Source organism: Anguilla rostrata, chromosome 2, assembly GCF_018555375.3.
Source record: "Anguilla rostrata isolate EN2019 chromosome 2, ASM1855537v3, whole genome shotgun sequence".
In the NCBI taxonomy this organism is placed as follows: domain Eukaryota; kingdom Metazoa; phylum Chordata; class Actinopteri; order Anguilliformes; family Anguillidae; genus Anguilla; species Anguilla rostrata.
Genome location: NC_057934.1, coordinates 57,996,889 through 58,114,373, shown reverse-complemented (window position 1 = coordinate 58,114,373; position 117,485 = coordinate 57,996,889). Strand labels below are relative to the sequence as shown.

General features: G+C 41.2%; 5 protein-coding genes, 1 long non-coding RNA gene and 2 pseudogenes across 17 annotated transcripts; 7 read left to right on the top strand and 1 right to left on the bottom strand.

Annotated features, from left to right (window-relative positions):
• Positions 1–2,784: 2,784 nt before the first annotated feature.
• urad (ureidoimidazoline (2-oxo-4-hydroxy-4-carboxy-5-) decarboxylase) lies at positions 2,785–9,388 on the bottom strand. Its single transcript, XM_064324768.1, has 2 exons — positions 8,915–9,388; positions 2,785–6,758 (listed from the first exon to the last, which is right to left on the bottom strand). Exons 1-2 carry the CDS (start codon positions 9,087–9,089, stop codon positions 6,382–6,384), a joined length of 552 nt encoding a protein of 183 aa, XP_064180838.1. The 5' UTR covers positions 9,090–9,388; the 3' UTR covers positions 2,785–6,381.
• An 8,403-nt stretch (positions 9,389–17,791) lies between these two features.
• Positions 17,792–29,093, top strand: LOC135249262 (uromodulin-like). Of its 3 annotated transcripts, none has more exons than XM_064324716.1 (13): positions 17,792–17,898; positions 19,098–19,186; positions 19,605–20,459; positions 21,218–21,304; positions 21,401–21,715; positions 23,067–23,381; positions 23,872–24,068; positions 24,301–24,455; positions 25,312–25,560; positions 26,118–26,277; positions 26,987–27,053; positions 27,545–27,583; positions 28,388–29,093. In XM_064324716.1, exons 2-13 carry the CDS (start codon positions 19,126–19,128, stop codon positions 28,402–28,404), a joined length of 2,517 nt encoding a protein of 838 aa, XP_064180786.1. In that variant the 5' UTR covers positions 17,792–17,898; positions 19,098–19,125; the 3' UTR covers positions 28,405–29,093. The 3 variants fall into 3 exon arrangements, with proteins under 3 accessions (XP_064180786.1, XP_064180787.1, XP_064180788.1); XM_064324717.1 differs by having other exon boundaries at positions 17,794–17,909; XM_064324718.1 differs by lacking the exon at positions 17,792–17,898 and adding an exon at positions 18,645–19,000.
• A 705-nt stretch (positions 29,094–29,798) lies between these two features.
• LOC135249261 (LIM domain only protein 7-like) lies at positions 29,799–108,677 on the top strand. 9 transcript variants are annotated; one of them, XM_064324707.1, is made up of 12 exons: positions 29,799–29,834; positions 30,967–31,057; positions 31,164–31,298; positions 32,338–32,434; positions 33,267–33,333; positions 33,745–33,799; positions 87,604–87,772; positions 93,640–93,744; positions 94,295–94,445; positions 94,622–94,676; positions 96,847–96,951; positions 106,843–108,677. In XM_064324707.1, exons 1-12 carry the CDS (start codon positions 29,814–29,816, stop codon positions 108,273–108,275), a joined length of 2,484 nt encoding a protein of 827 aa, XP_064180777.1. In that variant the 5' UTR covers positions 29,799–29,813; the 3' UTR covers positions 108,276–108,677. The 9 variants fall into 9 exon arrangements, with proteins under 9 accessions (XP_064180777.1, XP_064180776.1, XP_064180779.1 ...); XM_064324706.1 differs by having other exon boundaries at positions 94,136–94,445; XM_064324709.1 differs by lacking the exon at positions 29,799–29,834 and adding an exon at positions 29,849–29,992 and having other exon boundaries at positions 94,136–94,445.
• On the top strand, positions 34,658–38,126 carry LOC135249274 (GTPase IMAP family member 4-like). Its single transcript, XM_064324755.1, has 2 exons — positions 34,658–34,692; positions 36,091–38,126. The coding sequence occupies exons 1-2, from the start codon at positions 34,680–34,682 to the stop codon at positions 36,978–36,980; spliced, it is 903 nt and encodes a 300-aa protein (XP_064180825.1). The 5' UTR covers positions 34,658–34,679; the 3' UTR covers positions 36,981–38,126.
• On the top strand, positions 55,630–56,952 carry LOC135249290 (uncharacterized). Its single transcript, XR_010328638.1, has 2 exons — positions 55,630–56,627; positions 56,841–56,952. It is a non-coding gene; the product is annotated as an uncharacterized LOC135249290 (long non-coding RNA).
• On the top strand, positions 67,048–70,257 carry LOC135249270 (GTPase IMAP family member 4-like). 2 transcript variants are annotated; one of them, XM_064324741.1, is made up of 3 exons: positions 67,048–67,331; positions 68,125–68,223; positions 68,398–70,257. In XM_064324741.1, the coding sequence occupies exons 1-3, from the start codon at positions 67,253–67,255 to the stop codon at positions 69,300–69,302; spliced, it is 1,083 nt and encodes a 360-aa protein (XP_064180811.1). In that variant the 5' UTR covers positions 67,048–67,252; the 3' UTR covers positions 69,303–70,257. The 2 variants fall into 2 exon arrangements, with proteins under 2 accessions (XP_064180811.1, XP_064180812.1); XM_064324742.1 differs by lacking the exon at positions 67,048–67,331 and having other exon boundaries at positions 67,372–68,223.
• Positions 84,188–85,939, top strand: LOC135249278 (macrophage-expressed gene 1 protein-like; annotated as a pseudogene).
• On the top strand, positions 84,901–85,939 carry LOC135249277 (macrophage-expressed gene 1 protein-like; annotated as a pseudogene).
• Positions 108,678–117,485: the final 8,808 nt, after the last annotated feature.

Here is a 117,485-nt window from a genome sequence, read left to right as displayed (position 1 = left end):
ATTAGTGCGATATGTAAGGAAAAACAGAAGAGCAACTCTTCCTAAGGTAACTGAGAATGTAAATTCAGGACATGATCAGACTTTGTCAGCAAGAACAGTCCATCGACAACTATATAGACAGGGATATTACAGTAGACTTGCAGTGTATAAACCCCTCATTACAAAGATTAATGCACATTTGAGAGTTCAGTGGTACAAAAACCATGGGCACTGGTTTACAGAGATGTGAAAAAATGTGATGTGGTCAGATGAGTCATCCTTCACCATATTCTCGACAAGTGGGAGAGTGCATGTGTAGTATACACCAAGAGAATGGTACAGGTCTGGATGCTTGACTTTTAATAAATTTCACAGTATGATTCAATGAATACAATTACATACCCATGTAAGTACTGTAATCGCTATTACAGCAAACATACTGTGAAATGTATCACAGAAACGTACAAGCGAATTGCCACCAGCAAGTTAGAAAATTTGACATATACATTCCATGTTTATTATTATGCGTCACCATGCAAATAGGTTGTTTAGTAAGGTTTCCAAAAAAAAAATCCTCTGTGTACGACAGTCAAAAATAAGTGTCCAGAGTTTTCTAAGTAGCATCGTAACTTTGATGGGAACTGGATACTGTGGCTGTTTGAATCCAAAATGGAGATTTTTGGCCACGCACACCGGTGGTGGGTTTGCTGTTGGAAGGAGGTCACTGAAGTCAGAAGCTGAAAAGAAAGTCATACCTTCGATAGTCAATTCAGTAGTGCCATCCTTGCAAAAGCAGGGCGCACAAATAACTGGAAACGGGTGTATCAATATGTGAAACCTTTATTTTTTACATTAAATTAATAATTTGAATGTTTTTCATGTTTACTTGTACAAGTAAACAGCTTTTAAATCTGATTGTAACCAGGATAAGAGCGTTCTTTTTAGACTCACAGGCAGTTTTCCGCATTTCTGGAAAACAACAGATCTGGGTTCCATGGAAACTGAAAAATGTGGCGTGCAAGTTATGCTCACATGCCATGGCCCAAACTTTCAGCTTTATGTTCATTTATGAAGGCCGTCGAACTGGTGTTCAAGTTGCACATCCTCATATCAGTTTTTCCACGTGTCTGCTTCCTGGTTAGCTTCAGTCATGAGGTGACAAAAAGAACGACAACAGGATGGCTTTTGGAATTCAACAAATTTTTGGCATTTGAGGAAATTTCATTTACACTAACATGCAGTCAGAACACAGTATAATAATTACAGTTATGCAGCATATATGCAGCAAAAATATTTTAAAAAATTACATTATATAAAGTATAAAGTATACAGAACAGAAAATTAGCTGCTCAAAAAATGGTGAAATTGTAGTGGAACTGACGACCCATGACCAAAAGGTCGGGGGAGGGCCTTAAAAGGCCTGGACAATAAAGTTGCTTTGGCCTACAATTTTAAGGGGGTCCTGCATATGCACAGGGCCAATAATTTCATGCTACACCCCTGCTACTATTAGCAGGGGTGTAGCACTGCTGCTGCTGCTACTACTCCTACCACTATGTGGCTCAAAGCACTGTGCAGTATAGCACTAAAGGAAAACAGTAATAAAAGGCAATGTTAAGAATAAATTAAATAGAAAAACAATGATAAAAATATAAAAAATATACATTTTTACAAATAGAATAAATAAAAGCAAAAAAGGAAATACAGTATATAAAATGCAATGTAATTAAAGGAGAAAAGGAATATGAAACTGTAAGAACAGCACATCAGACAAAATTTTAATTAAAAGTCAGAATAAACTTTGCTTTTGAAGCAAACACCAACTAAGCCTGCTTCTTTAATATTTGCCACAATTGTGGTGCATAGAATCAGGAAAACAAGAAAACTTTTGCCTTAAAATTATGAGTAAACTCCACTTGAAAATAAACTTTGGTTCCACTTTTAAAATCAAATTGGAAAAGTTTTCATTGTTTAAAATGTTGTTTTAAGTTGATAAAGTAAATCTAAAGTAGTGGACCATTTTTGTTTCAACTTTGATTCGCTGATTTAGAACAAAGAATGATTTAACATGATTTAACATTGCTCATGTGAAAAAATTTGCATTGGATCAGATAAAGGTCTCTTGTTGGTTATCATATACTGTAACAGTTAAGGAGGAATTATATAGCTGTCCTTCTTGTTTGGGTACTTCATTGTCAAAAATACCATCTTTCAACAGGAGTGACATTATGGAGTTCATTGCAAGGAGTGTCATTTCCACCTAACTCTCTCTCTCTCCATGGTGCTAATAAACACTCTACATGCTATTCCTCAGCACAATGTACTACTGTAACACTTGAACTGTTAGTAAGTGCAATTCAATTTTTATTTTTCCCTGCATAGATTTATCAGATAATGAACAAAACTGTGCTGAATGGACATTGACTCAACTATGACAGTTCTCATATAGTAAAGTTAATGAATGATGATTTTGAGTTCACATTTTGAAAACTTAAAAACCTGAGTTACATATTACATTACATTCATTTGGCAGACGCTTTTATCCAAAGCGACGTACAAGTGCATTTTCATGATCGTAGACAACTGCTGAACACGGGTTCAGTAAGGTACAATTACTTATTTTGTACAGCTATTTCTAGCTGAGAACAATGAACACTATCCTGGTCTAACATCTGCAAAGCCAAACTAGGCAGAAGATTAAGCTAGAGTATTAGGACAAATACAATTTACCAAGAAGTGCAGGGATGGGGCAACATGTAACAAGTGACAAGGAAAAAGGTTTTTTTTATTTTTTTTTTTAAATATATATATATACACAGCATGGTGGTGGTTATTCTAGGTATAGTCTGAAGAGATGAGTCTTCAGGCCACGGCGGAAGATGGATAGTGAGGGGGAGGTTCGGAGAGGGACGGGGAGTTCGTTCCACCACTGGGGAGCTAGGGTGGAGAAGCTCTGTGATCCCTTTGGGCGGGTGGGAGGGGTTACAAGACGCCCTGCTGCTGCAGAGCGGAGTGGTCGAGCAGGCACATAGAATTGAGTCATGTCCTGCAAGTAGATGGGGGCTGTCCTGTTGGCGGCAGTGTAGGCAAGGGTCAGGGCTTTGAATCGGATCCTGGCAGCGACCGGTAATTTCAAGAATGATCATGATACATTAAGGTGAGGAGAATAAACAAGTGAACATGACTATCACATGCCAGTGTGAAACTCCTGGGAGGGAGATGCGGCAGTGACGGGGAACACCGTTGCGTGTCACATGGAGAGAGAGAGAGAGAGAGAGAGCGCATCCACACAAACATGAAATAAAATGAACGGACACCTTCACCCTTGACCCTCACAGGTTCCGGGCAAAAACAATAAACTAAAACAACAAGAGCTAAAATAACAAAGACAAAAGAAAATAAAATGATAAACTAAAAGAAAAAAGAAAAATAAAATAAAAAAATATAACTATTTCAGTTCCCTGCTCTGTAGCTGGACTGCTATCCAGCAGACCAGCTCCACTGGTCTTCAGTGGGGGTTCACTGCTCCCCGCCTTATTAAAAGAAACAAAACTGAAATTAAACGCAACTCAAATAAAGAAACTTGCTCTTGGTGTTAGCTCCCGGTCTCGCCCCCAAACTGTGGAGAGCAGCACACCTTTAAGCACCTGGGCTGATTAACTAATGCAACCCAGGTGTGTGTGCTCTCTCCACCAGCCGGCGCAGCCGATACCAATCCGCCTCTCCGGCGGACCAAATGCCGCAATGACTAAAAAAGGCTGTTGATTTTAATAGTGTGTAAGTAGGTGTGAAGCCCATTAGTTCTTTATAGAAAAACAACTTTAAAATTAGTTCTAACAGACACAGTGAGCCAAAGTAATACAGACAGGATAGAAATAATATAAAAAATATTAAAAAGTACAATTATGGCTGCAGCATTCTGAATAAGTTTAGCAATACTTCTTAAACTAAAAGAAAGCAGTATTGGTCAGTGTGCTCATGTGAGGTTTAAAACTTTGGTCCGAATCTAAAATGGCTTCCAGATTTCTAACTACTGATTTTGTCCATACTCAGAGGAAAAATCAGCTGCTTCAAACAGTGAACAGTGAACAAAGAAGAACCATAAGAAAAACGCAGTTCTCATTATTTCTCAGGGGTTATTTTCTTGGATCTTGTGGTTATCTCATTCATTTCAGGCAAATAGAAAGCTCTGAAATGAGAGTAAATGGAGAACGTTGTAAGAGCTTACATTGTTATCTCTGTGTGAGAGGTGAAGGGTCATTTCTCTGCAGCAGAATTTGAGAAGTATGAGAAAATAGTCAACACCGCTGGTGTTGAATGGAGCTCATTTCTGTCACGGAGAAGTAAATGGGATAAGGAAGAGATATTATTTTGAATTTCCCTTCTCACTGGGTGGAGCCAGAATTTTCAATCTCTTTTTGATTTGGGGCCAACTGAAAGTATTTCAGGCTTATTCTCATTAAATTTCAGGAAATGATTTGCCATCCTCTCATTGTTGGCAGGCAAGCAGGTAGTCGATGCACTGAGAGCATTGGGGTCATTTGGGTCCACAAATACAGTATATGCAGTTACATGTCATCTGCATAGAAATGAAAATGAGCGCAATGTTGACAGATGCTATTACCAAGTGGAAGCATGTACAATGAGAAGAGAAGTGGCCAAAGAATGCCATCCTGTGCAATTCCATAGGTAATATTCAAAATTTTGAGTACCCTTGGGTATATGCCATCAGGGCCAAAGGTTCTACTTGTCTTTGGTTTGTGCACTTTATTTGGTACTTCTCTATCCCCTATCTCAGTATCTGAGAAGATATTCTCAGGCCTATTGTTCCAGCCCATCAATAACCTCCTCTTTGGTAAAACTCTCAATAAACTAACTATTTAAGGCATCAGTAATATCCTTATTCTTAAAAAGTAAAGCTTCTTCTTTATTTGCACTGCACTTACTCCTTATTTTTCCACTCCTTGCTGCAATATTGAAAGATCTGTTTAGGATTACTTTCTGCATCTCGGGCAACTTGCCTTTCAAAGAGCCTCTTAGCTATCTTTAACTCTTTTTTTAACCTTAGCACGCATATTACAATATTCAGCCTTATTACTCTTTGTACTCTTATTTTTTATACGGTATGTCTAATAGCGTTTATTCTTCCTCAAACTCTCCCATAAATATTAATTCAGCCACTGTGGAGACTGCATTTCAACTTCAGCTTTTCCCAACCTCTGGAATGGATTTGAATTGTGAATGAAGCAAAAGCATGGCGTGGCAGGTACAAGAGCTTCAAATGAAACGGGCCCCAATGAGCAGAGGGGCCTCAAACGTCCAATTTTGTTGAAGTCTTCGCAGTTGGCCTCCGTGGCTGGTGCATTTAAAAAATGAGCTGACTCTCTTTTAAGATCGATAATTTAATTACCATTCACCTCTGGGCTGGCATCAATCCTTTCTTCAGATCAATTCAGACACTTGGCAGGATAAATTCATGACATTTGATTACCCATTCAACATTTGGTGTCAATTCACTCAAATAAATTCTGTCCATAGTAACATTTTGCGAGTAGATCACATGATCTTGTCTCACAGGTGAATTCAATGGCAGTAATCTGTATGCATGTGTGAGATATTTGTTGCGCTAAACCCCTGATGAAGACGGGCTGCTGCCAAAGCATTGGTAATTTTTTAAAAACTGCATCGGAGGGAAGAGTGTGCGACCTTTCTTTTTAAATTTCAACATACACATATTTAATTAAAATACTTACTCCGTGTGTGCCGTTGTTCATGATGTTGTGATCAAACATATTTATCAATCAATCAATCAGTAAATCAACAGCACTCCTAGTCTGCGCTCTTAATAAAAAATCTTGCAATGAGATCTCATGCTGTCCTTGTGGTCCTGTTGAGAAGCTGGAAAAAGGATGCAGGCTGACTGCTTTTGCTTAAAATGGTCTTGCTTCAGAGGATCAGGCTTTTCAGCTGATATATGAGAATAGATCAGATGAAGTTTAAAGTCACTAATGGTAACTAAAGGTCACAGCTTCTTACAGGCTGGGCCTAAAGTATTCAGGTTTCTTTATGTACTGTGTGCATCAGGGAGGAATTTACACTAACACTGATGCTGACAAAAGGGCAACAAATACACTACCATTATGTTTTTTTAAAATTCGTATTTGTAATTGAAGATATTCAAGTAAATTAAAGACACAGTGTATTCAGATTGGGTGGACTCCTAAATAATAAGGCAGGAATGAGACTCCTGACGGCGGTGATGATCACAACGACGTTACGTAAAACTTCCGACCACTTCTGATGTAACAGTCGACTTTAGACAAACCGACCCAAGAGTTTCCCCAAGATCAGAAGGCCTCGCCGCAGATGCTGCCTCAGGCAGAGACGGGTCAGACAGCTGCGTTACAGTTTGGGAGGGGTGGAACCGAGCTGGGCAGGCCCAGGCAAGACGGGGCACAGCAGGTTCTGCAGGCGCAGGTGACAGATCTTCTTCACCTCCTCGACGGCGAGCGGGAGCTCGCGGGCGGGCTGGTTGCCGAGGCGCTGGCTGAGCTGCCGCAGAATGGCGGGTCTGTCGTTGGCGCGGGCGCAGATGACGAAGGGGAAGCCGAAGCGCAGCTTGTACTGCGCGTTGAGCGCGTTGATGTGCGCCGCCTCGGCCGGGTCCAGCTGTGTCAGGCCGACCTGGCTCTGCTCCGCCTGCGACTCGCGCGTCAGCGTCCCTCGCTGGAGGTCCCGCCCCGCCAAGTCTGGGTGACACCTCAGGATCCCTTCTTTTCCTGCATGCAAGTCACAAAGACCTCAGCACTATGTCTTTTCCTGCATGCAAGTCAAAGACCTCAGCACTATGTCTTTTCCTGCATGCAAGTCAAAGACCTCAGCACCATGTCTTTACCTGCATGCAGTTCACAAAGACCTCAGCATCATGTCTTTGCCTGCATGCAATCACTAATAACTCAGTCATGTCTTTCCTGCACAACACCAAAACCAGGCCTTTTTTACCTGCCATACAACCTAAAGACCCCAGCACCATTATCTTCCTGACTAAATTACCCGCATGCACATCACAAATACAAATGATCTCCTTTTTTCATTGGTTATGAAAATTTTATCAGAGATATTACTATATCCTAACATTTCTATTATTAAGACAGAAATGTTATAAGTAATAAGAATGTAATAAGAATGTAACAAGTCAAGATTAACTTTATTATCCAAGTAGGAAATTAATTTGGTCAAAGTTGCATACATACATACATACATACATACAGACATACATACATACATAAAAACAGTGCATCAACTATCTACAAACAGCAATTCTAAGAATACATGCCCATCCCCTTACCATGCAAGTTTTCTAGCCATCTAGGACGTAGCCAGGCGTTATCCGGTTAAGAGCCGTACCTACCAAAGGGTCAGCTTTCGGTTCTCAACCTCAGCACCAGATGTAATGTCACCCTCTGCTGATACCTATGATTTTCCCTCAAAAAGCAGGTTTCCCCATTGAGCTCCATTCATTTTTGACAGCAAAACTAAAATACTTCCACTCAAATATTGATGTTAACTCCATGCATTAAATTAGGAAGAAAGAAAAATCACGTATTATTTTTCAGAGGTAAAATTTTTTCTTCTTCTACCACACAAACAAAGATATGAATTTTGAATGTATTATTTATTTTAGCCAATGTCCGCTCTATCCTGGTTGTAAACATGTTATAGGCATGTGACCAAGGACACAACTGAGCATGTCTATTCAGCGAAAGAATTGTACTTCCTGGTTCTGATGCGCTCCCCATAGGTTTCTATCGGCGTCGCTGTCTCTACATGTTATATACTGTATATACTATAGTTTTTCACAACTCCGCACATTTCATGTTACCATACATTTCTATTGGCAAGTCAATTAGGGCATCTACTTTGTTCACATCAGAAGTCATTTTAAAACAATCAATTGCCAATTTATTTCAGCTTTAATTCATTATATCAGAATTGGCAAAAATTCTGGTAAAGTATTGTGAGAAGCTTGTGGAAGGCCACCCCAAGCATCTGATTCAAGTTAAGCAATTAAAATGTATGTAAACTTTTGACCCACTGAAAATCTGATAGTACATAAAAGCTTAAATAAATCTGTCTTCTATTATTTTGTAATGACCTCTTATGGAAATAAAACAGATACCCTAATTGACTTAACACAGGAAATGTATGGTAACATGAAATGCGTGGAGTTGTGAAAAATTGAGTTTGAATGACTTTAGTCTAGGTGTATGTAAAATTTTGGCCTCAACTGTACTTGGTTGCCAAGTTTTCGTATATTTGCAACTTGAAACTGATTGTATAATAGATAGGTTACATAGATTGATAAATAGATAGATGGAATACTTCCCCCATAGGGAATTTTTTCTAGCAGCATATAACATGCACATTTACAAACTAAGATTTATACCAAGAAATAAACAAACAAACATTTTCACAAGAGAAAAGACATATGTCTGTTCAAACATATAATGTCGGCTAGTCATTTTTACCATTTTTAAGTGTGAAGGCTGAATTGCAGATTATTTCCACTATGAATTATTTGAATTTCACACTTCCACGTGACACATAACTTTGAATGGCACATTCTCTCCATTCAAGATGGTAAGATGAAAAACCACAGGGCCCGGTTACATTATATAATTTAGGAAACACTGGGTAGCGACTGCTTTGGAAAAGAGCTTCTTTAATTTGTGTGAGCGAAAATAACCAATATTGTAATTAATGGCGTACAGACAGTGCTTTCTGTGCCTGAGAAAACTTTTTTGTACTTTCAAAACGTTTTATATTTAAGAAACAATAACACACCTGTACTGTATTAGCAGATATGATAAGTGTATTAAGCTGTATTAATTTTTTCATAAGTGTATTAATTTTTCATTCCCTGCTGTAGGCCTACCTGAGTTGGGCATGCTGTCGATGAAGTCGGCGATCGCGGCCTCGATGTCGCTGACGGAATTGAACGGTCTCCGCGACCACACTGCGGCCGCAACAAGGGGACATTTCTCCACCACGTTGCCAAAAATCTCTACAAATTCCTCACAGGAGAGCGAGTTGACTTCACCGATGTCCATCTTTGCGGCTGTGAGTAGGCTCTGCAGGCAAGAACCCTATTGCAATCTACAGTAGGTTCTCGGGTGAATGACCGAAAGACCTGTGGCAGAGCACGGACTGCTGACCGGCTGGTGTGTTTGCGCACCAGATTGTCAAACAGTCCGCGATTAAATTTGTCAGTGTTACGAAACCCACCGTTCATATGCTAATTAACAATGGGTATCCACTACTTCGATCTGGCTCGCCATAAAATCCTAAAATATTTATAACAACACAGTGAACTGAACTTCTTCTTCATCTTGCCCTTTTATGGTGTTTTAGTAAACAACAAAAAGCTGCATTACCGCCACCGACTGGAATGGAGTATGGGCAGGGATTATTAGAATACTAAATCTAAATGTATTTACAAAAAACTCATATTCCATTAATTAACTTAGTTCTTTGACGATACTGAGGTAAAAATGAAAACACAAATCTCCTGATCTTCTCTTTAAATTATTGTTTCTCTCTTAACCTTGATATCAAATCTTTCCATTCTACAGAATATCTAGGGCAGTGGAGTAGCTATTGCACGATCTATTGTTTCTGCCGGATCGCAAAAATAGCATTTCTCTGTGTTTTTTTCATTATAAATAAGGTACCCTTACACCCAGTATGTCCAGATCTTAGTCTTGATATTATTGTTTTTTCGCTTCTCTTCCTCCTTATGCATCTCATGTGCCCAATTTTTCTTTGAATGTTGTATAAATAGTGCCCTGTTCTATCTTCCACCCACTGCTTTTACGATTTTTCCTGTTGAATCACATTTTTAAACTCTTTTTGGTATGGGTCACATTTATATACACAATTTCTTATTTACTGATGCTTTTACACACGTATCTTTTACACACTCTTGCATGCGCAGGTACCTATAGAAAGCGAACCCTCAATCCCGTCATTTGAATTCAAAATAAAATCTCTGATATTTTAATTATGATCCGAGATGAACCTAAATATGAGTATACAATTATTATCTCTAATGCCTTATTTCTTCTACACACTGCAAAGTTAACAGAATTGGCTTCATCTCCCCTCTATAAACAGATAGATCATCACTAATCCTCTTCCATGATGGGAGGGGACTAGATGTGCGTTTAATAATGGTATGAACATTAATAGGTTATTGATGCCCATTTCAGCTAGTGGTTAGTTCTGCTCAGCCTGACACGCCAGGCGGGGTTTAACACAACCTCAATGCAGAAATCTCTTACCTCTAGCTAGTGCCCCTAAATAGTGGCTACAGCTATTCAGGGCTATAATCAGATTTTGGCTCCAGACCAACTGAGGGGTGTAGTGGGTACCCATTATCAGCATATGAATGATAGATTACGTAACGTTTTTACCCTTTCAACTGGGGATTTTTTGACAATCAGACCATGTGCTAAGTAACGTTTTTTAAGACCCGCTGAGCTGGACCTCCATTTGAATGGCCTTCTCAATTTATGCAGGAGGTTGTGGTTCTGGAAATGTGCAGTCTGGTTTGCTGTGTTATTTATTTTAAATGTGCTGTGTGACTTATTTTAAATGCATTAAAGTACGAAACTCCTTATACTACGACGTGCATGCATACCATTGCAAAACGAAATGTGTTCTGTCAAATTTCCCTATTGCCATGTCAGATCTTTTCATCTCTTTGAGCATTGCCAAGTCGCATCAAGTTCTCATACACACACACACACACACACATTCCACCTGCAGAACACGGTACCATTCCTATCACTAGATAGGCCACAGCGACACCACCAGGCTTTGGGGACTTTACAATTGAAATTACTCCAACGCTTGAAATGCTTGCCATGATACCAGCTGCTGTGTAATGAAGCCTACAACATATCAGTTTTCATTAAGAAGAATTGTGACACCTTTATATTCATTAAATTACCTATCCCATACTTTTTCAATCTGGCCCCCCTTTGGTAATAACCCTCCCCCCCACCAGTTGTTAAACTCAATTATTGTTGACGTCATTGTAGAACCATCACTTTAATGCTTTCATTTCTCAACCATAGCAGTGCCATTGATCATCATGGTAAAAATCTTGGCATTTAATACAGCTTCTGTGTTACGCCCACTTCCGGTTTCTATCCAAATACAAATACAAATGCAAATAATTTTGTTGGTTGAACAAATACAGGTTCAAATACAAATAGTGTCATCTCCATCCACCCCAAATGTGTACATATTGAAATCATATTATATCAATGTCTATGTCTATTTTCAAGCTAAACACAGAAACCTAGGCCTGACGTATTGAGCCTTTTGTGACTTGTTTCAGACACAGGTAGAATGAGGTTTTCTGCCCCATAAATGCACGTGCTATGTATCAAACAGGCGCACGGTCTGGAAGTGGAGTTTAGATGTCATCTATGTGAGTCATCTCAAAGTGCACTTCTCTCCTTAATCCATATGTTTAGCATGTGGCATAGTGGCTAGTTCTCTAGTGAAGCACAGTTAGGTGTCGTAAAGCAAAGGCCTTGTAGCAGGTCACACCGACAACACACTCTGGTGACACAACCCTCAAATTCAAAACAACGATGTTGCTAAGCAGTCTGGTACCACGTTTCAGGGGGAGCAAGAGGTTTTGATGTATTTAATGGACAGCGAAGCTATATGCATTTAACCCAATCAAACATTTGTGGTTTAAATTAGAGGTCAGTCGATATGCACAGGCTGAGCGATCTGTGGTACCTTGAAAGATTCTCTCTGGAGGCATTTTCAAATATCCCCCCAGATTTTCACAGGTATCACAACTCGGTAGCGTTAGCCTTGCAAAAGTAGAATGGGCAAAAAAACTGAAAACGGGGTGTGAAATATTTTTGAATGTAATTTTTGGAAATAAATAAATTATTTTAAATGCCATTGTATTTCCTGGTACATGTAAACATGCTTATTTGAAAAATTATCATAACCAGTTTAGGAACATTCTTTTTTGATTTTTGAAACTAAGCAGCTTCATTTCTGGAAAACGACAGATTTGGGTTATGAGAAACCAGCAACATTTTGGACCATGTTATACTGTCATACAACATTCCAAACATTCATGATATTACCAGAAATAAACGTGAAAAATTTGATTGCTTTCAGAATTCAGCGATGTTTCACATGCAGGAAGACCTGCCATAAAACACAAAGTTACCCAAGACAGCAGACAAATGAGTTCCAAACAGCAGATGGAGAGTGAGACAGCAGTGTAGCAGGAAGTAAAAAGCAGAACAGAGGTTAAAAGCAGGAGCATATTTCAGTCACTGAGTCTTGAATTGTCTGTTTAAATACAGCAATTAAAAGTAGTTTGTCAAGTTTAAGAACTTAAACTTTAAACTTGTAAGGTGCAAAATATCTGATACCCAACTTGCACTCTTCAACAAATTCAGTAGAGGGACGAGGGACTTTAAAGAGTATCACATCACTAGAGCGGAGGTGATAACTATGTGTATGTCTATTCAGCAGACAGTTGAAGTATGAAGAAAATGGACCAATTATTGTTTTATAAATAAATATATACCAGTGGATCAATCTACACAGATGTAATGACGTTAACCCAGACCATTTATATAGCAGACAATGATGGGCTAATAGTTTCGCACCAGAAATTAAGCACAAGTCGCTATTGTAAATTGTGTCCAAGACATGTAATGTAGAGAAGGAAGCATGCATGTAAAGTATGTCTCCATAATATAAAATGGGGGACAAAAGTGTCTAAAATGAGTTTCCTCTCGATTTTATAACTAAAAAAAACATTTATTCCTGAAATAAAAGTGATTCATTTATCTATATGCAAAACTAAACTTATCATCAAGCCTGATCCCAAGGTATTTATAGCCAAATACTGTTTCAATGCATACCATCAAGAGTGGTGATTTTCAAATCATCAATGGACTGAGAATGAGAAACACTAGGCAGTTAGTTTTGCCTGCATTAAGGACCGGCTGCAGATGAAAAAGTGTGGCATGACTGAATATAATTAAAAGCATTCTGAAGCATTCAAAAGGTTTGGCAAGGGTGGGGGCATGGCATTAAAGAATTGTGTCATCAGTATATAAGTGGATTTTTTAAACATATTTGTACATGTTTTAAATGTACCAGGAAATACGATGCCATTTCTAATGATACATTTATTTCCAAAAAATTACAATTTGAGTGGATTAAACATATGAACAATTATTAATATAAATTGTAAATAAAGTAACACAGGACTCAGGATGGAGCTTTGAGGGACTCCTTTAGTTATTTCAAGAAAAGAGGATTTATGGCCAACAGATACTACACTGGCTTGGCGGCAGTGTAGTATAATGGGTAAGCAGCTGGTCTTGTAACCTAAAAGTCACAGGTAAGACCTTGCGTTCAAAACTATTTCTTGTCTTGCTATGGGGAGATGTTGTTGGCTCTATCCACAGCAGATAGTGTGTGTGTGGCTTTACTTTTAAATCCACTGCTTTTTTATTTCACTTTCATGAGGTTATACTTTACCCAGATGTACAGCATTTTATTGTATGGTTCATTGCTGTCTTATCCAATATTGCTATAAACATCCTTTATTGTATGCAGTGTCTGGTCATCGTAGTTATGCAATGCTGACACACTAGTGCTAACCTGCCTTGTGAAACTTAAGCGTTTGGACCTCTGACCTGGATGGCATAGTCAGACAAAAGTGGCCACTGCCTGTGGCCATTGAAGGCTAATAACTGCGGAGAATAAGAGCATCTTCCCAATGCGTGATAGGTGGTCAATCTAGCTGTCAGAATTACAGGTATAATTAAATTTTGTCACTGTATGCAGTTTGAAAAAGGAATATGTGAAACCAAAATTAAACTATGCATGGTAATTCTGCCTTAAGTTTTTAAATTTAGTCTTCAGTGATAATCTTTTCACTCTTGCACTTTGTAAGTTTAAAAAAAGAAACTATTTACATAAATGATATGTTTCATAAAAAACAAATGCTCTAATACTATCTATGAACCATTGTTTACACTCCTCACATGGATTATATAAATAAATGATTGGCAGAGTTATTAAATGATATGTGTGTGGGCACTGGGATAGAATGCATTTTATATACTATTGTTTATTGCAGCTGTATATTGCACATCATTTATTGTATGTATGGACCTAATTGGTCACTTATTGCATATGAAAAGATTGCGTGCCCCTTTAACTTGCATGGACTTTGTTTGTTTATTTTCATTCCCATCAAACTGTGCTGTAGCCTGTTAAAAAAATCCTTATCAATGTTTGAAGGTGGGTTTCTGAATAATATGTGATGAAATTTATTTTTATGAAATGTAGATAAATCTCTTTTCCTCCCCCTGCCTTTAATCTAATCTCTATTGTTAATATCACAGGTGGTATGTTCGTTCGAGTTCAGGATATGGATTGTAAGTTTCTGGTCCAGGGGTGGACATTGAACACTACTCATGTTGCATTGTGTCTTTATAGAGCATTCTTCATGTCTGATTGGGATTTTGCCAGTGTTAGGATGGAGAATGTTCAGTTTCTTTATATGTGGACGTTTTGGTCGGGTTTTATGTCACAGTAGGAAACCTGTGGAAGACTTGTTAGTCTAGTTTAGTTTTTGTGTCTTTATAATAACATGATTTGTTTATAGTATGTTGGGGGAAGTTTCTTTTGCACTTTGTTTTGTTATGGGCACAAGGGATGTTATGTTGTTCCCATTCTTGTTGTGCTTGTTATTCTGTCGGGGGGGGAGATTTGGGACGTAACAGGTGGAAATGTAACCTGACCACCTTGGGAAAATATTTTGAGTACCACAATAGTCAGTGTAATGCTTAGTTCACATGCTTTCACACCACTTCGCTTTGCACACGACAGTCTGCAAGACACACACACACACACACGCCTTTCTTCATAATTCTAGTTTTGAATGTAGAAGTGATCAGGCAAAATTGTATAATTTGACCTGATTCTAAAATATCACTTGCACTGCACTGGGCTATATTATGATATACTTGCAAGTCAAAGAGTACACCTGCTTAAAACCATTTTTTTTCATGATTAATATTGCATTATATGATATGTGTGCTTATACCATAAGTGAATTGCATTTAATTATTTAATAAAAATGGGAATAATTAATTTTGTATATTGTAAGCATGTTTTCATTTTCAAGTATTTACAGAAACTTATGTTGTAATGTAAAAAAAATGTTCATGATTTCCATTTTTATTTAATAATTAAATAATTGAATCAGCTTATATAGGCACACATCATATAGGGCTAATGAAAAAAAGTATTCAATTGAAAAATTATCTAGGAATGTAGGCCTTTGTAACTAGGTTTAGCTAAATTATTACATGAAGCTTCTTGGTGGCTAATGTCAAAATTATAAATGCACAATGTGCAAAATGCATGGTGCGGAAGTTTTGAGGGGCGTAGGTACGGCCATTGCTCCTGATATTTTCCTCCAACAGAGTGTGCGCGATTCCGATTTACACCAGGGGGTCTCCGTGGCGTTTGAGTTACTGCAGCTAAATAATTCCATCAGTTATTCACACCGTAGCCGTCTCGTAACGAGGCTAAATCGTATGCGAGCTCCTACTACGGCTAACTATATACACAAATTTATCTCGTTAGTATATACCCCTTGAAATGCATCATCACGTAAAGTTACCGAGCATGTTTTAACGTTTTATATGTTAACATTACGGTCACATTTTTGTGCTTGATTATCACTCTCCCACTTCTCATTTTACCTCAGCAATGCAGCGTTACGCCTCGGTTGATAATCAAGTACCGCTGTGTATCAGTGGATGTTGAGTGGGTCGGGGAGGGGTTACAGAACCACAAGCACAAGGTCGCATCTGGTCCAATCCGAGGGATGTAGTTTAAATACCGAATAAATGTACGGTATTGTTTTGTATTGATTGATTGTTTCCCGTAATTAAATTTTAAAAAATTATTTTTTTTTTGCGTAGTTTCAGTTGGCATTTCGTACATGCGTATTTTGACCAAGAATTGCGTGGTTGGTACACAAAATGGGTGTAGGTTGGCAGGTCTTTGTATGGCTCGCATGACATTACATTATTTTAGCAGTCACTCTTATCATAAAATTGAATTATACAACTGGATTACTAAAGCAATTCATCTTAACTACCGTGCTCAAAGATACAAAGGCAGTCCAACCAACTACCACTGAGTTACAAGCCCAGTCATTAAACCACACTGCTCTCCATGCAATAGCTATTGTCTAACTTAATTTAATTTGCTCTTTTGTCTCTAGTTTTCAGAACACTGTTTAAAATGGCTAAGTTCCCTTCCTCAAAATGGATTAAGAAATTCTGAATGTATAGGATGATCCTGTGACGCCTTATTGTCAATAGTGCTACTCAGATTAGATTAGATTAGATTAGATTAGATTAGATTAGATTAGATTAGATTCAACTTTATTGTCATTGCACGTACACATACTGAGACAACAAAATGCAGTTAGCATCTAACCAAAAGTGCAAAAGAAGCAGTAAAGTGCAGTAAGGTGTATGTACATATGTATAATATAAATATAGAATATGGAATGAAAAGATAAGGTATATACAGTATGACAGTGAATAAATATGAATACAATATGATAAATATGAATGCAATGCGGTATAAACATTATAGACAGTTATAAACAGTCTAGACAGTGGATAGGTATAAATATATTAAATATATTATCAGCAAGGTGCGGCAGTGCAAGGTTCAGCCATTGGAGTAAATTGAGTGGGGGGGGGGGCTGGGGGGCTGGGGGGTCCAGGGGGGGTATCCAGGGTGGGGGGGCTGTCACCGTGGTGCAGTGTTCAGCAAGGTGACAGCTGAGGGGAGAAAGCTGGTCCTAAACCTGCTGGTCTTAGAAAGGAGGTTCCTGTAGCGCGTCCCTGAGGGAAGGAGGGCAAACAGTCTGCGGCTGGGGTGATCAGATATGAACTATAACATTGACAGCCATCCAGTTTATAGAGCATTTGATTGAATAACAATTCTTAATTTCAGTTAAATCCAGGAGATTTCTGCGCAATCCAATATAAATCATATATATATATATATATATATACACACTTCCCGGCCACTTCATTAGGTCCACCTGTTCAACTGCAAACTGCACCCGTTAACGCAAATATCTAATCAGCCAATCACGTGGCAGCAACTAAATGCATTTAAGCATGTAGACATTGTCAAGACGATCTGCTGAAGTTCAAACCATCAGAATGCGGAAGAAAGGTGATTTAAGTGACTTTGAACGTGGCATGGTTGTTGGTGCCAGACCGGCTGGTTTGAGTATTTCAGAAACTGCTGATCTACTGGGATTTTCACGCACAACCATCTCTAGGGTTTACAGAGAATGGTCTGAAAAAGACAAAATATCCAGTGAGCGGCAGTTCTCTGGGCGAAAATGCCTTGTTGATGGCAGAGGTCAGAGGAGAATGACAGAAGAATAGGTACATTCCCAAAAGTCACTTCTCTGCTCCTTTTGGTTATGTAAGCTGTGAGTTCAAACACTCGTCTAACCTCTTTATAATGTTTAATTTTTTATTAGACTTTCCAGTAAGACATTTGTTTTATGGATTTGAGTAACCTAGATTTTTTTGTGTAATTTCAGTTGGATAAAAAAAGGATCTGTAGATTACACTATGAGGTATGTTGATCAATAACTATATGACCAACATCATGCTCAGTGAATGTTTATGATGGATGCATCTCCTGATTACTTCCTAGAAATGTCCTCAACCTTTATATCGACTGCAGGAGGTATATAAACCCAAGCTTTAAATCACACATCAGATCACCTTGTGCAACCGATTGGTAAGTGAATGGTAATCATCATATATTCTTTACAAATTGTATCAAGGGATTAGTGATATGTTATAGGAAAATGTGTAAGTTAAATTAGAGTAGTTAGAATTCAGAACACAAAAACAAAGTGAAATGAAACCCATTTATCCTTGCAGAAATGAAATAATCTAAATAGATATTGAATAGATAACTAAAATAGATAAATATTGCATCACTTCACAGTAAGTAGAAATTATTGCTGTTTATATATGTATATATATATATATATATATATATATATATATATAGTGTACAGAGCCAAAACAACAAGAAATGTGTCATTGCCCCAATACTTCTGCACTTTAATATGTACATATAATTAAATGCTAAAGTATTGGGATGATGACACGGTTCTTGTTGTTTTGGGTCTGTACACCAGCAAATTGTTTTACAAATGAAACAATGCATATAAGCTTAAAATCTTCAGTTCCCATTTGTTTCTGGGGCAATTTTGCCGGTGATGTGCTGTCCATTAAGTTTTGAGGCATTTCATTGGATCTGAATGGATAAGATCATTTCTCTACACGCAAGAATGCATCCTTCTGCTGCCGTCAGCAGTCACATCATCAACAATGAAGACAAATGAGCCAGTTATACATGTTATACAAGTTATAACACTACCTCCACTGTGTTTCACAAATGAGGGTGGCGTGGGTTTGGTGGTTTGATGGGTTCAACAGTTGAAAAGTGGTTCTTCTTAACAATTGAAAGTATCTGTTGGTCATCCATTACAGTGGCCTTCTATGGTCTACCAGTTATTTGCTATTACTGAGCATACTGAGCACCAGTGTGTTTTTGCATCTTCACAATGTATTAAACAGTTGATTTTGTCACATCCAGTATTTTGGGTATGTCTCTAATCAATTTATTCTTATTTTTCAGCCTCATGATGCTTTACTAGAATCGACACTTCTTTTTTTTGTTGAGTTGAGAGCAACAGTAACTGACTCCAAAACCAAATTCCACACCTAGCATCAACTCCTGAATTTCTGTTTGTTTTCTTCTGTGTGAAAAGACACACAGCTGGCCAAGAAACAGCTGAGCAGCCAGCTGACCAATTACTTATGCTCCAGTAAATTTCAGGGACTATGTACAAAATATTATTTACAATATATTCTTTGGACATTTTAGTTACATTCAGTTACCTTTGTGTTTTTGTTTTCTGGAAGGTTTTGCTGAGTCACTGGTCTTGGAACGATGACTTCAAGAGCTGCGTTGCTGTTCTTCTTGATATTGGCCATCACGGCTGATAGCACTGGTATGGTAATGCAGAATCTCACCTCTGCCTTTACATGATCAGATTCTTCCAGCTAGCATGCAAAGAAAATAGAGTCGTCAGTCAGCTCTTTGTTAGAGGGCTGTGAACAGGGTGATGAAAAACAGCTCTGTAGTCACCTCGAAAATAGACAAACCTTGGAAAAATGAAGCTGAGCAATCTGAGCAATTTACTCTCATTTGAATTCCAGTTGTCTGCTCCTGTTCGAGTTATATGGACCGAGATTGGTACCATCTCATAGTCGTGTTTTGTAACGCTCCCAAACTAACATATATACTGTAGCGTTTGAACATCAACATTAGAGGTTTCCAGGCTTCGAAAATGTTTAAAAACACTTTTTTTCCACTACTAAGTGAGTCTTTGATACAGGTGATGTTCAGGGCTGTCATTGCGTTTGCAGCTTTGCTGGTGACGGACTGCGAGGCGTGCAGCACGGACGCAGCGTGTCAGAGCTCTCAGGGGGCCCAAAACGTGACCCCGACGTGCAGCTGTGCGGCCGGCTTCGTGGGAGACGGCATTTCCTGCTACAACCGCACGGCCTGCGACGGCGCCGCCGCGTGCTGCAGCCACCCCGGCTACCGCTGGTCCTCGGAGCAAGGCTGCGTGGACACGGACGAGTGCACCTCCCCCGAGGCCTGCACCTCCCCTCTGGTCTGCGAGAACACGCCCGGCTCATTCGGCTGCGTGATGCCCAGGGAGGGGAAACTCCAGGAGCCCGGTGCGGACCCGAGCGCCCGACCCGATTCCGACCCGGACTCCCACCAGCGTTCCGACCCCGGTTCCGACCCGAGCTCGGACCAGCGGTCTGTGTCGTTCGGCTGCGGCGGCGTGACCTGCCCCGCGGGACAGGACTGCCTCCTCGTTAATGGCGTCCGCCGATGCCTGGACCCCTGCCGGCACTACTCGGTGTTGAATGATCCGTGGCGAGCCACTGACCACAGGATGTCAGGCAGGGCGTCCTGTGACAGAACAGGCAACTGGCAAGGCTGGTACCGCCTGTTCCTGGGGAATGCCAGCGTGCAGATGCCGGAGAGGTGCGTAGAGATGAGCATGTGCGGGACCCACGCTCCGCTCTGGCTCCCAGACCGCCACCCAGAACTGACGGATGGAATCGTCAGGAGCCGCGTCTGCGGGAAGTGGAACCATGACTGTTGTTGGTTTCAGTCCAACCAGATCCACGTCAAGGCCTGTCCTGGAAATTTCTTTGTCTATAAGTTTGTCGACACATCTGCCTGTTCTTTGGCCTACTGTGCAGGTATGGTTACTTGTGCATGGAATGATAAAAAAATTACTGAGCACAGCAATTCAGCAGACATTCTTCAGTAAACATCCAGTGGTATCGTGTTAACAGGTTTAAGGTAAAACTTTACCCAAGATCAAGCAGATTCATAGATGTGTTATTTGTTATTGCATAATGAGCATATTGCATAATCCATCCATTATCGAAACAACCCATTATATCTTACTGCAGCGAAACACCTAACAGAATATATGGGGTCTATATGTTCTTTTCCAATAATTCATTTGGATACTAGTTCCTAATACAAGAATAATTGATGGTGATGATGTCTTGCTTTGCAATTTGAGTTGAGGTAGTATTGCTTTTGACTGGTTTGGAACATTCATAGTTTGGAAGTCCATTTATGGTAAACAGTGGAAACATGACGACAGAGGTTTGGAATTTAGCCAGCACAAGTTCCATTATCTTGTCGTACGAAGCACAGGATATCACCAACTGTGTGTAGACTTTTTCTGGAAGACACACAGAATTCCACATTTTATTTTCAAACACGAAAAGCACATTAGGAAAAATGCTATTTTACAGTTGTTAATTCGAATCCACAGTACAAACCGACATTGCCTCTCACTGAATTCCTTCAGTAAATATTCAGCTATAAATGAACTGTATGTGAAAAAGAATCCAAGCTGTATAAGTCATTCTACATAAGTGACTGCTCAATGTTTTAAATGTCTAACTGCTCACTGCCTAAAATGCAATCTGTCCTCTTTTAGATGTCAACACCGCAGTGTGTGGTACCTGTGGAGAAGGTGAAACCTGTGTGAGTGAGGACAAAGTGAACTGGGGGTGTGAGATACAGGGTGGGTGAAAAAGCTCAGAGCATCTGAATCTATCTCGCAGTTAAAAAAAAAAAAAAAAACACCTCTAAGTTTGGTCTTTTCACCTGTGTGTTGTAGCCAGTGCCCAGATCAGACTGGTGAATGGAAGTGATCAGTGCTCTGGCAGAGTGGAGATCTACCATGATGGCCAATGGGGGACGGTGTGTGATGACTTCTGGGAGATAGAAAACGCTGAGGTGGTGTGTAGACAGGTGGGCTGTGGCACAGCTGTGGCTGCCCCAGGCATTGCCCACTTTGGACAGGGCAGTGGGCCCATTTGGTTGGATGATGTGAGGTGTTCAGGAAATGAATCCACCCTGGCACAGTGCCGGCACCCGGGATTTGGGGTACACAACTGTGTTCACAATGAAGACGCTGGTGTGGTTTGCTCAGGTAGGAGATCGTCTGTCACGTTTTCTAAATTACCTTCAGTTGACTGTTATAAAGATGAACAAGAGGACATACCTTCGGTGGCCATGAAGGGCAAGACAAATGAGCAAATCTGACAAGAACACAAAAATAATACATTTTAAAAATTCAACTCAAAAAACACAACAAACTTAGAAACACAATGACTTTTCACAAAACAAAATCTGAAACACATCTGAAACTACAATATAATTTAGTAAACACAATTACAGTTTAGAGACACAACAACAAAAGGTAAAACAAAATATCATTTGTCGAAAGAAATGGAAAAATCCACACACAAAAAAACCGCAGTAGTGTTAGTCATGACGTCCTTTTGTAGGTTAACCTACAAGGAGGTTTGTTCCGCCACTGGTTCCCTCGGCAGAGTTCCAATAATTTTTTTCCCATAGGGACTTAGTTTTCTGCCGAAAATAAGGTCTGTGGGTAAGGTATGCCTAAAACAATTTCACGTTTTACATCCAATTACATCCATTAATATCTCAACCGTGAATTTCGAAACCGTTAAGGCAGTTGCAAAAATGCGACCATTGTTGTAATTTCAATATAGCAACTTGTTAGCAACTTACTTTTTAAAAGCACATTACAGCTTCGAAATTCACGTTTGAGATATTAATGGATGTAATTTATCCCGTAGAACAAAACGTGAAACTCTCTTAGGCTTACGTTCATCAAATAGGCTACCTTGTTTTCGGCAGAAAACGAAATCCCTACGAGGAAAAAAGCATTAGAAATCTGCCGAGGGACTGCCCATGACTCAAAAATGCGAATTTACTTTCGGGTTTTAGGACTACAAACTGTAACACTCAACAAATCAACCTTCCACAAACCGGGAAAATAGGTAGTGACCGTTTCGTTCCTGATTGGACAGAATTGTTGTCAATCTGAATGACCAAAAGTACTGGAATCTTTCGTTGTAGGCTTATTCACGTTTTTTTGCATTATTGCTTTTGTTAATTTGTACTGACAAACGTTGCTTTACTTTTTGCTGTTTTGTTCTTTAAGTTGTAATTGTGTTTTGCAAAATTATATATTAAAATTATTTTGCAAAACTACATCTACCCCTTTTTTTAATAAAGCTCGATGTCAGCTCAATATGATTACTGATTATATTTTTAAGCATTTTATTATATCGTCATATTTTTCTGAAAAAAAAAAAATGGACGAAGAAACATTTGCTTAAGAAAAATGGGAAACCGTAGAATTTATTTGCTGATGTAAAGGAAAGTCTTCATTATCACCCAAGGATGCGAATCTTTTCATGGGTTTTCTTCTTTCTTATTTATTTTCCTTTTTACAAATATGTTTTATACAGACAGTTCCCAGATCAGATTGGTGGATGGGCAAAATCAGTGCTCTGGCAGAGTGGAGATCTACCATGATGGCCAGTGGGGAACGGTGTGTGATGACTTCTGGGACATAAACGACGCTGAGGTGGTGTGTAGACAGGTGGGCTGTGGCAGAGCTCTGGCTGCTCCAAACTTCGCCCACTTTGGACAGGGCAGCGGGCCCATCTGGTTGGATGATGTGATGTGCTCTGGGAGTGAATCCTCTCTGTCAGAGTGCCCACACCCTGGGTTTGGGGTACACAACTGTGGTCACAATGAAGATGCTGGTGTGGTTTGCGCAGGTAAGAGGAAAATGAAAACATTTTAGTTTCACTGCTGCCTTGTGTTACAAATAGGACTTGTGTGCTTGGCACAAAACTGCCCCGCAATTCAGTTTTTTGTTGCTGTTAATTTCACCTGCTTAAGCTGTCTGTCTATATTCAAAATTATCAACAAAAAAAGCTGTAATTAAATATCCAGTTTCCATGTTTCACACAGCCATCAATTCATTTATCTATTTATTTATTAGTAAACTAAAAAGCTGAGATTCAGAAAAAAGAGATAGATAGATAGATAGATAGATGGATAGATAGATAGACAGATACTTCAGTGATCCCATAGCGAAATTCCAATGTTAGCTTACAAATATATATATCCAGCTGTGTAATTGGATACAATATAAATGCTATGTAAAAAATAAAAGTTGTGTATGTCGCTCTGGGTAAGAGCGTCTGCTAAATGCCTGAAATGTAATGTAAAAAAAAAAAAAAAGCATCTCATTTCATCGTCCAGAGTCGCACACCCCAGAGCTGGTGTGTGGGCAGAGCACCATGCAGTTTGGGTTACGCAGAGCTCACCTGCAAGATGCAGGGCTGGACCCGTCGAGCGCACACCTGGCTAACTTCCGCTGCACCGCGTATGTGCACCACAACGGCGTTTTATGGTTTTCGGTGGTTCGCAGAGTGGGGAGCTGCGGGACCCAGCTGAGGGTAAGGCCATGCCCTTACCGCCAATCATTGGTGTGAAACAAATTCAACAGAGCAAAGAATATGTGCTACAACCCTTTTCTTTGCAGTGGCAATATACTGTATGCATATATATATACACAATATGTGCTTTAATCGCTCACATTAATTGCTTGGTTTTCATAAAAAAATAAATCTCTCACGTGACTGTTCTACTTCAGTCCTTCTTATTACGTGCCTTTTCTTTTTCCAACAGACAAACAGCACCCATGCCATTTATTCCAACAGTTTATTTGTTTACCCTGTTGCCGTGGGAAGTGGAAACTTTTCCATCCCAGAGAGATTTCCATTCTCCTGCGTGTATCCTCTGGATGCAGAGGCCAGCCTGGATGTGGCCGTCGGTCCCTATTTGTGAGCAATATTACTACTACTAGTACTACTGCTACTGTTCTGCTATTACTATTCCTGCTACTACTAGTACTGCTACTACTATTACTATTACTGCTACTACTGCTATTACTATTTATGCTACTACTAGTAGTACTGCTACTGCTGCTGCTTCTATTACTACTACTACTACCAAAACTACTACTGCTATTACTACTATTACCATTACAATTACTACTGCTGCTAATACTACTGCTGCTATTGATACTATTACTGTTAGTACTGGTACTAATACTATTATTGTTACTGCCACTGCTGCTACTACTACTACTACTGCTATTACTATTACTGCTACTACTAGTACTACTGCTACTGCTGCTGCTTCTATCACTACTACTACTACTACCGAGACTACTACTGCTATTACTACTGCTGCTACTACTACTACTACTGCTGCTACTGCTACTACTGCTACTACTACTGCTGCTACTGCTACTGCTACTACTGCTCCTACTGCTACTGCTACTGCTACTACTGCTGCTGCTACTGCTACTACTACTACGGCTACTACTTCTACTGGTACTACTGCTGCACTCAATAAATAAATGAATAAATAAATAATTGCCATATTAACCGAATCTCAGTGAACAATCTCACAATGTAGTATTACCTAGAGTAGATAATGTATCAATTAAGCTTCTGCACCGTTTGTGTGTGCTCCTTTTTTCTGTGCAAAATAATAATGACAGGTAAAGTTTTCATAAGTTATTTACAGATGAGCCCTTTTCGTGAGCATCTTTAGTAATTGTGTCTAGTTCAGCAAGCTCGTGTTTTCAGGGGGAAATGCAACTAGTTTGTTTTATTCCATGGTGCTTGTTAGGTCAGTGGAGGGGGCAGTGGTGGGGGTGGGCCCCAGGTCCAGCGCAGCCATGGCTCTCTACCGCAACGGCAACTACACAGACCCCTACTCCGCGGGCGCGGTCGTCCTGCCCCTTGGCTCCGCCCTCCATGTGGGCGTGTCTGTGGAGGAGGCAGCTTCAGACAGGTTTGCTGTCGTTCTGGAAAACTGCTACTCCACGCCCTCTGCTGACTCAAATCACCCTGCGCCCTTCTTCCTGATTCAGAACAGGTCAGTCATCATCAACAGGTCATCCTGGTCATTATAGACGGGTGTTTGCAGGAGTGCTGGGTTGGGGTGATGGGTAATTTCCCGTAGCATCATCTTGAAAAGTAGGGTTTCGGTTGCTAGGGAAACCACCACCTTGCGGTGCTGTAGTGACATCACGTCGATTAGGCATCTGCCATCCATCTGTGTCAGCTGCGCAAGATCAGAAAGTTGCTCAGTCACTGTCTGCGTAGCTCAGCATGTGAAATCGGAATATGAAGTAGGTTACCATGAGGAAATACGTATGTGTGTGTGCATGTGTGTGTATGTGTTATGTGTGTGTGAGTGTGTGCAAATGTGCGTGTGTATGTGTTTGTGTGCTTGTGTGTGTTTGAGTGTGTATGTGTGTGTGTGATCGTGTGTGTGTGTGAGAGTGTGTATGTGTGTATGAGTGTGTGTGTGTGTGTGAGTGTGTATGTGTGTGTGATCGTGTGTGTGTGTGAGAGTGTGTGTGTGTGTATGAGTGTGTGCGTGTGTGTTTTGTAAATGTCGTTTTCCCACCTTCGTGCCCCTCCGGCCAGGTGTCCTAGCAACAGTCGCCTGGTGAAGGTGGAGGACAGCGGACCCTCTCTCCCTGGCCGTTTCACTGCCTTGGTGAACTTATTCTCTGGTGACTATGACAACATCTACCTGCACTGCAGTCTGAGCATGTGCGACCCCACACAGGCCGGCTGCTCCCAGGTGAGTTCTGTGTTCCTTTTTGGGTTGCCAGGTGCCCAGTTTTTGAATGTCTGGTTTTCAAATTTTTTGTACAGGTCCAGTTTGTGGCCCTGATCATACAATATAATGTCCAGTCAGAATAACTGATTGAAAAAAATCCGCAAAAAATTTGTGTCTCAAAACCACCCCTCCCCATCCCCGGTCTGCCATTGATCCCAACAGCCCCAGCTCCCCATCTTGTTTGCAATTAAGCTTACACCTGCGCATGTTGTCCGGTTTAGACAGATTGTAAATCTGGCAACCCTAGTTCCTCATGGAGCTGAGATGTCATCTTTCTATGACAGAAAGAAAATGCAATTACAACAAGGAATTTGCTGCTTACATCACTGAGAAAAATATGAACTGTTAAATGGTATTCCTCCTGTATTGCGTGAGGATTCAAGCTGCATCGCCTCCATTTGGTCGCCAGAGGGTGACATAATCATCACGAACTCTGATTGTGTGTTCGCCTTTTGGCAATTCGAGAGCTAATTAGTTTTGACTCAGGCTGTTTTATTTTTTGCAACTCAATCCAAGCCTCCGGCTGCCTTTCACTGTTATTGGGTTCAACACCACCACCATTACATATTGTGAAGAGAAGAGGGGAAGAGATTAACCACTAGCACAGAGAACTTGACCTAACAGTACCAGTGTGCAGATTTTCTTAAATTTTGTTGCTCTCTCTTCACAGGCATGCAGGTCGAGGGTGTCCCGTTCTATCTCCCTTGAGAATCCCCTGACCATTGGACCCATCTCCTGTAAGCCTCCGCTCAGAATTACCGGTTTCATTTCACCTGGAGACAAACCTGAAAATGTATTGGGCTTGTACTTTATGTACTTTGGGCCTGTTACTGTAGTATGTCGTTGGGTTTGGCTTGCTGTAGTATGTCGCTGGGTTTGGCTTGCTGTAGTATGCATGCGCTTGAGGTTAGACTAACTGTAATTTGTACTTTGGTTAGGAATACTGGAGGATACATATTTTTCATATGATTTCTCTTGATGTTTTCAGACTTCATAAAACAAATTTTGTTGATGTCTGAGCATTTTATTGTTTTTTTTTTATTTCTTCAGCAAACATATATATATATAAGCATTTCATTGATTGATTGATTGAATGATTGATTGGTCTAATTGATCCTGTTTGGATATCTGTACACTCTCCTCAAATATTGAGGAAACTCAATCACAGTGAACTGTGAGGTGCTTTCACAGTGAAACACACCGGTAACACTCAGTTTTTACCTTTCAGGGGAGAAGGTGGCCAGAGAGGACACCTTAGCATCCGCGGGTGAGCACAAACACTTTCTCACTCAGTCGCTATAGAGCACAGAACAATGTTACAGTGGGCAATTATTGATATTAGCATGTCATGACCAGTCAGCTAATCACAGTAACATTCACCATGGGGCAGCCATGGAACGGTATATGTTTTACTGAAACAGAGAGACACAACTTAATTCCTGGAGGGCAGGAGTGTATCCTGGGTTTTCAAAACACTGTTATACACCGGCACTGGTTCCGTTCTTAAATCAGGCCACAGTGAAATGCTTGCAGCATGAACACACGTGCAGTCTGCAGCTATATTTCATAACCTTATAAATAAATCATCTCAAGGAATCAAATGGGCTGATTACATGAGAGTAGAAATTGGCATGAAATCCTGAAACAGGACGGCCCGCATTGTGCCCCCCTCACCAGCAGCACACGCAGAGACAGTGTTGGGGGGGGGGGGGGCAGTGTAGTATAATGGTTAAGGAACTGGCCTCTCGGCACCGAGGTTGAAGCTTTGAGTCAGAGTCGGCTGCTGGTGTAAATGCTCCGTGGGCTGGTTCCCCAGCCCAGGGCCACCCAAACAGAACCGGATCTGGTATCAATCCCAGGTGTGGCCCTGCCATTGTACACCTGAGCAAAGTACTCGACCTGCATTACTTCAGTAAATATCCAGGATTGTACGTAAAAAGAGTGTAAGCTGTGTAAGTCGCACTCTGGATAAGAGCACCTGCTAAATGGCTAAAATGTGAAAAAAATATGGGTATGAGGTGGAAAAATCACGGCAGGTCTCACAAATGTTTCTGCTTTTTTTTGTTTTCAGGAGCATCAGATGAATGAATCTGGTCCGCCTTTCCAGTCCAGCCTCTTTGTACCATGTCTTGATTGGTCACTTGGATTTCAGCCATTAGATCTGTTTCTTGCCCTTCCCTTTTCTTCTCCGTTTTCTAATTGGTCACATGCCTGTCAGTCTGATATATTGCAGGTCTTATCGGTCACAGCAGACTATCAGGATCAAGCTGACCCGTTACATCCACATAGATCATTAGTACAGTGGATGGCTTTTTGCCCTTTAAACGTTGTACTCTTTTAGAAACTACATGAACAGTCCTCTCTGAAAGCACACGGAGGGTCTGCTTGTCGTCTAAAATAAACCCTCAGCAGTCCGTGAGATTCAAGCTCATTACCCGCGGTGTGCTATTTCAATTGTAGGCAATATCCCCAATTTGTAATCACAAGACAAGCCTTCAGGGAACCAAAAGAAAAATCTAGAAATGCCTCAGCCTACATAAAAAACCAATACGGCGGTTTAAACGGAAGTTAAACAGTCGTCTTACAGATCTGTTAATTCTACGTATCAAAAAAGGAAGTCACCTCCTTTAGAAGTCTGAACAATGCTCATGAAGAAACCACTGAACAATATCACTTACTATTTGGGATGTTGGTCCTATGCCACTGTTTTTTCTTCTTTGCATTTACTGTACAAATGTACTTTGAAATATATGTTTCAATAAATGACTGCGTGTTGACATCATGTGAAAACATCATGTGAAACACAAAACTCGAGACAAAGGAAAATAAAGACTTTACTACAAAAAAAGGCAAACACAAACAGGGAACAGAAAAGGCCATGACAGGCAAAAACACAAACTCCAAAATATCTAAGAACAGAAAACAAGAGGAACTCAAAACACGGGCAGGGCAGAACACAGGCAGGCAGAGTACACGGGTAGAACCACACACACAAAACGGAAGCAGGACAAAGCGGGCAGGTACATAAAGCCAAAAACAAACACAGAAACACACAAGCAGGACCGAAGCAGGCAGAATACATATATTCAGAAACTAACACATGGAACCAGCACCTGAGCCAAGGGGACAAAGAACTTAAATAGACAGGGGTAACAAGACACAGGTGAACTCAAAGAACAATCAAACCAGAAAAGTAGGGGATAACAAGACACAGGTGGGAACAACGAGACACAATCAGAAACAATAATAAAATAATTGAAAGCAATAATACAATTAACAGGGGAACGAGCAGGACACAAAACAGAAGTGCCGCCATCTGGCGGCCCAACAAGGAAAAACGGAGACAGAAGCACAAAACCATGACATTTCTCTTCAGTTCAGACTATTCACTCGTATTAGTAAAACTGCAAAATTATTCAGCAACACTGAAGTATTCAGTACTTTTTATGCTGCAACACTTTGTTTTATTTGTACTTCCATATTCCTTGTTTATTAGCATGCAGTGGGCTCCAGACCAGGTAGCTAATTAAACGTGAATATTTTGCAAGGTTTTCCGGCACGTGGGGATTTCCATCTCCGTAGGTGAAGTGAAAACGAAAGTTACCTTGTCAGAGGTCATTATCTGCAAGTGTTCATTGAGAAGACTGCCATTAATTTTTTCAAAGCAGTATTAAAGGTAAAATGGTCGGAATGAGAAATTATTTAGTAGGTTCAATCAACCGTTTGTTTTAGATTGATTACGATTGTTATGTACGAAGCCAGTTCGAACAAACCTTTTCCGGAACGAGACATTCAGTTGTTACAATGAAATAGTATTGATTTCGGGCTTATGAGAATATTGTCTGTATGGTTTTCAGGACTAGGGGATTGTCTATTGTCTAAACCACGTTTTGTCTTTAATTTGTAAGTAAGTAGGCGTAGTCATAGGCGTAGGCTGTGTTTTATTTTTCATAGAAATTCATTCGCATTAGGCTGTTCAATCAAAGTGGTTTGCAGTATTCAGTTAAACAATTACGTTCGGTGGAGATCACTCAATATTGGAGAACGGGGTTGGTTGCCACACTTCTAACTTTTGGCGTATTTCTCGGGCATAATTCATATTAGAACATTCTAACCAGGAGCTATTGAAAGCTATTAAGGTCTCGTTCAATTAAATCATTGGCAAAGGCTGGATGCATGCCGAATGCAATTAGGCACTCGAATGACATTTGACCAAGATATTTCTGAAAGGGTGACCAGTTCGTGGGAGATGACAAACAGATTCTAAAGTATTGTCCTAGCAGAAAGTTGCTATGGCGCTTGTGAGGAGCTCGATAGAGCAAGGAAAATATTGCTGTCTTATATTTATGTCAGATATTATTGTCTTCCTTTTCAGTTCAGATTATTTCACTGCAAAAAAAGAACCAGATGGCAGAATCGAATTTTCAGAGATGATGGATTCTGAGAGCATAATGTGGCATAATTCATATTAGAATATTCTAGCCAGTAGCTAATGAAAAGTTAAGGTCTCAGCTATAAATAAATATTCGGGCTGGTTGGCTCACGTTATTTGGTTGGCACAATGTTGAAATTCTATAAGAATGAAGCAACCAATGTAAACAATTTTTAACATTTAATTCCAGTAAGAATGATTCTCAAAACGGTTTCTAGGTGCTGAAGATGATAATAAAGGTGAAACGTGGAGTCCGAAAGAAATATATGAAACTCGGCCAACTGAGCTTTTCAAATTTCATCAACGAAGGTATGTATGTTTTGTGCAAATTCATTAGGGGGATGTTTTCATAATATTAAAATTTATTGTGTGTCACTAGTTGTCTGTCACTAACTGTTGTTTTTTTATGCTTCAGTGAAACAGAAGTTTTCTGTCCCAGAGGATAAAGTGGTCAGAGTCACCGATGATCTGGGCACAGAGGTGGATGAGGATGTATTTCCAGAACTTGCAACAGTCGAAGACATGTGCTTCGTTATCCACACTGATGATAGTAAGTGGGTTATGCGTAAAACTCTTACTTTTAAAGGAGTACCATGGTGGTTGAACGTGACACTTCCCAGTTGTCTTCAGGCAACAACAAAACAAATGTGCATAATTTTTTTATTCTTAAGTAATTTCAATGTACTTTAAAACGTATTTTTCTAAGCCTAAATTTCCCACTATAAAAATTCACCCGAACCGTCTGGGCGTGGTAATGAGAACTGTCAGTTAGCTATGATTGACAGACCGTGCCCCGTTACCATAGCTACCCCCATGATACGCGCTCTCTTTGGGAGACTGAATTTTCACAAGCTAGCTAGCTTAGTAGTATATCAAGTATCGATAGATAGCTAAGGTAAGGAAGTTGACTTATATCCAGTTATAATTTTTGCTATCTAGCTAGACAAATTAAGATAAAAGCACAACTATAACGTCCTCATAAAAGCAAACTAGCAAGCTAACGTTATCGATAACATTGCCTTATGAAAGCAAACCTCCTAGCTAGCTAACGTTAGCTAGCTAGCTAAATGAATATAACCAGAAATAATCTAAAGGCACTCTAATTTAAGTGAACCTAACGTTCACTTAAATTAGACAAAGTTCAGACAAAGTCAAATATTTGCATTGTCTGAACAGCAGGAAGGTGTGTCCTGTCAGATTTCTTTACGGGGTGTGGAAATAGGAGTGGTTACTGTATTCGTGACGTAGAAAAATGACAACTTTCTCAACCGGTTGAAAATAGGACGATGAATTTAAAACGCATATTTCTCCAAAAATACAGAATGGACATATTTAATACTTTGCTCATTGTGTTTCTTCAATGCCTCTTGTGCAAATAGCACATAAAACCGAGAAAGTGTGAAAATCACCATGGTACTCCTTTAAGCATATAACTTTTTGAGTTTTATATTTTGATTCCAAATGAGAGAGATTGTCCATGTTTTCTAACGTGCTAATTACTGCGATGCTCATAAAAGTGATGTGTAATATATTTCTACAAACGCTTGTGTATTTTAGCGCTCAGCGGTGTCATGTAACGTGTATTTCAGATTTCCCGCTGGACGAATCATCAATGAACCAGGCTGACAGCTCAAACCACCCTGAGTTTTCGCCGCTCACACCGTTGGGTTGGCAGGGTCGCCGTACGTAAGTATCCTACATTTTTGATGTTTTCATGTTACTACAGAGGGTTGTATTATTAGATTTATGTTAACGTCGTAGGCTTAACGGCATATAATAGATTGTTCTTTGCTTTTATGAAATTGGCATGTTTAAGTGTGACAATCTACCTCCTGTCTGAGAATAAAGAATCGGGTGTCATAGGAATTGGTGTTGGTGTTCCTTTCTTAGGAGTTTCTTATCGTATGTTATACTGTGATACGTTTAGGAATGAATATACAATGTTTGCAGTTAGGGATTTCATGTTTTAAGATTTTGTTGTGGTTGTGGTGTAATGCATAGGGGCCTGGTAGTTTAATGATCATTTGTACAGTTATTTTGCTGAAATAGTGGTCAGTTTGCAGACTGTATATTGGCAGTGCAAGTACAGAATATGGTTTGATTATTTTAAGACAAGCATGATTTTTAGGTGGAAATGTCACACATTTCTCACCACCATTTTGGCTCTTTTTCTGTGTAGCTTGACCACCGCCTCCTCCAGGCAAAAAAACTGATGTTTCACATAAAGGCTGTCGACAAGAAGCATATTTAACAAACATTTAGTTTCTACATTTAACATTTATATTTATATATGACATATTTTTTCAGTCTTGCATTAATGTAGAACATTGCTCTTGGAAAAGTGATTCCAATGTTTTATATGAACTTCTCCCTGAATGTTTAAAAAAGTGGCATTTGAAAATTGTATTGCATTTTCTTTACATATGGTGATGCTAAACCCAGGGATTTCTTTTGCCCAGGAGTTCCATCAGCAGATTTCCGATGCTTTTTTCCAATAGATGCTTTCTCCCCCCAATAGACACCACCAGCAGGAAGAGAGAGAACACCTTTCAGTTCCTGTGGAGACAGAACAGGGCGAGACACAGGTAAGAGGCCTCTGTAGTGAGCACTGGGGGGAGAGAGGCAGAATTCCCTGTGGCAACACGCCCACGTTCTCAGACTCACCTGACAGGTGACGTGTCAGCCGGGAGGTAGAGATAAGCCGGGGGTTTAGCGAGGGAGTGGAGAGCTTCCTGACGTGGCAGTCTGATTGTATGTTTTCCAGAGCGATCTGCTCGAATAAAGTTGTTTTTGCATACTTGAAAACAAAGCCAGTCGTTTTTCTCCACACCTCACTTATTCTCCTGAAGGTGTGTGCCTGTCAGGTGGTCACACATTCACCTGGAATGTAGATTCTTCTGTTATGCACCCATTCACTCCTCTTTACCAGTCATATCCATGTAACTGCAGCGTCTAGTGTTTACTGTGATTCAGTGTGTTTCTGCATTTTCCCACAGTCGCCAGTGACAGATGCTAAATCTCTGCACCAAAATGGTCAGAAACAAAAAAGGAGTAAGTACTGTCTGCCAATATTATTATTATTTTTTTTAAAAAGAAAAATCTGGGAATACACTGTTCTCTTTTGGAAATACGCAAAATGCGAATGGTAGGTCGTACAGAAGTAGTTGTGGCCTTAGTAAATAAGACGTTAATTTCAGGCAGACTGCAAACGCACCTGCGTACCCTCGTCAGCCCGCAAATCTGCACTGCTGCAAACTTTTGTGCGCGCAAATCTGGCTCCTATTATTTATTGAAGCATTTGATTGCACCCAGCATAAGTTTATGAGCAGACAGCAGCACAGTGTTTGATTTTGAGAAGACCATCGGACCACAGCCAGCTGAGAGAGTCCTCTCAGCCTTCATGTCTACCTACGCAGGCTTCAGAATCCGAGACTGCTGAGGTTGACACTGTGACTGGGACTTTAGCAGATAGCTAACGTAAACAGTTGGCTAACTTGTAACGTTAGTCGCCTCGCACAGTTGTGTAAATTCATATTCTTAGTAGTGTAATGACTTCAACTGGGACCTATGTAATCTTAGATATTGCTTATGCTTGCCTTTCATGTATCCAATGATTTAATTAATAAACAAAATTCATCTTTTGAAGTATTTTTCAGGAACACGTTTCAAAGTCAATGTATCGTTGTCCATATCAAAAATGTATTAACTATACCCAGCCCTACCTGTGATGTTAGGTAATGCATTACCTTAAAAAGAATTGATTTAGGCCATAATTCATGCATTTTCATTTAAATGTGTAATAAATGGTTTAACTTTAAATTGCTCTGTGTAATTATTTGTACAATTGCTTTGATCTAATGTTGTTAGTTTTCAGTTCTTCAGAAGTGAAACAACAGATCAGGATTTCACAATCTGTGTGTGTGTCCTGGCCATGGCTTTCAAAGGTAACTATGAATTTGTACCACGGGGGCTCAGAAGAGCAGGGCTGCATGGTTGGGTAAATCAGTGTGTTAAGTGAATGTCATTTTGGAAAATTTGTGTTTCATACTTTTGTACAGAATGTTTGATACTTATGTACAGGGAATGTGTCAGGGTTCTGTGTCTTCCCCCTGTGTTGTTTCTCTGTTGGGCCGCCAGATGGCGGCACCGCGGTTTGTGTTCAGTTAATTGTTTTATTGTTTTCCATTATCCAATTATTAGTTGCGTTTTGTCTCGTGTTCCCCTCCCTCTCTGTGGCTTGATTGCTCATTGTGCCCTCCTGTGTCTCGTCTGCGTCGCTCCTATTTAAGTCTCCCTCTCCCTCACTCAGGCGCTGGTTCCTTTTGTTTCTGTACCAGTTTGTGGTTTGTTTTCCGGTTTGCTACCTGCCTGCCTTGCCTGTTTGTTTCTGTACGTGTTTTGCCTGCCTGTTGCTTGTTGCCTGCTCTGTTCTCTCTGTTTTTGGATTTTTGGATTTTTTGTTTTCCCGCAATTTGAGTTTTTCCCTTTGTTTGTTATTAGCGCCCTGCGAGGCTTTCTGTTCCCTTTGTTCCCCGTGCTTTGTATTAAAGTCTTTTGGTTTTCCCCATTTCTGGACTTTTGGGTTTTCACTCTGCGTTTGGGTCCATTCCCGCACCCGCCCTGACAGAATGAGACTGTGACATGCCACGATGCACCCCTGTAAGGTCTCTCTCTCTCTCTCTCTCTCTCTCTGACCTGGACACAATCAGGAACACTTGCACATTTATTTTTGAGAGTACTAGGTTAGTGGGTCTATTTGACTTGTGAAAGCTATGGTTTTCAGGACTAGGTGTGTTTCCCTTTGAGTTCTGAAACAACGTACATGTATTGTTCAATTTCATGTCTGGAATGGCTATATTTGCTATCTGGATTACCCGATAGAACTTACATGGGTTTGGGTCTATAGATCCAGTGCAGATGCTGCACGACACTGAGTTCAGCACGCATACTACAAGCTAGTTAATAACTTTAAGGCTTTTAGTCAGATATGGGTCCCGGTTCACAAAGCACGATTACCGAGTTAGTTGGATAAATGCACTGGAAACCCAGAACCCCTCTAGATCTGGAACATGGACTGAAGTAAAAAGAGCAGTTCCAGGTTTTACTCGGATCAATTATTCAGCTGATTCAGTAATACTACTTAATGAAAAAATGATCTCTGTGCCAGTGGTAGTAGTTTAATCATTGGATTTTATAATGATAATCTTTTCCCCTCTCTCTCTCTCACACAGTAATTGTAATTGACAATGTTGTTTTGTTGTGTGTAGCCACAGGCTACTTTAATCTCAGTTGTGAGATGTGATGAATGACTCCTGCACTGTAATGATTGTGTTTTTCCACAGAGTCTGGAGGGAGACCAGCACTTCCTGATCTGAAGATTTTGCTGGTGGGAAAGACTGGGGCAGGAAAGAGTGCAACTGGAAACACCATCCTGAGGAGAGGGGTGTTTAAAGAGGGGCTTTCCCCTGTAGGCCTGACCTTAAAATGCGAGACACATAGTGGAGTGGTGGCTGGGAGAGAGGTTACTGTTACCGACACACCTGGGATCTTTGACACATCTCTTTCTGATAATCAAATCAAATGTCAAATGGTAGAAAGCAGTAACCACTTCTTCCTGATAGTTATCAGGCTGGGGAGATTCACAGAGGAGGTGAGGGCCACTCTAAAATGGATGCAGGATCATTTTGGAGCAGAATCTTTGCGGTACTCAATGGTGCTCTTCACTGGAGGAGATGAGCTGAGTACACCAGTGGAGGAGTTTCTGAGAAAAAGCATCGATCTTCAGGAAGTCGTCAACCGATGTGGCGGGGGATATCACGTCTTCAACAACAAAGAGAAGAACAACCGCGCTCAGGTTACAGAGCTGCTGGAGAAGATTGAAGCAGTGCTGCTCAAAACGACAGGTTACCATCATGCCGCTATGATGATCCAACAGGCTGAAAGAAAGATACAAGCAGAGGAGGAGAGAAAGAGAGAGGAGTTTGAGAGAAAGATCAGAGCCAAGGAGGAGAAAAAGAGGGAGGAAGCCAAGAAAAAGATCAGGGAAGAGGAGGAGAGGCTGAGGAAGTTTGAGAGAGAGATCAGAGCAGAGGAAGAGAGAAAGAGGGAGGAGTCTGTGAGGAAGATCAGAGCAGAGGAGGAGAAAAAGGAGGAGTCCACCTACAGTCTAATTCAGTTTGCTGAAGTGGCAGTTAATGTTATAGCTCTATGCATGGGACTTAAGGCAAAATAAAAGATATTGGGGGGAATCCTGGAGTGTACATGTAAAAAAATCCTAAAAACATCCTAAAAAATCCTAGAAACTTGTGTCATTTCGTGAAAATTATATGAATGCGGTATTAAATTGATTGATATTGTAGTGTTACTCCTTGTAAGGCAATCAACAGAAAAATGTCATATCTTTGCTAAATGAATGACAAGCAAATGCTAAGCAGAGATATTGTCACCCTTTGTTTAAAAGCATGTGCAATCCAGGCATTTACTTACTAATGGTCACGTGCACAAATGCTAGACAAGCCTCTAGCATGGCTGCAAAAGGCGATATCTCAGTACCTTTGAAAGAGGAGCGTTGTTTTTAAACCAATGCTTTAAAGGTAACCATGCCTGTACTCGATCCTGTGAGCTAGCCGCTCTAATTCTTTAACTCCCTCAGTGCCTCTGCGCAACCGCTTCATTTCTTTTTACGCTCATTTATTCTTCACTTGACCCGATTTAGAGTTTTCACCATTCGATCAATACCATTTGAGTCTGTAAAAAAAAAAAATCTTAATGTTTGATGAAGGCCTTAGTGAACAGTAGTCTCTGTTACATTGTGGATCTATGCTACACAGTGGGAGAAAAATGGCCATTTAGAGGCTTCTCTACTTCGTCTAAGAGTCCAGCTCTACTTCCCACTCCCTCTCTGAGGAGGAACCAGTAGAACCATTGAGTGAGTCGCCCTGCTGCTGGCCTTTAAGAAAACATTTTTAAAACGTTTATTCTGTCATAAAACCGAGGTTGTGCCTTTATTAAAGGTCAGTGCTTATTTTTGTACTTTTTTTTTTTTAAACAGTGTTGTATTTTCCTGCTTTTGTTGAAGTCTGTTAAATAAGAATGAAGCGAGAAGAACAGTTTTGATTTTTTTTTCTCATTAATATGTAGTTTGTTAGTTTGCTAACATGCAAAGTGACCTCCCTATTGAAAGATGGTAGGGATGTATAAAAGCTTGCTTAAATAATCAAGATGTAACCACCACTTTTATTTGTGAGTATATTTCTTTTTATTATTTACTTAAGGGAAATCATGTAACTTTTAAAGAATAAGGGATAACTTAAATTGTTCTGTTTAATAAAATGTTATTTTGGATCTGGACTGGCCTAAAAAAATTAGCTGAAAACTATTAGGCTATTTCAATCATGTCTTTGGTCTCCTGGTAGATACATGTACATTCACAGAGAGGAACACATTGTATGTACTGTACATGCAACATACTAGTACAGTATGTATATACATATACCTGCGTATCCTGGGTAGGGTCGCGGGGGGAGGGGGGGTGGTTGGTTGGAGCCTATTTTAGTGTGCATTGGGTAAGAGGCAGGAATACACCGTGGACATGCCGGAAGTCTATCGCAGGACACACACGCCACTCACTCACCATACGGTCACACACTCATACCTATGGGCAATTTAGAGTCTCCAATTAGCCTACCTGCACATCTTTTGACTGTAGGAAGAAACCGGAGCACCCAGAGGAAACCCATGCGGCCACAGGGAGAACATGCAAACTGCACACAAAAAGGTATCGGGCTGGATTCGAACCCAGGACCTTCTTTCTGTGAGGCAACAGTGCTATCCACTGCCCATTATATTTATATACATACACACAAACACACACACACACACACACACACACACAATGGGACAAAGGGAATAAAGTTACTTTGTGTTTTTTGTCCATGTTCTTGTACTTGGTAAAATTTGTACATGGGATTCCTGGTTAGCAGAGTTAGCGTGCACTAGTGCGCCTTTATTCCCTGATTTGAGAATGTTTTTAGCCAGGTCTGGCACTATTGCTCATGTAACTCAGTTGAATACACTCTGTTGACTTACTATATTGCCAGTCACTCTGGATGATAGAGTCTGCTAAATGTTAAATGAATATAGGATGTAATGTAGTGATTAAACCTCACGCCAGTGACTCAAATAGGGGCTGGAACCTGTTGTTATGGAAATATGTGATTAAAAAAAAAAAACAATATGACCCACTTCCCTCCAAGCACATACTGCAGCAGTGGGGTTTAATTTGTCAGTGCAAACTGAAAACCTGAGGAGATAGAAAAAAGGGCAGAAAGGCTAAGGGGAGAATACAGGGAAGTGGAGGGATTGGAAGAGATGTTAAGGGAAAAATGTAAACAGTATGAGGAATACTAATAATTTGGCTAATAAAAAAGGCACACGAGATAAGGGACACAGAAAAAACGTCTAGAGTGCGCCAAAAACCTGAGGTGGGGTCAAAAAGGGACGGGGAAACACGTAAAAGACGCGAAACTGCGGGGTGGGGGAACACTAAATGGGAAAAACTCCCATGTAACACGTGGGAAGAGAAAAAAAGCAAAGCCAAAAAGTACCAAGGAAACAGATTTCCGAGTTAAGCATAAGCCAAGTTTAGCAAAAGGCACAGCAAATAAAGAGCAAATCCCCCAAGTAGAATATAAATTAGAATATAATAAGGAAGGGGAGGAGGAGTGCCCCCCAGCAGAAGGCGAGGCAAGCGACAGTGAGGCAAGCCAGGCAAGTAATAATGAGGCAGAAGAAGAAGAGGAGTTAGACGAGGAAGAAGATGTGCAGATACAAAAGAACAGTGCATAAGCGACAGCATGAAACTGCTGGCGAACCTGGCACAAGGTGTCCAGGAAGAAGCTGCAGCTCTGCTCTCAGGAGGTGGAGTACTTGGGAAGAGTAATCACGGCTGGCGGTAAGAGAATGTCAAATAAACAGTTGGAGACAATAATGAAAGTTCCGCAACCACAGACATTGGGACAAATGATGACATTCTTAGGAATGACGGGTTTTAGCATGGATTGGGTGGAAGGGTATTCTGAAAAAACGCAACCACTAAGAAAGATAATGAAGGAGGTTGGGCGAGAAAAACTTCGAATAAAGGACGATGGGGAAGTTGGCTGGCAAAAATAGGACTGGTGTATAGTATAGTGGTACTGGTGTTGCTGTCTTGTATCCTCCCTCTCTTGAGATCCTCTCTCCACAGGGCTATAGGCATCCAATTGGTGTCGTATAAGGTGACTAACGCAGGAGTCAGGCGCCAGACGGGTGATTCCAGTTTCCGGCGGAAGCTGTCACAGTCCAGGGAGACGGGGAGAACGGATGGACTGCGGGCGCTGACACCAGTCCAGGGAGCAACAGCACCAACAGTGCCCCTATGGGTCCAGTACGAGAATTGCAAGCCGGCTTTCCAGTGGAGTGACGTGCAGGCCGCGTACTCTGGTTGGAAGATATACCAGGAGCCCACCAACTACGAGGACTGCGGCAACTCATCGTGCTACAAATCAACGTGTTAAGAAAATTAAAGGAGTGTATAGCCGCGTTTCCACCGCAGGAACTATACCCCGGAACTAGGAACCTTTTGAGGAACTCAGTGCGTTTCCACCGCAGGAACTAGGGTCTAAATTTAGTTCTGGGGGCTTTGTTTTACCCCCCAAAACGTTCCTGCTCGGGGGGTAGTACTTTCCGAAAGTACAGGAACCTTTTGGGTGGAGCTTGCAGCGCTGAACATTTCTGATTGGTCGAGTACTCGTAGCGTTTGTGTTGTATTTATTTTCCGCCATTACCCGCCATGTTTGAAAATATGCAGCGGCAAACCTATTTATTTTCATAATAACTTCAAATCAAACTTGTATGTTATGCGGCGCAGTAGCCTACTTTTGGTTATAGCCTATCAACGTCTTGGAATTATAACGTGTGCTCTTCTGTCCTTTTCTTGCTTTAATAGGCTATTCGTTTTATAAAATGCTAAGCATTCGTGCTGGGACAGCATATTACGTAAGCTACCAAAACATTCAAACGGATTAATTCGGTTGCTGAATATTTTCTTTGTTAGCTCGTTGTAATTGACTCAAAACGTTTGATACAGTTATGTGAGGTATGCGGTAGTTCTGCATAATTAACATTGGGATTACAGTACAAGCAAACTGGAAATCACCTTCCGCACTTTTTATCCGGGTAAAATAACAGGTTAATTCTAGTAATCTTCCCTTTAGCTTTTTCAGACTGCCGTAATTTTACTCCATTTTACTGCCATTTTTCAATTCCACGAAAAGACCAGGAAGACTATGGACTCATTTATGGTGCATGGTTCGCATCTGGAGGGCACACTTCGCTGCTCGGCTAGCAGTAACTTCGAAGGAAAGCAAACGGTGGCTGTACCACTACTAATTTACATTTTCACGCAAGTCCGAGTTTTCGTTCTATTCTTGTCATTTTGCGATTAGCCTATATGGAATTGACGACGAGAAAGTAATAAAACAGCTAATTGTTTACAACGTGTGCATGTTTTCTGCTGTTAATGAATGTGTTTGAGAGGATATATGAAAATCAATAAATACAAAAGTAACCATATATAGTCATTGTTGGTAACCCGTTGTATATAAGTGGAATAAACCCCTCCGGGCTGTCCCGGTTATTAGAAAATAATGTAGACTACTTCCGTGGTAGTATGGGGTTACAGAAGAAATCATATGACAGTTGGACCGACGACAACATCAGTGGGCTAATTTGCCGAATCTTCGCGGTACTTTAGACCCCGGTGGAAACGCAGACAACCATTGGCTGAAGGAACCTTTTAGTTCCTGGTAAAGTAGTTCCTGGGACTGAAAGTTCCGGGTAATTTCGGTGGAAACGCGGCTTATGATAACTTTGTTGGGTCACTTAGAATAATACGTACAGCTTTGATATGTTTAATCAAATTTTGCGACTGCAGAGAGTGTTGGAGGAATCATGGGAACAACGTTACATTGAGGAATCTGATACATTTGGATGCTGCTATGGCAGCATGGGATGTGCAGGCACCCAACATAGTATACATGGGGTGGGGCACACCCGACGCTGTCTGACGCTGAGAATGGCGTCAGCCAAAGCCCAGGTGACATCCGTGTTGCCATTCTCTGGCGAATGAGAGGCATCAATTGTAAAGCGCTTTGAATAAAAGCGCTATATAAATGCAGTCCATTTACCATTTACCATTACCATTCCCAGGCCAATGGACAATGCCGACCTTGTGGCTGTTATCCTACTACGATGTGCAGAATAATGTGCAGCCGACCAAGCTGCAAGTGAAAAAGCTCACTATACCCTGGTATAAAGTAAATAATGAACCTACAGACCCAAGGGAAATCACCATGGCAAAAATCCAATTCGCATGCGAAGCTGAGCTTGTAAGTCAGAAGGCTCAGGCTCCGCAAGCCACCTTCTTTGCGACAATAAAAGAGGACATTGTGGTGATGTCACAAGGAGGGGCGGTCCTCTGGGGCAAGTAACCCCTCTGCCTACCGAGTGTATGTTGAGACGACCCAAAACCAGCAGCGCCCAAAATCACCACTCTGCGTACTGGGCCCCGGCTGTCCCATTTGTACCATGGAGGCGAGGGAGCCGGTCGCTGTTGTTGCCGCCCCTCTAATTCCTCCTACCCCCGTTCAGCAGGAGGCCACAGCTGCGACAACAGGCAGACAAGGGGTTCCTTTTATCCCAGTTTCAGTTGTGGCCCCTATGGCAGCCCCTATGGCAGAAATTGAAACAGCAGAGAGCCCTCAGGGGTCCTCTCGGAATTCTTCCCCAGTCCCTTCCCCTACCTCTCCCCAATCACCTGATTCTCCTGAATCTTACAATGATTACTCACCTACAGTGCCCAATAGCCTGGGGAATCCCATGGTCCTTACAATGCATGACCGTGATGGCATGCGAATTCCAATAATGAGATTGAGAAGGTCAATAAGGATACAACGAGGGGAGTCATTCGGGGCCATAAGATCTGACCCCGAAAGGGGGGAAATGTAGGAATATTTTGGGATTCCCCATGATTGTGATGACGTCACATGTCAAAGTTAGGGTATTCCCATCAATGTTGATCAAACTGGTTCCTCCAAACTCTCGATGCTCCATGGTAAAAGTACATCACATGTACGACTATTCACTCATATAATCAATATGTAATCCAATAAACCTGTATCATTAGTTGCAGCTGAGCTTATGGAAATGCAAGAAACCACAGTATCAACTGTAGAGAAAAAGCAAGAGAATGCAGAAGGCTTTAAAAAACCACACTTACTCAGCAGAAAACATTAATCAAATACTAACCATACGCTTTATTTTCAAACTGATCAACTGCTAATAAATGTGCTAGAAGACTAATATTTTACAGTGACCCCTATGTAACCTGAATACAATGGAAAATTACAGGAGGCTGTGACTTGTATTCTTAATGGAAAATTACAGAATAAAGACAAATATTTTTAAGGGAAAGTTGGGGTAACTTTCCACAATGATGTTATCACCCAAGAACAGGAAATCATTGTGGTGCCAAGAAGGTCAGGTGGTATTTTAAGGAATGTGTTAGGGGGAGTTATGGGGAGCACAGTGTATAAAATGGATGTAAAACTGACAATCGAGGTTCAATTCTGCAGATTTGATCCGGCTTTGTGCACCTGTGCGAATAAAGTCTGACTTTTCTGAAGAGCTTGCTGCTGTGGTGTCTTTTCCCTCGTGAAGTTGTTTTCTACAAATTAATGATTGGACTTTGAATTCTGTCGATTCCTAGACACGACACTCTCTCTCAGCGGATATCACGTCTTCAACAACAAAGAGAAGAACAACCGCGCTCAGGTTACAGAGCTGCTGGAGAAGATTGAGAAGAGAAAGAGGGTGGAGTCTGTCAGAAAGATCAGAGTAGAGGAAGATAGAAAGAGGGAGGATATTTTATTTTAATATTGTTACATTTTCCTTATTGTATACATAGTGTAGCATTCAAATTGGTCTTGGGTGTGCCGGCTGGTAGGCAGAGCACACGCACCTAGGTTGTACTAGCTAATCAGCCCAGGTGCTTTAAGGTGTATTGCTCTCCACAGTTCGGGGCCAAGACCGGGAGCACACACCAAAAGAGCAAGTTCTGATTTTCTTTTATTTTCAGTTTTGTTTGCTTTTAGTGTTTCATGCATGAAAGTCTTCAGTTTGAGGATTCCAGTTTTAAATAAAAATAAAGTGAAAATGAGTAGGCACAATTTCTTTTTGCAAGGCAATCTGTTTTGTAAAAATGAATTATATGCATAATATTTCACGTTTGCATATATGTTAAGTGATTACTGAGATGTGCTTTATGTATTTTTATGTGTGTATTATATAGAGACAAGTAGATTGTATTTTCATTGTTTATCTTTTTCTGTGTTTTTTATATATTTTTTAATCTTAGCATGTCTGTGTGAATTACACCCCCACGGCACACACACACACACACACACACACACGATTACATGATTTTGCGAACCTGTAATACATGTTTAGCATATAGAGAGAAATTTCTCATACAATGATACAACAACAACAATAACAACAACAATAATAATAATACTAATAATATTAAATAATTATTTAGCACCTTTCAAGCACAAAGCACAAGGTCATTTACAAATTAAAAAATAAGCAACCTAAACATGCCGGTTTATTGTTTTTTTCCTGTGTTTTACTAAAACCCTTTTTGTTACCTCCTGAGTCTGCCTCTGCATTTGGGTCCCTGCGACAAAGATCCAGTACAGGCCAGTGCGTGCATGCGTGCGTGTGCATGCGCATGGGGGTTTCCATCTGGATGAAGTGAAAATGAAAGTTTATTTTAAAACCTGTTTGTACAGATGCCAAATCTGTCCAATCATTGCCCATTTATGTACTGTCCTGTGTAAAGCTTTATAACTTTTAATCCGAAAAACGCCACCCCAGGTGTGAAGCATGGGGGTGGCAGCATCATGTTTTAGGGGTGTTTTGCTGGAAACCTGACTGAGATACACCAGTTCTGTCAGGATAAATGGGCAAAAATTCTGGCAAAGTATTGTGAGAAGCTTGTGGAAGGCTACCCCAAGTGTTTGATTCAAGTTAAGCAATTAAAAGGCACTGCCAAATGTAAACTTTTGACCCACTGAAAATCTGATACAGATAAACTGTTAGTATTAACCAGTTTATCCTTCAAGGTCCAAGTTGAAGTATGCAGTTGTTCCCTGCACTTCTCTCTAGAGTTTTCAACACACTTGTTCCTGGTTATGGTTATACACTTTGTTGTACGTCACTCTGGATAAGAGCGTCTGCCAAATGCCTGTAATGTAATGTAATAAAAGCTGAAATAAATCTGTCTCCTAGCTATTATTTTGAAATGACCTCTTATGAAAATATAGTAGATACCCTAATTGACTTAACAGGAAATGTATGGTAACATGAAGTGTGTGGAGTTGTGAAAGGTGTATGTAAACTTTTGACCTCTACTGTACCTTATCTGGAGTCTACTGTATGCTGCTGAACTCCAATTTATAATGCAGGAAAATAGAATATCCTGTCTTGAAGCCTCGGAGAAGAAAGCCACCGAGGAAAGTTGTACGCCGCTTGACGACATCTTCTCCTGGCCAAAAGCTACAGTCATAAGAAAGTGACTAAAGGGGTTAGCATCTAAATGTATCTAATAGTAATCAGGTTTTTTTTTTTTTTTAATTGGAGAGTTAGGTCACTAATATCTGAGAGCAATGTGGATTTAGAAGACTTGTTAGGATAACACAGGCATCGTTTTACCTTCTGCAGAACTTTAGAATAGATTCCATTTTCACCTCTGTCACTGCATGTCTGTGCAGGGCATTGGTTAGTAGCCTATAAGCAATCATTTGTGAGGAACTAGCTTGTAATCTTTCTTGATTGTGCTCCTTACTAGCATTATCAATCGTAACTTTCTGCCTAGACAATATTTGAAAATCTTTTTGACAACTTCCACGAACTGCTAGCTCAAATGACATACAGGATTCCTTCTGTTTATTACAGACTTCAATTAAAGTTTTTTTTTTTGTGGGTAAATGTTGGTATAGTATATTGACTATTTTCTAGTATTGTGCCTAATTAGGTTGTAAGTCATACTCACCTGTGGGTGACGCTTCTGTTCTTTGCTTGTTTATCGGTTCAGCATAGAGTACGGAGAATCACTGAAGTTCAAGAGCTAGCTCCAATGCAGCAGCAGTGTAGAACCTGTAATAGAAACAAATACATATTAATAAAAAACCCCTTAAATGGCTAACTAGTTGTTGAGTGCAGTGAATACACAAGTTACAACAGTTGGTCTATTATTTATTTATTTATTCTTGGTAATAATAATAGTGCAGGATGTGCAGCTGCACGAGCGATGCATCACTTACACCTCCACTTAGATCCCACCCATAGAATTGCGTTTCACTTTCTGACCAGAATTTAAACTCGCAAAAAATGTCAACATGTAAAAAAGTCAACATACAAAAAAAAAAAAAATCTACATGCAACCAAAACTAATGGCCAAACACTTCAACACACAACCAACATTTCAACCCACGAAAGGTTTCACAAAAGGTATTTGCTTTTAGTAAAATACTTTTTGATTGCATAATAAAGACACAAATTTAACTTCACAGAAGGCATGAACTAATATAAACTGTCTGCAGTGGCGTTAGGGCTAAGCTCTTGGAGTATATAATAGGTAGAGACAGCGATGCCAATAGTAACCTATGGGGAGCACATCAAAACCAGGAAGTACAATTTTTTCAGCTCGGTTGTGTCCCCTAAATCACGTGTACAACGAGGATAGTGCAGACATTGGCTAAAATAAATAATAATTTTAAAAAATTTATATCTTTGTGTGGTAGGAAAAAAAATATTTTACCTCGGAAAAACAATGTGATCTTTCTTTCTAATAATGTACTCAGATATGTTGCTTACCTATTGAATTCAGACAACTGCCTGAATTAGATTAGCATATTGCAAAGATTATCAAGTTATCCGATTTTGTGTCCTTGCAACAATATTTGTAATGTCAAAGCTATGCAGAAACAAAGCCACAAGGCTCTAAACAAAATGAACTATATTTGTATTCCATACTTTTATGGCACAACAAATGTTGTTTTTATTGTAACTGCATATTCCACATTCATTCTAGTCACTAGCATACAGTGATCTCCATATAAGGCACATGAAGGTGAGCCTCTTTGATTTTTTTTCTAGCCTAACCATCTGGATGAAGGGAAGGTGAAAATTTGTTTTAAAACCTGTTTGCACAGCTTGCAAATCTGTCCAATCTTCACCTATTTACGTACTGTCCTATGTAAAGCTTTATAACTCAAATGTGATCATAACAGAGACATGGAAAATGTCTCTTCACTCAGAGAACAGGTTGCAATGTAACCAAACATTCTCTATAATACTGATAAGATCTCTCCACTCTGTTACATATTCCATATTCCATATGTAACTCAGTAAGACACACCACAAGGAGATGGTCCAGTTTCAGGCTATTGAGAAAAAACTGCAAATTGCTGCTTGTACATATTTCGTGTAAATTTTCCTTATTTTTACCTTCCAGGTGAAATAAATTCCTTATTTTTACCACTACATGTGAAATTTATATTGGAAGTGGTAACAGTGCCAAGTGTCTGTCTGCCTCATTTTGGACAGAAACTGTATTGAGCAGTGGTATAGCTAAATTCTGAAATTATTATTTTGTGTATAGTTATTGTTTTTGTGTGGTCTCTTGTGTTTATTTGAAGTGCATTTCTTACCCATGGCCATAAAATCAATATTATAAACTCAAAAGTCTTCCATCATGTTATGTGCTATGTTTTATCAATAAATTTAGTAAAATTTCTATATTTGTTTTTCAGTTTTCTTGGCTTTTCTGTCCATTTGCCGCACCTCCTGCACCCATACATTCATGTGATTGCGTGAGAAGAAGGAATGCTGGATGGCAAACAACATACCATGCATGCGGCCAGGTGCAACATACCCTCTTGGTGCACTGGACACACTGGATATTTTGCATAGTTTACAGCATGCAGGCACAATAATAATAATAATAATAATAATAATAATAATAAAATAAAAATCCATTTACATCTCAATAAAAGTAAAAATCAGTTTTGAGCCACGCCTCTGTCTTCCTTCAATGAAAGAACCTGGGAAACTGTTGTAAATTGAAGTGACTGAACTTGTTATTTCCTTGGGTGAAATCCCCAAGGTGGCGTATTCTGGCTACTGTAGGAAAATTTTGAGACTCCTCATGATTGCGATGACGTCACATGTAAAGTTAGGGTATTCCCATAAATGTTGATCAAACTGGTTCCTCCAAACTCTCGATGCACCATGGTAAAAGTCACATGTATGACTATTCACTCATATAATCAATATGTAATCCAATAAACCTGTATCATTAGTTGCAGCTGAGCTTATGGAAATGCAAGAAACCACAGTATCAACTGTAGAGAAAAAGCAAGAGAATGCAGAAGGCTTAAAAAAATCACACTTACTCACTCGGCAGAAAACATTAATCAAATAATAACCATACACTTATATTTTCAAACTGATCAACTGCCAAATAAATGTGCTAGAAGACTAATATTTTACAGTGACCCCTATGTAACCTGAATACAATGGAAAATTACAGGAGGCTGTGACTTGTATTCTTAATGGAAAATTACAGAATAAAGACTAATATTTTTAAGGGAAAGTTGGGGTAACTTTCCACAATGACGTTATCACCCAAGAACAGAAAATCATTGTGGTGCCAAGAAGGTCAGGTAGTCCCAAGAACAGGAAATCATTGTGGTGCCAAGAAGGACAGATGGTATTTTGTGTTAGGGGGAGTTGTGGGGTGCACAGTGTATAAAATGAATGTAAAACTGACAATCGAGGTTCAATTCTGCAGAATTGATCCGGCTTTGTGCACCTGTGCAAATAAAGTCTAACTTTTCTGAAGAGCTTGCTGCTGTGGTGTCTTTTCCCTCGTGAAGTTGTTTTCTACAAATTAATGATTGGACTTTGAATTCTGTCGGTTCCTAGACATGACACTACTTAACCTTTCCCATTGCCACACAAATATAAAAATCTGGGGACAACACAGACATTGTATCATTCAAGAAGGAGGCACAAATTATCTCCCACGGCTGAACAAACTTTGGTCCAAAAGATTAAACTGAACCCCAAGACAACAACAAAGGAACAGGTGAAGGAGTTGGAGGTATCAGGTACCAAAGTATCTACATCTACCATTAAGAGAATCTTACATCTCCATGGCCAGAAAGGCTGTCACACAAAGAAGAATCCCCTACTCCAAGACCGGCATAAAAAAAGCCTGAATGAAGTGTGCAGCTGATCACCAAGACTAAGACCTAGCCTTTTGTAGGAGTGTTCTCTGGTGTAGGAATTTGGTCCTTTGTAAAATACAACTCTGAGTTCAGGTCAATAACAATTTATTAACAAAGCAAAAATAGTCCTTAATACAGCATGCAGCATACCGGGTGAAAGCAAGGCAGTTCAATCACACCATAGTGATGTGTGGGCACAAGCTTTTATGCCCCACACCTGAAATAGAATCCTGATATAAAATGCAGGTTCCTGTCCCTGATTGGGTGACAGGCAAACAAATGGACACTGTTACATATGTATGTGGTTTCGAAGGAAACCAAATGGTCATTGTCACCGAGACCTCCTGTCTCACACCCATTGATTATTCTGGCCTCACCCTGGTGGTACCGTCATCACAAGGCTTTGATCCTAACCCCCCCTTGATAATTGAATTAGGTTGATTGTGTTAGGTGACCATCCAAAAACATTGAAGCAGGAAATGTATTTTTCCCTACACTGGTCAGATGAAACAAATATTGAACTGTTTGGCCATAATGAACAGTACTGTGTATGGAGGAAAAAGGGTGAGGCTTTTAATCTGAAAAACACCATCCCAACTGTGAAGCATGGGGGTGGCAGCATCATGTTTTGTGGGTGTTTTGCTGGAAAAGGGACTGGTGCACTTCAGAAAATAGATGGCATCATGAGGAAGGAGGATTATCTAGGAATACTGAAGCTACACCTAAAGACATCAGCTAGAAAGTTAAAACTTGGTCGCAACTGGGTCTTCCAGCAGAACAATGATCCTAAGCTTACCTCCAACATTGAAACAAAATGGCTTAAAGACAAAAAAATGAAAGTATTGGAGAGGCCATCACAAAGCCCTGACCTGAATCCAATAAAAAATTTGTTTTTTATTTTTAATAAATTTGCAAAAATTTCTAAACCTGTTTTTTCTTTAGGGTTTTGTGTGTAGATTGATGAGAATAAAAATTAATTTAATAAATGTAATAATAAGGCTGTAACGTAACAAAATGTGGAAAAAGTGAAGGGGTCTGAATACCTTCTGGTACTGTATTCCATGTAACTCAGTAAGACACACCACAAAGAGATGGTCCAGTTCCAGGCTATTGAGAAAAAACTGCAAATTGCTGCTTGTACATATTTCTTGTAAATTTTCCTTATTTTAACCTGCCAAGGGACTACAGGTGAAATTTAGCTATAAAGCTAATTCTGGGGCAGTTACTATCAGTTACTGCCCATTGTTCCTTTCAAATAAATAAATAAGTAAATAAATAAGTAAATAAGTAAGTAAATAAGTAAGTAAGTAAGTAAGTAAGTAAGTAAGTAAGTAAGTAAGTAAGTAAGTAAGTAAGTAAGTAAGTAAGTAAGTAAGTAAGTAAGTAAGTAAGTAAGTAAATAAATAAATAAATAAATAAATAAATAAATAAATAAATAAACAAACAAACAAGCACCAGCTCGCTGAATGAGAGGCCTGCTGTGAGATTAAGGCAGGAGAAGCTGGTGAAGGTAGAGTGGGCTGACCATGCAGCGGCAGCACAGATATCCACTCAGGAAGCACCCTGCCACAAGGCCCATGAGGTCACCACATCTCGAGTTAAGCGTGCCTGAACCTCCACTGCTATGGCCACACCAGTAAACCCATATGTTGTATGAAATTGCTTCCACAACTCACTTTGAAGGCCTTGCCTTCAACAAATCAAGTAGGCTGTTCTATTTTCCTGTATTATTCGTGGATAAACAATGTTTGTCAAGTCAAAGTTATGCCGAAACAAAGCAATGAGGCTCAAAATGAACTACGTTAATTTTAATGCTACAACAAACTTTGTTTTCTTTGAACCTGCATATTACACATTTCTTCTATGCAGTAGCTCCAGATAAGGTATATAAAGGTGCAACCACTGTCATTGCTTGTTTTTATAAACAGGATTAAAGGTAAAATGGTAATATATCAAACTGAAAATTATGAAACGGGTTAAGGGACTCTGTGAAACCAATTGGAGGAAATTCAAGGAATGTATTCTTATATAATAATAATAATAATAACAACAACAACAGCAATAATAATAATAATAATAAATTAATCTTATATAGTGCTTTTCTCAGTCTCAAAGACGCCTAAATTCTTATATATACTGCATATATATATATATATATATATATATATATATATATATATATATATATATATATATATACATTGGAAGTGGCAACAGTGCCAAGTGTCTGTCTGCCTCATTTTGGACAGAAACTGTATTCAGCAGTGGCATAGCTAAATTCTGAAATTATTATTTTGTGTATAGTTATTGTTTTTGTGTGGTCTCTTGTGTTTATTTGAAGTGCATTTCTTACCCATGGCCATAAAAATCAATATTATAAACTCAAAAGTCTTCCATCATGTTATGTGCTATGTTTTATCAATAAATTTAGTACAATTTCTATATTTGCTTTTCTGTTTTCTTGGCTTTTCTGTCCATTTGCCACACCTCCTGCACCCATACATTCATGTGATTGTGTGAGAAGAAGGAATGCTGGATGGCAAACAACATACCATGCATGCGGCCAGGTGCAACATACCCTCTTGGTGCACTGGACATACTGGATATTTTGCATAGTTTACAGCATACAGGCACAATAATAATGATAATAATGATAATAATAATTATTATTATTATTTATACCCAATAAAACATTAATTGAGCTCTGAAATAAAAAAGGAGAGGGAAATGTGTAGGTGGCAAAAACAGATTTGAGCAGCAGATATCTGAGTTTTGATTAATGCATTTTTGAGTGAAAACATTCCATTCGAAAATGTTGCTGCCAAATTGTGTGCATTTTGAATGTGCATGAAATATCAGAAGTAGGCTATGTGTAGACGGCTGCATAATAAAAAGCTGGTCGTGTCAGCTGATGGCATATCTATGGTCACAAACAAGTCAGACAGTTATAATTTGCACATTTTTTAAAACAAAAATCAGTTACATCCAATAGAAAATGTTTTAACAACATGGTGTAGTCTACCTTAATTGGCCACAAAAATTACAGCTGCAGTTGCCGGGACCGTGAAACAATTCCTATTTATCATTAAGGTTGATTTCAACAGTGTAACTACATTTGTCTCAGATGATAGGCCTACAAGATGCATGTTTTGATACCAAAATGCAATTAATTTAACAGTCAATGCTCTTAATGTTGTATTCAGGAAAGGCATTTGAGCTTATTTTCAAGTACTGTCCAAGTGGAAAGTTGCGTTCGATGACGCTAGTAAGGAGTGTGCAGAGGAAGATTAGAACTAGTTGATTACAAATGATTGGTATAGGCTACTAAACAAGGTATTACACTGTGATGTCTGTCCTTTCCAAACAAGTCCACTAAATGGACATTGCTCTCAGATATTAGTTCCCTACCTCTCCAATTCAAACAATTGCCTGATTACAAGGCTGCAAGATAGGCTTTTCTATTTTCTTGCATTATACATGGATGAACAATGTTTGTCATGTTAAAGTTATGCAGACACAAAATGCAAAGCTCAAAATTATCTATGCATATAAAAGTAAATCTCAAAATTTTTTCAACCTAATTTTGTGTGGGGATTTCTATCTGAAATAAAATCAAAGTTTATTTTAAAACTTGTTTGTACAGATACCACATCTACCCAATTCTTGCCTATATATCAACTGCTGTATTTAAGTCTTTATGACTCCTGTTGGGAATTTTCTCCCATGTGGAACCAAGTCAGGAAAGGTGCAGTAATTACACACTGAGGACCACTTTCCAATTGAAAAGGTTTTATTTTGATGCGCAAAGGGAGACTCGCCACGGTGCCACGACAAGGGTTCCGTACGAATCTCAACGAGACAGCCACAAGTGTGAACATTCCCAGAGAGGAATATACATTGCACCAGACTTCCCGGGGACAACCAAATGGTCTGCTCCTTTGATCTGTGGCTTTTCCTTATAAGCAGTGATTGAACTCTATTTGTGGCCATTTGTCTCTAATAATGGGAAGCAGTTACAGAGTGTAGTGTGAGAATGTGTATTCAGAATGAAGTTAAGACACAGAAAACAACTTAATTGTTCAAACCTATCACTCCAAAAGTGAGCATCACAGAGACTTGGGAAATTAATTAGATGACAATCCTGCAGATTCATCCTATATGATAGTAGGAGGACTCTACCCAAATACTCGTCCAGGCCATCGTAATCTCCCCTCTAGTTTACTGCAGCCTTCTCGCAAGCCTACCAGTCTGTACCACCATAGACTGTAGAAAAAATATGGACAAAGTCACTGTTACATCATCCACTGATTCTCCATGAGCTTGGTGAAACATGTTTTGAAGCCTGGGAAGTTCGGATTGTGAGCGCTGCCATGATGTACAAATTGGAGCCAGAGACTTCACAGTAGGAAAAAGGGTGACCCTTATATGGGCATGAAGTCCTGTTGTCCACTAATTGCATGAAGTACAGCGAACCCGTCAGTGACACAAACTGTCCCTGATTCGTGGTAAATAATGATTGACTTTGTATTTTGAGCATATTTGTTAACATTAACTTACATTGAAATGGGTGACTGAAACACCTATACAATGAATAATGAAATTATTCATTATTTATTGAATAATGAATAATTTCATTGTTCAATATTATTCTAATGCACTAAGCTTTCCCCGTAATGTCGGATATTGTCAGTGATTGTTGAATGTTGTGATTACATGGCATCTGCTTAATGGGCATGGGGTTGGGAGGTGTTTACTACAACAGTAAAAGCAAGACTGAGTAGCCTGCAACCAGTGTTCTGTCTCATTATTCACATATAACACTTTTCTTATTCTGGCATCATGAATACTGACCTTAGTTGAGGCTAGAGAGGCCTGTAAATCTTTGGATGTTCTTCTGGGATATTATTTGGATGTTCATCTGTGACTCACTGGATGAGCTATCACTGTGCCCTTGGAGAAATGTAGCATTTTTGCTCATTTTGAAATTTGCATTACACATAAAACAGGGTTACTGTGTGTCCATTTAAATTTATTAAAGTTATTTTTGTTAGATTACAACATGTTGTAGCCTACATCATTCAGTTCTTTATTTTGAAATCTTACTTGCTGATCTTGGTGTGGCTGGACAACGCACCCGTACTGCCTACTTCATTGGTTGAGAGGAAGGAAAGCAACATGGATGGAATGTAGAATCTGCCCACATATGAAATGGTAGAAGTATGTGCATTCCACGGCTACTGACTTGCACAAAGAAAACGTGACCTTGTCAGCTGACATCTCACGTCATAGTCATAAGATGAATCAGGCAATTATGTTTTGCACATGATATTTGTTTTGGAAGGAAATTCAGTTGCATCCGTTAGGTATTCTTGCCAAGACTGCATGCCTTGGTTGTGTTGCTAAATTACTGCTCAGTCCCAGGTAGTTTCAAACAATGTTTACTGATCTTTGAGCTTGATTTCAACGATGTATCTACATTCGTCTTTGAATAATGCAGGATACATTGCATTACAGGCATTTAGCAAATGGTCATTACATTTTTCACTACAGGCATTCAACAGACGCACTTATCCAAAGCGACTTACACAATTGTTTACATAGCATTTACACTGCATCCATTTATACAGCTGGATATATACTGAAGCAATGCAGGTTAAGCACCTTGCACAAGGGTACAACAGCAGTGCCCTACCTGGGAATCAAACGTGTGACCTTTAAGTTACAAGACCAGCTCCATACCCACTATACAATGCTACCTGACTTTACCAGAATTTACAATAATATTCCACAGTAAATTATTGTAATCAGCATTTTACTGTGAAATGAATGGTTTTCTGAATTTTACAAGCGTTAACATTAATATTTCACCATAAAATATCGTAATAAGAATGTTACTGTGAAATTGATGGTTACCTGGATTTTACAAGATGTAACAATACTATTTCACAGTGTAACCAGAATATTACTGTGAAATCAATGCAAGCTTGGAATTATTACAGCAAAATATGGTTAAATTTGAAGTGAACCGGACCGCGCAGCTCTGATTGAAATATACAGTTCAGTTGTTGAAATGGTTGAAACCTATCAACTCATAACTTGATATATAGGATGAAATGTCACAACACTGGCTAAACTGTGTGAGTGAGAAAGGAAAGCATGTATTTTGGAGATACAATGCCAAAAATCTATGAAACTGAAAGCTTTTGTCACTTTTGTTTATGCACCAGCCCAGAGAGAGCTCAAAATCAAAGAAGATAGGGACTTCAACCAGAGAGTTCATACTTGTCTGCAAAACTATTTGATTTTGAGTACCTTTCAGTGTAGACATAATTTTCTGACTGGACAGTATAGGCCCTACTGTATTTACATTGGCAAATTTTTCTGTCAGTGTCTGGAGGTTTGTTTGTTGTCAGATGTACACCCACAATCATTCTTATAAGTTGGCGACTCTGGTTGTATAAATTGCAGCTCAGTCACAGGCAGCATTTGTAGGGAAATTTTGAGACTCCCCATGATTGAGATGACGTCACATGTTAAAGTTTTTTGTTAAAGGGTATTCCTGTCAATGTTGATCAGACTGTTTCCTCCAAACTCTCGATGCTGCATGATAAAAATATATCACATGTATAACTATATACTAATATAATCAATATGTAATCCAATAAACCTATATCAGTAGTTGCAGCTAAGCTTATGGAAACGCAAGAAACCACAGTGTACACTGTAGAAAGAAAGCAAACGCAGAAGGCTTAAAAAAACCATACTTACTCAGCAGAAAATTATTGCCAAATAGAAGTGCTAGAAGACTAATACTTTACAGTGACCCCTGTGTAACCTGAATACAGTAGAAAAGTGCAGGAGGCTATAACTCTGTGAACTTGTATGCGTAATGGAAAAATACAGAAAGCAATGACGTGTATGCATAGTGGAAAAGTACAGAGTAAGGGAAAGTTGGGGTAACTGTCCACTACGATAAGATTACCATAGAACCGAAAACCATTGATATAAGATCATCATAGAACCGAAAATCATTATGGTGCCAAGAAAGTCAGGTTGACCCACGAGCAGGAAACTGAAAATCCTTACGCGGCCAAAAAAGATCCTAACTGTGCCAAAAAGACCAGATGGCTGGTATTTTTAGAAATATGTTAAGGGGGGTTGTGGGGCACAATTTGTGTATAAAATGTGTGTAAAACTGACAATCGAGGTTCAATTCGGCGGAATTGATCCGGCTTTGTGCACCTGTGCAATAAAGTCTAAACTTTCTGAAGAGCTTGCTGCTGTTGTGTCTTTTCCCTCGTGAAGTTGTTTTCTACAGATACAGATTGGCTTGGCGTTGAAGTCTCTCGGTTTCCTAGACACGACATTTGGGGGCTCGTCCGGGATACGAAAAAGGATTCATCTTTTTGTAAAACTAACCCGGACACTAACACCGAAAATTGAGGAGAAGAAAGCAGCGAGCTCTTCAGAAACGTGCGCAACGAACCGTGAGTGAATTGAGTGTGGTATAAGTAAAAGGACGATATATATTGTTGTGTTGCAAAGTGTGCTGGAACTAGGAATAGTGTTTGAATATATTTTTGCTGCTGAAGGTTTACACTGTTGCTGTTGTTTTGTTGCAAAGTGTGCTGGAACTAGGAATAATATTTGAATATATTTTTGCTGCTGAAGGTTTTCACTGTTGCTGTTGTTTTAAAAAGAGGTGCCAGAGACTTGGGAGGAGAGAAACCAAAGAAAGGCCACCTGCAAGAGCTCTGGTAAAAGCGTGTTTGGGAAAAACACTGTCCTCTGAGGTATAAAGTAAGAGAAAAAGTATTGTTGGTAAGGTAAAATATTGTTAAACTGTGTTTATGCTTAGATTAGATGCTTGTGCTTGCGTGGAACTAACGTTGTATTGAGGTAAAAATTGTGATTTACGTGTATGTGCAACTATAAAGGAAAAAGGGGGAAAATAAGTAAAGAAACGTGAAGTGTGTAGAAGAAATAGAATAAAAGTATAAAGTAAACATAAAATCATGGAAAAAGGAGAGAAAACGCCGGTTGAAATAATCACGGGAAAATATCCTGAATGTAAAAAGGAGATAGAACATATATCAGGAAAATGGAAAAAAAAGAACTAAAAGAATGGCAACAAAATGGCCTAAGGGGGGTACGTTTGATAGAGAAATATGCGATCAGATGGGAGGGGTAATAGCAAATTATAGAACAGGAGACAAGTCAGAAAAAAGAAAGCGAAAAAGAGAACAGGAAAAAAGAATTTTAGGATGGTTTAGGTCCGCTTCCCTAGAAAAATATGTAGGAATGAGTGGGGGTCGCAGTGAAGAAATAATCCCTCCTCCGTATGCCCCGCAGTCATCGGGACATACGGAAATAAAAGAGAAAGGCGTGTATCCAATAGGCCCGGTAACATCTGCAGTGACAGTGTGTCCACTAGTAAAAGGACAGGTTCAGATACAAGGGTGGGTAGAACATGAGGAAAGTGAGGAACAGCTCGGGATAGAGAGAGCGTGGCTCGAGGAAGAAAAGGGAAAAATAGAAAAAAGGGTAACAGAGCTAAGGAGAGAGTACAAGGAAGTGGAGGAATTAGAAGAGCTGTTAAAAGAAAAATATAATCAGTATGATGAATACCATAGCCGGTTAATAAAAAAAAGGCAAAAGAGATAAGAGACACTGAGAAAAAACAGCAAGCGTCTAAAATATGCCAAAAGTCTGAACAGGTGGGGTCAAAAAGGGACGGGGAAACACATAAAAAACGTTTTCCAAACTTTAGATGGGAAAAGCTCCCGTATAACACGTGGGAAAAGCTGAAGCAAAAAATTACCAAGAGAACAGATTCTCGAGATAAACATAAGCCAAGTTTAGCAAAAGGCACTACAAATAGAAAGCAAATCCCCCAAGCAGAGTATGAATTAGAATACAATGAAGGGGAGGAGGAGTTCTCCCCAGCAGAAAAAAATGAGGCAGGCGACAATGAGGCATGCCAGGCAAACAATAGCGAGGCAGAAGAGTCAGACGGGGAAGAAGGGCCTGCACAGGTGGGGGGAGATTTAGCTGGGCGATATCAAAACGTAAGAGAAAGACCGCCAACCCGGCGTAACCCAGCAGCAGAAGGATATAGCCATAATGCTAATAACCCCAACACTATAGCACCATTGTTGATTAGGGAAGGGGGTGTACCCCGATACATTCCCTGGTCCACCCAAGATATGCCTAATGTAATAACCAATCTCCCTGATTTGCAGAATGGAGCAAGCCACTGGATCAGGGTGCTGGAGGAGGAGACGACAGGCCGGATCCTGGCTGTGGGGGACCTGAAGGCTCTCCTGGGAAAGGTTGTGGGGATGGAAACAATGCTGGACATATTTGAGCAGGCTGGCTTTGACAGAAACCATGCGCAGTCTCCAGCAGTGGACGGTGGGCCGTTTGATAACATGCGTGGGGTTGTTTGGACTGCTCTACGAGCCCTGTATCCCGCACGACCGGACATAACGACCTTAACGGGACCGCCGTTAAAAGACAATGAACTACCGGCAACATACATCCACACGCAGTTGCGCAGGTGGAGATTGTTAACTGAAAGGGACGTACAGGCAGATCACCCTCTTCCGCAAAGCCATCCGGGAGGGGATGTCACCGGAAGTGGGGCGCCGCCTCGATGAGGTGGTGGGACTGAACACCATGACACACAGAGAGTTTGTGGATCATGTGGTGCACGCTGTGGACAGGCAGCGGAAAGAGGGTATATTTATTAATAAAAATAGGCGCAAAAGAAGCAAAATTAGAGGCCGTAGTAGGGGATATTAAGACGCAAGTAAAAGACCACATGTGGAGCACTTGGCAAAAATATGTTGAGGCTCAGATCCCGCAGGCAACTGAGCCAGAATATGACTTACATTGTACTATGAGGTTTGATCCATACCAGGATCTAGATCTAGAAAGAGAGTGGAGTAAGGGAAAAGGAGAAAGACAATATTTGGTGTCAACTGCGCTCCTGATAGGACAGGAAGGAGCAGCATTAAACATAGAAAGGACCCCATGGATTGAGCAGAGGTTTCAGGGGGAACGTGCGGCCCCACACATAACGTTAAAAGTCAATCCAGGCTACCAAGCTAAGGACTTAGGACCTATGGTTAAGAGAGCAGAAGAGCTCCAGTTCAGGCCAGCAGAAAATTCTTTAATTTGGTGCACAGCAGATCAAACAATGATCAAAATTATGGTAAGTGCCCAGATGTGGGGAAAGCCCCAAATGGTGGAGTACTTGGGAAGAGTATGGCTGGCGGTAAGAGAATGTCAAATGAACAGTTGGAGACAATGATGAAAGTTCCACTACCACAGACAGTGGGACAAATGATGACATTACATTAATCACATTAATCCATGATTATTGATATTTGAGGTTCATTTCAACAATTTCTAAATTTGTCTCAAATAGGCAATTTTGCGTTGAAAGAATGAAATGAAACCCTCAGAAGTTCGATACCAAACCATACAACCAGGGCCCTTAATGTGGCAGGCCTACTCGCGAATAGCATTTGATCTAGCAGTTTTGTGGAGTCATCAAGAAGATTTTCAAGTATTGTCCAAATAGAAATTTGCGATGCATAGGTCTTGTGAGGAACGTGACAGATCAAGATCACGAGCTAGGTGATTACTAGTTATTGATTTACTGAACAAGGCGCTGCGCAAACACTAGGGGACTTCTTGAACAAACTGGAAAAACGTTGCAAATGTTGCACAGAAAGCAAAACGATATAGGCCTATCCACTGAGTTCATTCACCTGTCCTTTCATGCAGTTTCATGCAGTATATGTTGGTAAATCTTGTCATATCAAAGTTATGCAACAAGGCTCATAATTAGCTACTTGTATTCGGTACTTTCATGTTGCAACACACATTCCATCCTCTTCCACATTCCAGTAGCTAGGCTCCAGGTATATAAAGGTACATAAAGGAGACTCTAAGACTTTTCCACCGGCAAACTTTGTGTGAGGGTTTCCATTTGGATGAAGTGAAAACAAAATTTTATTTTTTAAAATAGCCAGACACCACTATCTACCTTCAAAGAAGAGATCGCCGTCATTGATCACTTTTTAAAGAAGGATTAAAGGCAGATTAAAGGTACTTCCATTTTATGTCTTAAAGGATACAATTTAACCTGTAGCGGAATTGTATTGGTAGCTGATTGAAAGGGCTTCTAAGAAGCAAATGCACCTATGAGAAATTACTATAGGAACGGTGTAGGACATTACACAATTAGTCGTCTATTAAGACGGCGCACTTGAGAAAGCTTTGGTGCGCAATTAGTCTTATGAAAAGATCTGCTGTGCACTTGCTTCTTTGAACCACCGATGCAAATTAGTTCAAACATTGGCCTTTTTAAAAAAATCTTTTTTCAATGTAATTTTTTTTTACATAAGCCTAAATAGCAACAAGTCTATAAAATTGAAAACTAATTTTATAAACATTGCTATTTACAATGAACCCATTTCTCTTTTGAGTCCCTGTCTTCTCGCAGGCTGCGTTTTAAAAACCGAATATGTCTTAAGGCACGTGCACAGATAGACCTCAAGGGGGGCTTGAGCCCCTGCCCCTTTGGTCGGTGGTATTTATAATTTGTATTTTATATAAAATACAAATTATAAATACCACCAAACAAAATATAATTATAATATATTATTAGTAATTATATATATATATATATATATATATATATATGCACGGGTCCGCAGTTTTAGCGTTATGCGTAAATCGCGACCCGTCAGCTGCAGTGCCGGGCGCTGCTATTTTCTATTTAGTATTTTGTATTGTCATAAAACAAAATCACACTTGAAACAACACTTACGATGCTCAAAATAGAATAAACCGGTTTATATCGGTTTTGCCAACTTTAGACTAGGTTACGTTATCCTATAGGTTACTAGCCCATAAGCAAGCTAGTCTAACTATGGTTTGTCAAGCAAGACAACTTACAAATAGGCAATGTTTGAAGCATGTCGCTAAGATTAGTGATGTTATGTGTCCTCTTTTCTTTAGTAATGCCACGGACAGTAGTCCGTTTGTTTAGCCGGTTGTTTTCTAACTCAGAACGTAAAAAGGGAATGGGATTTGGCGTCACCGGTATTATGGGCAAATACACTGGTAAATTTGAGATTTATCTGCCATATGCGAAGCATAGACGTAACAAATTAGTCTTTTCAGTGCTTGCGTGTGCTTGCGCGCCTGCGTGAGTTAATGCGTGCCGTGCGAGCAGTTTGTGGGCATGCTGTGTGGTATCCTCTGTTGTGCACAAAACGTGTTACTAAATCATGCAGCTGTAACTGTACTGTATTCCGCAAATATACTCAGAATAACAAAATGACACAAGACATGAAAACAGATGGAAGTTATGAAATCCTAAAATCAGGCATTTCAGAGTGACACATTTTATCTAATCTTATTTAAAGTTACACTTGTAGTTATTTTTGCTTTAAAATATTATCACATTAACTTGACTGCTCAAAGTAATGGCTAAATGATATTGAATCACGTCCTCATACTGTCTGTAGGTGACTTGCAACGCAATGTCTCGGTCACCATTCAATATTAGCCTAATCTTTTTGTGCTCCGGGTCCGAACACTTTCACTAACTTGCTTTCATTTTGAAAAACCAGAAGTTTATAAAATGTAAACAAAGACGAAAAACAACATTGGTCTACTTTTTAAAGTAAGTTGTATTAATAGTGAGCCAAACAGGTAAAACGGCTTCCAGGTCAATAAATGCATGTCAGTAAATTTTATGCCTGTTTTGGGCCGGTTATTGGTGAACATGCAAGTAATTAATTTTGCTGCTGGTTGCAGTGCAATGCCAAGAAAAGAGAGATTAAGGAAATTTGTTTATAATATTGCATGTGCTTTGTGACAAATAAATAAACCAAAACGTCTTAGCTTCTCACCCTCATTGGATCCAGTTAAAAATAATTACTAAAACAATAAAGACATAATAAACAAAACGCCAAGGCATATTTTCAACTTCGTTTCTTTGTCAGCCAGTTCAGCGCTCTGTCTCCTATGCATGGTCATTCCACGGTCACAGACGCCTACTGTGGAAAGCACTTTTATATCCTGGGCTGAATCGTAACGCAATCCAGACGTGCGTCCAAGACGGCGAGCTTTAGCTAAATTTCGCGAACATATTCAAACTGTTCTCTGTTCACAGCAAACTTATTTCTACACGAACGTTCGTGTTCTGTGCAGCGACGGGTTTACTCCGATGCAGTTTACTGCCGGTTGATTTAATTTGCGGTATTGATGTGACGAGAAGCGCTTTGTCGTTTGAACGCATAACACGCAATTCCTTGCGCCCACTCCCACCAGTATTTTTATTTTATTTTTTGCCTCATATTTGACATCAAAACATTTTTTTTACTTCATCAGTTGTGCGCCCTTCTCCGGATACAGCGTTCACTGAACGAGTAATATCATCCCATGCAACTTTTTTGTGTTATTTCCTTATTGAGTCTAGCGCCTAAGCATGGCTATATGTTCTCCTCTTTTGAAGCTCTTATTACTAACTGTGTACAGCCCGATCTAGCTAATGAAAGTGCTAGCCGGCAGTCCTTTTTTCTTGTGTCTGTTTACAGGCCACCTGGGCCTTATTCGGATTTCTTAAGGGAATTCGCTGAGTTTTTATCACACCTTGCAATTTCAGCAGATAAGGTCATAATTGTTGGTGACTTCAACATACATGTGGATAAAAATGGTGACCCCCTAGCAACAGCTTTTGCCTCTATTATTGATTCCATTGGTTTTGTACAGAATGTTTGTGAGCCTACTCACTACCGTGGCCATACCTTAGACTTAGTTCTGTCACATGGTATTAGTGTGGTAAATCTTACCATCGCACCTCATAACCCTATACTGTCAGATCATTTCCTTATTACGTTCAATATTAAGGCATCAAATCCTCCTGTATCACAGCCTAGATATTACTACAGCCGCTCAATAAACCCTGAGGTTATTCCAAAGTTTTTAAATATGCTTCCGGAGTCATTCCTCTCCATAGAAGAAAAGACTGATGAAAATGCTGATGAAGCCGATCTGGACCAATTGACCAACCAGCTAACCTTTACCCTCAGGAACACTCTTGATGCCGTTTCCCCCCTTAAAAGAAGAAACCCTAGTCAGAAAAAGCACACTCTGTGGTATAACGATACCACCCGGGCCCTGAAGCAGTCTACTAGAAAATTAGAGCGAAAATGGCGATCAACAAAGCTAGAAGTATTTCATCTTGCATGGAAAAACAGCTTTCTTCAGTATAAGCAAGCTCTTGCTTCTTCTAGATCTGCCTTTTTCTCAAAACTTATTGAACAAAATAGACATAACCCAAAATTCCCATTTAGCACTGTGGATAAATTAACTAAAAAACAATCATCAGAGTTTTCATCCTATCCTTCCAACCTTAGCAGCAATGCCTTCATGAACTTCTTCGATCAGAAAATTGAGGCTATTAGAGACCAGATTTCCAAACTGTCTCCATCATGCACTATTCCTGTTCTTGCTAATAAACAGCCCCGCACCTGGTTACAACAGGAAGATTTACAGACAGCAGTACTGAGCTGTTTTACGCCCATTAGCATGATTGAGTTATCTGAATTAGTTATGTCTTCAAAACCGACGACTTGTGTACTCGATCCTATTCCTTCAAACTGGATTAAAGAACTATTTCCAGTACTAGGCCAGCATATCCTAAAAATCGTTAATACATCCCTAGTCACAGGATACGTACCTGAGTCACTAAAAGTGGCAGTCATTAAGCCATTATTGAAGAAACAAAACTTAGAACCCGATACATTGGAAAATTATAGACCTATTTCAAACCTTCCTTTTCTTTCAAAATTATTGGAGAAAATTGTTGCTAAGCAACTAAGTGCATACCTTAGCTCTAACGGTATCCATGAGGTATTCCAATCTGGGTTTAGACCCCACCACAGCACAGAAACCGCACTTATCAAGGTTACAAATGATTTACTACTGTCAGCCGACCGTAACTCTGTGTCGGTTCTTGTGCTCCTCGACCTGAGTGCAGCTTTTGATACAATTGACCATGGAATACTCCTGGACAGACTCCAGGCCTGTGTTGGACTTCATGGACAGGCACTTGCATGGTTTGGATCATACCTCTGTGACAGGAAACAGTTTGTCAAATTAAAAGAAGATGAGTCCAGCTCCTCAATAATGAAATACGGTATTCCACAAGGATCAGTACTAGGACCAGTACTCTTCTCGCTATATATGCTACCACTTGGCAATATTATCCGGGGACATGGCGTAGAGTTCCACTGTTATGCGGACGATACCCAGATTTATATTTCAATGAAACCTGGCGAAGCACTGCCGCTTTCACGGTTAGAGGCCTGTATTGTAGATATCAAGGTTTGGATGCTTTCAAATTTTCTGCTCCTAAATTCAGACAAGACTGAAATGTTGGTTTTAGGTCCCAAAATATTATGGGAGAAATTGTCTACTCTCACCTTAAACTGTGATGGTTGTTTGGCTGAACCTAATATGGTCGTTAAAGACCTTGGTGTCACCATTGATCCTGATCTATCTTTTGACACCCATATAAAAAACACATCCAGAATTGCCTTCTTTCAGCTGCGCAACATAGCTAAAATGAGAAATTTCCTGTCAGTCGAGGATGCTGAAAAATTGATCCATGCATTTGTTACGTCTAGGTTAGACTACTGTAACGCCCTGCTTTCTGGCTGCCCTAATAACTCGTTAAAGAGTCTCCAGCTTGTGCAGAATGCAGCTGCTCGTATCCTGAGCAGAACTAAGAAGTATGAGCACATTACACCAGTACTAGCGTCGCTTCACTGGCTACCCATTAAGTATAGGATAGACTTCAAGGTTTTGCTCCTGACTTTTAAAGCTCTGCATGGACGTGCACCTGTGTACATATCGAACCTGCTCCTACCTTATAAGCCCACAAGGTCACTCCGATCTCAAGACGCAGGCTACTTGGTAGTCCCAAGAATTTCCAAGAACCTAAAAGGTGGTAGGGCTTTCTCCTACAGGGCCCCACTACTGTGGAACCAGCTTCCATTATTTATAAAGGAGTCAGACACAGTCTCAATATTTAAATCTAGATTAAAAACGCACCTCTATGCTCAAGCTTACAATCAGTTATAGTCTGGAGACAGGGTGCGAGAAGCCTGTAGTCATAGAGCTTTCTAGGTGGCAATCCTTTCCTTACTGTCACCTGTCAATCAGCTGTGACCCGACTTTACATGGGCTGGCTCTTGATAGGCGGGTATGGTTGTCTACCCCTCATGACTGCATGGGCTCTCCATCCCTGTCCTAGTAGATATGCAGCTATATTCTACTCCTGGCGGCGTCCCACAATACATACCACTGGCACTTACTCACTGTCTGGTATATTGCAAATCCCTTAACTGCTGTTTCCACCCTCTTCCCCACGCTGCCGGCGGGGCTCTTGCCCCAACCCTCGAGAGTGCTTCGAGAGTCGTCTGGTCTCCCCCACCTCTGCGGTCCAGCCCCTCCTTCATCATTGCCTCCACCCTGCCCACATCTGCCGCCACCTGCTGTTCCCCATCACCGCCACCTGGCCCCACCCATCATCTGAGCCACTGGTGACATGCTGGTCACCAGTCGGCACCCTGAGCCGACCAGAGGAGGATGGGTTTCCCCCTTGAGCCTGGTTCCTTCCAAGGTTTCTCCCCATCTGCCACAGGGAGTTTTTCCTTGCCACTGTTGCCTTAGGCTTGCTCCTGTGGGGGTTTAGGCTAGGGCTGTCTGTAAAGCGTATTGTGACAACTGTTGTAAAATACGCTATATAAATAAAATTTGATTGATTGATATCCACTACTGACGCTACTAAATATGACAGGTTATTTGCTGTTCACTTCCCGCAGCAAAACCTCCACTTCAGAACTACTGACGTTTTTCTTACGTTTGGAGTCCGGTGCTCCACCGTCTTTAGATTTTCGTTTGGGCATTATTGACTTCGTTCGCTCTCAAATTTTCTTTTCGATTTCTGTGTGCTCACGGCCCTGCAGTCTCATGCCCTTTTATGGGGATTGGCGGGGCGTTTACCTATGCTAATTAGGAACAACTGGCACGCGCTTTACACTTATGAGGACAAAGGGATTCATCATTTTAAGAACACATGCGCGAACAATTCTGCAGTTTAAGAACACGTCGTGAATCTGACGTAGACTTTCTTAGGAATTTCCTCAAGAACAAATTTAAGAAAAAACATAGGAAGATATTGGTGAATGAGGCCCAATGTTCTGCATTAAAGCCAGATTGAAAAATTATGTCTCATCTATAGGCTACATATACATTTTATAAGTAACTGTTAAATGTCAGGGTAATATACATAGATGTATTCATAACGTGTGCATTTCCAAGTAATAGGAATTTTCCCTCTCCAGTGTCAGAGACCAGACTAGCCAGTTAGGAATCTGTTTCACCCCACAATTCAGCGGGATGGAGCAACATCTACAGACACAAACTGCAATGACACAGAAGGAAAGGTGACAACTGTGAAGTTCGGTGTGACTTGCTGTGCCTCCAGTGAAGTCCACATCAGAAACAATACCGGTGTAGAGGCACTGCAGGGGCATAAACTAGAGATGACTGAAGACGGAAAAGCCTGTCAACAGGATGAGATTAAACACCTTAATGTGTTTAATCTCAACCTTATCCCCCCCATAAATTATGCCCTTGTGTCCATGTATCTGCAGTCTCTAGTACCAGCTCAACTCGACTCAACTCTACTCGCTTTTGGTACCAGGTACTTCGTTTTCCACTGCAGATAGTACCCCTGTCAATGTAGCTGGTCGTCATAGCGACGCCACATGAAACTTCCATGACTTCATCTTCATAGCGACGCAAGAAGGTAAGCTAACCTGGTAGCTGACCAATCAGTGGTCTGCAGTGTTTTCACGTCACCTTTTGGTATCGCCTCAGCTCGCTTGGAACCTCGAAGGAGGTGATACCAAAAAAGTACCAGGTACTATCCACAACTTTTGCCCAATGGAAAACCAAAAAAGTCAAGTAAAGTCGAGTCGAGTTGAGCCGGTACCATGTGGTGGAAAAGCGACTTTACATGTGTTTCTGCATTTTTCTTCAGTCACCAGTGGCAGATGCTCAGTCCCTGAATAAAAATGGCTGGATACAAGAAATTAGTAAGTAGTATCTCTTTTCTTTTAGAATGTGTAGCTTTGGAGCTAATAAATCTATGTTACAAGATAACTGAAATAATATAACAAACAAAAAATCCATGAAATACATTTTGGGCTCTGTTTACAACAGTGTCTGTTTTATGTACCTAAGCAGAAATGTGTGACAATTCCAAAAAGATTGCATTGAATTTGAACTTATTTACTAAATAGAGCTGAAAATGTTCAGGCAGGATATTCCATAGCCTGGAAGCATGTTTGCAGAAATGGACTGAAATACATGCAGTAAATCAAGTCAGACTAGGGTATTATTACACATAAGTCAGACTGATGTGTACACTGAATAAACAAATTATGCATTTTTCATGTATTCTGCACTGAAAGACAAGATGACAGTTTTTCAGAAATTTTTGAGCAAGATCTATCGTTGCACTTTGAACTTTGTGTTTCAAATACCCCAAAGTGCTCACAGTTCAGGTGCCACCACTTTGCCTTTCAAAATGTTTTCCTTTAACAGTGTACTCGTATAAACCCATGGAAGCTATAGCGTATTGTACAATGTCCATATCACAAGAAATGTGATCAGTTCAGAGGTTTTCATAATTTATATCACTTAATTTTCTGTGAACAATTTTCTTTTCCCACAATGTTATTGTGAAGATAATGCATCACCTTGAACATATTGATCTAGGCTATAATTTAAATCTTTGAATTAAGATGAGTAATCTGTGATTAACCTTCAAAAATGTGTAATTATTTTCTTAGTTTCTTTGACCTAATGCTTGTTTCTGTTTTCCAGTGTGTATTTTAAGCCCTGTCTTGGGGTCATGGGTAAAGGGCTCACTCATTTTTGTGGGTGGGTGTGTCCTGGCCATGTTTATAATTTTCACTCTAAAAGGTAATTATAAATTTGTATTCAAAAGAACAGGACTGGATAAATCAGTGTGATGAGCAGATGTAATTCAGGAAAATCTGTTTGATATTAGATATGGAATGTAAGTGTGAGACTATAACACACCGTGATGCACCCCATCATTCTCTCCTGCTCTGTAATGACTGTACTTTTTCACAGAATCTGGAGGGAGACCAGCACTTCCTGATCTGAAGATTGTGCTGGTGGGAAAGACTGGGGCAGGAAAGAGTGCAACTGGAAACACCATCCTAGGGAGAGAGGTGTTTAAAGAGGGGCTTTCCCCTAACTCTTTGACCTTAAAGTGTGAGAAACATAATGAAGAGGTGGCAGGGAGGAATGTTTCTGTAATAGACACACCTGGGCTCTTTCACACATCTCTTTCTAATGATGAAATCAATTGTGAAATGGCAGAAGGCATCAACCACTTCTTCCTAATAGTGACCAGGTTGGGGAGATTCACAGAGGAAGAGAGGGTCATTTTAAAATGGATCCATGATAATTTTGGGGAAGAATCTTTGCAGTACTCAATGGTGCTTTTCACTGGAGGAGATCAGCTGAGTGCACCAATAGAGGAGTTTTTGAGAGAAAGCAGAAGTCTTCAGGAAGTCGTCAACAGTTGTGGTGGTGGATATCACATCTTCAACAACAAAGAGAAGAACAACCGAACTCAGGTCACAGAACTGCTGGAGAAGATTGAGGCAGTTCTGCTCAAAATGACAGGATACCATCATGCCACTATGATGATCCAACAGGCTCAAAGAAAGATACAAGCGGAGGAGGAGAGAAAGAGGACGAAGATGCGTTATGATCAGATAATATCAGTACTAATGGTAGCAATTGGAATAATTGTTCCTGCAGCAGTATTTGGAAAATATACAATCCAAAAGATACAAGTGGAGGAGGAGAAAAAGAGGGAGGAAGCTGAGAGAAAGATCAGGGAAGAGGAGGAAGAAAAGAGGAAGGAGAGTGAGAGAAGGTTCAGGATAGAGCAGGTGAGGCTGAGGAATTTAGAGAGAGAGATCAGAGCAGATAACGAGAATGAGAATGGATGTTTTATTGGTTAGGATAAAAAATACACCCAACAGATACACGTCAAGGAAGAGAAAATGAGAGAAGAGTCAGAGAGAACAATCAGAAATGTTACACAGAAAAAGGAACAGATTTATGTCAGTGAGATGAGATGGAAAAAATAATAAGGAATTCTACAGTTTATAGAGAACAAAACAAAGAGGTCCAAAAACCAGCAGGGTTAGTGCAGGAATGTTGTACAGTTTTATGAAAATCAAATTGTTTCAGTATAAAATTTTAATTTAATATTCATTAATATTGTGCACTTGTAAATTTAAATTCAGGCAGTAACCTGCTTGTACACACAGGTCATCAACAAAAAAAAATGCCCCCGAGTCCGACAGTAAATCTCAAGCAAATATTTAAACAGGAAAACTGAACGCAAAACCGAAGTGCAAACTGAATACAGAACATTACCCTGCGAACAGAACTCCTACTGCATGGTGGTTGGCGGTGACGTTGTGACATCATAGTTATGCTTCTGTGTAGCAGGAACTGGTAAGCTTGTTATCAAAAGACTCAAAGCTGCTGTAATTGATGCCCGAGGTACACCTACCAACTGCTGCCTCAGAGGCTTGGATACTTGAACAATCAACATCTTTCCAATTTGGATTTTGCCATTAGTTTTCTTGCATTCAGGTTTCAGTTTTGAGAATGGACACAAACACCTGTGGATTTTTTCCGATATGACGCAAGAGTGAAACTTGAGTTTTTTTTTCTCCTATCACTCATAGATAAAAACTTTTAAGTGGTATGGTATGAGGTGGTACGAGGGTACACAAAAGAAAAAGTGGGCAAATACTGATAGATTTGATACTATATGTTGTGGTGGAGGCTTTTCATTTATTTTCTGTTAAATATCTGTTTCCTACATAATTGTGTGAAACTAAAAAAAATTATTTGCTCTGGCTGATTTGACTGGAAATTGAATAAACAAAATAGTGGCCTCTGTCTTTTGTACGGTACTGAAAACACAATAATTTACACTGTATAAAGGTGTAGACAGTGTATATTAGTCCCACTGAGATTAAAATCTCATTTCCAAGAGATACCTGGCCAAGAAGGGCAACAGTATTGTGGGAACTCTAATTTCTAGGAAACTTCAAGAAGCTCAGCACAGTGTGGACTAGAAATAAGGCACAGTGAGCAGGAACTGGGGGTAGCCAGATGTGTATATTTGTGTGTTTGTGTATTTGTGTGCATATGTGTGTATGTCAACAAGGGTGGCCATGCAAACCTCACACTGACATATACTCATAGGATTCCATATCCTAAAATGGGTTAATAGATGGCCGGGCCTGGGATAGGCTCCACCACCCCCCACGACCCTGATCAGGAATAAGCAGGTATAGAAAATGGATGGAAGGATGGTTGTGTGTTGCACATTTTGATGAAGGTTGATCCATCGGGTTGCCACACCTATCAACAATTCTGTCAGGACCACTGTCATCAAGTAGAACTTTATTGACAAAAAGGCAATACAGTTATGTTTGGCGGTATGGCTCTGTTCTGGAGCTCTCCCGCCAACCACGCAGCCCGCGTGGATAAGGCCGGGAGGCCAGCAGCCAAACCCCAAAACAACCATATGCCGATATGCTATCAATAAGTGTCTCCGGCTGATGTGATGACTATGTGTACGACCACCTGGAGGAAGCCCTTCGTCCAGTCGAGCCTTTCGGCTTGAGGCCGTCTATATTTTTACATGGATCAGTGGTTATGTGTACCAACAGCATGTTGGACATTCCCCTGAGGCCAATACTTAGATGTAATATTAATTAATAACCCCAAGGAACATACTATGTGTGGTATGATATTAGGCTGTGTGTACCGACAGCTGTCGGTATTTCCCCTCGAGCGCTGCGATTTGAACTAACCGGGGGAAATATACTACCGACTACGTCAGTGTAAATGAATCCTCACTCGTTGCATAGGCCAGTAGTAGCAGCAGCAGGAGCGCGGTGGCAGTAACGCAGCAGCGTAGGAGCCATAGCGCAGCAGCAGTAAGAGCAGTGATGTGAAGCACGTGTTCAACGATGACGTGATGACTACGTGTACGACCACCTGGAGGAAGCCCTTCGTCCAGTCAAGCCCTTCGGTTTGAGGCCGTCTATTTTTTATTTATTTTTTTATTTTTTTATTTTAATGGATCAGTGGTTATGTGTACCAACAGCATGTTGGACATTCCCCTGAGGCCACTAGTTAGATGAATTATTAATTAATAAACCAGGGGAACATACCATGTGAGATGTAATATTAGGCTATGTGTACCGACAGCTTGTCGGTATTTCCCCTCGAGCGCCGAGATTTAAACTAAACCGGGGGAAATATGCTACTACCTGCATCAGTGTAAATGAATCCTCGCTCATTGCCATCCATACAAGCATGCATGGACAAGACCAGGAGGGGGCAGCAGCAAAACCCCCCAAAGCAAACATACGCCGACATGTTGTTAGTACTTAGTCTCTGACATAGGGCGACATAGCTCAGGAGGCAAGACCGATTGTCTGGCAGTCGGAGGGCCGCCGGCTCAAACCCCGCCCTGGGTGTGTCGAAGCGTCCCCGAGCAAGACACCCAATCCCTAACTGCTCTGGCGAATGAGAGGCATCAATTGTAAAGCGCTTTGGATAAAAGCGCTATATAAATGCAGTCCATTTAGTCTCCGGCTGAAGTGATGACTATGTGAAATGCCATTCGGCTACCGGAAAGACCCTCCATCCGGTCAGCTCGAGGCTGTTCTAACATTGTGGGTCAGTGGCTATGTGTAAAGGGTTTTTTTTTTTTTTTTTAACTATTTGTAATGTTAAAGGCTATGCCTACGTGTATGGCCTTGGCTTCTATCAATCAAATTTATTTGTATAGTGTATTTTACGGCAGTTGTCACAATGCATTTTACGGACAACCCTGACCTGAACCCCCACAGGAGCAAGCCTAAGGCGACAGTGGCAAGGAAAACTCCCTGTGACAGATAGGAAGAAACCTCGGAAGGAACCAAGCTCAAGGGGGAAACCCATCCTCCTCTGGTCGGCTCAGGTTGTCGATTGTGACAAGCATGTCAGTCAGTGGCTCACCTACCTCATAAGTCCAAGGCCATTCAAACTAATCACCAAATATCATTAGGCTATGTGTACCAACAGCTTGTTCGCATTTCCCCCCAGCACAGAGACTTAAACCAATTAGAGGGAAATATACTACTCATATTAGTGTAATGAATCCTCTTTCAGTAGTAGTGCAGCAGCAGCAGCAGCAATAAACAGCAGGAGCAGTAGCATCAGCAACAGCAACAGCAACACGGCAGCAGTAACATCAGCAGTAGTGGCAGCAGTACGCAGCAGCAGCAGTAGCACCCAGCAGCAGTAACAGCAGCAGCAGCAGAAGCAGTACCAGCAGCAGCAGCTTCAGTAGCAGTAGCACCCAGCAGCAGCAGCAGTAGTAGTAGCAGTAGCAGCAGCAGGAAACTGATTACAGAGGAAACATTGGCGGCTGCGACACCGGTACTTGCCAGTAGACAGTAGCAGCCGTGCTCCTATACTGCAAAGCTCATAGCTTTTGAACGGAAATTATGTCAATGCCAACGGATGAAGAAGTACATGTCCAAAGCCCCGTAGCTTCACTGAGGATGCTGGGAACCATCACTGCTGCCGTTGCCACACTGGAGCAGGAGTGGTGGTGTAGAACTCCGGAATGGGGACCACATTGCCAATGAGACAGAGGCGGACGGCAACCAGATTTCGTCATGGCATTTCCCAATGAAGGCTCCTCAGGGCTCGCATGGGGGCGCCACCACAGGTACCGGGTCATGGAGGAGAGGACGGAAAACAGTGCTAGTATGCAATAATGACACAAGTTTCTTCATTTTCTTAGATTAAATGCTTGAGGTGTATACAATATATAGCTAATTTAAGCATATTTGCCATGGTGAGATCATATAAAGAACCATGAAGCATAAGGAAATGCAGTTTCCAACAGTGGGTACTCCGGGGTTGAAACACTTGCCTTGAGAGACCAGTTGTGAACGCAGTTATGAGGCTGAATAGTCTATGAATCTTTTTTTTTTTTTTTTTTTTTAGTGTGGGAAAATGCATTATGCAGAGATTGGATGAACATATTACTGTTTCTGCCCATCAGGCGTCACGATGAGGCTAATCTTGCGTTGCGCTATCGGAAGCGACTCCTACCAAACGGATACGATGGAAGAGATGCATAGCCTGGTCCCGAAAGCCGAGACGATTGGCGATCGTGTTTTTGAGTTTCGCTTACATTACATTACAGGCATTTGGCATACGCTCTTATTCAGAGCGACGTACGACAAAGTGTATAATCATAAACAGGAACAAGTATGACGAAACCCCTAGAGAGAAGTACCGGTCCAAGTGCAGGGAACAACCGCATAGTTCAACTTGGACCCTGAAGGTTAAACTGATTAACACTAACAACGATAACGGCAACAACGCTTAATTCGCTGACATAAGGGCCACTCCGGGCGAGGGCAGGCATCGAAGCAATAAGGTTCGAAGAATTATTTCTCAATACGTCGTTATTTAAATATTATTTAACAGTTGGGCACAGTGGGCTGCTTTAAAGGGCCACATTGCATTACTAATATGCTTACCGAATGAGTATATTAGGAGAGGAATTGGAACCAGTCTTTTTTTTTTTTTTTTTTTTAATTTATTTATTTATTTCATTTTATTTTATTTTATTAGCCATCGCATTGCACTCTATTTAGACGAAAATGCAATGTACGATTAAAGAAACTATGACAAAGTTGCGAAAGCACATGCTACAAATCTGCCTGGAACCAGCCATACCGGCAGCAGGTCCAAGGATGACGCGCCACGCCATTCGCGTGAGCATGCAATTGTAGAGACGGCGAAGCCAATAGCTAGGCTATGTGGAGCATGTCCGTAGCAGGAGGTATAATTTCTTTTTTTTTTTTTTTTTTCTTTTTTTTCCCCTCAGTCGTGTGGTCACATGCCTGATCACATGCACGGTGAAGAGGTCAGAGCAGTGACGCGGAGAAGGTTACATGAAATCCCTTCTCCGCTGTGATAAGCCTAAAACGCCCGTTTAGGTGTCATGGAATACAACGATACACTTATGAATGCGGAACGTACGCATTCGCGTCTTGCAACAGCACAATATTGAGAGAACCAGTTGGATAAGACAACGTTAGGCTAATTTGTCTCATTACAATAAACATTAGCAATCCCTAAACATTCAGCATCGTTATCTGACAGCTAAATTAGATAGCCAACCAAATTGTATCCTCGCAGATTTAACACCAATATGAATTTAATGTTTTTATTTTTCTGTCGCGATGATTGGGTCCTGATAGGGAACCGGCTTTTTAAGCGCAAATCGTGAATCAGTGGAGAACAACTTTCAGAAACCGAAAGTTGAAGCCGAAGCTGGTTTGCATTTACAACATTGGCTGTAGCCTACTTGCCGGTAACAGTCCAACACTCCTTGTAGTGTAGCGATTCAGCGAAGGGTAGAATGCAGCTTTGAACAATTTAGACATCTCAGCTCTTTGCAACACGCCATGCCGCCCATGTTCAATCTGCCAAACCTATACCAGCCAGAGTTTAACTGCCGTCTCGCAACCCAATTTTTCCGGAATAACTGTTTACACCAGGAAGTAGGCATGGGGCTATCTAGTAGCTGCGTGTTAGCGACTGTCCTTAATCCGTCAGCCGTTCGTAATGAACAAAAGATTCTTTATCGATACGCCTACTTTTCCCATCTCAGCCAAGCGTGAGAACTTTGGCGTTCTCAATTCAGACATTTCCGCTTAGATTTACGTGCACGAACCCCAAATTCGCGTAAAACGGTTGATTGGAAGACCCCGCTCTGATCAAGTAGAGGATGTAGCGTACGACCCAATTCTACTGCGTTCAGGAAGGTAGCCGAAAACATTCACGCCAGGAATTCTTTAGCAGTGACGCATCTAGCTTTGACTCTGGTGGTGAGAAACTCGACAATAAGTATTCCATTAACTTGTGCCCGCATATGTTGGAACGTTTCCGCTTTTAGCGAAAGACTTGCGATATTCGTGGAACCAGCCCCTCCGTGAGACGTCCCCGCAATCGAACGTGTATATTCGGTGTTGTCAATTTAGCGACTTTTAGAGGAGGCCATAGCTACTTTCTATAGAAATAGTTGGCAACACTGTATATTATGCGTTTACGCTAGACTCAGAGCTCAGCAGAAATTAAATAAGGTTGATGACATTACCCTGCAAAAATCTGCAGCTAGCAGATATGGACGTGGCAGCAGCTTCCAGGCTTGAACATGGCGTCCTCCATGGAGGGGCGGCGGCGCCGCCGCAAAGCAGCGCTCCTTGAATGAAGCTCCCTGGCCAGTTAGCAGTGAGGACAGTGCACCGGTATCCTCAATATTTGGAATAAGCCGCTTAGAGAACGCTTTGCGTGGCTGGCCCCGAAATGGATCGCCTGCCTGCTGCAGCTAGAGCTTAGAGGTAAGGAGCGATGCAAATGAATAGCGAGACTTCTTCATAGTGCCTAGGCTGTGAGCTTAGACTAGCAGCTAACATGTAGCAAGTAGACTTGGTTTAGACTGGCAACGTGCCGTAGGCTAGCTGGATTGCAGGAAGAAGCGCCGATTTACGAAGCAACGTGCAGCGCTTGCATGCAGGAGGAGCAGCCGAATGAGTAGAGGGAGGCTGTTTAAGTAGACCGCCCTGTTAGTGAATGTACTGTGATAGGCGAACATCACTCAGCTGAGCCATCAGCTGATTCGGCCGGAGCGCTTGACTCTCGTGACCTGCCAGAACTACGCGATGCTCCATATTTGGCCATTTAATAAATAATTGATATTTTTAGATAATTACTAAATCTAATAAAATAAATATATATATTTGTATGTTGGATAAGTGAGGTGTTTTAACTGTTTATGTACTTGTGTTCAATATTCAGAGCACCAAACATTAAATGAGGGCATTAGGTGTTAAAACTGTTAAAAACATGTTTTAATTAATCCTCACCATTGACAGTACATATATGTTCAGACACAAGAAGAAAACTCTCATCAAGACCAGAGTCATGCAAAAAATGCTATGTAATGATTGTACAAAGGAGCAATACATTCAAATGAAAGATTTAAAGTGGTTATGGTTATGAACAGACTCTAATGCCACAGGGTTTACAATTTCTTTAAATTCATTAAGAGTGACTAGATCCTGAAGTTTACATTACTTTTGTAGGCAATTCCAGGTAGAGGGTGTAGAAAGCATAGTGCGGACTGTATGTATATGCACACGCTGGAGCACAGGGCATAAAGATACACAGGGGACAGAGAGGATCATCCAGAATGCCAGTCACATGTACCCTAACTTGAGCCCAGGGTAGAGAGGCTGTGTGAACGTAGTGTGGAAGGAGTGTAAAACACGGAGCGCTGTCATTCCAGACTCCCCTGGGTGATCATAGCTCAGATCCAGCTCTCTCAGGTGGAAAAGGGTTTCAGTGCAGGACTGAAGCCAGAAAGGCACAGACTGACTGTATCGACATCCTGACAACCTGGAGAGAGAAGGAGACAATAAACCATGACTCTTAATGATTTTGGAAAAAAAAAAAACTTTTGGTGATACTGTAAAGCACTTTGTTTTTGCCTTCCTGATGAAAAATTGGCACTAAGACGGTCAGCAGCTGATCTCCACGGAAAGCCTCCATTCAAATGTGTTTAATAAACCATGGCAGTACTGACCAAAATTTGTGTTGGGATTTGTGTGTGGATAGCCTTGCAGCACTGACTTCAGTTTTTCCATGTTACAATGTGGACAGCAGTTTCTTGTGTCAGAGTCATAAGGATCTTAAGGTATCCACTCCCTGCTTTCCTGAAATCCAACAGAAGACTAGAATGTGCCACTGGGCTCTTCAGTAACTTTGACCAAGAGAGTTTCTTAGGCCATTTTCAGATCTGCAAACCTTTTTCTGAAGAACACCTACTTCTGCAAATCAGTAAATCCATGACTCGCTCTCACCCAGTGGATGCAGTCCAGAGGGATCTGATTGGCTGCTGCTGGTTGGGAAGTGATCCAACGGAAAGCAGAGGGAAGTTTCCCTGTCATGAGGTTTGTCAGCATATTTCCCATCAAAGATATATTTCTTTCATCAGCTATCCTCACACTGCCATAGAAACTGAGAGGAATGACCAAACACCCCTGGTCTGTAAAATACAAATTTATGCACTCTTTTAGTTCAGGGAAGAGCAAGCACAAAATTTACATTCTGCTTAGTTGACAAGGCACTTTTGAACAGAGATGATTTTCTTGATGCCAAGCGATCATCTTTGTCAGCACAAGTATGACAGGGTTTTCATGTCCAGGTAAGGGCTTAAGAAGTCACTGCAGTTGATTGCAGAGCCTTGTGTCTCTTGTTTGTTCGAAGCTTGTCTCCTGCTGTGTTTTCCTTTAAAGAAGCTGAGGCAAAATCTGGTGTTGTGACTGAAGATGTGTTTGTGGTGTAGCACTCCCACCATATGTACTAATTTACAGTAGGTACTAATTTGAAGTATTGTACTGTAGTTTGTGGTACTTTCAGGATTCTAGGTTCTATTTTTATGGTTTCATGTTTCTTTTTTTGGGGCTGGTTGTAGTGTGAGTGTATTTAGGCATTGTACTTTAGTTCCTGGTTAGCATAGTTAGCATAAACTAGTGAAGGAGTGGCCAACCCTGGTCCTGGAGAGCCACAGGATATGTTGGATTTTGTTTTCACCTGAAAATCAGCACCCAATTCAGACCGAAGTGACAAGGTGAAGTGAGTTAACTGTGTAATCAACTTCTTTATTGATTAATTAATTGGATAGTACCAAAGAAAACCAGCAGATCCTCTGGCTCTCCAGGACTAAGTTTGGCCACCCCTGCACTAGTGTTTCAATCCAGATGTATGATGGCTTGGGAATGTATTAGGGCAGGTCTGGCACTATTGCTCCTATAACTCAGTTGAATTCACTTATGTTTTCCTATTTTCTAAGTCACTGTGGATGAGAGAGTTTGCTTAATGAATGTAATAGGATATAATGTAATGGCTGAACCTGACCACCAGTAACATAGATAGGGGCTGGAACCTGTCATTCTGTGCTTTAAAAAATCAAGGAAATGATTCAAACACTTCTCACCAAAGTTTGCACCTACTATAGCAGTAAGCTTTCCCCAATGCAGTTTGCTGCCGGTTGATTTAATTAGCAGTATTAATGTGACGAGAAGCGCTTTGTCGTTTGAATGCATAACACGCAATTCGTCTGAATTTTTTGCCTCAGATTTGACATCAAACCATTTTTTTTACTTCATCAGTTGTGCGTCTTTCTCCGAATATAGCGTTCACTGAACGAGTAATAGCATCCCATGCATCTTTTTTTGTGTTATTTTATATCCACTACTGGCGCTATTAAATATGACAGGTTGTTTGCTGTTCACTTCCTACAGCAGTACCTCCACTTCAGAACTACTGAAGTTTTTCTTACGTTTGGAGACCGGTGTTCCACGTGTTTAGATTCTCGTTTGGGCATTCTTGACTTCTCTCAACTTTTCTTTTCAATATTTGTGTGTGATTTCTGTGTGTGCACATGGCCCTGCGGTCTCATGCCCTTTTATGAGGATTGTTGGGGCGTTTACCTATGCTAATTAGGAACAACTGGCACGCGCTTTCAATTTACGTAAACAATGGGATTCATCATTATATGGTAAATGGTAAATGGACTGCATTTATATAGCGCTTTTATCCAAAGTGCTTTACAATTGATGCCTCTCATTCGCCAGAGCAGTTAGGGGTTAGGTGTCTTGCTCAAGGACACTTCGACATGCCCAGGCCAGGGTTTGAACCGGCAACCCTCCGACTGCCAGACAATCGCTCTTATCTCCCTACTGCAGTTTCCCATCGTGCTGAGCAGGTCTTTGTACCTGATGAGCAATGCATAACTGTCAACTTGTCAATGCACACATACTGTATGCTGTACTTCATTAAACCTAGCACAGACTTGCTTAGATTTGTGTCATAATCACAAATCACATAGCTTGGCTATGTTGCAAATTGCAATTAATTGCATAGCAAGCATTGCATGCGATCACATAAATCTGGTTTTACTCAGAACCAAAGCACACCCATATACACATGCACATACAGATGGGTGACAAATTAAAGGAAAACCCAACATAAAGTGTAAAGTAAAGTAAGGTAAAGTAAAGTAAACATAAAGTAAGGCGTTGGGCCACCACAAGCCACCAGAATGGCTTTCAATGCACTCTGGCATAGAGTCTATGGAACTCTGCTGGAGGGATGGAAAACCATTCTTCTAGAAGATATTCCCTCATTTGCTGTTTTGATGATGGTGGTGGAAACTGCTGTCTAACACGTTGGTCCAAAATCTCCCATTGGGGTTCAATTGGGTTGAAATATGGTGACTGCAAAGGCCATAGCATATGATTCACATCATTTTCATAATCATCAAACTATTCACTGACCCCTCGTGCCCTGTGCATGGGGGCATTTTCTTCCCGGAAGACATTTGAAGACACCTTTCCTATCTGGATAGAAATGTTTCCTCAAAATAACTTTGTATTGATTTACAGAGACCCTTCCCTCCAAGGGGACGAGTGGACCCAAACCATGACAGGAAAAATGCCACCCACAGCATAATGGAGCCCCCAATCCTCCACACTGTAGGGGTCAAGCATTCAGGGCTGCACTGTTCTCTTAGCGTAGCGCATGCACACACACACACACACACACACATACACACACAATGCACTTCATATTTATGTTTTATCTTTATGGCCTTGACCATTCAACAGCTCTGTATTGGGTGGTCGTAACCCCGGTCATATCTCTTTCTCTCATCGCCTCTCAGGGCTACATTCATTACAGGACGACTGGGTTGAAGAATAAGGTCACCAGTAGTGATGTCACCAATCGAGTGATGTCATCAGTGTGTTGTCATTGCTGAAAGCAGAGGAGATTCTAATTGCTTGAATTGAGAGATCTCCTGTGAGGCAGGCAAATGTACAAACAAGCCTAATAATGGAGTAGCTGCCAAAAAAGAGAGAAGTAGCACACATAGTCCAGCGTGAAGCAAATCAAATAATTTGTAGCTCCATGTATGTGTTTAAACAGGGAGGGAAAACAGAGGAACTCCTAAGTTCCTGCATCTCTGAAAGCTTGTCCTCATCTGGACTGCTTTCCAAGAGCATCCCATCCTCTCTCACAGCTGTGTTTCCATGGAACCATCTCAACAACAAGAGCTCCATAACAACTGCAGCCAAAACAACCCTGTTTCCCAGCCCAGCACCCCCAAAACCCTTCTTTCTCCGTGCAACATCAGCCATCTTAGCAGAGAAATGTGGGGGGGGGGGGGGGTGGAGAGAGGTGGAGAGATGGAGGGGTGGGGAGATGGCTGGATGAGATGGTAGATGAGGGGTGAGAAAGAAAGAGAATTTAAAAGGGAACAATGAGAAAAAGAGACAGAGGTAAAGCGTAGCAAAGGACTGTTGTGTAGTATAATGCTTAGGGAATTGGGCTTGTAACATAAACATTGCAGGTTCCATGCCCAGGTAGGACACTGCCATTGTACCCTTAAGCAAGGTGCTTAACCTGCATTGCTTCACTATATATGTGTAACTTATGATAGCTGAAGTCTGAAGTAATTAGTTGCATTACTAGCATTTAGCAGGGATTCTTATTCATATTTTTATCTTATTCATTCTTATCACCTTTTTGTAAATTTGCATGGGCGACATAGCTCAGGAGGTAAGACTGATTGTCTGGCAGTCGGAGGGTTGCCGGTTCAAACCCCGCCCTGGGCATGTCGAAGTGTCCTTGAGCAAGACACCTAACCCCTAACCCCTAACTGCTCTGGCGAATGAGAGGCATCAATTGTAAAGCGCTTTGGATAAAAGGGCTATATAAATGCAGTTCATTTACCATTTGCTAAGTATGCATTGTAAAAATGCAAAAAGCTGTATAAGTTTCTCTGGATAAGAAATTCTGGTAAATGCTAGTCATGTAACTAATGATAACAAATGACTGAAGAAGAACTGAAGGGCTGTATGGAGAATTAATGTGACAGTTGGTCATGCTGGAAGGCCGGGCTTGTAACCATAGGTTCGATTCCCAGCTGGCGCATTGCTGTTGTAGCTGTGAGTGTGTGTGCTAAATGGCGAAATGAGAGGTAGATGTAATATCAGACTGCAGAGAAAAATGTTTTCACCCGGGATATGTGTGCAGTCTTATAGCTCACAACTATCAGTAAACATCAGAACAAATAAATAATAATTTAAAAATCAAGCTCAGGAGTTGGCACGAAATTCCAAAACGGATTGGCCCTTGTTGTGCACCCAGTCCTAACAAGTTTTTGAGTTAGTTTCAGGCTACCTGTCGCAACATTTCCAGGCAAATATCCCATTGCACGCATAGACTTGAGTCCATGAAACGGTGTTAATCCCCAGCTAATGAAAGGATTAGTCAGGGCCTGGGCAGTTCTGTGGCTCCAGAGTCTGACTCTGACTCCAGGAACACACACGCACCCACCCATCTCCCTACCTCAGTCAGAATGTTCCTACGGCCAGTACACATCGTTCTGGGTTTCATGTGTGCACATCATGTACTTACTTTATTACATATGTATGCATATACATGTGTCTGTCTGTCTGTCTGTCTGTATGTATACATGTATAATTCAGGCTGTGTTCATAAGTGATGTTGAACAGAGTAAAATTCTTTATTTTCCAGATGCACTTTCCAGCTTTACTGCCGGAGTGCAGTTCTGACAATACTGTTCCAGCAGAAACATTGTTGTGCTGTAGTTCTTTTTCTGTGAATAGCTGCAGAACATAATAATCAAGATGGAGTAGGAATTTGAATTGTGCTAAATGAGGACAATATAAGCTTATGAACCTCTAATGGCACTCCTAACCTACTTACAAACACTTTGAAGGTATTATTTTATTATTGGCATCACTAACACATTAGTATAAAACTATAGTTTTTTTCGTGTTGTTTCTGTGCATGTGTGTGTGTGAGTTTCTATGGGAAGGAGGTCATATTTGTGAGGGTGGGAGAGAGAGACAGAGCGTGAGGGAGGATTGACTCACTCAAGCTTATTTTTAATCCCACTGTAACGCTCCCACCAAGCCCAAATGGCCAGAGGTTTACAGCCTAGTAGCTCCAGTAGCTCTAGGATTGCGGAGGGCTGCACAGCCAGACCCGTTAAAGCAGGACACCTGGCTCAGAAAACGCCGGGGGGGGGGGGGGGGGGGCTTGTATACTCAATAATGGGCTAGTGCGTGGATTCGGACACAGGCCCTGGAGAAAAGAAAGAGGAATCCTGGAGTGTACATGTAAAAAATCATAAAAACAGGAAACTTGTGTCATTTCATGAAAATTATATGAATGCGGTATTAAATTGATTGATATTGTAGTGTTACTCTCTCTTTGCTAAATGAAGGACAAGCAAATGCTAAGCAGAGGTATTGTCACCCTTTGTTTAAAAGCATGTGCAATCCAGGCATTTACTTACTAATGGTCACATGCACAAATGCTAGACAAGCCTCTAGCATGGCTGCAAAAGGCGATATCTCAGTACCTTTGAAAGAAGAGTGATTGTCTCCACGGACATTGGTTTTAAAATAGCCACGCGTTGTTTTTAAACCAATGCTTTGAAGGTAACCGTGCCTGTACTCGATCCTGTGAGCTAGCCGCTCTAATTCTGTAACTCCCTCAGTGCCTCTGCGCAACCGCTTCCTTTTCTTTTTATGCTCATCTATTCTTCACTCGACCCGATTTAGAGTTTTCACCATTCGATCAATACCATTTGAGTCTGTAAAAAAAATCTTAATGTTTGATGAAGGCCTTAGTGAACAGTAGTCTCTGTTACAAATGTGGATCTATGCTACACAGTGAGAAAAATGGCCATTTAGAGGCTTCTCTACTTCGTCTAAGAGTCCAGCTCTACTTCCCACTCCCTCTCTGAGGAGGAACCAGTAGAACCATTGAGTGAGTCGCCCTGCTGCTGGCCTTTAAGAAAACATTTTTAAAACGTTTATTCTGTCTTAAAACCGAGGTTGTGCCTTTATTAAAAGTCAGTGCTTATTTTTGTACTTGATTTTTTTTTTTTTAAACAGTGTTGTTGTATTTTCCTGCTTTTGTTGAATAAGAATGAAGGGAGAAGAACAGTTTTGATTTTTATACACTTCACAAGCAGTCTTGCCTTTGAATGATGCTAAAACATTTTTTTGTTCATTTTCTTAATATGTAGTTTGTTAAAGTTTTCTTATGTTCATAGTTTGCTAACATGCAAAGTGACCTCCCTATCCAAAGATGGTAGGGATGTATAAATAATCAACCACCACCAATGTAACCACCACTTTTATTTGTGAGTATATTTCTTTTTATACTTTAAGGGAAATCATGTAACTTTTAAAGAATAAGGGATAAATTAAATGTTTCTGTTTAATAAAATGCTATGTTGGATCTGGACTGGCCTAAATAAATTAGCTGAAAATATTTATTTCAACCATGTCTCTGGTCTCCTGGTAGATATATGTACATTCACAGAGAGGAACACATTGTATGTACATGCAACATACTAGTACAGTATGTATATTAGAGCCCGACCAATATGGGATTTTTTAGACCGATACCGATACCGATTTTAGAGGGGGAAAATTAACCGATTACCGATATGGCGGCGGATACAGTGAATTTTTGAGCTGGAATGAAAATAAACCTTTTCACTGCTGTTATAGAGGTCATTTGAATGCTAATATGAAGCATTGTGTGAAGCTAGAGCTATAGCCTATTTTGACACATCCGACATGATACCTTGTAGCTGCATTTGCATACGTGTAACTGAAATGGACAGTATTATTCCATGAGATTTACAATACCAATGACACAAATTCTTTTAATTCCTCCTTCCCCTACTCTTCCCCCACTTATTCTCCAACAGGTGAGGAATTTGCTGTACAGTGTGAAAGCACGTCCTGGATTCACCTTGGACCCAGCCTTCAGAAGTCGGGTAACTGAAATCGCCAGCGCTCTGGAGAACAATGAAACCCGTTTGGCCAGTTTCCTGTCAGAGACTCTGGTGCTGGACTACGGCATGCACTTCCTCACCTCTGTCGATGCTGGCACCACTCTGAGAAAAGAAGACTACATCAGCACCTCCTTTGTGCACAAGAGCGATGAACGTTCCATCTCTGTGTCTGCCAGCGCCTCTTTCTTTAAAATGGTGGACTTTGGACTGAATTTCACAACCAAAGATGCGCTGGACAGTGTTTATGAGAAAGGCACAACACATTCCCTGATGCTCAGCCAGGGAGGGATACCCTTCTACCCTGGAATCTCTTTGCAGAAGTGGTAGGACAGCATCTGCAAAAACCTGGTGGCCCAGGACCGTTCTGTTCTTCCTAAACAAGGAAACCCTCTCCGAACTGCCAGATCCCACCGTGCTGAAGCTGGCCAATGCAGTGTCTCAAGCGATCCTGGGTGCACCAAACCTGGCTCCCCAAACTACAACCACCAATGATCATGAAACCCAGGTGTGTGAGACCTTAACCCAGAAAAACCCTTAGACGGGGGGCGATGACGTGCGAGCCGCCTTACAAACAGACCCGGCTGCAGACAGAGGTGAGGGAGCAGGGATATAACCAGATCGAGTTCAGGCACACATGCTACACGTGCAGGCTCTTTTTCAGGTGCTGCAAAAACGTGTGTGGTGACGTTTACCGTGTGAAGCATGCTAGGGTCGACACGTACTGGTGAGCTGCTGACAACATCACCATCCCCCCCACCCCAGGGTTCCTCTTCGGGGGTTTCTACAGTCAAGAGTTTGTGAACACCCTCACCAAATCTAAGAGTTGCCCCTCAGGGTTCATCGCCTACAGCCTGCTGTCTGACGGGCTGAAGATCTGCCTGAGCACCAGCTATGAAGTCGCCGCACGCTTCGCCGTGCCCTTCGGTGGCCTGTTTAGCTGCGAGGCGGGAAACCCCATGGCGGGAGTGCTTTCCCGGTGTCCCACGGGGATCACGCAGCACTCGGCCGGCATCAGCGATGGGTGCGAGCTCCTCTTCTGCGTCCACTCCGGGTCCTTCTCCCAGGGGGAGCTGCCGCACATCCAGTTGCCATCGTTCACCCAGTGACCGCTGCTGAGCCGGAATGGCACAGAAACAGTGGCGGTCATGAGTGAGCAAGGCGGCACCTGGGTGAGGGAGGTGGGCACGCGTCACTGGAAGAGAGCATCTGCAGAGGAAGCCCAGCGCATGGTGAAGGAATTTACCATTTCTGGGGTGCTAATGGAAAGGCAGACTGTTCCGCTGTTGCTGACCATCCTTCTGTCTAAACTTGTGACCATTCTGTAGAATTCCCCCCACCCCATGAGTTGTATTTCTGTAATACATCCCCTCCCACCCAGGAGAGGAACAATACATTTGTACTTAGAGAATGAAAACTGTTGGTGGAAAATTACTGTGTGCCTTTTGTAAAAGAACATGAACCAGGTGTGCCTTCTTGTTATAGCCTAAATATTCTGGGTGTACTTTCCACGTGGATGAAGTGAAAACGAAAGTCAGCTTTAAAAATTGTCAGACGCCACGTCTGCATGAAGAGAACTTTGCCATTTATCGTTTTTTAAAAACAAGATTAAAGGTAAGATGCTCGAAATTAGAAATTTGTATTATTAAGTAGGCTAGTAACCTAGGTTATGGGACCCCGTGCGACCTATAAATGCACTTGACTAAGATATAAAATAATTTAAACTACAGCATCGATGTGCTAAAATAGATGGACGGATAGCAGAATCGAATTATCAGAGGTGATTTTGAGATCGTATATCTGAAAGACTAATATCTGTAGAGAACGCATTTCGAATCGACCGTTTAATTCAGATTGATTCTTTACGAAGACAGTTCGAACAAACCATTTCAGGAAAGAGCTATTAAATTGTTCAGCCTTTAGCATGTATGGAATAGTGGGATAGTTCACATTAAAATGACGCTTTTAAATTATCTTTTTAAAACGTTCATATCCCATTCCCATCACAGAAACATACAATCAGACTATATCGCTGTTGCATTATTTATATAAAGGATTAGGTTGCGTTTACAAATAGGCCTAACTGTATACATTGAGGTCGTGATATCTGAAAAAGCAGAATTTGAACTGTGATCCACGTTTGTTTAAAACTAAAACCAAAAATGAATAATACCATCTATTTCTATTTTATGGCTTCAAACGACGCAGTTTCACTGGTAGCAATGTTGTAACTGAACAAGTAATACCATCTATTTCTATTTTATGGCTTCAAACGACGCAGTTTCACTGGTAGCAATGTTGTAACTGAACAAGTCTAGGAAGCGCGTGTACATTCATTTTGTATTTAATATAAGTAGTAAATTTTGCTTTATTTTTATAGAAATTCACACGTATTGGGCTACTCGTATTCTTCCCAATGAAAAACAGCAGCCGAGGTAACCTTTCTGTTACAAAAAATTCGCATCACTTGCTAGAAGCTGCTCCAAAACCTATAACTTGAAATGCTGCCTGGCAACAGTGCGTTCTCGCTTATGATTGGATCAGGACCGATTGCGAACACACGCTGGTGAGCGCCGAGAGCGGGCGGGGTGTTGTACTGTTGCATGTTGTCAACAGGTGGGGGGCGGCGGTAAGCAAAGAACGAAACACTTTCTTTCCTGATTTTTAATAAAATGTTTTCGTTTAGATTTTATTCTAAACAATTTAGTTCGAAACAATGTGTTTGATATGCCCATTTTATTTTACTAAATTTCCCAAAATGGGTTGTTTTAGCTCTAGATGCTTATTTCTTTACCGGGACTTGTTCTAACGGCTGCTTGAAAGAGGAAGTGCTGATATAGGCTACGTTGGCTAAAGTATATATCGTTTTCTCATAAAATGTAGTCGATAATATAGTAGCTAGCCTTGGCTAGCCTACTTTGATACATGTTTTTTTATTTTTTTTAGTCGTTTTTATATTCAAGGGTTTATGATTACGTGGAGTACAAAAAAGAAAAGTTTTATCTCCAGTTACTTAGAATCTCGATAGTTAGGCTATAATTGCTGCTAGATGCTCAAGTTCAGTACCTGGAGCCAGAGGCCATCATGGAAGACCTGAGAATTTAAGCAGAACATATTCTAGTCCTAATAAATGTATTTTCCACCCTTCATCATAGTGCTGCATTGATTGTTTAAAAGCTGCAAAAGTTCCAGCCCTTTATAGTGTGTTCAGTTACTGAAGGGAAATAATAAGTCTGTTATTTTTCTGTTAACAGTTACATTGGATGACCTTCCAAGAACTCCTTTTCTCTTTAAAATGAGCCAATCTTTGGATGGAGAGGAGGACACTACCTCTGAAATCAGCCACAGTCTAAGGGAAGAGGAGGCTGAAAATGTCTCTGAAAAGGAAACGGCTGATGAAGCCGCAGACCTCGTTAGCAAGAGGTGAGAAACTGCATATGTGCTGTATATATTTTTTACAGTCTCTGGTGCAGACCTGCACGTATTTTGTGTACCAACCACGCAATTCTTGGTCAAAATACGCAGGTACGAAATGCCAGCTGAAACTACGCAAAAAATATATTATTGTAATTTCATTACGGAAAAGAATCAATCAATACAAATCAATACCGTACATTTATTCTGTATTTAAACTACATCCCTCGGATTGAACCAGGTGCTACGACCTTGTGCTTGCGGTTCTGTAACCCCTCCCCGACCCACTCAACATCCACTGATACGCAGCGGTACTTTATTATCCACCGAGGCGTAACGCTGCATTGCTGAGGTAAAATGGGAAGTGGGGAGTAATAATCAAGCACAAAAATGTGACCGTAATGTTCACATATAAAACGTTAAAACATGTTCAGTGACTTTACGAGATGATGCATTTCAAGGGGTATATCCTAATGAGATACATTTGTGTATATAGTTAGCCACAGTAGTAGCTTGCATACGATTTAGCCTTGTTACGAAACGCGTGAATAACTGATGGAGTAATTTAGCTGCGGTAACTCAAATGCTACGGAGAATCTGTGTTCAAATTTTGAATCGCACACGCTCTGTTGGAGCAAAGTGACCATTGCAAAGGTGTTTGACTATAGACTGCTAACGTAGCAAATAATACCTATTATTGCAGCCAGTCACCCGACCAGCCTTGCAGTTAGAAAATAATCATAACGTCAGATGACGGGGATACTAACAAGGAGAGAGTGAGAGCATTGTACATATTTATTGATTTACTTCTGTTGCTGTCAATGCTGTTATTGTTATATTGTTACATTTATCATTATTATTTTAATATTATTATTTTACATATTATGTATGTATGCTTTGGCAATAATTACATTTGTATTTCATGCCAATAAAGCAACTTAAATTGAAAAATTAAAATTGAGAGCAGCAGATCTACTAAAAAGAAGCGAGTCCATGCCCCCCAGAAGTTCCTCGCAAAATATCAGGAGCAATGGCCGTGCCTCCACCCCTCAAAACTCCCGCACCATGCATTTTGCACATTGTGCAATTATGATTTTGACATTAGCCACCAAGGAGCTTCAGGTAATAATTTAGCTAAACCTCTAGTTACAAAAGCCTACATTCCTAGATAATTTTTCAATTGAATACTTTTTTTTCCATTAGGCCTATATGATGTGTGCCTATATAAGCTGATTCAATTATTTAATTATTAAATTAAAATGGAAATCATGAACAGAAACTTGGTTTTATTCATAATTGACTGTTTTACATCGCAACATAAGTTTCTGTAAATACTTGAAAATGAAAACATATGTTACAATATACAAAATAAATTATTTCCATTTTTATTAAATTATTGAATGCAATTCACTTATGGTTATCAGTTTGTATAAGCACACATATCATATAATGAAATATTAATCATGAAAAAATTGTTTTAAGCAGGTGTACTCAAACTTTTGACTTGCAAGTATGTCATAATATAGCCCAGTGCAGTGCAAGTGATATTTTAGAATCAGGTCAAATTCTACAATTTTGCCTGATCATTTCAACAGTCAAAACTAGAATTATGAAGAAAGGCTTGTGTGTGCGTGCAAATCGAAGTGGTGCGAAAGCGTGTGAGCTAAGCATTACACTGACTGTTGTGGTACTCAAAATATTTTCCTAAGGTTGGCAGGTCTGTATGTGTAATAGATTTAATGCAGTTATTGCATTTGAGGGCTATGCATCCAAATATTAGACTTGCTTTGATTTACTTTTAAGTTCATTGGTTAACTTACTTTTGCACTGCTGAAAATGGAGGACTCAACACAAAAACAGCTGTTCCTGTTAAATAGTAAAGAATATATGCATTAGAGCCCAACCGATGCCAGATTTTTGGGTCCGATGCCGATCCCGATGTTGGAGAGTCCTAGCCCACCGATTACCAATGTTTTGACCGATATTTTGTCAAAAAGTGCAACATTTTCAAATCAATTTGAAAAACTTACATTTTATCAAAGTTTCTATATTTGAGAACATCTAACTTGTAAGCAAACAAATAAAAATAAACACACAAAGAACTTTTTGATAGATAAAAAAATGTAAAAGATGATATTAAATTAAATATATATATCAACACCATCTTCAAGTGGTGTGAATTCAAAATAACTCCACACGTTGCTTTTACTCCTTTCTTTTCCAGCCATCTATAAAAAATTCATTTAATAAATCACTTTTCCAGTTTCAAACATGTATTTTTATGAATATTATTATTGTTGTTGTTATTAATTTGTTATTATTATTTCTTAGTATCTATTCTCAGTAAATGAATTATATTTTCTTATTTTATTCCTACTACATGATCTGAAAGAGTAAGACTTCATCTAGCGAGCTTCCCTGTCCATAAGAATTTGGTGGTGAAAAAAACTACAATGCGCTCTGACGCGTGACTTGATGACACACACTCACTTGCAATAACGCATTAGCTGTTGACATAGCCTCATTAATTCTTATAATTTATTCTCAGTAAGTTAAATGAATTTTCTTATTTTATTCCTACTACATGATCTCAAAGAGTAAGACTTTATCTAGCGGAGCTAATGAGTGAATCAAGTGTAACGTTAGATGAAACTAAATTGACTGGATGAAATACGTAACTTGAGGCTTGTCCATAAGAATTCGGTGGTGAAAAAAACTACAATGCGCTTTCGTGCAGGTTACCCGCGCTAAGTGTTGGTTGATTCACTTCTCCAACAGCAATCCTTCTCTCATGTTATCACGACAAAGCTAGATAACATGGCTTAAAATGATCCACGTTAGAAGTGTTTATCTGCGTTTTTTACTGTCTGGTTAGCTTGCTACGATGACGCGTGACTAGATGACACACTCGCTTGCAATAGCGCGTTGGCTGTTGACACAGCATCATATAGTAGCTAATATCATTATCTCAGATTTTTTTTTAAAACAAACGTGTGATGCATTCAATCACCATTTTATTTTGGCTGGTTATTTATTTGAGAATACAGCGATGTCCTCTGGAAGTGTCGAACGCTGCTTATGTGCTCACTGCCACTTCATAAAGGCTTGCTAGCCATCTAGCTTGCTAAAGTGAACCAAATATGTTAGCTAGCTCGCTCGCTTGATAATGAGGATTGATAAGCATAGTGGTCGTATAAACGCTTTTAAATAAAAACTTTCACTAAATATACATACCTTTATTGCGGCAATCGAATCTGCGCAGACAAGTCTTGCAGTGGAGAATATTGGATGAGGCACGAGTGACAAACGTCTTATTACAGAAGTAGCGCGTCAGCTGCTGCAGTTCACACTTGTATTAGAGCTCCCTCTACTGGATTATTCTAGTAAATAGCAATTACAACGTTCGAACAGGCAAGTACAGATAAATAATCAATGTTTTTTTTGTTTATTATACTTATTTAAAAATCGGGACACATTGGCTGCATAACTGCCGATCCCGATGGAGTCAAAAAAGTCAAATAATGGCCGATATATCGGCCAAACCAATATATCGGTCGGATTCTAATATGCATGCAAAATGTTTGTCTGATATTCATTTTTTGATCTCAAATTCAAATTCCTTAGGTATATGGCTGAAATAACACATTTCCAAATGAGTATTTATATATAGGCAAATTTCAAATTAAAATACTGGCCTGTACACCAGTTTATGAACTTGTTGAATAGCCTATGATAATACTCATAAGAAGAAGCCTGGAAACAAAGGAAAAACCAGCATGAAGTGTCTTAGTAATGTGCTGGGCCAGCACGAGCCAGCAGAACAGCTTCATTGCTCCTAGGCATAGATTCTTCAAGTCTCTGGAACTCTACTGGATGGGTGAAACACCAGTCTTCCAAAAGATATTCTCTCATTTGGTGTTTTGATGATGGTCATGGAGAGCACTTTCAGAGTGTCGGTCCAAAAGGTGTTCAGTAGGGTTGAGATCTAGTGACTGCGAAGGCCATAGCAATTGATTCACTTTGTTTTCATACTTATCAAATCATTCAGTGACCCCTCGTGCCCTGTGGATGGGCACCTTGTCATCCTGGAAGAGCCCGCTCTCATCTGGATAGAAATGTTTTATCATAGGTTAAAGGTGATCTCTCAAAATAACTTTGTATTGATTTGCCGTGACCCTTCCCTCAACGACATACGAAGGTGCATACCGTGGTCATTAGACAACTACAAAACACAGGTTCAATAAGGTAACAGGACAAGTGGACCCAACCATGCCAGGAAAATGCCCCCCATAGCAAAACAGAGCCACTCACTGACTGTAGGGTTCAATCATTTAGGCCTGTACTGTTCTCTTGGTGTACGCCACACATGTACTTGCCCACTGGTCGAGAATATGGTGAATGATGACTCATCTGACCATATCACTTTTTTCCACATCTGTGTAGACCAGTGCCTATGGTTTTTGCACCACTGAACTCTCAAATGTGTATTCGTCTTTGTAAGGAGGGGTTTATGCACTGCAACCCTACTTTAATGCCCCTCTTTATGTAGTTGTCTAAGGACTGTTCTTGCTGACACAGTCTGATCTCGTTGCGCATTGCCATTCTCTGTCACCTGTTTTTCCTTAAGTATTGCACTAATGCACAAGCATCACGGTCATCAAATGTGTGCTTTGAACCACAATTTCCGACCCTATTTAGTGATGTCTTTCCCATAGATGTAAATGCAGGTGCCACTTTAGTCAATGTTCCTATTGAAAAATACTAGCCAGTTGAGCAATTTTTGACTGAAGTTCCTGCCATCCGTGCCCCACGAATGAACCATCATCCAAAGTCACTTAGATGTTTTCCTCTTGCCATGTTGATCCAAAATCTAGGTCAACAGCATTTTTACACATGCCACAGAGCATGATAGGATGTTAATTGCTTAATCGTATCATGCCGTACACCTGCATGGAAGCATATGCATTCGATATGTTTCTCTACCATGATGTTTGGGATTTGGATTGATTGATTTGGCTCTCTACTCCACAAGTTTAGATTTTCAATCAAACAATTTCCATGTGGTTAAAGTGCAGATTCGTAGCTTTTTTTTAAAGGGTATTTTTTAATACATTTTGGCTTCAACATGTAGAAATTACAGCACCCCCCCCCCCCCCCACCCCTCCCATTTCAGGGTACCGTAATGTTTGGGTCATATAAATGCTATGTAAATGAAAGCCATTAGTAATTAGAAATTTGTTGCATATCCTTTGTATGCAATGATTGCTTTGTATGCAATGATTTAAGTTTGTGACTCATAGACGTCAGCGGATGCTAAGATGCTGTGATGCTCTGCCAGGCCTGTACTGCAGCCATCTTCAGCTCCTGCTTGTTTTGGAGGCTGTTGCCTTAAGTTCTCTCTTCAGCCTATGAAATGCCAATGAAAATGTCAATTAGATTCACATCATGTGACTGACTTGTCCAGTCAAGGATTTACCTGATATTGGCATTAAAAAACTCCTTCATTGCTTTAGCAGTATGTTTGGAATTAATTTTAAAAAATGGTGACCTTTGTTTTCATTCATGGCTACCCTGAGAGTTTCTGAGTTGTTTGACTAATTGATTCTGGAAGGCTAGGATCAAATCAAGTGTTATGGACACAGGTAAATGCACATATTGGATCTACTGACAAGTTTGTGCTTGGATAGTGTTTGTTCCCTTTTATGGAATCAAAAACAATGCATTCTGTGATGGGCACTGCCTGTTATCTAACAGGGAAAAACATAATTTGAAAACTTCAGTAAGATTTTTCTGTAAATTTTCCTGTTCTTTGAATTGAGAATTAATGAAACAATTTTGTTTTTGGTAGATCAATTGTGTTCATGTACCCCTTTCAGGGTGATGAGATCTGACTCGCCTGTTTCCAGTGCTCTGTCAATGCAGACCGACCGTTCCAATCCTTTAGATTTTCCAAATTTAAGGACTCAGCCCATGGAATCAAGGTGAGGTCACTGCACCTGGTCTACAGTGTGATGTGGCTAAGCTTGTGTAAGAATCAACTGAAGTTAAATTAAACTTTAAAATTATTAAACACCGTATTTTATGATTTATAAATGGCAATTTAAAGATTTATACCCTGTATACCCTGTATTCACAGGCGGTATAACATTTACTCTGTTAGTGGTCATCAAATAGAGAAATAACAGTCCAATGAATTGAGCATTGCCATTAGAACTGACTGACACTTTGACTCTTTGGCTTGAAGAATCCAAGCTTGCAGAATTGCTTTTTTTTGTACAAAATTCCCACAGAAGTCCATGCACAATTTCAACTCATAGGCCACTTGTATGCTTCCTCTGTTCATATATCAATAAATGCATTTTCTCTCTTCAGTGTCAGAGGCCAGACTGGCCTGGTAGAAACCCATCTCCACTCACAGTGCAGAAAGAGGTTTGGAGCTCTATCTTGGTCTAGACGAATACTCTGTGACATCTGCTGTGAGGGAAGGGCCAAAGCTGTTAAGGTCTGTCTGACTTGCTCTGCCTCCTACTGTGAATCTCACGTCAGACACCATTATACTGTAGAAGCATTGCAGAAACATAAACTAGAGGAAATCACTGAAGACTTGGACGGGAGGCACTGCCCGCAGGAAGAGAGGAAAAACCTTTCAGTCTCTATGGAAACAGAGCAGGGTGAGACACAGGTAAGAGGCCTCACTTATTCTCCTGAAGGTGTGTGCCTGTCCGGTAGTCACGCTTTCACCTGGCCTGTAGATTCTTCTGTTATGCACCCATTCACTCCTCTTTACCAGTCCTACCCATGTAACTGCAGCGTATAGTGTTTAATGTGATTCAGTGTGTTTCTGCATTTTCCCCACAGTCGCCAGTGGCAGATGCTCAATCTCTGCACAAAAATGGCCAGAAACAAGAAATGAGTAAGTACTGTCTGCCACTATTTAAAGAAAATGAACATTGGAAACACACTGGGCCTCATTCACCAATATCTTCCTAAGTTTTTTCTTAAATTTGTTCTTGAGAAAGGTCCTAAGAAAAGTCTACGTCAGATTCATGACGTATTCTTAAACCACAGAATTGTTTGCAACCGTGTTCTTATAATGATGAATCCCATTATCCTCGTAAACTGAAAGCGTATGCCAGTTGTTCCTAATTAGCATAGCATCCCCATAATAGGGCATGAGACTGCAGGGCCGTGTGCACACACAGAAATTGAAAAGAAAAGTTGAGAGAGAAGTCAAGAATGCCCAAACGAAAATCTAAAGACTGTGGAGCACCAAACTCCAAACATAAGAAAATCTCAGTAGTTCTGAAGTAGAGGTACTGCTGCAGGAAGTGAACAGCAAATGACCTGTCATATTTAGTAGCGTCAGTAGTGAATATAAAATAACACAAAAAAAAGATGCATGGGATGCTATTACTCATTCAGTGAACGCTGTATCCGGAGAAGTCACACAACTGATGAAGTAAAAAACAAATGTCAAATCTGAGGCAAAAAAAAATGCTGGTGAGAGTGGGCACAAGGGGTTACGCATGGCTGCTAGCTGTATGTGGAACTCCGGCACACACACCAACAAACTAAGAGCCACTGCGCTGCAAAACGTTTAATAAGTAAGTTTTGTGCGTCAACCATTATGTTTCTTCAAATCGATTCATATCATTGTGGATGGCCACAAGATAAAAAATGCCAATTCTGTTTGCAACATAGGACTTTGATTTCACTAACTAGTCGTTTCATTTACCACACATTATTGAAAAGTGATCGCTATATTCTGTAGTCGCCCCCACCGAGGCAGCGCACAACAGGCAGTGGGCTGAGAACTGACCATTCCCGGCTATCACTCAGGGAAACTCTCGCATCGAGGAGGAGACGTCAGGTGCGGGAGCTAGCGAGACAAAAGCCTGGTGTGGCAGCTGGATTTCTTTCAAACCCCCGCAACCTATACATCAAAATGAAGCTTAGAACCTGTAGTTTTAGCTGTATGTGTTAATTTCCTCCATTTAAAATCCGAACGCAGCATCATTGGAATTTAAGATTATTCCCTTCAACTGAAGGACATTTTTCTATATATCTTTACTGTAAATAGTTTCTATTTCCAATCCAAAATCAGACAGTTCATGAAACTTAGTTTAGCTAAAAATAAAAAAAATTAAAAAGGAGAGCGATGAAAAGTACAGTATGAGGATGTGGAAATATATTTCATAATTGTTTATATGCCAATATTGAATCAATTTGATGGTTTGAAGGCACAACAACTGCATTGCCAATGAATATTAGATTAGAAAATACAACGTTTGCCCGATTTAACGTGACTTCCTGTATAAACCACGCCCACTTCTTTCTTCTATCCAAATACAGATACAGATACAGATAATTTTGTTGGTTGAACAGATACAGATAATGACGTCTCTGCACACCCCTATTACCTAGTGAGCAAAACGCCCAAATCTAGACGTCTAGAGGGGTGGAAATCTTGGTTGAGATATATTTTGAAGTAAAACTGACAAGGTTACCTCAGATTAGCTCCATATTACCCGGATAAAGCCTGTCTATGTCCTAGTTGGCTAGGAAACTTTCACCTTTTCTCCAAATGTAGCCATGTTTTCACCTGACCATCTAGACATCTAGACATTGTGCATTGAAAAAAGTATATAGTTTTTCAGAAATTAAATGCTATTTTCTGATAACCCGAGCATGGTCATTCATGATTCTCTAAACCTGGTGTTTTAAACACTACAGTGTGCTTACAGTTCAGGTACCATACCTTTTCTTTTCAAATCAATTTGTTTTAACCATACAACAAGTGCTTACAAGTGCATATACACTATAGTATACCTATATTGCACCAAGTCCACATAACAACAAATGTGATCATTGCAAATGTTTTCTTAATTTCTATCACTTAATTTTTCATGGATAACCTTCTTTTCCTGTAAGGTTATGGTCAAGGTAATGCATTGTCTTCAAATAATTGATTTAGGCTATCATTTCTCACTTTTAATTCAGGTGTATAAGTAATTTAACTTTAAATTGTTTTGGGTAATTATGTGCTCAGTTTCATTTAACAAATGCTTGTTTCTGTTTTCCAGTGTGCGAACCAATGAAGGGGTCATGGATAAAAGACTTACTCATTTTTATAACTTTGGGGAGTGTCCTGGCCATGACACTCTTATTTATCGCTTTTACTCCAAAAGGTAATTATGAATTTGTACCATAGGTGTTTAGGAGAACAGGGCTGGATCAGTGTGATAAGCAAATGTAATTTGGGGGGAATTACAGTGTCTGACATTATGTACATATATCTAATCGAATATGAGAATGTCATATCAAAAATATCAAAGTAACACTTGTCGACAACACAGAATTGTGGACATTTGTTTCTCTATCCTTTTGGCTCTTTCGCTCTTGGGCATGTTATTTCACTCAGACACCAACTGAGAAAGGGAGCACACTTTTAAAACTTTGGGCTGATTTAGGGGCGACATAGCTCAGGACGTAAGAGTGGTGTTCTGGCAGTCAGAGGGTTGCCGGTTCGATCCCCGCCCTGGGCTTGTCAAAGTGTCCCTGAGCAAGACACCTAACCCCTAACTGCTCTGGTGAATGAGAGGCATCAATTGTAAAGCGCTATGGATAAAAGTGCTATATAAATACAGTCCATTTACCATTTAGGAAATGCAGCTCGGCTGTGTGTGCCCTCTTAACCAGTGGGCATGACCCTAGATTGTACCAATTCCTGACCTCCCAGACCAAGCCCTTGCACGGAGACAGTTAACTACAAATTCCATTTTACTGTAGATTACGTCATAAAGTCTAAAGCGAAACATGGGTCTCACTCTGTCTCTCTCTCTCTCGCTGTGTGAATTTCTTTTTAGCCCCCCCCCCCCCCCCCAATCAACAGATGAGGGGGAAAGCCCTGTTAAAGTCCCCCTGCAATAGTTTTATTTGCAATTTTAATGACATCCTAATTATCTGTGAAGTTTATTTGATTAAAAAAATGCGTAGAGAACAGGCCGTTGAAGTAACATATATTAATATTCATGATCTCACTACGTGATTGGTTGAGGACTGATTTCCCTGATTGGCCCTCAATGTTAACATACTACCTCTTTCTCACTGTTGCAACCATTGTCACGCAGTAGGGGATTGCTTGTAACAGGTATTTTTTAAACATGCTTGTAATATTAGCTAAATCCAAGCCCTGTTCTATCCAGTTTGCGCTCTGACAACAGGTTAGTTAGTTGTGTGACCACAAGACTTACAAAACAGTCTAAGTTATAGCACAGACAGGCACCCTGGCTAGAGAAATGCAATTCATTAGTAAACTTGATTTGGTAAGGAACTGTTTATGTTGACTAACTTTAGTCCACTGTACTCAGAAATTGTACACTGCAGTGCAAGTGGTCGGCTATTCATTTAACAAAATAATAGCAAGTTCCTACTTTATAAAGTAGGCCTCTTGATGTCCAGCAAACAAAAAATATAAGGAAAGGCGTAAAATAGAATGAAACCCTCAACAAAAGACCACTAATACGGTGTACTACTGAACATATTGGCTGTAACATATAGCCGTAACATGAATAACATGAATAACACAGCCTATATGCCATTAACTTACTAAATACCTAAACATTTTTGTTAAGGAATATGGGCACAGTCTGTGTGCTGTGGGGTCGATCTGGTGAATGTGAGACTGGCAGCTGTTGTTCTGACCATTGTTCTGGGAAAATAACGTTTTACTAATGCTGCCAGTCGAGGGAACCGTGACTCATCAACTTTCCACCAGTTGAGGGGATTTGTGTTTAACGACAGAGAAATGTTTCACTAAAGTAAAATCTAATCGCCAATGCTAAGCTATCCATTGAAATGGTTTATAGAAATTAAACAGTCAATTAACTGTTAACATTCCTATCACACACATACTCTATTAAATATACAACATTCAACACAAAACATAATCAACATAAAATTGCTGGTGGCATTATTATGTATAAGATTAACAAAGTGCACAACATTTCTTAAAATATAATAATAATGTGGGAATTTTTAAACAAAAAAGATGGTATTTAAGATAAAGATAACAAACAACAGAGTTGGGAGCTCCTTTTTATAATTCAATAAAAACAACCGAAAGAGGCACAAGTACAGTCTTCAAAAATAATAAGTCCAATACATAAGTTTATATCGTTTTCAGAGTCAAAGAACTGTTGTTCCAGCTGATGAGTTTCATTTAATCACCATATGCAAAACTTTCATTTATTGGCCAATTATAAGTTAGGATCAGGGATTCCATACCAAGACTGAGCATGTGGGCCTTGAGGTTATCCCCTAATGCACTTGATTTATTTATTGAATGCACACCCAGAGTCTATCTCCTCTTGCTTACATTCCAACAGTCGCATGGTATGGGGTGAAACAGCGTACAATTAGATACATAGGCTATTAAAAGTAAACATTTAGCACTTAGTGAAATATATTTATCCAGTTACCATAAGGTTTATATGACACTGGATATAATTGCTTATCTGTAATACTTTCTGTAAGTCAACTTTTCAATCATAACCCAGCAATAATAATAATAATAATAATAATAATGATAATAATAGTGAGAGCAACTGAGAGAGGAAGGGAAAGAATGAAGAGAAGAGATCACTTATGATTACATGACTGGTTGTTGTTGAGAAACTGTTTCAGTTTGTATTTAAAATGGTTCCAGTTTGGGTCCATTTTGAAGTGTGTAGGTATTAACCTCTGTACAGAGAACGCTGTCTGTCCAAAAGAGGTTTTGCAATAAGGCACTTTACAGTTCTTCTTGACCGTGCCACTTGATGCAAAATGATTAATTGATTACTCATTCAATGTAATTGTCATTCAATGTCCTTTGCGATGTCCTTGGTCCCTGCACATTTTCCACTGTGGTCTGAAGACGCATCTGTTCAGACTGTCCCTGGACAAACTATCGCTGCTCTGCAGGGCACTCCCAATCTGGGATCACTCTTATCACTTGTATCCCTTTATCTTGTTCCCATAGCACTTCTATGTTGATCTTATATCTTCATCCAGCACTAGTATCATTATATTGATGTTGCAGCTCTAGCATAACTTGTTGTCATAGTTTGACTTATCATATCAACTTTCTGACCTAGCCTATGCTTTCTGTGTGAACTGGACTTGATGTCCATGGCTATGGACAACTGTTACATAATGAGTATTGTACCTTATTAGACCTGAGTTTTGTGGTTGTTCCAGTGACCTTTGTTATGCACTTATTTTATGTTAGTTTGGATAAAAGCGTCTGCCAAATAAATGTAATGTAAATTTTAAGGTAAAACACATACTTGGACATTTGCAGTCTGCTGTCGAATAGATGGAACTGTGCCTGGTTTTATTAGTAACTTGGAGGCAAATCCATCTCATTTGAATATTGCTTATTCATTTAAAATATTGGATGGATGTGTAGGGAGCCGGTGAAATGATTACAGTCTAAAACTGAACAGCTATCAGCCTTCTTGATAGACATTCCATCATTGTTTAAAGGGGGTGGTCCCCACTTCCAGGGGTGGGGATATTACATTAGCAGGTAAAAGATGTTTGGTTGACTCAAGAAAAGTTGATTTTTTACATAGAAAAAACTTTAGGTTACTATCGTAACCCCGGTTCTCTGAAACATGGAGTGGAGAGATCCACCTATGGGGAATGACATCCGGTGATGACTCCTCCGAAGCATCCAATTGCCCCAAGTCTGGCTCTGACAGACAGTAGCGCGTCCAATGCTACAGGAGGCATCTCCTGTAAGAGCATATAGGACGATGTAGCGCTACTACTCATCAGTGAACATATTGACTTCTCGTGCGCGGCAAGCAGGGCAGTCTTGGCGGATCTCTCCACTCAATGTTTCAGAGAACCGGGGTTACGATAGTAACCTAAAGTTCTCTTTCATCATCTCGTTTCAAGATCCACCTATGGGGAGATATGGACAACTCCCAGATTGCCTTATGCTCACAGCTGAGAAACTGTCAGACCAGCAAGGGCAGCCTCCCGCTTGAGGGGAGGGCTTGTCTTGCACATCCCATGTAAGGAAGTACTAAACACAAAGCAGGTGAGGAGAGATGCATGAGCTCACACAGAGCTCACCCCCAGAATTGCATGGGCTACCGGAGGGAGTCCTGGTGACGTCCAGGCAGTAGAACCTAGCAAAGGTATGTGGAGAAGCCCAGCCTGCAGCTGAACAAATCTCCTGCAAGGAGACCGCACGGAATAGGGCCCACGATGCAGCTATGCCCCTCGTAGAATGAGCCCTTGGGGGGTGTTATCATTTGAGTCATATGCCATAGCAATAGCTTCCACAATCCAGTGAGACAGCCGCTGCTTAGAGATGGCTTTCCCTTTGCAGGGCGGGCCCCAGGCGACAAAGAGCTGCACACTCTTTCTGAAAGCCTTAGTCCTTGTCATATACGTGTGGAGAACACGCACAGGACATAGTATATGCAGCCTTTGATCCTCTTGAGAGGAGTAAGGCGGTGGGTGAAAAGCAGCAAGCTCCAACACCGCACACGTGAAAGCTGGGAAGCTTTTAGGCATGAAGGCTGGATTGGGCTTAAGAGAAACCCTATCCATATTAGGAGAGAACATTGCGCACGAGGGATGCACTGAGAGCGCATGGAGCTCATTGACTCGCTTAGCCGAAGCTAGAGTGAGCAGCAGCTGCTGTCTTGAGAGACAGCAATTTTAAGTCTATCTCTTTTATAGGCTCGAATGACCGTAGAGACAGAGCCTCCAGCACCAGTGATAATTCCCAAGAAGGGATGTGCTTTTTAGCAACAGGCAGAGAACGGCGAGCCCCCTTCATAAACCTGCGAATGAGAGGGTGTTGCCCCACTGCACATGCATGTCTTTGAAACCAACATGACAAGCAGTGATAGCTGCCAGGTAGACCTTAATGGTTGAGAAGGATTTCCCTTTATCCATAAGGTTCTGTAAAAAGCACTGCACGTCAGTAACAGAGCACTGGTAAGGCGCTGACTGACGAGAGGCACACCATCCTTCAAATACCTGCCACTTATTTTCATAGAGTGACCTGACAGAGGGCGCTCTCGCGCATTGGATGGTAGCAGCTACACGAGAGGGGACCCCTAACACAATAAGGTTATACCTCACACGGGCCAAGTCCAAAGAGCTATTTGCTCCGGGCAGGGATGGTGTATTTCCCCGTTCACCTGAGACAGTAGGTCCGTGCGTAACGGGAGTGTGCATGGCTGTGCATAAAGGAGAGGGATAATCTCTGCCAGCCATGGCGATTTCGGCCACCTGGGTGCTATCAGGATCAGTGTCAAGCTCTGTTCTCACTCTGGCTAGAGTGGGAGAGATGAGAGCGAGGGGCGCATTCTGGTCCCGTAGCGAGAAATACATAGGACAGTGGGCGTTTTTGTGCGAGACAAAGAGATCTACGAGCCGCACGGCCGAATCTCTGCCACAGCATTTCCACAATCTTGGGATGCAACCGCCATCTCCCGAAAAGTGGGTTTCCCCTTGACAACAGATCCGTGACCGTGTTCAGAATGCCTGGAACATGGGTCGATCATATCAACAGAAGGTGACGGCTGCTCCAAACCAGCAGTCTGTGGACTAGACAGTGGAGCTGGAGGTAGCACATGCCACCCTGCCAATTGACATGCAACCGCAGTCGTGTTGTTGCAGCGGATTAGCACACGATGTTCCCTTAGACGGGGGAGAAAATATCGACACAGAGTTTAGGTCCAGTCCCAAGAACGTTACATTTGGGATGGAGAGAGATTGCTCTTGGGGAGGTTCACTCTGAAACCAAGAGACGATAGATGTGTGGAAACCAGAGACTGTTAAAAATATGGACAAAGCTACTGTGACGTCACCCATTGCCTCTCCGTGGGTCTGTAAAACACGTTTTGAAGCTCAATGGCGGGTGCGGCCATGTTCTCGATTTGGAGCCAAAACCATAGAGTTAAGCGGTCTTGTGATTTTTACAATGTGATTAACATTCCGGTGCAGAAAAGCCCATCAACCTGAACGAACGATTGCAGAACGAACTGACTGTCTGCCGTTATGTTTTGAAATATATGATCAAATGTTTACGGAGTTTAATTTCCATCCGTGACTGTACTGTGTCATGTAATCACGTTATATGTATGACATTAATAATACAATTATGTTCAGTTATCTTCAATTTATGTTTCTCAGCAAAACGGATATGCTTAGCTAGCATATCAGCTTGCCAGTGAGCTAGGTAAGCTATCCGTGGTTAGCTCACGCATTAGCAATATGAACTACAGGGGAAGAACATCGACTGCACTGATGGTCAATCAATCAGAGATGTGTAGACTACTAGTGATTTGACTAGGCTAATTTTCATATAACTGTCTGGTAGACCTGCTGTTAACCAAGCAAGTTATCGTCGTAGGTTTTTGCCAGTCAGTTAATGAGCCATTAACTGCTACTAGTCCATCGCCGTTTGTGGTGTTTACTTGCTGGGTGACACTAGCTGACCGATCGTTCGCAAGTCACTTTTTACCGAATAAAAATTAACACTGTCAGTAGATTAACAAATCTACCAAGTATTTTAATAACTGATCTACAGGCGTGTAAATATGACAACGCACTTTGAAGAGCAAGTTTTCCACATGTTGCATAAAGACAAAAATAATGTACATTGAATTTCTAATTATTATTATTTTCTTGCTAGCTTCTAGCTTTGTCACATTCGTGCAGCCTAGCCCAGGTAGACATTTACGGAATGTACACGACTGACAAGCTGTCAAACACGTTTGACAGATGGAATATTTGCCGGTTAGGGTTAGCTAGCTAGTCAAATGGCTTGGTAGCCGAAGTTGCGAACTGTTTTAGCATAGGCTACTGGACTACCACATATAGCAAATAAGCGTTAGCTGATTACGCTTTCTGCCAACTAATTATTTGGTTAAGTGGGCTAAAGGAAATAGTAAAAATGACTCGGCTACCGCAAAACTTCAGAGGAGGATTATTTTATGGTCGTCTAGTGCAGCTGTAAATAGCACACGCTATAATGAAACCACTACAAAATGGGATGCCTGCATTTTCTGACTTCGCACAGGTGGACCGTGGTCGGAGCCGCAATGTCAAGGCTAAGAGACGCCACCTCCCACCCCAGTGACCACAGATTGTAGCCCCTACTGTAGCTCAGTCCTCCGCAGTAATCCCGAAGTGACGCAAGCTGTACCTCATTGGTCCAGAACAAATATTGGCACTGTGCCCAAATGACACAATAAATCATGAAATCGACCCATGGACAGTCATAAGACAAATAAAATACACCTATTATGACTATTTGTTCTTGTGAGAAAAAATTATTGACTTTGTATTTTGATCGCATTTGTACCGTAGACTTATTTGGAAACCGGATATGAAAACACCTATACTGGAGCCATCCGTAGTGGCGCTAGTGAGCAACCAGGAACTACAACACCAGGAAATGAGCTTCAAAAACAAAGTCTGGTTTTGGCCGCTTGGTGGAAACTAACTGTGTGGCCTACACAGCTCTGAATTTCGAATTGGCGATGATGAGCCAGTCATCGATATCAGTCAGAATTCTGACTCCCGTTAGTCTCAATGGAGCCAGACCCACCTCTACACAAAGACAGAACACCTGTGGGCTTAGGGAGAGGCCGAAGGGTAGAACTGTGTATTCGTAGCAAACACTGCGGCAAAGCGGATAAATTTATACGTGAAAAAAGGCTTTCAGATCGATTGATGTGAACCAATGATTCTGACCTTTTGAACGTATAAGAGTGCTGTACATTAACATTTTGAAGTTGTATTGCCTTTGTTCAGCACCCTGAGATCCAAGATCCAAGGAGCCGTCCTTCTTTAGAACCAGGAAATAGTGTTGGGCTTGATCTCGCGGAACCACACGGATCTCCCCTTTGTGTAAGAGAGAAGAGATTTCCTCCTCTAAAACATGGGCCATACTATCTATGGTTAGAGAGTAAATGACTCTGCTGAAACGTGGTGGTTTCACTCTGTGCTGGAGTCTGTAACCTTTGGCAGTTGTGCTCAGGACCCATTCTGGGGCTGACGCAGCCTGCCAAGCTACGATGTGGCTCATGAGTGCCCTTATCATCGCACCGCTGCTGCATGAGAGTCAGCACAGGGCTAAAAAGAGGCTGGCCTGGCTCAACTGGGGCACTTGCGATGCTCCTCTTCTCACTGTCGGGCAGACCAAAGAGATTAAGCCACAGGGCCCGCTCACCTTCTCGAGCTGTTTCCTTATCTCGTCAATCAGCTCGGCTTGGTAAACCGAGAGTAGAGAGAAGACATTGAGGGCTCGAATAGCGAGGGCTGAGGACCTGTAGGAAGCCTGGTGAATGGAGGCTGTGAAGAGGTCCATCTTATTTGGTAGGGTGGGCTTTGGTGGCGCCAAAAGCCCTCCCTGCGTGGGGTTTAGGTGTTGAGCTATGGAGGGTTCGACAGCCGGGGCTTCCCCCATGGCATAGGCAGCCATGTCTCTGACTTCTAGGCTGGAAAAGCCATGCTCGAAGTCAAGGGGGTCCTTCCAATGGTGCCTCGAGTTTAGCACAGGCAGGAAGGACTGGGGAAAGCTGTTTCCAAGGGCCTGAGGGAAGGTCTTTCCCGTCGTAAACATCCCGCTCCTCATCGGCGGGGTTCTGGAGAGCTGGCCATTTGATGTGGAGACAGGCAGCGGCCTGTTCGCACACCTCCAGAAGCACAGCGTGGGGTTGGGCGTTAACCATCCCCATAGCCAGTGCTAACTGGGCGGAAGTAATGGCGTCCTCCTCGCCTGAGTCATTACACGCAACTAGCGCGTCGTCGTGCTCTGACTCAGGCACCTCTCCCTCCAGTATAGGGGTACCGGAGAGAGGGAGGGGAAGGCCCAACATGTCTGGGTCGGATTGGTCAGCCCAGCTCAGGGTCGGAGGGCCTTGCGGGGGCCGAGGGGCCGTAGTGCTGTCTACCTCTTTATCAGAGTCCACCTGACCGAGGTCATTGCCATGGGTAGCAGCGACTCTCAGTCTCCGCCTCCGCAGCCTCCTGGGCAAAGCCAGGTAGTGGCTGTGACTCTCTGGAGTGTCAAGGGCATCCTGGGCATGTTGAAAACCCAAGCACATGACACAGAGAGGATGGGTATCTTTGGTGACGATGAGAGCACCGCAAGCGGCCGGGCAGGCTCGCGAGCATAGCTCTTCTGAGAATTTGAGAGAGACAGGCTTAGAAAGAGCCATGTAGCGGGGATCTAGCAGGCTGGCTAAGTGAAAAAAAGCAGCATGGGTGGCTGGCTTTAAGCACTAATAGGCTAGCGTGGTTAGCTAGCAGTCCTGTTTGGCGTTAGCGCAAGTAGGGAGGTGTATGGAAAGCATGGGCTGCCCGAAGCTAGCGAGCTTTATAGCACTGACCGAACTCTCGAACCTTTCACGTCCGACGGAGGCCGAACCGAGGATATGTCCTCCTGCGGACAGGTAAGTGATAAGGTTCTTGTGAAATGCAAGGTCGAGGCTGTGAGCTCAGTTTGGATGATCGCGAGAAGCGAATGTAAACTGATGAGTAGTAGCGCTGCAGCGTCCTATATGCTCTTACAGGAGGGCGGTGCCTCCTGTAGCATTGGACGTGCTACTGTCTGTCAGAGCCAGAGCCAGAGCCAGTGCAATTGGATGCTTCTGAGGAGTCATGACCGGATGTCATTCCCCATAGGTGGATCTTGAAACGAGATGATGACAGAGAACCCCAGTGTTCAGATTTGAGATTTTCAATGTCAGCTACACCCAAAACATGTTATCAAACAAATTCACAAGTGTTACAGTACACTACAACTTATGCAAAACATTGAAATGTATGAATTTTACACGTTTTTAACTGAGTCCTTTAACTGTAGTGATGCCAGTTAAGTGCTGGAAAAGAGAAGCCATAGAACTTCAAATGAATAGCCCTTTTTTCTCAATGGGAATTTCTTCCATCTATCTCTATTTCTTATTTCACAATAATAGTCATGATCTTTTGGGCTATTTTAATCTCAGTTATGAGATGTGATGAATGACTCCTGCTGTGTAATGACTGTTTTTCCACAGAGTCTGGAAGGAGACCTGTGCCTTATGGTCTGAGGATTGTGCTGGTGGGCAGGAGTGGAGCAGGAAAGAGTGCAACTGGAAACACCATCCTGGGGAGAGAGGTGTTTAAAGAGGGGTTTTCCCCTGTGGCAGTGACCTCAAAGTGTGAGACACATAGTGGACAGGTGGCAGGGAGGAATGTTACTGTGATAGACACACCTGGGATCTTTGGCATATATCTTTCTAATGATGAAATCAAGCATGAAATGGTAGAAAGCATCAACAACTTGTTTTTGGTAGTGATCAGACTGGGGAGGTTCACGGTGGAAGAGAGGGACACTCCGAAATGGATGCAGGAGAATTTTGGAGGAGGTGCTTTGCAGTACTCAATGGTGCTCTTCACTGGAGGAGATGAGCTGACTACACCAGTGGAGGAGTTTCTGAGAAAAAGCAGCGATCTTCAGGAAGTCGTCAACCTCTGTGGTGGCGGATATCACGTCTTCAACAACAAAGAGAAGAACAACCGCACTCAGGTTACAGAGCTGCTGGAGAAGATTGAAGCAGTGCTGCTCAAAATGACAGGATACCATCATGCCACTATGATGATCCAACAGGCTGAAAGAAAGATACAAGCAGAGGAGGAGAGAAAGAGAGAGGAGTCTGAGAGAAAGATCGGAGCCAAGGAGGAGAAAAAGAGGGAGGAAGCCGAGAAAAAGATCAGGGAAGAGAAGAAGAGGCTGAGGAAGTTTGAGACAAAGATCAGAGCAGAGGAAGAGAGAAAGTGGGAGGAGTCTGTGAGGAAGATCAGAGCAGAGGAAGAGAAAAAGAGGGAAGAGTCTGAGAGAAAGATCAGAGCAGAGGAAGAGAGAAAGAGGGAGGAGTCTGTGAGGAAGATCAGAGCAGAGGAAGAGAAAAAGAGGGAGGAGTCTGAGAGAAAGATCAGAGCAGAGGAAGAGAGAAAGAGAGAAGAGTCTGAGAGAGAGATCAGAGCAGAGGAAGAGAGAAAGAGGGAGGTGACTGAGATAGAGATCAGAGCAGAGGAGGAGAGAAAGAGAGAGGAGTCTGAGAGAGAGATCAGAGCAGAGGAAGAGAGAAAGAGAGAGGAGTCTGAGAGAGAGATCAGAGCAGAGGAAGAGAGAAAGAGGGAGGAGACTGAGATAGAGATCAGAGCAGAGGAAGAGAGAAAGAGAGAGGAGATGAGTAATTCAGCTGAATTTAAAGTGGTACTTACTGCAGTATTTATTTCTTTAGCGATAACATGGGTAATTGCAGAACGCAAAATCAAAAATAGAGTAGCAGAGGAAGAGAGAAAGAGGGAGGAGGCTGTGAAGAAGATCAAAGCAGAGGTAAATACAACGTTGGAGGAGCATGAGAAAAAGTTGAAAGACATGGAGGTGATTTTGAGCTCATATCAAGCAAAAGACAAACCGCAGAAAAAATGGTATCATTTTTAAATTCCCAGTTCTGAGTACTAAATAATAATTAATATTGTAGTCTTGCCCCCTTGTACACACAGGTAGTCAAGAGAAAAACAGCACTTTGTTAAACAAGGGACAAGTAAATGCAGAGCAGAGGCTCCAGGGAGGTTTTTTCATCTCTTGTTTAATCACATGCAATCCCAGCATTCAAAAGGTCACATACATACATGCTAGACAGGCTTGATTTCCTATAATTATGGCTAGCATGGCTGCAAGATGAGATCACAGTAACTGAAAGAGGGGTGATTGTTGGGGTGTTGATGGTTGAAAGGTCGTGATTGTTGGGGTTTTAATGGCAAATATCACCTGGGATTGAGAGCAGCCAGTGTTATCAAGACAGTGGAGGCTATACACCAAATAAATTGACTTTACATCGGGTGAATTGGCTTTTTTGTTCAATGCCTGTAGAGTTCACTGTCCTTGAGCAAACAGCAGAGGTCAGCATTGGACTTGAAAGGAGCAGCAAGCTGGCTCTGAATTTCAAGCTGGGATAAAACAGCTCTCGCAGTTAAAAACCTGAGTGTGTGTGTATGCTCAAGCCATGCATGTGCGCATGCAAGCAAACACAAGTGTGCATGCTTGTGCATGCAGCTCCTGGCTGCAGATGCAAGAACTCACAGATCATGGACCGTCAGCATTATTGCACCTTTCTGCGGAACTGATCCTTCCCCGGGCTGCACGGTGGTGCAGTGGGCAGCACTGTCACTTCACAGCAAGAAGGTCCTGGGGTCTTTCTGTCTGGAGTTTGTATGTTCTCACCGTGTCTGTGTGGGTTTGCTCCGGTTTTCAGGTTTGCTCCCACAGCTCAAAGACATGCAGGTAGGCTAATTGGAGACTCTAAATTGCCCATAGGTATGAGTGCGTGAGCGAATGGTGAGTGAGTGGCGTGTGTGTCCTGCGATAGATTCCCGGCATGTCCACGGTGTATTCCTGCCTCTTACCCAATGCACACTAGGATAGGCTCCAACCAACCACCCCCCCTCCCCCCGCGAACCTACCCAGGATACGCAGGTATATGTATACAAATTACCCATAGGTATGAGTGTGTGAATGGTGTATGTGTAGCCCTGTGATAGATTAGTGGCCTGTCCAGGGTTTATTCCTGTCTCTCGCCCAATGCACGCTGGGATAGGCTCCCGCACCCCCCGCGACCCTGCTCAGGATAATCGGGTATAGATAATAGATGGATGGATGGTACTTTTAGCCACTGTGGTTCCTAGGCTATAATGTGGGACCTATGACCTATATATCAAGGGCCTAGGAAATGTTTTAAAGGTGTAGAATTTGTAGTACCATTCTCACTGTCTCTGCCCCTTTTCTCTTTCTATCTCTCCTCTCTCTCTGTCACTCTCTCTCTCACTGTCGTACCTGTGTCCCCCCTCTTTCCCCCCCATTCCTCTCCGTTTCTCTCTCTGCCTCCCCCCCTCTGTACGGTGGTACAGACACACACTGTAAATACAGTAGTCTCACATAAGTATGTAGAATAGCCATGGGTCACAGTGGGTCAGCACACAGACATCATTCAGGCACATGCTGATCTCCCAGAATTCCTGGTGTGGGAGTCTGCCGGATCTACAGGTGGAAGGCGGTTTGGGGAGATGGGTGGGCTGGGGGGGGGGGGATCTCCCTACTGCAGTTTCCCATCGTGCTGAGCAGGTCTTTGTACCTGATGAGCAATGCATAACTGTCAACTTGTCAATGCACACATACTGTATGCTGTACTTCATTAAACCTAGCACAGACTTGCTTAGATTTGTGTCATAATCATAAATCGCATAGCTTGGCTATGTTGCAAATTGCAATTAATTGCATAGCAAGCATTGCATGAGATCACATAAATCTGGTTTTACTCAGAACCAAAGCACACCCATATACACATGCACATACAGATGGGTGACAAATTAAAGGAAAACCCAACATAAAGTGTAAAGTAAGGTAAAGTAAAGTAAACATAAAGTAAGGCGTTGGGCCACCACAAGCCGCCAGAATGGCTTTCAATGCACTTTGGCATAGAGTCTATGGAACTCTGCTGGAGGGATGGAAAACCATTCTTCTAGAAGATATTTCCTCATTTGCTGTTTTGATGATGGTGGTGGAAACTGCTGTCTAACACGTTGGTCCAAAATCTCCCATTGGGGTTCAATTGGGTTGAAATATGGTGACTGCAAAGGCCATAGCATATGATTCACATCATTTTCATAATCATCAAACTATTCACTGACCCCTCGTGCCCTGTGAATGGGGGCATTTTCTTCCCGGAAGACATCTGAAGACACCTTTCCTATCTGGATACAAATGTTTCCTCATAGGATAAAGGTGATCACTCAAAATAACTTTGTATTGATTTACAGAGACCCTTCCCTCCAAGGGGACGAGTGGACCCAAACCATGACAGGAAAAATGCCACCCACAGCATAATGGAGCCCCCAATCCTCCACACTGTAGGGGTCGAGCATTCAGGGCTGTACTGTTCTCTTAGTGTACGCCACACATGCACTCACCCACTTGGCCACACATCCACAAACACTCACACACGTTCCAAATAACCATATACTGTATGTGCGCAAGCACGCACGCATGCACACACACACACACACACACAAACATACACAATGCACTTCATATTTATGTCTTATCTTCGTGGCCTTGACCATTCGACAGCTCTGTATTGGGTGGTCGTAACCCCGGTCACATCTCTCTCTCATCGCCTCTCAGGGCTACATTCATTACAGGACGACTGGGTTGAATAATAATTTCACCAGTAGTGATGTCACCAATCGAGTGATGTCATCAGTGTGTTGTCATTGCTGAAAGCAGGGGAGATTGTAATTACTTGAATTGAGAGGTCTCCTGTGAGGCAGGCAAATGTACAAACAAGCCTAATAATGGCTGCCAAAAAAGAGAGAAGTAGCACACATAGTCCAGCGTGAAGCAAATCAAATAATTTGTAGCTCCATGGATGTGTTTAAACAGGGAGGGAACACAGAGGAACTCAGTGGAACAAGCCATCCTAAGTTCCTGCATCTCTGAAAGCTTGTCCTCATCTGGACTGCTTTCCAAGAGCATCCCATCCTCTCTCACAGCTGTGTTTCCATGGAACCATCTCGACAACAAGAGCTCCATAACAACTGCAGCCAAAACAGCCCTGTTTCCCAGCCCAGCACCCCCCAAAACCCTTCTCTTTCCGTGCAACATCAGCAGGGCAGGGCCATCTTAGCAGAGAAATGTTGGGGGGGGGGGTGGAGAGAGGTGGAGAGATGGAGGGGAGGGGGGATGGCTGGATGAGATGGTAGATGAGGGGTGAGAAAGAAAGAGAATTTAAAAGGGAACAATGAGAATAAGAGACAGAGGTAAAGTGTAGCAAAGGATTGTTGTGTAGTATAATGCTTAGGGAACTGGGCTTGTAACATAAACATTGCAGGTTCCATGCCCAGGTAGGACACTGCCATTGTACCCTTAAGCAAGGTGCTTAACCTGCATTGCTTCACTATATATATATGTGTAATGTATGATAGCTGAAGTCTGAAGTAATTAGTTACATTACTAACATTTAGCAGGGATTCTTATTCATATTTTATCTTATTCATTCTTATCACCTTTTTGTATTTTTGCAAAGTATCCATTGTAAAAATGCAAAAAGCTGTATAAGTTTCTCTGGATAAGAAATTCTGGTAAATGCTAGTCATGTAACTAATGATAACAAATGACTGAAGAAGAACTGAAGGGCTGTATGGGGAATTAATGTGACAGTTGGTCATGCTGGAAAGCCGTACTTGTAACCATAGGTTCGATTCTCAGCTGGCGCACTGCTGTTGTAGCTGTGAGTGTGTGTGCTAAATGGCGAAATGAGAGGTAATGCAGAGAAAAATGTTTTCACCCGGGATATGTGTGCAGTCTTACAGCTGTGGCTCAACTATCAGTAAACATCAGAAAAAATAAATAATAATTAAATAATCAAGCTCAGGAAATGGCATGAAATTCCGAAACGGATTGGCCCTTGTTGTGCACCCAGTCCTAACGAGTTTTTGAGTTAGTTTCAGGTTACCTGTCGCAAAATGTCCAGGAAAATATCCCATTGCACGCACAGACTCGAGTCCATGAGAAGGTGTTAATGCCCAGCTAATGAAGGGATTGGACAGGGCCTGTGCAGTTCTGTGGCCTCCAGAGTCTGGCTCTGACTCCAGGAACACACACACCCACCCATCTCCCTCCCTCAGTCAGAATGTTCCTACGGCCAGTACACATCGTTCTGGGTTTCATGTGTGTACATCATGTACCTACTTTATTACATATGTATGCATATACATGTGTCTGTCTGTCTGTCTGTATGTATGTATGTATGTATGTAAGTATAATTCAGGCTGTGTTCATAAGCGATGATGAACAGAGTAAAATTCTTTATTTTCCAGATGCACTTTCCAGCTTTACTGCCGGAGTGCAGTTCTGACAATACTGTTCCAGCAGAAACATTGTTGTGCTGTGGTTATTTTTCTGTGAATAGCTGCAGAACATAATAATCAAGATGAAGTAGGAATTTGAATTCCATGTGCTAAATGAGGACAATATAAGCTTATGATCCTCTAATGGCACTCCTAACCTACTTATAAACACTTTGAAGGTAATTTTTTCTTATTGGCATCACTAACACATTAGTATAAAACTATGTTTTTTTTCATGTTGTTTCTGTGCATGTGTGCGTGTGAGTTTCTATGGGAAGGAGGTCATATTTGTGAGGGTGGGAGAGAGAGACAGAGCGTGAGGGAGGATTGACTCACTCAAGCTTATTTTTAATCCTGCTGTAACGCTCCCACCAAGCCCAAATGGCCAGAGGTTTACAGCTGTCCTAGTAGCTCCAGTAGCTCTAGGTTTGCGGAGGGCTGCACAGCCAGACCTGTTAAAGCAGGACACCTGGCTCGGAAAACGCCGGGGTGGGTGGGGGGCTCGGACACACAAACACACGAAATATTGTTCTAAACACATATATGTTTATGCGTACCTACATACATACACGTACCTGTATATACAGTCAAGTCCATAAATATTTGGACATTGACAAAGTTATTGTTATTTTAGCTGTCTACCACAGCATATTGGAGTTGAAATTAAATAATGAATATGTGCTCAAAGTGCAGACCTTCAGCTTTAATTTGAAGGTATTTATTTAATGTGTGTTATTCCCTCATTATTTCATTTACAAGTAAGCAGATAAAAGGTATAGAATTGATTTCAAGTGTGGCATTTGCATTTGGAATCTGTTGCTGTTAACTCTCAATATGAAGTCCAAAGAGCTGTCACTGTCGGTGAAGCAAGCCATCATTAGGCTGAAAAAAAAAAAACCCATCAGAGAGATAGCAAAAACATTAGGTGTGGCCAAATCAACTATTTAGTTAATTTTTAAAAAGAAAGAATGCACTGGCGAGCTCAGGAATACCAAAAGGCCCGGAAGACCACGGAAAACAACTGCGGTAGATGAAAGGATACTTTCCCTGGTGAAGAAAACCTCTTCACAACAGTTGGCCAGATCAAGAACACCCTCCAGGAGGTAGGCGTATCTGTGTCAAAGTCAACAATCAAGAGAAGACTTCACCAGAGTAAATACAGAGGGTTTACCACAAGATTTATAAACAAGATGATTGGTTATCAGTTGAATGAGATGACATTCAATTCATCAGAGATGACAGGAGATGGAGATCTGTTTCTTCAAATGAGGAGAATAAGTAACCGATTTCGATTTCCCATATCAGCTGAGGGGGCTAGGACATTTGATATTGTTCAATAAAAAAAATGATATACAGTATGAAATGTGTATAAAGAATTTGTCTACAAACCATCCAGTAATGACAGCATTAGCATGCCACATTCATTTGCATAAATAATGCCCTATCAACCTGCGTATTTATGCAGCAATCTCTTCCTTTTCTGCTTTTTCTCTCTATTTGTCCTCTTTTTATGTTTCTCTCTCTCTCTCTCTCTCTTTCTCTATCCTTCTATAAACAATCAGATCAGTTCCGTGAAGGGGCATCTGAGGTAACAGCTACGATTCAAGAAGGTGATTTAAAATTAAAGGAAGAGGCACGCGGAAGAGGTCAGATAGCGATAGGAGGTCTGTGTCAAATATGTCACACTACCTCCGACTGCCCTTTCGAGAATCTGGAAAACGTCCCTGGGATGGCCTACTGCCACAGTCAGCACTGTTCCCAAGGTGCGAGGGTCTTCAGATCCCTGGACTTATGGGTGTTTGGGTTTCAGGACGTGCTCCTACCGGCCCACATATTCTCTGCCTTTAATCCTTCCTGTCTGCTCTTCAGATTTCATTAAGCAGGGAGGTAAATTGATGGGGTGTTGGATTTGTAACTGGAAGCGTACGGGTATGACAAAGAGGGTGAAGTACCAATGGGCGCAGAGGTGCAGTGTGGGAAGGGTCGAGCCCTGTCATGCCCAGAGACTGGTTGGGTGGATAAGTTCATCAGTGTCACACACACACAAACCCATGCACACATACACCATGCTATAAATCAATCTCACTTATCAAAATATTGAAAAAATAAGGTGAGAACAAAATTCCCTGAATGGACAGTGAGAGATGGCAGGGGAATTTGTGCTCCTTCTCTGATGGTGTAAACTCTCTTGGGGTTGCCAGGCTTCTCTAATCCTACACACAAGCGAGTAAAGAGGTGAAGAGATGACAGGAGATGGAGATCTGTTTCTTCAAATGAGGGAAATAAGTAACCGATTCCGATTTCTCATATCAGCTGAGGGGGCTAGGACATTTGATATTGTTCAATAAAAAAGATGATATACAGAATGAAATGTGTATAAAGAATTTGTCTACAAACCATCCAGTAATGACAGCATTAGCATGCCACACCCATTTGCTTAAAAAATGCCCTATCAACCTACGTATTTATGCAGCAATCTCTTCCTTTCCTGCTTTTTCTCTCTATTTGTCCTCTTTTTATGTTTCTCTCTCTCTCTCTCTCTATCCCTCTCACTCTCTCTGTCTCTCCCTCCCTCTACTTCCCCCTGTCATCGTTAAAACAAAAACAGAAAAAAGCAGGTTTGACATGTTAAACATAAACATTTAAAATTCAGGCTAGCAGAATGTCACTGTGCAAATGTAAATACAGGGCAGAAAGAGCAGCCTAAGACCACCCGTTAGCTCTGACCTCCTGTTTTATTTCATTTATATTTTCTTCTTGAGACAATTTAAGCTTTTTAGCCAAGAACTTTCCAAAATGAAATAACTTTTTTTTTTTTTGAGTAGCAGTCAAGTCATTAAACCCAGCCGCTCCAATGTTGAAGCGTTGTTGTTACTGTGGTTACATCACTCAAACAGGGTTCTGACATCTGAGGCTTGTAAGCACGTTTACAGCGGGAAGTTGATTTCTCTCTCTCTCTCTTTATGGCCCATCCCCCTTTTTCTTAAAAGGAGAGCAAAATGTAAACACAGTTAGCTATAGTCATGTCAATGCAAGTTTGAACAAGGGAACTTTGAACCTCATAACCCTATTCTGTCAAAGGAACTCTCCCTCTCTCTCTCTCTCTCTCTCTCTCTCTCTCCATCCTTACACCTTCTGCATGTCTCTCTCTGCTTACTCTTTACACCTTCTGCAACACAGAAGGGTTTCTTCAAAGAGCTTCCAAGGACAAAGCAGCTTGCTCCAACACCAGCGGCTTCAAACCTGCAAGCTCCAGAATCCAGAATGTGAGGCACCAGCCAGCTCACAGAAACCCAGGTGCTACACATTAACAATGCAGTAATCGGCCTCCTCTCTCTGCGGCAGGATGATGGAATGATGGGAGGAAGACAGGATGAGGGGAAGGGTCCGTGACCCCAAAAATTCAGGTTAGGGAGGTGGGTCCTGGTTCTTCTTCTCACCCTCTCACAGGTGACGGGTCACGTTCTTAATCATGTCTCCCCCATGTAAAGAAGTTAGGCACTCAAATACAGTACGCAGTGAACAAGACCTTACACCACCTCACTTATTCGCCAGTACTGAAGGATTATTCTGGAAGGGGAGTGTGTGTGTGTGTGTTTTGGCGAGGGGGGGGGGGGGTGGCGGTGAAGTTGAGGACAGGAAATGATAGATAGGAGTCTTAAATTAAGAGACTGAGATAGAAATAAATACACTGAAAAAATAAAAATCTATGGAGATTGTCAGAAATAGAGAAGAGAGGGAGAGAGAAAAGAAATTAATGTAAAATTTACTAATATCTACAAATTTGTTTTTGCTCAATAGAGAAACTTCAAATTCAATTTGTGAAAGAGAGACCAGGGTTTTTTTTACTCCTGTCCTGTTAAATCTGCTCTTAAGTCATTTTTTTTCATTACATGTTGTTTTTCTGTGTATACATCAGACATTTTTTTAATTGTGTGTATTTTAATGAGAACAATGGGTGCCCAGAGGATGAAAATGAAAAAGTAACGAGAAAGGAGAATAACAAGGTGCTCCTTGGTGTTCCAGACAAAAAGCATAACATGACAAAAGCAAAAAAAGGTGGTCTTGAAACTGAGAGAAATCAACAGATTGTTTTTTTTGTTTCTGTTTTAGCTGGAGGACTTTTTTTTTTTGAGGGGGGGGGTGTTGTTAGACTGGCGCTCTGGGGTGGCTGTGTTTTTTGCGCTGACCTGAGTGAGCTCCTTGACTGATTACCCAGAGTCTCTCACCTCTCCTCTCCTCTCTGACTGATGCGTATCTGCCCTGTGCTGAAACCCACAGGTTTCCACTCACTAAGCGCTCTGTGATGGATGTGTGCACAGAATCACTGCCTCCATTTCTCCAAAGTGCGAGAGCGTGCATTTGTGTGTGTGTGTGTGCGTGCACATGTGTGTGCATTTGTGTGTGTGCGTTTGGGTGTGTGTGTGTGCGTGTGTGCGTGTACTTGCGTGTGCGTGCATGCACACGTGTTTATCAGCCTGTTACTATGACAACCCCGCCTTGAGAAGCAAAAAGTGTGTTATTATCCCACCTAGCTGGGGACCTTGCTCTTAAAAAGGGTAGTGGGTCAATCAAATCGTATCTGGAGCGGCAGACTGTGATTCAAAACCCACAGCACACCTACTCTGATTACATGTGTATGTGCCTGGTAAGGACACTGCTATTTTACCTGAATTGCATCAGTTATAATCCAGCTGCACAAATGGATACTTTGTAAAAATGCTAAAAGTTGTGTAAATCGTTTTGA

Excerpts from the sequence above, each read along its gene's own strand:
- urad (XM_064324768.1), bottom strand. The coding sequence starts at position 9,089 with ATGGACATCGGTGAAGTCAACTCGCTCTCCTGTGAGGAATTTGTAGAG. Across the intron at positions 6,759-8,914 it reads CGACAGCATGCCCAACTCAG|GAAAAGAAGGGATCCTGAGG; the intron begins GTAGGCCTACAG and ends ACTTGCATGCAG.
- LOC135249262 (XM_064324716.1), top strand. The coding sequence starts at position 19,126 with ATGACTTCAAGAGCTGCGTTGCTGTTCTTCTTGATATTGGCCATCACG. Across the intron at positions 21,305-21,400 it reads CTGGGGGTGTGAGATACAGG|CCAGTGCCCAGATCAGACTG; the intron begins GTGGGTGAAAAA and ends TGTGTGTTGTAG. Across the intron at positions 21,716-23,066 it reads CGCTGGTGTGGTTTGCTCAG|ACAGTTCCCAGATCAGATTG; the intron begins GTAGGAGATCGT and ends TGTTTTATACAG.
- LOC135249261 (XM_064324706.1), top strand. The coding sequence starts at position 29,814 with ATGCAGTGGGCTCCAGACCAG. Across the intron at positions 29,835-30,966 it reads TGCAGTGGGCTCCAGACCAG|GTGCTGAAGATGATAATAAA; the intron begins GTAGCTAATTAA and ends AACGGTTTCTAG. Across the intron at positions 87,773-93,639 it reads GCAGACCTCGTTAGCAAGAG|GGTGATGAGATCTGACTCGC; the intron begins GTGAGAAACTGC and ends TACCCCTTTCAG.
- LOC135249270 (XM_064324741.1), top strand. The coding sequence starts at position 67,253 with ATGTGTTTCTGCATTTTTCTTCAGTCACCAGTGGCAGATGCTCAGTCC. Across the intron at positions 67,332-68,124 it reads TGGCTGGATACAAGAAATTA|TGTGTATTTTAAGCCCTGTC; the intron begins GTAAGTAGTATC and ends TCTGTTTTCCAG. Across the intron at positions 68,224-68,397 it reads TATAATTTTCACTCTAAAAG|AATCTGGAGGGAGACCAGCA; the intron begins GTAATTATAAAT and ends ACTTTTTCACAG.